The following is a 144,179-nucleotide window of genomic DNA, read 5'->3' on the forward strand; positions in this document are numbered from 1 at the left end:
TTTTTGTAATAAAAAATAACTTTAGTTACTGAAAATGCCTTATAATATACGATTTTAACTAATTTTTTTTAGATTTACGAAAATGACCAACAAATTCGCATCGCGAACTCCAATTTCGCAATTCAGTTTCCAATTTCGCAACGCGAATATGTAAATCGCATTGCGATTTTCCGAATTCGCGTTGCGATTTTCCGAATTCGCGTTGCGATTTTCCGAATTCGAGTTGCGATTTTCTGAATTCGCAGCACAGAAGTCAAATTCGCAATACATAAGTCAAATTCGCAACACTGAATTTCAAATTCGCAACGCAAATTTGGAAAATCGTAACTCGATTTTCGAATTTGGAAAATCGCAACTCGATTTTTGAATTTGCAACACGAATTTTTAATTTTGCAACAGGTTTTATTTTCGCAACACAAATGTTTTGGGTATATAACTACGCAGCAACAGCAACTCATAACCTAAATCCCTAAATCGCATCTCATTCTATCTCCATCTATCACTCTTTATGGCGACATCTGTTCCTATATCCAACGACATCCTTCCCCATCTCTATATTTTTTTTACATAATTTTATTTCTATATAATTTTTCAATAATTTCTCTCCCAAATTATCAACTATCAACTTAATAAAGGTATGTTCTTCTCTAAGTTAGTGATGATATGTAGTTTATAGCTCGTTTGTTTAGTAAATTAATTTACAATTTGTAGAATGAAATCATCTAATGTTGATCATGTTTGGATAGATTTGTGTTTTGAAGGGTCATGGGAGAATGTTCATGGTGTTTTACAATATATACCTTTACCCATGAATCTTCAACTAAAACTGTCATTAAAAAAGTTACCTTATGAAACTCTAATGTTACGTGTTGTAAAGAAATTGAATTTAGAGCCTCTAAGTGGATTTAGGCTATCTTATCAGAGAAAAGGTAAAGTTTATTTATTAACCGACAATGAAGATGTTGAACGATTCATTGGTTTCATTATTGTTTTCGCAAGAAGATGATGTTACATTGTATTTTGTTGAACCTAGAAGTAGTGAAGTTGGGTCAGTAGCGGGTAGTAATCAACTAAATTCTTCAACCCCAATTTATGGTGCTCACAATGTACAATGTTGTTATCAACCTCAAAATTTAATGGTTCTACCACAATTTCATCACCAAGAAAATTTTGTTTCACCACATTTCCAATACAAAACACAATATCAAACACAATCTCAAAACCCACAACATTTTCCTAATCCAAATCCCAATCAACTTTCAACACCAAATTCCGGTTTTCGTATTGACCAGTTAGACGATTATGAGCCAATAGAAAAAATTGCGAGTACTAGTCAGTATTCGAAATTTGGTCTTGGTCAATACCCGGACTTTGATCTTGATCAATACTCAGATTTTGATGATTTTTCAGAAGAAGAAACAGACCATGCATGTAATTATTTTGATATTGGTCAATACCCGAATTTTGATGATGAAACAGCCGCTGCCGAGGAAGATGTTATTGATAATAATGAGGAGGAAGTTACGACTGTGAATGAACATCCATTATGTAATTCATATAACCCTGAAGAAGAAAAAGAAGAAGAATAAGTCCCCGAAGAAAAGAAAAAGAAGAAAATGCCACGAGAGTATAACTGGAATATGCCAAAATTACTTCAGATACCGGAAGAAGAGTTGGTAAAGATAGCAGTTGATTGTTACACAAAAGTTATTCGTATCAAAAAAAGATGATTGTTTTGATACAAAGGAAGACTTGAAGATAGCTTTGTATATAAAATGTGTGGAAGATGGCTATCAACTAAAAGTTAACAAATCAAGCAAAGATTGTTTCGAAACAAAGTGTATGATTGACAAAAACTATACGTGGCGTATGATTGCAAAGAGGATAAAAGATTGCAAAATGTTTCAAGTTAGGACTTTTATTGATAAACATACATGTTCAAGAACCCAAGTTTTTCCTCACCATAGACAGCCAAACAAAAAGGTGTTGGGCGGTTTTCTGGCTGAGTTAATGTTTTTGAATGGCAGGGTATATTGGGGACATAAAATTATGACTGACATGAATGCTCGGTTCAAGATTAGTATCTCATATTCTCAAGCTTGGAGAGCCAAATGTTATGCCTTGGAATTGTTGAGGGGGTCTCCAGAAGCATCGTTTGCCCAACTGTCGGCTTATTGTCACAATTTAAAGCTGAAAAATCCTGGGTCGGTAACTCATATCAAAACAGATAGAGATGGACACTTTGAGTTGCTGTTTATCGCCATTGGTGTTGCGGTTAGTAAATCAATATAATTTTGTTGACTCATTTTTTTTAGTTACATGCATTTCACATTTAAAATATTATATTTTTTGTGTATATTATTTTGTAGATTCGTTCGTTTATTACTTGCATGCGCCCAGTTATTATAATTGATAGAGCACATTTGAAAGGTCGATACCTTGGATTAAACTTATTAGCAGTAGTCATGGATGCTAAAAATGGGATACTGCCAATAGTTTACGGGATTGGCAAATCTGAAACTTCTTATTCATGGACATGGTTTATAGGGCATATTAAGGATTGCATAGGTCCTATTAAAAATCTGACAATCATATCCGATAGGGCAAGCTCAATTGACAACGTTGTTAGAAGGTGTTTCCCAGATGTTTTTTTATGGACTTTATGGTGTTCATTTGTATAGAAATATAAAATCAAGGTTTGCTGGTATAAAAAATCACAAATGGACATACTGGAAGGCTGTAAAAGCTTATTGGGAAGTGGATTTTAATAAGCATATAAATTGTTTAAGACATGCTTTGCCTCAATGTGCTCAAACACTAGAAGATGTCAGGTTTGAAAGATGGTCAAGAGTACATCAACTTGGAGCAAGATATGGTTTCATGACGTCTAATAGTGCAGAATCAATCAACGCTCTAAGTCGTCATTCCCAGAAATTACCCATTATTATGCTAATGAAGTTTTTTTGAGCCTCTATTCAACAGTGGTACTACAAGAAAAGAAACCATGCAGGTATTATTTCTTTAAATTTGTAACTTATCATATTTATATATTTTACTAAGTATTATTTATTTAAATTTACAAGAACATTTGAACGTCGTGTTACACCATGGACTGAAAAAAAGATAACGAAACGTGTTGTGAAGTCAACGTCCTGGAGAGTTGAACCATGTTCAAACACTTTGTTTGAAGTATTGGATAATAACTTAAATGAGCTTTTCGATATAAATGCAAAGACGTGTAGTTGTATGAAATGGAAAACATTTGGTTATCCGTGTGGCCATGTTATAAAAGTTGTTCTTCATCTAAACCAAGATGATTCAAGCACATACGCTATGGATTGCTACACTACAGAAGTATATCGACAGACTTATGACGAGATTGTCTACCCTATTCCACATCCTTCTGAGTGGGACATACCAGATGACTTACAAACAGTTTTGCCACCAGTCATGGACAGCAGACTACCTGGCCGACCAAAAAATCACGATCGTATACCGTCTAATGGTGAAGAGAAGAGGATATCGACATGTAGTTAGTGCAAGGAAAGTGGTCATACAAGGTTGACCTGTGGATCACCAGTGCCATCACAATCATCTTTCCTCTACCAAAATATGGATCCTCATCAAAATCCAAAGCTCATATGGTGCCAAGTAAAAGGAAATCAAAATCGCAATCAAAATCAAAATCCCAATCACAACCGGTTTCACCTTTTGGGACTTATTAACTTAGGTGATTTTTAAATGCAAATGTTGTATTATGTGTATTTTATGTGTGAATGCATACATTTTCAGTTAGACATTCATTAGTAACTTGAGTTTGAACATTGCTATGATCTATTCAGTTGTTATCACTTATCAGATTATTGTCTGTTATCTTTTTGAAGGTGTTTTCCTTGAATTCGCAACGCGAAAGTCAAATTCACGTTGTGATTTTTTGTTGCGATTGTTGCGAAAGTCAAATTCGCGTTGCGATTGTTGCGAAAATCAAATTCGAAACGCGAAATTAAAATTTGCAACGCGAAAAATCGCAACGCGCATTTGACTTTCGCAACCATCGCAACGCAAAATCGCGTTGCGAATTTGATTTTCACGTTTCGAAAGTGTACCTTCAACAGGTCTTTTTTGCCTTCAACATAATGCAGATTGAAATTTTCTTTAAAAACAAATCAACTTTTACAAATCAATTAAACAAGCAAAAAAACAATTCCTATTTACACATCTAAAAAAACAAATCAACAGCTGGTTGTTTATGCACAAATACATCAATTTCACGCAGCTCACTTCAGGATTAACCTGCAGAAACCAAACATTTGCTCAAAAAACACTTTCTACACATCTAAAACCAACAAACAACAAATTATCTAAGTACTTAACCAAACATTTTCAAACCAACAAATAGTATATGTTAACAACACTTGCTCAAACTTACCAATTTGTGTTGTTTATGCACACTTTCAGCACGCGGATATAGGTAGGCAACGTCTCGCATATATCGTTCTAGCCATAAAATGCCGAAACCACAAGCCTACTACACCTCTATCTCTATATGTGGGAGGTAGAAACTATTTACTTCTTGTCGTCAAACATTCCAAGCACATGCATACGAGAGGACCACAATCCCCTCTGGCTCCCTCTGTTTGTTGTGGCGCTGTCTCGTCTCTGATCATTGTAACTATGAACTTCTTTGGCTTCTTGTTTCCAGAATTAGTCCAATAATCAATCGCATCCAAGTATTTAGCCAAATGAGCGCTCTATCCCTTACAAATAATATCTCTCAGATCAGACAATGGTATGTAATTCAACATGATGTCATATACTATCGTCTTCAGGGATGGGAGCTGAAGCTCGACGAGAAGCCAATGACGGCGTTCCATAACAGGGATAAATACATGCAATCATAAATAATAATTCAATTGCATACATCAAATAAAATTTGTGAACACCTTTAAAATATTCAAAAATAAATACTAACCTTATCGACCTCCCACCACGCAGGATAAAGTTTAGCTTTTCCATTACCCAACACATATGAAGCATCTCTCTGATCCTTCAAGTGAGCTACGTGAAAAAACGAAGGCATAATAGTCCATCGCGTATTTTTTATTTTCTTCAATTTCCTTATTATCAGAAGACGTGACACCCATGCATCAATATGTTGTTTTATAAAAAATACATATATTAGTGAATTTAATAAATTTAAAAAATTAATCAAAATGCAATATAAGAAGAATATAAGACTTAACCCCCATTCGAAATAGTCATTGTCTTTAACCCTTAATAAAACACCCCACCAAGACCGATCAAGAAACAAATGCATATCATCGTCAAGTTTGCATATGTCAGCGTAACACCCCTAGGTCCGCTCATGTAGATAAAAATCAATTGTGGTCTTAGCCCAAAGGGTATTATCCTTAATTGTGTCCGATAGTGTTCTCCTCTCCACTTCAGATACCGAAATAGTACTGATTGGTAAATAATACGAAAGTCAACTCGAATCCATCATATCGGGCACGTGAGGGGGTTTATCAATATGCCATGTGAATTGGACTCTTGAACGGTGGGAGGGGCCTCTTGAACGATGAGAGGGGCCTCTTGAACGGTGGGAGGGCCTCTTGAAAGATAGGGGGCCTCTTGAACGATGACAGGTGAATCGGGCTTCTTCTTATGGATTCTTGGAAGTATTGGGCTAAAAGGAGATAATGGCACGTGCACGACGTCTGATGCGTGAACCCGTCGTGCAAGAAAACCTCATTCGTAACAATCTCACGTAGAGCGGCTACCTCATCACGTAAAGTAGATACCTCACCACGTAAAGCACCATTGTCATCGCGTAAAACCTCTACCTCACCACGTAAAGACCGTACCTCATCACACCATGCACCATTATCGTCACGTAAAGTACTGACCTCCTCACGCAAAGCACTGACCTCATCGCGTAACTCTCCTAACTCATCCCGTGGAGGTGGAGAACATGGAGAAAAATGTCGTAGCATCTTTGTCGGTCGTCTATCATGAGGTGATAGTGGAGAAGAGGCTCGATGATGTGATGGAATAGGTGATGGCTCTCGTTGTGGAGGTGTATAATCGGCTCTATATCGGCTAGATCAGGTGATGGCTCTCGAAGTGGGGGGTGTTCATCATCCGTGCCATCAAAAAAATGCTTACTAGCTTGCCACCAATCAGTGGCAAGCTCAGCCTCTGTGGGTGTCAGCCTCTGTGGGTGTCAGCCTCTGTAATGGATAGTTGGCCTCCTAACAATATAAAAGCTCAAACAAAGTTAAACGTCTACTAGTAATAACTTGTTTATATATGGTAGTATTTGTGTTAACTTACATCATTCATCGTCGTATATGGTAGTAACTCTTCCCAATCCAACAGCCGGATCCTCCTCCAGGAAATAGCCCTAGGAATATTATTTGAATCTTTGATTGCATATGTCTGCATGCTGGGAAAAGCCTCAAATATCCAAATCTACAAACAATATAATACACAAACATTAGTAATTTTTAAATAATTAATTATAATTTTGGAAACATTATATAGAAATTCTTATCTTAAAAGCCCAAATAAAGTTTGCCAAAGTTTATTTGGAACCATGGCCACGCAAACTTTTTCGGTCCTCAAAGGCATATGACAACTTTTTCCATGTAGCTTTCCATAGATATGAACCCCACGGAAAGGTGTTCCATGCTTTTATATCCTCTACAATTAATATTAGGTCCTTATAAATAGGTTGTCTGGCCTCTTTGCCTAAAAAATCGGCATGCAAAAGTAATAAAAGGCATACTCGAACAACATCGAGGTCATCCATCCGAGTAAAACCATCTTTAACAAGTAATCTTTTCAAGTCGTCGACGTGTAAACTAGGCTTCACCTTTACCAGCTCAGGAAAAACCCGAGATAACGGGCGGGCGATATGACTAGTGTACTGACCTACTTCATCGTGTCTGAAGCGTAAACCAATGATTAAGCAAAACTTCTCCCGCCCAAAACAAGTATACGCCGGTGGAAAATGAAACTATATCTCTTCATCACCACGTTGTATCCTCTCGGGTAGATCATTAGTCATGGTCTGAATAAACAAATGGGTCAACATAGCATCTCCACCTGGATGTTGTACTTTCAGTCATGGCCCGAAGCAAGTATCCTCAAACAATTTTCTTTGTACAGGTGTAAGTGTCGACGCTATTATAGTGGCTAGGCTTAATTTATTCCTTAGAGTGAAGCCGAATGAAGCCGAAAAAATTCTAACAAAAACAAAACAATAAACATACCAGTTAGATATACCAAAAACTACAAATTATACACTATAAATAGACATGATATTAAATAGTGAAAACAAAGTCAAATATGTTTCAAACTAGCACTGTATTCACCCACGTCATTATTCTATCATAGTTCACAAAATGCATCAGATAACATTCCAGAAGTAATCACTTATATAAACATTTAAATGGACAACATATAGGTTTAGTGTAGGTTCAATGACAATATAAAGAGTAGTAGTTTATTCTTGAAACTTAAATTCGCAACACTGTGAAGTTAGTATTTGTCTTTTTTTTTGGTTGAAGTAATACAATTCATTCAGTTTCAATTTGCAGAAGAAGAGTAGTTTCTAAAACTTAAAATCGCAACGCAAAAATGAAAATTGAAACTTGAATGAATTGCATTACTTCAACCAAAAGACAAAACAAAGACAAATACTAACTTCACAGGGTTAAAGACTAAACAGTTTAGCAGTATTGGCAGCAACTGAATAAATTTACTAAGCAATCTAAGTGAAATGGTTAATCTATTATTAAAGAAATTACCAGAAAATTTATCATCAATTTAATATGAAAAATCTAATAATAATAATATAAATTTCAAAATAAAAAAATTTAAAAAAAACTAACCCTCGGTGGTGATTTTCCATTTGTGACCATGAATGGTTGTGAGAGTGGCTCTGAGATGGAGATAGACGGATTTCGCCGAGATAGGGACAGATTTCGTGGAGCTGGGACGAATGTCACCGTAGAGAGTGAGAGATGGATGGACTAAGTTTGATTTAGGGTTTTAGGTTATGATTTGCGATATATTGTTTACATTTGTGTTGCGAAATTAATATTGTGTTTCGAATTCAAAAATAAAATTTGCGTTGCGAAAATAAACGCGCTTTGCGAATTTAACTTCTGTGTTGCGAATTTGACTTCTGTGTTGTGAATTACAAATTCGCGTTGCGATTTACAGATTCGCGTTGCGAATTTTTTGGTCATTTTCGCAAATCCAAAAAGTTGGTTAAAATCATATATTATAACATTTTCGGTCACTGAAGTTATTTTCTCTTATTGTAATATTGCCCCAAATCAGATTGGCAATAAAATACATCAAAGTGTACACGCAGGACTCCCTTGCGTCTAAGAAAAGCAAGTGAAGGTCTTGTGTTAGACATAACATGAGGATCATCCAACATGGACAAGTTTTAAGAGTATAATTTAATATTTCAATTAATGATCACGTGTATGCAGATATGAGGTTCTCGATACATCAATAAATTATCGCGTTCTCAATAGTTTAAAACATAAATTTGATTTGATTCCACACCCTCGCAGCCTAGAAAGCGCGAGATTTTTCTATGTGTCTTTTCAACATACCTCGCGTTGTATACGGCGCGAATTTCATTTCTCCTCACTTCCGAGGGGTGCGAGAACACCTATAAATAAGGCCCCGCAATACTGAATTATTCACACCTTTCTTACAAAATATATCTCTCTCATATGTTCTCTCTTATCTATTCCATTACGATTATTATGGCAGGATACTAAGGCTTGATCCGTTTCACGTGATCTCATGGCTATATTCTTCTGTATTTACACAAAGCCGATTTTGGTTACGTTTGCACTATAATTAGTGGTACAAAGTTGCATCCTCTATTGATAAATGCATTGCTAGAACGGTGGAGACCAAAGACACACACGTTTCATTTTCCTTGTGTTGACCCTTGAAGATATTGCATTCCATTTTGGGTTGACTGTTGACGGAACGACTATTATCGTTGGATGAAAGAAATATCCAGATTAAATTTTTGGACGATAATGTTTTGTAACTACCCTCCAATACTGCTCCAGTAATTGAGGTGATTTTTGAAATATATGTTTATTTATTTTAATTTTTTATTCATAATATTGAAATTTTATTTTAGTTTATGTTATTGTAATTTTTTACGATAATATTTTAATTTATTTGCACCATTTTTATTTTCTAACGATTTTTTCGTGCTCATGTTTTACGAGTTATTGGGGGATCTTGTGCCTGATAAATCTCAGAACAAAGTGCATCTAATGTGGTTGTGTCATTTACACGTTTTACGAAACTCTAAATATAAGAGTTAGGGATCGACACTGTTGGCCTTTTTGTTTCGAGAGCACTGTTGGCCTTTTGTTTCGAGAGCTATGTAAAATTGTTGATCCAAACAAACAAGTAATTAGAGGTTGTTTGATGTCGTTACAATCGAGGGCTTGGTTTGAATGGTTTTTACTATTTATTCCTACACAGCTGACACCATTGAATTCCACTACTTCAAAGATAATTAAAATAAACTATGTTTATATATTAGATTATTATATATTTTTTAGGGTTTTACAAATAATTATATTTTGTTATATGAATGATTGGTGGGACTGTTACACTAACTCATAATCACCTACCAAGAACTCTGTGTGATTTTAGATTGTTGATTCATAAGATAACAAACGATATAATCGATTTTATTTTTTTGTAATTTAAAAATCAATTTTTAATTTGAGTTTGTCTAACCTAGTTTTAAAAATATTGTGTAGTTCTTGTCGACGACGTACAATGATCATGTTATTAGTCATGTACTCCAGCTGAAATAGGTCTCAGTTGGATGTTTAGATGTTGATGGTCCCATTGGTATATGTAATAGTCAAGTGACTTCATGTCGATCGTGTGCTATGACAATTTAACTTTGTCTAAATGATTCTGCTACCATCACAAAACTTGACACCTTGCATCAGTAACGCGATAGGGGAAAAACGGATGTTAAATGGAAGATGTATCATGCAAAATGGGTGATGCAGTGGCTGGCGATATACATAGGTTGCTTGTTTGTCAACCCATCTTCGACTGAATTGTTTCAAATGATTGCATGATATGGTAGAAACAATATAGGAAGCCACATATACTGATGAGGAAGATCGAGCATGAGAAATTTATGTGTCTCCCCAAAACCGTCTGTCGACGCAACGTGGTGCTAGAGGTGGAGAGGAATCAAGCTGGAGTAGAATAAGACAAGCTCTAGCCTCACCATCGAGAATGACACAGCCACCTGCAGAGTCATCACTATGACATCAAATATCGCTAACACCTCATGCATTCGCTTACTCGACTTAGTCAATATTTCAACATATGACGCATACAACAAAAGGCTTTATCAAGGCATTTCTTTCTTATCCGACGGTTTTGTTGTCCCTTCATATATTGCCTCATGCACCAGTTCAACCATATTAATGTCACCCTCTATATACGTTCCACCATCAGCAATAGACTTCGGCTCTGGCAGTGTTGAGCAAACGCTGCCACAAAACATGTTTTACACCGGTCTTGATCCCAGTGCCAATGGTGGTACTGGACTATAGATGGCGATGGAGGCGATGATGATATTGGTGGTGGTGGGTGGTGGTGGTGGTGAAGGTAATGATGTTGTTGATGGTGATGCTGATGAAGATAGATTGATTCATAGGAATCCTCATTGAACTCGTCATCTACCATAATGCAGTATGAGTGGATATAGCATCGTTAGTTCTTTTTTCTTGAATAAAAAATATGTAATGTTTGAAAAACCTTATTGTTTTAGTTAATCGAATTTTAGTTTCTTTTTTTAAAATAGTATTTGAATATGATGTTCAATTTTTTAAATTATTAATTAAGTTTCGATAGATCAAATATTCAAAAATATCAATCAATTATCCTTTAACAATATGATAATTTATTTAAATACTGATTTATAAACATAAAAAAAAGAAGGGTTAACTACATGGAAAATCACTTACGTTATGTTTTGTTCATTTTTATCACTGATTTCAAAAAGCATAAGATATGGTCACTTTCATTTTTATTTAATTAAGATGTGGTCACCCAAGTTAACTGTCGTTAACAATAGTTAAATATTTTGATATAATCACATATTTGGTCCCTATTATTTACATATTCTCTCAATTTAGTCCTACTTTTAATAAGTTAAAATAAATTTATTCTTATTTTACAACTCCGAGTTGACTTAGAATTTTTTGAGTCTAGTCGAGTCAAATTTTTGAGTTTATGTTTAAATTTAATTATAATATTTATAATATTAGATATTTTTTATTCCAATTTAAATGATCTTTTATAACAATATACAATACATGTGTATTTCTCATTTTTTTATATGTAATATACATTTATGATACAAAGTCGAGACTCAACTCAAACTTGAAAATCAATCCACTAATTACTAAAATATTTCGAGTTTTTCGAGTTGTATTTTACAACTTTGCTTGAACTTGAAATTTTTCGAGTCAAGTCGGTTTATGAAAGTTAATCCTCTAACCAAACGGTGACACGTGGCATTAGGGGTGAGTGAAATTCGACTCGACTCGAAGAATCAATTTTTTGACTCGACTTTGAAAACTTGAATTTAATTAACTTCGAGTTGTAATTTCATAAACCCAACTCGACTCGAAAAAAATTTCAAGTTCATACCGAGTTGTAAAATACAACTCAAATAATTGAAAATTTTAGTAATTAGTGGATTGGTTTTCAAGTTTGAGTTGAGTCTCTCGACTTTGTATCATAAATATATGTCCATATGAAAAAACAATATATGAAGAAATACACATGTATTGTATATGGTTATAAAAGATCATTTAAATGGAATCAAATAATATTATAAATATTTATAACTAAATTGAAACAGAAACTCAAAAATTTGACTCGACTCGACTCAAAAAAATTATAAGTCAACCGAGTGTAGAGTTTTTAAGTTCTATTGAAATCAAATCATAACTCATCTTTCTTGATCTTGGCATTGAATGGAGTGTAGAAATAAGTTCCCGAATAGAACACAACTGTAGAAAATCTTGACATTAAATTTTTTTACGAAGTTATGCATTCAATATGGTTATGGTTCGTATTTCTAGATTTTTTTATCAAAACACACGCCTTCCATAACGCGAGGCAAAACATGTCAAATAAAATGTGTACGTTAAAGGTGATGCCACATCAAGAATATCTGATGAACTCGCTTTCTATTAAACGCGAGGTTTTGTTAGGTTAGGAATTATGGAGCTGCTACGTCAAGAATCTCCGTGGATCTCGTATATATAAAACGCAAGGTGTCAATTCAAAAGAAAACACTTTTACAGGACGCGGGGTCATCTCTATATAATGCATCCTCTTGTGGAATCATAATTATAACATGGGGTCTCTACTTATAAGGGGCTCCTCTTCTTGTGGCATGACTTGCCACGAAACTTAGAGATCATTATCCAATATTGGTGCTATAAGTTATGCCATCTGAAGAGAATCTCTTTTATAAGACGTCGCCTTTTGAAATTCACGGGTAAATCTGTCACATTTCTTCGGTCAAACATGACCTTATCGAGAAATTCTTATTTCATCAAATCGGCTTTCACATGGACATGGTAGATTTTCATTTAATAACACCCTTAAAAGGCATCCTCTTCTAGTGGCATCCTCAAACCAGTCGTCCATCCAAATAAAATGTAATTGGAGTGTCTGATTCACTTCCATCAAATTCGTTGGTAATTCTTCAACCTTCTTCAACATAAGTAACCTGAAATTCTCGAGAAACTTATTGTTTCTCAAAAGGCATCCTCTTTTGGATGCATATCTTCTTCCATTAAACCATTCGTAGATCTGAAAAAACAAGTTATCAGAGGGACGAGGTTGTTGTTGTAATCGTGGGCATGGTCTCTGAATTCCATTTTATGCCCGATTCACTCCATCAACTCGTCGGTTTCATGAACCTTCTTCAACACAAATAACCTGACATTCTCGAGAAAATTATTGTTTCTAAAAAGGCATCCTCTTCCGGTGGCATCCTCCATCCAATAACCCATGATTTCCCTTGTACATGAAATTCGAGAAACTTCTCGTTCCATCAAACTAAGATCAAACATAGCATAAAATATTACTTCGTTTTCAATTTATGTACCATAATTATGGAATTTTATTTTCTAATATTAAAATTTATGTTATTTTAATTTTGGGTATTATATTTTGTTATGTTATTTTGTGTTTTTAATTCTAAGACGAGGATTTAGTCGAACACAGAGAAAGAACTGTAAAGCCAGAATTATGTACTACTTTTTTAATTAATAAAATATATTCATTAATTTCAAAAAAAATTGTTTCGAACCATTTTGAATGCGATTTTTACACCGCATAGAATATCTCCTATGTGTCGATACTAGCCTCAATTAAAACATAAGTATCAACTACCCTCTAATCTTATAAATGAAGAAAATTCCTAACTAACTTCCCAAAAATACTCCCTGAACATGCCTATTGAGTCATGTTAGCATCTTCTTCGTATAGAAATCCAAGCTTTGGAACCATTTGACGCAATTTTTACCCCATTTACATGTCTCGTATGTGTCGATATTACTCTCAATTGTAAGATAAGTTACAATACTACGCCTAATCTTATAAATTATGAAATTCTTGAGATTTATTACCGAAAAAGCTCCTTGAATATGCCTATCAACCCATTTTAACATTTTCTTAATGCACAAAACAAGCTTTGAAACCATCAACGCGATTTTTAACCTGCTTACAATATTTCGTATGTCTCGATATTGACTTCAGTTGAAAGATAAATTTGTATGTTATGCCTCTAATCTTATAAATTATGAAAATTTTGAGATTAAATACCCGAAAATACTCCTCAAACATGCATATAAGCACTTGCGATTTGGGCTGGAAACTACATACCTCGCATTTTGTATAACACGAGGTATGCGAAATACCACTAGTAATAAATTTCTCTGGACGTTTGAATATCTTGGGAACCTCGCATTCTGCATAACGCGAGGTCGTTAATTTAAATATTAAATTGCATTCTTTGAAAAGTTTGTCCAGTTTGAATAATGTTGGATTAAAATCCATATTTTTGGGCACATATGTATAAGTACAATGTTATCTTGAAGTATGACACAAAAGTAAGTGACTAATTATATTACATGTGTTATATGTATTAAAGTGTCATGGAATCAAAGTGTAGATACCATAAGTTGTATTTATAATTTGATGAGGGCAAAATTTTAAATACTTAAAAGATTGACCTAATATTCAATCTATATAAGAGGTAGTGGTCCCAAAAAAATAGGTTAACTTGTATTACTCTTATCCCGTCAAAGAGTTTTTACGGCAAGAGAAACCCTATCTTCTTGGAAGATCACAGATAAAGAAAGACTTGAATATTTCAACCTATCAATTAATTCAGGTATGTTTCTGCAAATCTAATATTTATTCTTAATGGTTGACATGATTAGATTCTAATTAATTATGATTTAGTTTTAACAAATAAACCTCACGCTTTGTATAACACGAGGCCTTCACTCGCTTTTCTTAAGACTCGTGACAATCTTACGTGTACAATTTAGAAATATTTTTAATAAATTTGGTTTAGGGTACTGTTAAAAAATAATTTTCTCGGTGTTTTTTAAAGTAATAAGCATAGAAAGAAAATAATAGAATAGATAAAACAATCAATAAGCTGCCAAAATAATCACATTTGACATCTGGCCTACCATCCTTATTTCCACGTCTTCTATGATTCATGTTGAGGCATCTTTTTTCCTTGGTTAGTACAATAATTTAGCACACTTGGACCTTTAAATTAATGATTTATATTTGATATATTATATATAATAAAATATATACTCCTTAAAAATCAAATTATAGAAACTCTAGTAGTTATCTAGTGTTAGTTAACTTTTTCCTTTTATGTCTAAGTTAGATACTTAGTACAATAAATTATAAACATATTTGTCCACAATAGTTAATTCTATAAAGTAATATTTTTTACATTTTATTATTTATTAGTAATATATAATTTATATCTTATGAAATAATTATAATTAAATCATGCTGCTATGAGAGAAAGGAGCAAGTGTCTCATATCAACATAACATTGTCTGTAGTTATGCTTTACAAGGGCCAATGATATTATTTAGGGGAGGGGTACTAAGATAATAGATCAAGCTTTAATTTTTTTCTTCCAAGTGTCGTGTACAATGTAAATTGTTTTTTTAAGGTAAATGATTTAGATATGTATTATCCAAAACAAAGAAATATCTACCAATTATTTAATGGTTTTTCGCGCGACAATTAGAGATGAGTGTCTAATCGAGTCAAATTGACATAAAATTTTTTGAGTTATTTGAGTTAAACAGTTCTATTTTATAATTCGAAATTGATTGAAAATTTTTTCGAGTTAAGTCAAGTTGAGCCGAGTTGAATTTTTGAGTTTCTATTTAAATTTAATTATAAATATTTATATAGATATAGTACATTACATATGAAAATCAATTTACATATTTATAATATTGCTTTTTAAGTTTTCATATGTAAGGTACATATATCATATATAGTGGAGGACGTCGACTCAAACTTAAAAACAATTCACTAATTATTAAATATTTTAAGTTATTCGAGTTACTATTTGAGTTGTATTTGACAACTCGATTTGAACTTTGAATTTTCTCAAGTTGAGTTTATGAAATTAAAGCTTAAATTTTATTTGAGTCAAGTTTTTTCTATTCAAGCCGAGTTGAAAAAATAACTTTTTGAGTCAAGTCGAGTTTTACTCGCCCTTAATAACAGTAATCAATTTTTCACAAATAATTTTAATTTATTGTTATATTTTATTTTAAAATATTGATCATCGTTAATGTTTGATAAAAACATTTTAATTTAAAAACATTTGTCTCCTAATACTTTATGTGCTTGACGAGGACGAGTATATTATTAAATGCAACTGACTAATATATATCTTTAGAAGAATTCAATTCCACACCAAATTGAAAACATTTGTTATTTCTTTTTTGGAGGTGAAAAAACTGCCTTGGAGATAAACAAGTGCTGTAATCCAACAAATCCAATCGTATAGAAAGTTATCCAACCTTTGTCAAAAAAAAGTTAATGCAAAATGTGTTACTAGTCTGATAAAAAAATAAAATGGAAGAAAAGGAAAATAATTTGGACAGCCACAGTAACTTTAACCTTATTTTTAATTATAAGTGGCTAATTTTATTAAAAAATATATCTAGAAATAATAAAATTTACGATCATAATCGTAAATTAAATATATAATTAAAATATATTTTATAACCTTACAAGAAACTAGTTACTTAAAATTATACAACGACAACAGAAGGTAAAGATTAAAACTCAACCAAATAACTCTAACAAAAGATACAAACATATATGACTATATCGACAAACGAACCATGAAATGAAATTAAGATATTGAAAGACCACTGACAAATCACAAATCAGAGTTGAGCGACGTGAGAAAACTATCCACGAACGTAACTGTGTATCCAAATACAATCCGAAGGTCCAAAGCAGTGGAGGTCACTAAAATAACAAATAAATATCAGCTTGATCAATCGTAGCGATTTTGAATTAAAGCCTGAAAAAGAGATAAACATAAAAATGTGCAAATGACCGATAAAAATAATTGAAACGTGTCAAAAGAAAGAAGAAGAAGAAGATTTGAAACTTAATTATATTATTTTAGCTCATATCATACGAGTTCAAATAATAAATTAGAGATGAAAAATAAAAGGTTTGGATAAATTATATGCATGTTAAAATAACCAGATATTAGATAAATTATAGATGAAAAATAAATTAAAGAAAAAAATACTCGTTTAAATAATAAAAATTTCTTTGTAATTGAATAAATGATTCACAAATTAAGTTAATTGGTTTGGATTATTATTTAATTGTGTCCAAAGTGAAAATTAAATTAATAAATTATTATTTAAAATATGGAATTGAGAATTAAAATAGTAATTAATAGTTTTTATTTATTCTATCCTATGTTGATGTGTGCTTGTTTTTTTATTCATTTTATCTTATGTTTAGTTAGTTCATATTTAGTTCTCATGATATCTACCAATATCAATTCAATTATATTGATATATATGGTTAGAACTGGAGAAGAAATCTCTTGGACCACTAAAATGCGAAGAAGCCATGTGGACATTCCCTCATACATTCAATAATTATTTCTTGTGGGGTCAAGAGTGATATATTTTTACTATAAATAGGAGCCATTTGAAGCTGCTTTCTTGCCACACTGGTAATCGGAAGAAAATTTTCTTTTCAGTATTTGAAACTCGTAGACAATGAGCACTGCTGGTCAGGTTATCCGTTGCAAAGGTGATGATCAGCTTCATCATATCTCCTCTCTCTCCCTTACCCCCAAACAATTACAATTGATTCCTTGTTTTCTTTGTGAATTGAGTTTTAATTAAGTTAATATTGTTATTTTTATATTCGTGTTGTGATTTCTCTATTTTTATTTTCTCTTTCAATAATACAATTTTTAAAATTTGAATTGAAAATTGTTTTTCAAGAATGCAATACAACGCGTCTTATTTTCTCTTATTGCTCGAATTCTAGATTTCTAGGAAAAACAATACTCCTACTAATCACTAAGATGGTTTGATGTTTGATGGGTTTATATTGAAATGAATTAAAAACTTAAAGTGAAAAATGAAATGTAAAAATATTGAATGTAGCTGCGGTAGCATGGGAGGCTGGGAAGCCACTGTCGATAGAAGAAGTGGAAGTGGCACCACCCCAAAAGGATGAAGTCCGTATTAAGATTCTCTTCACTGCTTTATGTCACACTGATGTCTACTACTGGGAGTGCAAGGTCTGTCTTATTTCTTCCATTTCTACTTATTATTCATTTTGATTCTACATACAATGAATATTATTGCAGTTTGCAGTAAATATTATCAAACGAAGAAAAAAATCAAATTCCAAAGTAACAATAATTATAGTATATTGGTATCGTTACTTAATCATATTTAATGAATTAATTCTACTATTACTTGGTAGCAAATATCTTTTTATTAATTAAGATTATATTTAAATAATATAATATGGTTGTATGAAAATATAGTTATTATCTTAGTGTCATTCTTTCACATAATTACTACAAATTTTAATTATGAAGATATATTTAATAAACATATTATAATTACATCTTAATTCTTCATGTCATGTATATTGTACAAATGATAATGTCAATCAAACTAAACTCAATCAAAAAATAAACAAAAATTAAAACATAATATACAAAAGTTGATGTTATAAAAAATTAAATTATGAACACAAGTTATTGATGTTTATTTAAAATTCTAATAATAATAAAGGAAATTGAAGAATATAAAGGAAATTGACAAGATCTTAAATCATAATGATTGTTCAAACATGATATAATTATATAATTAAACTCAAATTTAATTTTAAGTTGACTCTCCAAACAAATATTAAATAATTTGTGAAAGAACTGTTCATTTTTTATTGAAAAATGCTTGTACTTCGTATTGGACTGAGATATATCTGTATAAGCGGTAATTAAACTAATGTGTTGTTCTTCGATTTGGTAGGGTTACACTCCTCTGTTTCCTCGCATACTTGGTCATGAGGCCTCAGGGTATGAAAGCTTACCCTTCTTTATATAATCTATAAATTACATTTTTATAAATCATGTATTAAATTTGAAGGTTTAGATTCTATATACCGATCATACATGAAATATAAACCTGATTCGTGTGAACTTGACTGCTTAGGATCGTGGAGAGTGTAGGTGAGGGCGTGACCGACGTGAAACCGGGAGATCATGTGCTCCCTATCTTCACCGGAGAGTGCAAGCAATGTCGCCACTGCCTGTCCGAAGAAAGCAATAACATGTGCGATCTCCTTCGTATTAACTGCGACCGAGGTGTTATGCTCGCAGACGGCAAGACCCGATTTTCCATCAACGGCAAGCCAATCTACCACTTCGTTGGAACCTCTACTTTTAGCCAATATACTGTAGTCCATGTTGGCCAGGTTGCTAAGATCAATCCCACCGCCCCGCTCGACAAAGTCTGCCCTATTAGCTGCGGAATATGTACTGGTTTTGGGGCCACTGTCAATGTTGCTAAACCCAAAAAGGGTCAAACTGTTGCAATTTTCGGACTGGGTGCTGTTGGCCTTGCTGTGAGTTATTATTATTTCTTCTATTTGGTGTATGTGTTGGATTGACTTTGATTCTTTTACATACACTATGAATTAGGCTGCTGAAGGTGCAAGGATTTGTGGGGCATCTCGAATCATCGCTGTCGATCTGAATCCGAGAAGATTCGAAGAAGGTAGCATAGCATCATCTGTTTAACTGATGGGGTTCCCTGGTTTGAGTAAAATTACTAATATAATTTGCTTATATTTCTTCTTTTTCTTGATTCCAGCTAAGAGGTTTGGGATTACAGAATTTGTGAATCCAAAAGACTACGACAAGCCTGTTCAAGAGGTTGTTTTGTTTTCAACGTGCAATTTGGATAATAGAGACAATTTTGTGCTACAGAGAATAACATAGTTTACTGCCAATAATCAGGTGATCGTTGAGATGACCGGCGGAGGAGTGGATCGCAGTGTCGAGTGTACTGGGAGCGTCCAGGCCATGATTTCGGCATTCGAATGCGTCCATGATGTACTTAGCTGTTGCATTTATAGTCACTTTTAGCTCAAAATTTATATAGACACATACATATGCTTGTTCTTCGATTTCAGGGTTGGGGTGTTTGTGTGCTTGTTGGTGTGCCGAAGAAAGACGATGCATTCAAGACCCATCCAATGAATCTACTGAGTGAGAGGACCCTCAAGGGTGCTTTCTACGGCAACTACAAACCGCGCACTGATATTCCCATGGTTGTCGACAAATACTTGAACAAGGTGATGAGATTTTAATCATACCTTAATAAGTTCTGCATTTTTAATTACTTGGTGATGATGATTTTGTTGATGTTGTTGCAGGAGCTGGGGCTGGATATGGACAAGTTCATCACTCACTCTGTCCCTTTTGCCGACATCAACAAGGCTTTCGACTACATGCTGCAAGGCATAGGTCTGAGATGCATGATTCATTTGGATGCTTAAGCAAGTAGTGCTGTGCTGCTGCATATTGATCTATTTGTGGATCAGAAGTCTACCTTGTATTGTACTGTGTGATATTTTGTGTCTACTTTCCCAGTTATCAAGAGTGCTCTTGTCAATATAAAACTCTAAACTACATAGAGTTTTATATTATGTGCTGAGAGAATAAGCAAGTTATGTTGTGTGAGTGAAATAAATTTCTACTTCTGAGATTTTCCAAACTTCAATCACCAATAAACCTTTCTTTTGGGAATTAAGTGAATGGATCATATAAAGAAGTTACTTGAGAATATTTTTTTATGAAAAGACCAATAAATTTGAAAATTATAAAATTTCTAAATAATTAAATATATATTTTAAATAATTTAGAGTGATTATAAAATAGTATTTGTTTAGAAAATAATTAGATATTTTAAATATAAGTAATGGTGAATGAAACATATTTTTCACAATCATTGAAATAACTAAACATCAAACAATTAAATATAGATTGTCATCGTTATTGGTATAACATATAAAAGAACATAAAATCAAAAATAATTAAGATTTCAATATATTTTAATTAAAGGTGGGTAGTAATCTAAATATTCTTAACATTATATAAATTGTACCCAAAAAAGACATTATATAAAAATATTAAAGAATGTTAAATAACAAAAGAAATAAGGGAACATGATAGGAGCCTTTTTGTAGTGAGAGTTGTGTAATCTCTTCGGCATTAGGATTGGTAACAAGTTTCAAATGACTTGACTCTCATTCTAAGTTAACAAAGAATGGACCTATGGGTTTGTTTGCATCGTAAAACACTTCTCAAAATTTCCTTGTTTTTTGCTGAAGCCATTTGAAAATCCAAACTTTTTTCCTACATAAAAAAGCATCACGAATACAGATTCGAAATTTAGTCCTAAAATCAGAAGAGTTAGCAAAATTATAAATTGTACAATGGATATAAATTTGAACATGCAAAACAGTCTTTCCCTATAGAATGGTCAACATAGAAATAGATGAAAAGACTAAGCCTATGGATTTGCCGGAGAAGCACCGGTGAACGGTGATACAAGAAAACAGAATATCAGTTTCTTTATTCAATATGGATTATCTCCCTTTTGGGTTACAATGATATTGGGTATTTATAGCCCAAACCCAGACTAATAATAGGCGAACAACCTAACAATTTAACAGAAGCAAAATGATCAAGCAAACTTATGATCATTCAGCACTCTGCTGTCAGCTAATGAGCTGATACCCAGAACTAAACGAAGACCAAAAATGCAAACATTTTCTTCTTCATCTTCCTCATTCATCTTCTCCACTGCACCCTTTATCTTTCCTTGCTCTTCTTTATTCTTTCCCATCCTTCTTATTTTCAGCTTCTAAAAAGCTGCTACTGGCTTGATCAATGTCTCGCTTCTTCCTTTCCTTGAACAACTGATCAACTAATGACTTTATGTACATATGGAGTTTTGACAGAGTACCGGAAAGAAGTTTTCTTCAGATTTCTTTCTTTCTTCTTCATCTTCTACTTCTTGATCAATATCTATGCATTTTCTTTTCTTGACCAACCGATCAGTTATGTACATCTGCTATTTTGGTAGTGTATTGGAAAGAAGCTTATTTCAGCTTTCTTTGTTCTTCTACTACTATTTCTTCTTGATCAGTTTCTATGCATTTTCCTTGCCTTGAACAACCGATCAGTGGCATACATCTGCTATTTTGGCAGTGTACTGGAAAGAAGCTTTTTTCTTCTTCATTGATTTTGCTTAGAATTCTAGATGAACAAAACTAACAATTCCGATCAAAACGACCAGCACTCACCAGTTTGCAGCAATAATTGAGGACAGGAACCAGATTACACTGATAGTAACACACATCAATAAGCTGAATAGCTGATAATAACACATTCAACTTCCAGAAAATCTATGTTGACAGCAGTTTAGATCAGAAAATCTCTATCACAACCAGTAGTACCAGAAGAGTTCGAAGCAGGACTTGACGAAGAACACCCTACAAACTATCCTCTAACCAACGAAGATTGATAAATATCAGTGAATCCAAAAATAAAACTCCATCATCCATTCAAGAATTGGCAAAAGAGTATTAATCTTGACTGCACATATGCACAAATGAACAAGAAAGAGGGTCTTGTACAAATATATAATTAATTATCCGAATTCTTATCATACTTTAGTGCTTTATAATTTTTAATACAAATCTGAATCAAAATTATGATTCCCACGAAAATATTAATTTCAGAGTAAATATTTAGTTACGGGCCAAAATATATAACTTTTATAAATTACATTTTTGGTCCTTAAACTTTTTCAAATTTATACTTTAGTCACCACACTTTCAAAACGTACATTTTGTCACTAGCCAAAATTTGGGGTATTACAATTCTACCCCTTAAAGAAAATTTGTCCTTGAATTTTCAAAACATACCAGATTAGAACAATAAGGAAACTACATTCTTATATTCTCTTCTCTTTCACAAACTTCCTCGATCTTATGCTTTACTAAGGGAAACAAAACTTTAATAAACGGGTTCATCTTATTCCTTAATCTTTTGAATTCATGTGCTATTATCTTTACTAATATTTCTTCACATATCAAACCTATTTGATTGTCCTATGAATTAATAATTCTCAAGCTCGTTTCCCTTTAATCAACTTGTAATATTATAACACCCCAACCCATACCCGACCCGGATACTAGTTCGAGGTGTCATATTGACTTTTCAAACTTTGACTCTTGACAAAATTCAAAGAATATTTAAAGCTTTAATTAAAGTAAAAACAATTTATTTACATAACTTGACCACAATAACTAAAATTAATCAGAGCATATTAACTCAATTCTTTAGTACATGCCAATTATATTCAAGTATAACCAAAAATCATTTAAATCATCTATTTTCTTATCTGAAATTTGTAAGGGAGATGCTGGCCTGTCTTGCTCTCTTAGCTTTTCTTCTAGCTTTCTGAAACCTACGTGTGAAACACTCACACGCTAAGTCGATGACTTAGTGAGGCAAATAAAAATTATAATGCACTTGATAACATTTAACAATGCATGCATGTTTCATTCTATCATGCTATACTAAATCACCTTATTTCATTATAGCATACAAAATCATATCAGATTACTTAACAAAATATACCTACATACACATAAAGCATCATCAACAGTTTATCTTTTAATCACATACTTTTATACTTAACCCCTTAATCAAACAATATACACACACACAACATTTATCATATCACAAACATATATTTGTTATTATCTCCTGATTAGCCCATGGACGTATGTGAGAACTATAGGTATGTGAGTCTATAGAGGTTGTGCACTAATGCTGTCATAACAGCTCGTATAATTGCACCGAAGTGCCACGTAGACTTGCACTGGAGTGCCGCGTAGAATTTCACCATAGTGTCATATAATAATGTCCATAAGGACCACATATCATTCCTTAAGAATCATATACATATACTAGGGATCAAGTATGTGTCTCACAAGACTTCACACATGTTCCAAAGAATATATATATATATATATATATATATATATATATATATATATATATATCCCGAAGGACCGCATAGGAAATTCCTTAAGAATCATATACATATGCTAAGGACCAAATATGTGTTGCAAAGGACCTCATAGATGTTCCATAGGATACCTATATGTCCCGAAGGACCGCACAGACCCTCGACTCTTGGCATGTCAACTATACCCCAAAGCTCTCAAGACACATAACATGGGCACTATCTTTTATATCCTTGCGCATATTCATGTAAACATATCACATATTCATATAAGCTCGTAGCTTTATTCACACATACATGTAATCACGTAGTTCACTTACACATAGAACATTTTCATGTAATTCACAGATATCCCTTAGCTTATATCTCTTGATCATTTAATCATAACTTCTTATCACATATCTCATAGTCATGTCTTCATATATTCAATTCATCACACAGGCTCATAGTTTCTGGTCATATTATTCACATTCTCTGACTTATCTCTTATGATCTGGTAATCACTACACTTATTTCATATAACTTATTACCGAATAATTCACATATAAACACCTAGATCACTTTCACATAGCTTATATAAGTTTCCTGAATCCTTTCATATTACCTGATAACGTATATCATATAGGTATATAATAACTTATCTCATTTCGTCTACTTTATGCTTTATTTCTTTATATTCCCTTAGATTATATAACTAATGTCGTATTTCTAAACATATATATACACTTAATCATATTTTATTTATATACTACTTTAATCCATTTAATTAATTCAATTTTCATACATTCCTTATAACCTTTTCATATAACCCCATAGATCTTTAACATATAATTCCATAGATCTTTAGCATATAATTTATCATATATGTATACATATCAGCGCTTTATATTCAAGTTCCCTAATAGATATATTATTCTCATTCCATTCTATAATTCAATCTTATTTAGTTTCCTCAATTCTCATTAAATCAAATAACTCTATTTTACTAATTCTCATAACCATGTATTTCACATAGTCTTATATTTCATTGTCTTATTACTTATATTTATTCTCCTATGATTCTTCATAAACCTCTATTTCCATTTCCCTATATCTCTTGACTTATCTTCTATATTTATATAATTTCATAACTTATTTGATATTCTCTTATTAACACTTACTAGTGTGTGTACATAAACCACATAGCACATACAAACCATATCAATTCATATAATCAAGCATACATACACTCATATTCAACTTATGCCTTTAATCATGAATTCATATGTAACTCTTCAGGAAATAGACTCATCGCAAGTCTTCTTCCCATCACCCATCACCCATCATATGCTATTGAATATGCACTCACCTGGCCTCACTAGTCAATTCCAATCTCTTATCTTTCCCTTTGATCGATCTTACTTGACAATGATTCTGGAACTCGTTCAGGCTTTGAATCTACATAATTATACATTTTCAAGACAATTATTAGATACATACACCTTGTAATTTGATACTAGCAACTTAAACGAACTTAATAAACCCATATTCACATTTTTCCTTAGGGGTGCATCGATGCACTATAGGTGCATCGATACACAAAATGGCTTCGAATTTTCATGCATCGATGCATCCCCTTAATGCATCGATGCACCTTCAAAATTTGTCTTGGTGCATCAGTGCACACTCAAACTGCATCGATTCATTCCAGGTATTCGGTGTTCTTCTTTTAAGAGTGCATCGGTACATATTGAATGTGTACCGATGCATCATGCCCAGAAATTGTATTCAAGCCCGAAAATCATCAACTCTTCACTCAATTCTTCTATTTTAAGCCCCTAACATGTCATTAAACTCAACTACCACTTTATAAACCAACTTATATCCATATAAGCTATCTTTATCTTTCATATCTCTTCATGATTCTTAAAATTAAGAATCATTCCCAATTTTCCATGTTATCCAAACTTTGATTTAATACTTATAACTTCTTATTCACACCTATGACAAGTCAAATTCCATCACCACATTCATTTATTAACTCTTTTTCAGAAATTCACTTTGAAACTCATTTTCTTTAATCTTTCGTAACTCCTCTATGTTTTGATTTCTAAGATAACTTAAGCTTCCTTAAGATTAATTATTATCTAATGATCAAAGCCCAACCTTTAAATCCACAAATAATCAAGAGTTCATAAAACTCACCTTATCTCTTGAAGCTCACGGCTGTAGAAAAAGAAGAAAGAAAGAAAGCTTTGGAGAATTCTCTCCTCTCCCACGTGCTTATTACCTTTTATAAAGGGAAATAAAATCTTTCTTGAGAAATGACCATAATACCCTTATTACTTCCAAACTTTGTTATTAAATCCAACACCAACATTTTTTTCCATTAAAATCCCTAAACTTTTAATCTTTCTGAGATTGGTCACTAAATTACCAAAAATTCCATTTTGGTCATTGACCCGACTTTTGGGATGTTACAAATCTCCCCTCCCAAAATGATACTTTGAGAAACATTTTTCACCAACTTGGTAATTGATCGCTTTTCCTTTTCACATTTCAATAAGGCTTCTTTCAGTCGATAACTATATTAAGATTATCCTAAATAATATTTACTTTATCTTCCAGCTCTTTAACCGATCATGGACAACTATGAATTGATCCTTAAGCTCGAACTAATTCAATGATATTCAACATTTTCTTCTTTATAAGGTTTTGTAACAACTCATCTTAAATCTTTCTTGATAACTGTTATTATAGGAAAATTCTGCTAAAAACAAATACTTTTTCCATAGTCCTTTGAATTTAATCACACTTATGCCCTTAGCATATCTTTTAAAGTCTGAATAGTCGTGTCTGACTTTTTTCTGTCTAAGGATGGAAAACAACACTGATATTCAGTTGAATTCCCATACTTAATGCAAAGACTTCCAAATTCTGTAAGTAAATTTTGGATCTTTATTAGTTATTATCGAGATAAATATTTAGTGTGATTGAATAACTTAACTTTTATACCATTTATCTTACTTATCCACAATGGGATAATAAACGTAACACAACAACTATTAACTCCAGCTCATAAATAGGATAATTTCCTTTATGAGTCTTATGCTTTCTCGAAACATAAGTCACCACTTTTACTTTTTGCATTAATATGTATCCTAAATCATCATGAAATGTGTCACTATAAGATTGTATGATTTACCACAATTTTCTTACTCTGGCAATCCACACTACCCAAAAAGAAGTAATATCTTGTTTTAATCCATACATTACAAAATTATTTCATTTGTACCAAAAGAAACTACACTTGAATACAAATCTAATCATATAGGGAACCCTTTCTAGTTCAACTTATACAATTTATGACGAATATTTTAATCCAACTTATAGAATCTATTTTGAGCAGAATCTGCTACCCCTCTTTCTGACCTATCTCCAATTAAAAATTTATATCTTCTAGCATACAATTCAGACACAAGTTCAGTTTGTTTTACAAAAAAAAAAAAAACTAGATCAACTTATAATTCCAATGGTATAGGAATCACTTTCTAGTACCTTCTATAGAATTTATGGCAATATTTTAAAGATACCTTCAATAACAAAAAAATTTGGCAGATTTTACTATTCCGCATCTTTAACTTTCTTGACACTTGTAAATCCATAGAAAGACACGTCTTTTCTCCTAATACTTGATCAAAGGAGAGAAAATCATCGAGAAGTTTTTCACATACTTTCGATAATATCCACCCATATCATAAATTAATCATCCAAACATGTTTTCATGAACTTTTATACTAAATGATAGATAATTTTAATTAGAATAATTCTCTATCTGATAGATTCACCCAAAAATAAATCGAATAAGCCATAAAATCAAAAAAAAAAAAACTTCCTTTACCTACTATGAAGGTCACGGCTGAAAAAGAGAGAAGAAGCAGAAATTTCTTGATTTTTCCTTCAATTATGGCTTGATACACATGGCTTTATCCCGTTATAAATGAATTTAAAATTCATTTAAATTTAGTTTACTATTTTCCCATTAATGGAACTTGATAACAACAACTTTATCACTCCATGACATCGTCCCTTACCTCGTATTATCCATAACAAAATATATCCTTCAAGTTCTTCCTTCAACAAGTTATCACTATCAATTGATTGTTTCACAGTAGCTTTTGATTCAAGACATTTATATTCGCTCTTGGTTTCAGGCAATGCAGCAAGTCGCTCCATGTCGAGAAAACCATCCAGTAGATCAATCTCAACAGAAGAACTGGGAACATGTCTGTTGACCTTTTAATTTTTGAATTGATCAAGTTCAGCAATTAAGGCTGAGGCCCATGTATCTGACTGATCATCCGTGAGGGATTCAACATAAGTTGAGGCAGGTGCGGTTATTTCGGTATTAACAGAGCATGATTGACAACCTCTGGCTTTAAGTCCTCAACACTCGGCCTCGAGCTTTGCTACCTTCTTCACGCTTTCCACCTGTTGTTTGCTCGCTGTTTCGGCTGCTTGAATGCTTAAGTCTCTTTCAATTGTTCTGAATTCCATCTCCTCCAAATACGAAGAGAGCTCAAGCTTGAGGGCTGAATTTTCCTTTTCCATAGCTTCAATCTTATGACAAATGTCAGGATTAAAGTTAACAGATTGGGCATTATTTTCGAACTCAAGCAACCGGCTCTTGAGTTCAAATTTGGTAGTTTCTCAATCCCGACTAGTCTTTGCCACGGCTTCAACAATCTTCTGCTCGTGCTCCTCTCTTGCCTGTCTTAGCTGCTTGACACATTCCTAGAGAGTTTCATCCAGACCGCTCACCCGGATCTTCAAGTGCTGAGTTTTGTTGAACCGCATCCTCAAGTTTTTGCTTCAATACAACTACTTCATTTTCAGCCTTTTCCCAACCTGAGTTTATTTGAGAGAATTAACTCGAATTAGCGAGTAGATTATAACTAAGGAAACAGAGATGTTCTGTCACATGTAAGTAATACCAGCAATGGCTTCTTCAGCAACTTGGGAATGTTGCTTAACCAAGTCCTCTTTGGCACTAACATTAACCAAAGCAGCTGATAGTTTCTCTGTCAAGCTCTTAATGTCATCCTTAACATCTATGGAATCAACTGAAGCTTTTGGCGACGCATCTGAAAAAACAGACTTGACTCTCAATCAAACTACAAGCTTAATAGAAAAATCCAGCACAATTCCAGATACATATATTATTCTAAGAGTACAAGATGTCTTTGTTAGTAAAGCTACCATGAACAAGAAGAGCAAAGCAACTCAGACTCTAATAGCATGGGACGAAACTGTAACTGTCTCCACAAGATGCTTTCAATCAACATGCAGCAAGTAGATAAGAGGAAACAAACAAATATTAACACTCAATTCCACACCTAGAGAAAAGGAAAGATTCCAGCTTTCTGAAAGTGGATACTTCAAAATGGTCATTGTCGTAACCCGTTTTTACCCGGGCACGAATTTTTACTTGGTGGGAAAAATAATATGGATAAAAAATTATTAAAAAAAATGTTTTAGGAGTCGCCATCGGCCTTTTGGGTCAGGTAGGTCTAATACCTAAAAATTACCTTTTAAAAGAGTTTTTACTAAAACATCAGTTAAAAGATAAAATGATCTACGTTTAACCAAAAATTCATTCTTTTTAGAAATAAAAAGGGATTCGTGATCGGTTACGTTTAGGGAATGATTAGCACCCCTACAACGCCCAAAATTGATACTTATTAATTATAAATTGTCTCTATTATTGAAAATTTAAAAGTTCAAAAATATATTTAATTCATAATTCTGTTATTTTTATTAATATAATTTTAAGAAAATATATTAATTTATATATATGTATATAAATAAGATATTTATTTATATAGAAATATCAGAAAATGACTTCTAGGTGCTTTAAGACAACTCTTTTCTTAATATTCAAAAATAAATAAATAAATATTAATAAAACATTTATTAAAAATAGATTAACATATATAATTTATAAAAAGTAAAATATTTATTTAAAAATATCAGAAAATGGACATCCAGTTATATTAAGACTGTCATTTCTTAATATTTAAATAAATATTAAAAATAATAATTTTCCTTAAAATAAAACAATATGTGTTTAATGGTTTTTATAAGTATGATATTTATTTATTTTTAAAATACCAGAATAGAACATCTAGTTGCTTTAAGACTGCCCTTTTCTTAATATCGAAAAATAAATAAATATTAATATTTAAACAAATATATAGATCTATATTTATATGACTAATATGAAAATAAAATAATCATTAAAATAATCATTTAAACATATTGGAATTGAAATGATAATAATACAAATTAAATTGCAATTAAATAGTGACTAAAACATATAAAATTAAAATAATAGGATTAAAATATAAAATATTAAAATTTACAGCCCTTATTTATAGTATTATAAAAATATAATTACTAATGATGTAATTAACCCTAATTATTAATAAGTGATTAAAATTATAATTATTAAAATTAAAGGCTCTAACTCGAATAATAAAAAGATCTAAGTGCTAATAATGTAATTTAGCCTTATTTAATTAATTCGGGTTAAAATGATAATTACTAAACTATAAGGGACTAAATTACGTATTTATCCTAAATATATATATTATATTATGTAAAGGACTAAAATAAAATAAAATAAAATTACTAGATCGAATTATAATATATAAAAACATGCTATAAGGATCAAATTGCAAGTTTTAAAAGTTACAGTGGCTGTGGGAATAGTTTAGCCATGCGTGAAATTACACAAAGGCCCTCCCTTAAACGATGTCGTTTAAGAGAAGGTATATATACCCTATTATGGCTGGCCCTTCGGGCCTCTCTCTAGATTCTCTCTAGCCTCAGTACGTCTGTCGTCGCTAACTCTGCCGTCAGCCACCTCCTTCGGTGGCCGGAAATTTTTTTTACACTAAAATACAACCCTGATTTCCCCAAGGTCAAGTCTGGCCTTAGTTTCCCCTAAAAGACTCCTAATCAGAGTAAATCTATGAAAATACCTTCGGTATTTTCTGTTCTCTGGCGATGTTTAGTGCTTCCGGTGATGGTCAAGGCTCCAAGGGTAAGTTTATTTCTTATTTCTTTGTTTTCTATTTTGGTTACCTGCTTGTAGTGGGTTCTCTCTCTTTGTTCGTTGTCGTCCTTTTCTTTGCAGGTGGTCGATGGCTTTTATAGCCATTGACGGTGTAGCTCTCGAACCGGTCCCAAATGGTGACCCTAGGTGAGTCACCGAACTATGGTGGTGACTCACCATAGGGTTTCAACGTGGGGCAGTAATGAGGTGCTTCTGGAGGCTTCGGTTGAAGGTGGCTTCGTGGAGGCGTGGCAGCTGGCTAAGACGTCGACGTGGGGCGACTGGAGGTAGAGGCGGCGTCGCATGGTCCCTAGGGTATCATAACCCCAGGGTTTCTTGTTAGAGAGCTTTGGACCATTGGATCTTACCAGATCTAACGGTGGAGATCGTTGGCGGCTGGTTGAGATGATGGAAACCCTAGAAGTGTTCCGCTGGGCCTGGTCAGGTTGGGCTCCGGTCTGTTTGTAAACTGGGTTGGGTTTATTTGTAGTTGGGCTCCGGGTTTTGGGTCTGCAATGTATTAAAATTAATTAATTATTTAATAATAATAATATAATATAATAATAAAACAAAATAATAATAATAAATAAAACAAATGAAATAAAAACTAGTGTATTCAGCTGCCCCTCTTTGTTCATTCTTGTGCTAACGAGAATATGGCAAAGACGAAAAGACAATAAGTTTTTTTTCATTTGATTATGATGGAAATGTTGAACAAGTTCTTCTTCTTTGAGATTAGTTCTTCTCATTATGAACTTTTCCACTGGGGATGAAAATTTATCTTCTTTTGTGATGTAATCTAGCAAAAAGTTGAACAAATTCTCCTCCTTCTTCAGATGAGTTCTTCTCATTATGAACTCCTTCTGGAAATGCTGATACTGATCTATCTCCTTCTGTGATAGAATCAAACAAAGGTTGAACAAGCTCTTCTCATTATGAACTTCTTCTTCATTATTCAGACGAGTTCTTCTCATTATGAACTTTCTCTGGAAAAATTGATGTTGATCTATGTCCTTCTGTGATAGAGTCATGTAAAAGGTTGAACAAGCTCTTCTCATTATGAACTTCTTCTTCCTTCTTCAGATGAGTTCTTCTCATTATGAACTTTCTCTGAAAAAGTTGATCCATTGAGTGATGAATTCAAACAAAAAGTTGAACAAATTCTTCTCATTATGAATTTCTTCTTCCTTCTTCAAACGAGTTCTTCTCATTATGAACTCTACCTGGCAATGCTGATCCATCAAATGATGAATTCAAACAAAAGGTTGAACAAATTCTTTTCATTATGAACTTCTTCTTCCTTCTTCAGATGAGTTCTTCTCATTATGAACTTTCTCTGGAAATGTTGATCCATCAAGTGATGGATTTGAGCAAAAGGTTGAACAAGCTCTTCTCATTATGAACTTCTTCTTCCTTTTTCAGATGAGTTCTTCTCATTATGAACTCCTTCTGGAAATGTTGATCCATTGAGTGATTAATTCAAACAAAAAATTGAACAAATTCTTCTCATTATGAATTTCTTCTTCCTTCTTCAGACGAGTTCTTCTCATTATGAACTCTACCTGGCAATGTTGATCAATCAAATGATGAATTCAAACAAAAGCTTGGACAAATTCTTCTCATTATGAACTTCTTCTTCCTTCTTCAAATGACTTCTTCTCATTTTGAACTTTCTCTGGAAATGTTGATCCATCAAGTGATGGATTTGAGCAAAAGGTTGAACAAGCTCTTCTCATTATGAACTTCTTCTTCCTTCTTTAGATGAGTTCTTCTCATTATGAACTCCTTCTGGAAATGTTGATTCATTATGATAGATTTGAACCTTTCCTAAAATCTTTGAAATTCCTATCAACATTCAACATGGATAAAATGAATGGAAATGCACCTATTTTTGCAAATGCCTAAATATGATGCATGAATATTAAGTTCATTTTTATTTGATTTCAAAGTGGTGAACTCGGTCTTCTTTCACTTGGTCAAAATGTCATTTCAAACTGCATTTCTGATTTGGAAGAGCAATCTTTATGTCTTCTTTGCTTCATTTAAGTCTCAGAAGAAATGTTTCATTTATGGAACTCTTTCCGTAATCAAAATTATGACCTTGATGCCCCAATTTTATCTTTGATAACATCGGCTTTCTTTGCTTGGACTTGTGTAGAAATCCAATAAAGCTTTCATCTTTGAAAAGAGAATCTATTTTCTTTGAAGATGGTAGACATAGATATGCCTGACTCAGCAAGGATTAATTGGGAGAGTAGAGTCTATAATGTTTTAACTCTTGAAACACATCACAATGAGGATTTATCCTAATTCCTTTCACGTCTCCACATCTAATTAGATCTCGAACAAGGCAACTTGAACCATATCATGTCAAGTTGTTTAACAATAACCTGTCATTCAACTTTAGTTGGCTCTACTAGTTTCTTTTTATTAAAAATTTCAACTTCCCTTCTGTGGAAAGAAATCTTCATCATATCGCACTTCTAACTTTGAGGTTGAAGAAGACAAACTTCATCTTGGACCAATAAATGGAAACCATCTGATCATAACATTGGTTCAACATTAGAATGACTGGTTCGTAAAACATTTGTCAATACATTCATCATCTCATGTGGTTTATGCTCAGATGCTAGTAAAACATTTGACAACACATTCATCCTTTTCTGTGACTTCTGCACAGATGCTATTTGATAACACATTCATCATTTCATGTGACTTATGCACAGATTTCTGGTCATGGAGGCTCTTTCGTAGTGCTCAGACCTTTCGTATAACGTCACAAGACCACTTGAGAACAAAACTCAATAGGAATACAAATGAGATGCTGGTGTGACCAAAAAGTTGATCAAATTCATGAGATATGCTAGTGATGAATTGAATAAGAGATACCAATTGATCTTGATATTATCTCAGGCAAGGGTAAGTGTGATATTGATCACGTTTTCTTCCATAACAAGTGTTGTAGGAATTAGAAACACATCAACTATAAGAGCCATGTACAGAACGATATCCGTGGAATTCTTGCCGCTGGGGATGAAACGTACATGATAAAACCAAAATAGATGAAAACTCAATTCACCCTGGCTGGCAATGATAACCCCACTAACAACGAGAATAAGAATAACATAAGATGAGCCTCTTTATTCAATATCATCAAGTAAGTGAAAATTGTTGTGAAAAAAACATCTTCGTAGCCCAACAGTTCAGTTGAAACTAACTGCCAAAAATCTCAAAGAAATATGTTCAATCATTATTGTCACACAAAAGACCAAATTCAAAGCCGAGATCTTGAGGAACTGAACCATGGATCAAATGGTTTGCCTGGGGACCATCTGTATACATACAACCGTGATGTAGCTTAATAAAGAACATGTTTTCATGTGACACATGGTTAAGAAGATTGGGTATTTGAAATCATACTTGCTGAGTATATATTTGTTCAACAATATGATCCTGATGTAACTGTCTGATGAATGAAACAATAATGTAGTGTCAGCTCCACTGTCACTGTTTCACCATTTTCATTCTTCATGTCTTTCTATCTTATTGGAAATATTTTCTCAAAGCAATGATCTTTTCATAAGATGATATGGGCCTTCAGCGTGCCCCGACATTTACTGATACGAACATTCAAAATGCACCAACATTCCTGATTCTTGATTGAAATGGGCTTTCAACATGCTCCATCATTTCCTTCTTGTTAATATGAGCCTTCAAAATGCCCCACAAGGATCTGTCTGAAGTAACCTTTAAAATGCCCCAACATTTGTTAATACAGATGTTAAAAGTGTGCTCAACATTACTTCTTGCTGAGATGAGCCTCCAAGAATGCCCAAATATTCATATTACTATGAGCCTTCAAAATGCCCCACCATTCTATTTCTGGTTGAAATGGGCTTTCAAGATATCCCGCATGAATATGTTTGAATTAGGCCTTCAAAATGCCCCAACATGTACATATACAGATGTTAAAAATGCATTCACATTACTTCTTGTTGAGATGAGCCTTCAAGAATGCCCAAATATTCATACTGATGTGGGCTTTCAGGATGCCCTACATGAAACATTTATGTCTGAAATGGGCTTTCGAGATGCCCCAATATTCTGCTTCTGATTCACTCTTAATGTCTGTTTGACGGGAATATCATGATCCCTACAAGGTCCAGTTCTGACAATGCACTGTTATGGGTACTTATGGCTTTATCCGTGCCTCAAATTTGTTTATCTTGAATACTCTCATTCTGATGTCACTAAACAGCAGTTGTTAAGTAACTTGAGGAATTCTCTTCATGTTGTCACAATCTTAAGAATCAATTATTCAGACGGAAATGTCTGAGATATGTGCCTCTTTTGAATGAGGTACCCATTGGATCTAGAGGGATGTAGTCGGGCAGAGTGGTATAAATTATTTGGTAATTTATTCCAGGTTGACACGGTGAACCCTATTTTTAGTGAAGGCTATTTCTAGAATATACTTTTCTGTGGAACATGTTAATTCTAATAACTACTCATCTGATTATGAAGCGATCTTTCAGGGTGACTTCACATATATTGATAGTTCTTCTGATACAGAGGAAATCCTGAATTCTGATTCTGATGAGGAGAATAAACTATTATACTTGATGAAAATGAAGTACTTAGAGGCTGAGGCTTCAATAGTCATAAAGAGATGTAATTCGAATTCATCAATTGCAGAGTTGACAGATTTTATATGTGCTGCTCAAATGACTAAGGTTGTTGACGCATTTCTTTCGGTAGAATATAGGAAACCATTATGTAATGACCCCCATTTACAAGGAAAGACGAAACTCGGGCTATGATTTTTGGAAAAGGAAGAAGCTTGAAAAGAAGCTTTTTAATTAAGACGATCATGCAGTTCATCTTTCAAATCCAATGATTGGTTTTGGGGTTCTTACTGAACCAAATCAAATAACTCAAAGAACACTTCCAGAAGATGCTATTGGACATTCTTATTTTTACTATGAGAATGTGGCACTTGCTCCAGTTGGTGTTTGGACCGAAATGTCACAATACTTACACGATGTAGAGCCAAAATTTTAAGATTCGAAGTATTTTTGTATTGTTGCACGGAAAAGGGCTATATTCATAATCTGCCAATTGAGAACAGATTTCCTCTTATTCTGCTTTCTCCACGCACCATACATGATGCTTTTCCATTGACAAAATGGTGGCCTTCCTGGGATCCACGAACAAGGTTAAACTATTTACAAACATGTACATGAAGTGCCAAATTGACAGAAAGGATCCGCAAGGCTCTTGAAGCTTGTGATGATGAGTCATCTTCGAGTGTCCATAAGTATGGTCTTGATGAGTGCCGAAAATGGAATCTAGTATGGGTTGGAAGGAATAAAGTTGTTCCACTTGAACCTGATGAGGTGGAAATGCTTCTAGGTTTCCCTATAAACCATACACGAGCAGGAGGATCTGCTAGAGACATGTTCCCCGTTGGTATCAATGTTCTATCTCTTTTCTCTAGAATCAATGATGCAGAATTTTCCTTTTACTGTCTTGGCATACTTTTGAAAACAGATGAGCAAGAACTAAATGATGATCAGTTGGAGCAATTAATGAGTAGATTTAGCGGATTCGGCCTTGTTGTTGGTGGCATCTCGTGTAACAACCTTAATGGAAGCAATAAACATCATCAAGATGGACTCGAGGATTTTTTTGGTGTCTTTTCTTGCACTGAATGCTACAGTGACTGCCTCTTCTGCTGCTTTAAGATACTCACTGCTATATCCCACTATTCCCGAACCATGGAAAGGTTTAATTGATAGTAAAACTGGTTATCTTTACTTTTGGAATCCTGTAACCAATGTTACCCAATATGAAAGGCATACAAGTGTAGAATCCGCTCCAATGTCATATTTTGTGCCATAAGTTCAGATTTCAATTCAACAATATTTTGCAGGACATAATGGATATCATCTTGACAAAGAAAATGATCGACATGAAAGAAGCAGCAATGATGTATCAAGACTTGAGCTAGCACCACGGTATAACCAGAGTACAGTTGGTGGACTTGTTCATTCCCATAATACACCTTAATGGGACTTATAGATGTGTGATTGAATCTTCTAGAGACATGGATTGATAGATGGGGAAAATAATTTGTCTGGTGATGCTTATCACCCTCAGTATGAGATAAGTGATAATCTTTCTTGATGGATTGCTAATAATGTCACAGGAGATCGTTACAAGTTCAATTCTCCAGACTTTTTGGTTTCTTGGACCACTTGCTTTCAAGAAAGTGAAATGCTTCATCATTTTGGCATCGTTTTTTTCTACAATAGAGGTAGAATAAACAACTTGCTTCAAGGACCTTCCTTATTTGAGACTGTCTTGTTTGAAAATATTTTTTTTCTTCTTTCTTTATCGAAGAATAAAAGAATTTGGTAAAATGTTGCCTATCACAGGTTCACAATAGAATTAAATCATAAGCATGAATTTAAAGAATATTAAATAAATCAACTACTCTTTCAAATCATTCAAAAATCATAGTCCTATGGAAAGTGTCAAAATTATTGACTGATTTGAGGTGTAGGTTGATTCTGGTAAAGTAAGGTCTCTCAGGTTGGTCAAGTATATATGTCTCTTTGAGTTTCTACTAACTTGAAAAAATGGTTGTTATGCTCATCTTGTAGAGATACTTCTCGATTCCATAATCCCAAGAACATCTTTGGGATGTGGTGCTTCATTAAGAGCTTAAGATCGTCTCTTATGTCGTTGTTGCACCATTTAATATTCGAGCCGCCTTTTCAGGTTTTCAACTCGAATCCTCCTTTGGTTTCAAGAAAAAATTTACATCTTGAACCCCCCTTTTATCATTTTTCATATCATGCATTAAAGATTTTTTTTAAAAAAACCAATTTTTACAAATAAAAATCAATCTTGAGAGGCGAAATGAAATCTGAAGATATTCTCTTTTAATTAGAAATCCATGTATGATTAGAATGGACTTTTCAGGTACGTAACGTAGGCCAGGGTTTATGGTTATGAAAGAAAAGGATAAAAAGGCCCAAACAAGTATTTAAGGGTAATTAAACCAAGGATTAATTCATTCTGATGCCTTCAATCTTGCCTTGCCTGACTTGAATCTGCTTTGCTACTTGGATCCCTCTAGACTGCCAAATTTTGGATTCATTTCCATTTTCTTTATATCTTCATCATTTCTTTCTCTTCTTGTTTGAATATGAATCTTTGAACTAATTGCACTTGATCAACCTTATAACTTGAAGCTCAATGAGTCACCCATCTTGATTCAAATTTTTTCCTTTTTCCTTTTTCCTTTTTTTTCTTCCTTTTTTCCTTTTTCCTTTTTTTTATTTTTATGAATGAGTATAGGACTTCAATTGCTTTGAGCACCTCATTTTCCTCTTGAAATTCAAGAATTCTTTTGTTATTCTTGATTGGATTGATCTTCAAGCACTTAGTATTTGACATACCTTGTAGTTCAAAACTTTTTTTACTTCATGGAAATTTGTCTTCGCAACAAAATTGTATTGACAATCTTTATTCCTGTGAGCAGATATCCTTCACCTTGCCCCCCCCCCCAATGTGGAGGGTGATCCTTGGTTAGGGTTGAATCAGAAGAAAAATCATTCAGGCTCAAGTGTGGACAACAAAGGATATATATATACATATATTTGAAAGGATAAATGAAACAATGTCGTTCGTCATCTCATACACAGAAGCCTTTGTAAAAAAGATGTATCCCCAGGGGGATGAATATTCAAGATTAATCTTTATTTATATGAAAACAATGTAATTAATGCATGATATATCAATCTTTTTTCTTTCTTCTTTGAGTATGCCACAATCACTCGAAATTATCTTTGATAAGTTGATCCATGATGTCCCATCTTGTCTCTTCTTGCAGGAAGATTCACGGATAATTGAAAGTTTAGTTCTTTTGAGGTCATTTTATTTATGATGGTTTTGTATTTGGAATGAAAAAAAGTGTGTGACTTTTGAATTCATGTATGTGGTGGAAGGTAGTATCATAAACCAGTAAACCTCTGGAGTTGGTGTCTCAAAAATAGGTAGAGACATTTCTTCAGAATCTCAGCTAAATGTAGTGTCGAGATTTGTTTTTTTGTAAGGATCAAGTAATTGGCGTTGGATAGGATATGGAAGATATAATTTTACCACTTGCCAGAGATCTATAACTCTTGAAAAATTAAAAGAATATTTAATCTTTCTGATACTCAAAAATTTCAAGATTAAAATTCAATTTCTTGCTCATAACCATAAAAGCAACAAAAATTTATTTATCACAACAAGACAGAGAAAGGAACAAAAAACAAGTTCAAACAAGATGCTGAAAATAGAAAGGTACTACAGTGGTAGATATCAACTTCTACTTGTTTATATAGCTTGCATCTATCATTCCTTGAATGTTGGGTGTGTACTTGGCCCAGGATTTTCATCTTTATTTGCCCCCCATTCCTTGATCGTTTCTTATGTCAAGACTCCCTTGTCAACGAGCGTCTCTATTTCTTTTAACAATGACCAACAATTCCTTGTTGAATTCCCAGATATCCCCATGTGAAAATTACATAAACTATTTTGATCATAGCAATGGGCATAAGGATTTGGTGCCACTTTCACCAATCTTGGTGTAATGTATTGGCCTTTAATCAAATGAGGATACAGATCTGAGATAGATTCTTGAAACACCATTAGAGTTTTTCTTGCTCGAGAGATTATCACTTTCTTTGATCGTTCTGAATGACAAAATGTTCTCCTGTGATCGAGGGGGTTATGGATGCTCATTTCATCTACAACTGGGGTAGTATTAACTAGACTCCTTAAGTTGCCCCTTGCTTTATTAGTTTTCGAAAAGTCTGATATAGGTATCTGAGGTATCTTCTGGGTTATATCTACTTCATTCTTTCTTAGACCTATGGGCCAATCTCGAATTACATCCATGGGAGCCTTTTGATTTCTTTTCTCATTTTCTTGCATCCAATATTCTTCGCATGATTCAGTCATATTAGTCTCTGTTGAAGCAACAGTTTCTGAACATTAAACCTTAACCCCTTCTTTTATCTTGTATTTTTGAATTACTTGCTCTAAAGGATCTTCGAAATTTCCTTCAAGGTTACCAGGAACCTTAGCTGAACAATTTGGAATTCCAATTTGATTTATCCAAGGAATCTTCTTATAGGTCCAATTCTCATTTATAGGCCACTATGGTTGATGAAGTTGTGGAGTAGTTAATTTGGCTGAGAGCATTTTCTGATGCAATTTTTAACCTGAACAGTGAAAAGAAGGAAATTAAAAACTCTGCACATTCTTTTTCTTCTTGATCAAACTTTGGCCCTTTTCTATGTCCCTTTTCTTTGGGTAAAACTTATCTCTCACAAGTGAACTTTTTCTATTCATTGATTCTTCATTCACCATTAAGTCATCCATGCCCCTCGGGACCAAATCTTGAAGCTGTCCTGAATTACCATGCTCTTTAATAGGTTCTTGATCATCAAACACTATCACGTCGAACTCATTATCATTCAGAACCTCATTCATAGCCTTCACAGTGGGATCCTCTAAGGGTTTCTCTCCATGGATCATATCATTCATTATATCCATTAACGTGGTCATTTGTTCTTTTGAATCAGCTTGGATCTTTTTTGCGTGGTCAGCCATTTCTTGTTGAGTCTTGATAAGTTGCTCTTGCAGTTTCTCGATTCTACCAACCCTTGCTAAGATCTCATTCATGGCTCTTATTTTTCTTTAGGAAGACCAAGTTAGCTCCACTTTGATTTCAACAATTCTGTCATGGAATTCTCCACAAATTATTCCACGTTGTCATGATTAAATGCATGTAAAATAGTTTGAAATAAAATGTAATTATACAAAGATGGAAATGCAAAAATGAAAATGTAAATACAAACGTAAGAATGCAAAAAATGCAAAATGCAAATGCAAATGTAAATGTAAATATGTGAATAAAATTGCAAATTGTGCCATACAAAAGCAAACATAAAAGTATAAATGCAAAATGAAAAATGCAAAGATGCAAAATGCAAATATACAAATGTAAAAATGTAAATTATTTAAAATACCAGAATAGGACATCCAGTTATATTAAGACTGCCATTTTCTTTGATATTGAAAATAAATAAACATTATTATTTAATTAAATATTTTTTAATGCATGATGTAAGTTTGAAAATGTAAATGTAAATACAAACGTAAAAATAAAGATGCAAAATGCAAATGCATGTATGAAAATGTGTTACTCAAGAGTGATCATCTTAGAACAGATTTCATTGAACACAAAAGTTTTCGTGCATCAAACAAAACTTTTACATATAAAGGACAGCTTTCAGTCCTAACTTCAGCATATAGGGGATAACTTTCCCTCCTAACTTCTCTAAAGCCAAGTTAATTTATTAGCTTATGGGTCATATTGCTTGTCTGCACTGTAGCTTCTTCCATGACATTCTTTTTCATCTTTTATATATCAGTTCTCGGAGTTGCTCATTTTCCTTTGTAAGAGAACCTTTGTGTTCAAGAAGTTCTTGGACAAGACATTTATATATGTTGCAGTTCTTTTTCAATCTGGTGACCCCTGTTATCCATTCTTCTGGAGTGTTTCCTATGCTAGCATTTCGAAAGGCTTGACTGATCTTTTGGAAATCTGCATGTATGATTTCCACTTATGTGCTCAATTTCTTGTTTTGGTCATTCAAGTCCTTCAAATAATATGCTTGAGCTTCATAAAAACCTCCTCCACTCTGAATGCCCTGACTGATGCTCTTACCATAGACTGCTTTTGGTATCAATCTGGCAGAATCTTTGTGGAGTACTTTTGGTATTAATACAATAGGATCTCTGTGTGCATTGCTCGTTTCTATCTTCAGAGTTTCTTCAGGATGTCTTTCCTTGGCCGCATCATATTTTGTTTGATCATAAAACTTTTTGTCCATTTACGATTTCTTTCCAATTTGATGAACAGTCTTTCAAGTCAACACCTTTTGGTTATGCCATGATCATGCAATGCAGACAAAAGAATAAAAACAAATTAGAGTAATGTAATATGCATGGAAAAATAAGAAAAAAATAGAATAGTTAGTAACAACTGATGGAAAGAAAAATTTTATTTATAAAGGTATAACTCCTAACCTCATGCTTTCTAGTTCTATGCTTTGTTTGGAAAAAATTAACGTAACTGCATGATTTCTAGTTCGCAGACATTTATTCAGAGAGAAAAATAATAAATTAAAAAATTAAAAGCTAGAGCTTATTTCTCCTTTGTGTACACCTATGGACAGGGGTTCAGTACTGTCTTAGATCAGGTGAAGTGCTAGGGTTTATTATATGCAGGGTTTTAGTTCTAAGAGTAAAGGTACTCGAACTGTCCTTGTTGGTGCCCCCTTGGGCTGTCAAACCCTCAATCCTAGTCCATCACAGACTTAAGTGGATCGAGTTCAATTCGAGGGGACACATTTCTCTATGCCTGACACGGAGAATAAATTCTCACGAAGACATAGAGTATATGAACCCCGAAAGCTACTTGCTAGGTCTCACACGGAGAATAAATTCTCACGAAGACGTCGTTTTAACTCCCACTTAAAAGGGACAAGCTTGATTGTAAAGCTTTATGTCATGTAATGCAAGTGTTGTGTGTGAGGAGAAATGTTCAAACCTCTGACAAAATAATAAAATTTAATACTTGAAAATAAAATAAAAATATAAAAAATAATATATATAAATATTATGAAAATAATAAGTATATATAAAAATTTTGAAAAGAAAGAATTATAAATTAAATATATGAATTTTTAATTTATAATTAATAGAGACAATTTATAATTCATTTAAAAGCTTGACTTTTCCCCAGCGGAGTCGCCAAGCTGTCGTAACCCGTTTTTGCCCGGGCACGAATTTTTACTTGGTGGGAAAAATAATATGGATAAAAAATGATTAAAAAAATGTTTTGGGAGTCGCCATCGGCCTTTTAGGTCAGGTAGGTCGAATACCTAAAAATTACCTTTTAAAAGAGTTTTTAAGAAAACATCCGTTAAAAGATAAACTGATCTGCGTTTAACCAAAAATTCATTCTTTTTAGAAATAAAAAGGGATTCGTGGTCGGTTACGTTTAGGGAAGGATTAACACTCCTACAATGCCCAAAATTGGTACATATTAATTATAAATTGTCTCTATTATTAAAAATTTAATAGTTCAAAATTCATAATTCTGTTATTTTTATTAATATAATTTTAAGAAAATATATTAATTTATATATATATATATAAATAAGATATTTATTTATATAGAAATATCATAAAATGACTTCTAGGTGCTTTAAGACAGCTCTTTTCTTAATATTCAAAAATAAATAAATAAATATTAATAAAACATTTATTAAAAATAGATTAACATATATAATTTATAAAAAGTAAAATATTTATTTAAAAATATCAGAAAATGGACATCTAGTTATATTAAGATTGTCCTTTCTTAATATTTAAATAAATATTAAAAATAATAACTTTCCTTAAAATAAAACAATATGTGTTTTATGGTTTTTATAAGTAGGATATTTATTTATTTTTAAAATACCAGAATAGAACATCTAGTTGCTTTAAGACTGCCCTTTTATTAATATCGAAAAATAAATAAATATTAATATTTAAACAAATATATAGATCTATATTTATATGACTAATATGAAAATAAAATAATAATTAAAATAATCATTTAAACATATTGGAATTGAAATGATAATAATACAAATTAAATTGCAATTAAATAGTGACTAAAACATATAAAATTAAAATAATAGGATTAAAATATAAAATATTAAAATTTACAACCCTTATTTATAGTATTATAAAAATATAATTACTAATGATGTAATTAACCCTAATTATTAATAAGTGATTAAAATTATAATTATTAAAATTAAAGGCTCTAACTCGAATAATAAAAAGATCTAAGTGCTAATAATGTAATTTAGCATTATTTAATTAATTCGGGTTAAAATGATAATTACTAAACTATAAGGGACTAAATTAGGTATTTATCCTAAATATATATATATTATATTATGTAAAGGACTAAAATAAAATAAAATAAAATTTCTAGATCGAATTATAATATATAAAAACATGCTATAAGGATCAAATTGCAAGTTTTTAAAGTTACAGTGGCTGCGGGAATAGTTTAGCCGTGTGTGAAATTACACAAAGGACCTCCCTTAAACGACGTCGTGTAAGAGAGGGTATATATACCCTATTATGGTTGGGCCTTTCGGGCCATCCTCTCATTTCCTTCTTTTCTCCTCTCTCTTTAGAACTGAGAGAGAGATTTCTCTCTTGCCTTTCTCTAGATTCCTTCAACCGGAGGAAGGCCGGCCACCGGTCGGCAATCGTCTGCCGCCGCTAACTCTGTCGTCGGCCACCGCCTTCGGTGGCCGGAAAAAAAAAATTTACACTAAAATACAACCCTGATTTCCCCAAGGTCGAGTCCGACCTTAGTTTCCCCTAAAAGACTCCTAATCGGAGTAGATCTATGAAAATACCTTCGGTATTTTCTATTCTCCGACGATGTTTAGTGCTTTCGGCGATGGTCACGGCTCTAAGGGTAAGTTTTTTTCTTCTTTCTTTGTTTTCTGTTTTGGTTCACTGCTTGTAGTGGGTTCTCTCTCTTTGTTTGTTGCCGTCTTTTTCTTTACAGGTGGTCGATGGCTTTTATAGCCATCGACGGTGTAGCTCTCGAACCGGTCCCAAATGGTGACCCTAGGTGAGTCATCGGATTATGGTGGTAACTCACCATAGGGTTTCAACGTGGGGCAGTAACGAGGTGCTTCTGGAGGCTTCGGTTGAAGGTGGCTTCGTGGAAGCGTGGCAGCTGGCTGAGATGTCGATGTGGGGGCGGCTGGAGGCAGAGGCGGCGGCGCGTGGTCCCTAGGGTATCATAACCCTAGGGTTTTTTGTTAGAGAGCTTTGGACCGTTGGATCTTGCCAGATCCAACGGTGGAGATCGTTGGCGGCTGGCTGAGATGATGGAAACCCTAGAAGTGTTCTGCTGAGCCTGGTCGGGTTGGGCTCCGGTCTGTTTGTAAACTGAGTTGGGTTTATTTATAATTTGGCTCCGGGTTTTGGGCCTGCAATGTATTAAAATTAATTAGTTATTTAATAATAATAATATAATATAATAATAAACAAAATAATAATAATAAATAAAACAAATGGAATAAAAACTAGTGTCTTCAGTCATAATTAAGTAGTAGGCTATTATCCATCCACCAACCTGATCATCGGTGCAAAGATATTGATCGGAAACTCTGATATTCACCAGCACTCGTCTCAGACAACTTACTATTCCCCAACCATTCGCGGTTTTCCATGGCTAATTCAATAGTTCGGTACCAAATAGCTCATAAGAAACTTTCCATCTGCACCAAAATAAAAAGCAAAGCTTTGTTCAAGATGTCAATATATACCCACTTAACAAAAAACTATCACTAAAACAATATGAACAAAGCCGTTTAAAAGAAGCACTTTCAACAATCTAAACATTAAAAGAACAACTAACGTTACTTGTCTTATCATTTACTCAGATTTGCCCCAAATCCTGCCCCAATAACGACAGATAACACTTTAAAAAAGCCAAAAATGTTCTACGTTCTAGCAAATGGAAAACTGTTCTCAAAATTCTTTGCGTGAAAATGGAAGCTTTACAAAACTAGAACTACCCATCTCATTCTTCAAATAATTCAAGCAAAACCCATTACCAAGATCACAATCAATGATAAAAGTATCTGAAAAGAAATACCCAGAAAACTAAAAACCCAAACCTGAGGTAGCTGAAAGTTAAAGAGCTCCAAAGCCTCTTCTTTAAATTTCAGCACAAACTAAGTAAAACCCAGATATTAAAGCAACTTAAGATATCAAGTAAAAACAGTTTTAAATACCTTTGAAATGATATTAAAGCAAGTTGAAGGAGTCGAAGCAGCTGCACTGACCAAAATCAAATACCTTTTGAAAGAAAGAAAGAATCTTAAACTTTAAAACCACCATAACAGAAATAGAAAAGCAAAACTTGAGTTCAGATTTTAAACCTTAGTTTTAAGAGGGGGGGGGGAGATCATTAAAGCAAACGCTGCAGGAAAAGAACTGAGAATGTCGGTAACCAGTCAGCTAAAGAAAAACACTTCAAGAACAAGTTTTCAGATAATGTGGGCTTCTATTTTTTGGCTTTCTCTTTTCCTTTTTATTCGTTTTTTCCAAAAGAATTTAAAAAAAAAAACCCAGATGACAGCATGTGATTAGTAATGAGTTGAAAGTAGGTTGAGCAACGAAACCGAAAAAATTGAAAAATCGATATGAATCGAGTAAAACGGTTCGGTTCGATTTGATTTAGTTTTAAACGGTTCGGTTTTCGGTTCGATTTAAAAACTTTATTTTTTTGATTCGGTTCGGTTCGGGTTTTCCATATGAAACCCATTTGTTCCATATTGAACCGAATAGGTAATTTTTGTAAAAAAAATTATAGTTTCAAGTGATTTTTTTATTGAAAAACCGAAAAACCGAAAAATCGAACCGAACCGAACCGAAAAACTCGAACCGTTAAAAAACCCGAATCGAACCAAAAAAACTGGTTTCGGTTCGATTTTTTCAGTTTTTTAACTATTCGGTTTCGGTTTCGATTTAAATATTGAAAAACCGTTTATTTCGGTTCGGTTCAATTTTTGATAAAAAACCGAACCGAACCGAACCGAATACACCCCTAGTTGAAAGAGTTGGAAGTTTCAAATTAAAAAACCAACCTTTTTCAGCTTTTCATTGCTCTAGAAAAAGAATCTTTAATTGAATTTGTCCCTTCTTTTTTAGTATAGTTTTTGAAATGGAGCTGGCCTTATTCCACCCAGAGGGGAAATGGATACGGGGAAGTGGGAGGCTTATAATGCAAATTTTCATTGTTAATTTCTTCACAGGTGTCTTGAAAAACACAGCTGCATTTGAAGAAGAAGAATATTCAGCAAAGCTATTTTTTTTTCTATCAGTAATCTGTCTCTCAGCCTTTGCTTTTAAAACTGTTGCTTGTTCTATCAGTAGTGGAAGGAAGGAATCCAATGAGATAGCCCCTGCAAAGTTACCGATTAAATTTTCTGGTTTCTCGAGATGCGTGCAATTTCATTTTTTTTTATCCTGTGTAGTGCCGCTCAACTTTTTTCTTCTTCTTTCCAATGGTGGCGGTGCCATTGGATGTTGTTTCTCCTACCAAACATTGACACGTCACGTGGTAGAATTTTACGAATGAAATAATCTGCCGCCATAAAAAACATGTAAAGAAGGACGTGGGCACTCTCATAGCCCGTCACCAGCCGTCTCACCACATCCACATCTACATCTCCGCTCATTTACAAGCACAAATTCGAAATCTAAAAGCATCAAACCAAAAAGTAAAAGAGAACATCAAATATTTCTCTTCATCACCAAACTTATCTCTTCAGATTTACAACCAATGGCTCAAACCATGCTGGTAATGTCCAGCGTTTCAACAAGCCATGTTCTGAATTTGAAGAGAGACCACCACCCTTTCCTCCATTTCCAAGCTCAAGGCTTAATGCCTAAACCTTTCTCTCATTTCTTATTCAATCCACTCTCCAACAGTGTTGCTGCTTCATCATCATCAAGAGCTTTCACCACTTTTGCAATCTTCAAACCAAAGACCAAAGCAGCTCCCAGCAAGAAGGTAATTTCTTTTTAATTTTAATGGTGTTTAACTTGATTCTGAATTGTACCCATTTTTGTACTTGAAAAGGTTGCACCGAAGCCGAAGCCAAAGGTTGAAGATGGAATCTTTGGAACATCTGGAGGGATTGGTTTCACCAAGCAAAATGAGCTCTTTGTTGGACGTGTTGCCATGATTGGCTTTGCTGTAAGTAAATTCTGCAATAATATTTGTATCTATTTACATACAACTGTTTGACAATTTGCCTGAATGATTTCATTTTTGTGATGCTGCTTGTAGTTAGCACAATAAAAACGACTCATTCTATGATTAACTGATGACTCAAGAGGTTTTATTTGCAGCATTAATTGTTCAAATACATTGTATTTTGAGGGTTGGTGCTGTTGTTTTGTTAGAAAATAGAAATCTCAGGTTGTGTGAAATTTGAATCCTGCTCACAATTGATAATAACATGGGGGTTATGGTGCACTCATGTATGCAGGCATCCTTTGTTAGGAGAAGCAATAACAGGAAAAGGAATTCTAGCACAGTTGAACCTGGAGACAGGCATTCCAATTTATGAAGCTGAACCCCTTCTTCTCTTCTTCATCCTCTTCACCCTCCTTGGAGCGATCGGAGCTTTGGGAGACCGAGGTCGATTCGTTGACGAGCCTGCTACAGGCATTGAAGGGGCAGTCATCCCTCCTGGGAAAGGCATTAGGAGTGCCTTGGGCCTCAAGGAAGGAGGTAAACATCAACTTGTGCTACCAAATTCAACAGAGTTTATACATGCAATGATCAAAATTTTATTAAATATGGTATTTGTTTTGTGTTGATCAGGTCCATTGTTTGGGTTCACAAAGGCAAATGAGCTGTTTGTGGGGAGATTGGCTCAGCTGGGGATTGCCTTCTCATTGATAGGAGAGATTATAACAGGGAAAGGAGCACTGGCACAACTAAACATTGAGACAGGGATTCCTATCAGCGACATTGAACCCCTTGTGTTGCTCAACGTTGCCTTCTTCTTTGCTGCTGCTATAAATCCCGGGACTGGTAAATTTATAACTGATGAAGAAGAAGACTAGATTTTTCCTATGTAATTTGTAATTAACATCATCTAATTTCCTCTCCCTCTTTTTCCCCTTCCTTTGCATCAATGAATTGCATTGCTTTTAAACAAAAATGATCATACAATGTTGTGGGGGGAAATGATGAAAATGATTTTAGATTCCAATAACCTTGAAGAATACCCCAACATAGTTCCCTAAAACTGGTAAAATATAATCAATTAGGTTTTGAAATCCAAAGTAAAAAAAAAGGTGGAAATTAACAAATATTGTGTGTGATTTCATTATGATGATTATTATTATTATTATCATTTCTCAAATTATGTTACATTTACAATTATTAAAGGGCTGCCTTGACATGCATATTAAAAGAATAATCCACCTAAATCCTCTGCAGACTATAGTAATCATTAATCAAGGACAATATCAATAATGCTTGCTCCTTAAAAAAAGTCAAATGATTGGTGATCAAACCCAATCACTTCAATCATTAGCCATCGATGCTTGTAAAATCTAAGTTGATGACTTTATTATGCTTACTTATTTATTCCCTCCTTAGCCACTAAAATATTAAAAATAAATAAACTATGTCATATGCCACTAAACTTTACGTGGTATCATTTATATTACTGAACTTTCAATTCATTTAATTATATTATTAAACTTTAGTTTTAACTTAGATTATATCAATAATATGTACAGATCTTCCGTCAATATGTTGACAGCAGACAAAATAATGTTATGTCAGTGATAACTATTGATATCAAAATGACATCGTTTTAGGTACTGAACTTTAGGATGTATCAAGTTCGCCGTTAAACTTTTGAATATTTTCTTTTTTGACCTACATTTTTAAACCGTCATCGATAGTCAATAATTGCCTGGTCACTGATCATCTTTTAAGGCAAGGTCAATATTAAAATGTTCATATCCTCTTTCTTCTCCTATGATTTATTTTATATGAAACCCACTCAAAATCGACGAAAATCTATTTAAAAGTTTGACGTGCTAATACTTCAATCTCTTTTGATGACGGTTTGATGAGAATAATTTTAAGGTATGTTATTTTATTCATCTTCTTGAAATAATACTTCTCACTATTTAGATTTTTTAACAAACATCCAAGATCCCTCAAATAAAAGAAAACATGCTAAACCCCTAAAAATTATAGGTTTTTTTTGTTTATTTAATTTCATCGATATTGAATTGGTTTTGTAGAAAAACTAAGAAAAAAGAGGAGTGAAATGAAATTTTTTGGAATCGATATTGTCGCGAAAGATGGTCAATGACAGATAGTGATTAGAGGGTGACTAGAAAAGTATAATGCATAATCTATACACCCCTAAAATTCAGTGTCTAAAATAATATCATTTTAGACATTAATAGTCGCCGTCAAAACCACGTCGTTTTCTTTATCACAACATTTGAATTTTAATAGTCTAGTGGCATAATTTAAATTATAAATCAAAATTTAATATTATAATTGAAAATATTAAAAATTCAATGATATAAACGATATAATACTTAAGTGATATCTAATGTAGTTTATCCTATTAAAAAGCAAAAAAACGAAACACCCCTGGAGGAGCGGAAAAATATTCTCTTGTTTTAATAAGAGCCTTGGCCTTAAAATTGAACCGTTAATTATTAGGATAAAGTATACAAATGATCATTTAATCATAGAATATTGTTTTGTTGAGTCTCTTGCCTATTAAAAGTTACAAAATATTTATTTAACTATTCATTATATTTCAAACTCATCATTTTCCGTTAAAATATTTATGACATTTTAAGTTGAACTTTAATCTGCTAACTGTAATATGATAAATAATGATCATAAAATATTAAACAAATATTATATTTCAGTCATCATATTAACGTCTAACTCAGACAACCATCAAATTTAACGAAACATGATGAGCTTGGAACATAATAAATAGTTGGATGACTATTTTATAATTTTTAATAGTCGATATACTTAATAAAATAACGCTCTATAATTAGAAAATTATTTTAAAATTTTTAATGATCAAGGATCTTAATAAAACAATATTTTATAATCTGGTATCATTTTGTATACTTTAATTATTATTTGTATTCTCATTAAGTTTTCCTTACTAAGCCCTGAAAATTTAGCCTTTAACACCACCCCGATTGAGGCTAGAGCGGACAAATCTTCCCTCGTCATCAACTCAGCGGTTATTACTAAAAGGTCGGTATTTTTTAGCACCGTCATCCGAGTCAGAGCTGTTGATTTTTTTAGAAGAAGGAATAATGGAGAGATCGGTTTTTGTGAACGATGTTCAACAGGTCAATGGAAATCTCCGTCACTCTGTTTCCTCCGCTTCTCTAAGACATGTAGCTTACAGGTTGGTTGATTTTTCTTTTTTCGGGATTCCAGTTGGTTCTTTTCTTTTCTTTAATTGGATGCTTAATATTTTGAATTTTGATTTCTTGGTTTTGTTTCATATGAGATTATTGATTCTGGGTTTGTTGTTTTTTTCTTATTTGTTATGGTAATTGATTGCGTTGTTGACTATGCCTAATTGTCTTAAATAAAGTTTCTGTTTTTTTAACTTTTTTGTCTTCATTGATTGTAACCAGGGGACTGGTTTAGGTTCATAAAGAGTTCATTATTAACTGTTAATTGGAGTACAAGGCTGAATCTTGAATGAGCTTTTGATCAGAAGAGAATCGTTGTTGAGAATTAACTTGATTGTAGAAGGGACCGTTTGGGGGTGACAACGAAAAATAGGAAATAATTTTTTGGGTATACCAAAAGAATATGCTTATTTGTCTTGGTTAAATTGGCTTACGGCGATTTCTGTGCAAAATATGATGCTGAACTACTACCATGGTGAAGCTATTGCTACAGTAATTGCTTTGATCAATATTAAGAGTTATGGGTTGGGGGAAATGGGGTTGGGAATGAGCTTCTCTGTTTTTGCTTTTCTTCCGATAGTATTCTGGCTGTTAATAGGTATTGCTTTTCTACATCTGATTTACTCCCTTTTTTTTTTTTTGGAAATATCTGCTGTTGACACTCATATCCAACACCGTAGTATAATCTTCCAAAGATTTTGTTGAAAAGCTTTGTAAAATTTAAACATACATGTGTCGGACATATACCTCACATCTGAATTCAAATAACTCAGTTTTTATTTATGTTAGGGGTTTATTAGGATGCTAATGGACTGGTTTGGTTTTTGAATTTGCTGTTGGTTTATTTCTTTATTTGCTGTAGTGTGGTGGTCGTAAAATTTATTTGAACTGGACGTTCTTTTGGATGAATAAAACAAAATTTATCCAAGAAAAATAGGATGTTGAATTGCTAATGGACTGAAATGATTATTTATGTTATTTTGCATTTATGTTAACCTTGCCTCCTTAAATTCTCTGCCTTGCTTGATGGTTGGTACTTGGTGGACGTAGTAATAAAACACCTGAAGATTCAATTTTTATGGTTTGTTGAGTTGTAATTTGATTTACTCGGCTTTCATAGTCACGGCAAGTTCTTAAATTGATATGGTCTGTTTGACCTAGATTATTAAATCCAGATTATGAACTCATGTAGACATGTTGGTTTTCATTTACTTTTAGTTGACTAACAGATCAAGAGCCTTTTAGGACTGAAAGAGTTTTTTTTTTTTTTTTGGCTAAATAGGAATGAAAGAGTTTCCTATTACTTTGGCATATGAAATTGTAAGCTAAGCACACTTACATTTGAGTAGTTGACATTGAGGATTCTTTTTGGTATGTTTTAAGATATGGCAAAGGGATGATGATTCTAGAGTTTGAATCCTAATCCTTGGGTACTAACAGAGAGCCTCAGTCACTGCTTCAAGGTGTTGGTGACATTGAGAAGTATAGTCGTAGTAATTCTTAATTCTAAATTTCTTTACGAAATTGCGATGAGTTCTCAGAAAGAGTCGATTAGCGGAAAATTCCCTTTGATCCTTCAAATATTGCACATTACCATGTCATCTTCAAACACTTGTTGAAACTCTAGTCTCCTTGTTTCCAGTGATAGATAGTGAATGACCCTCTGTAAAGCAACGTAAGCAAATATATACTTTATATATAAAGAAACTGCAAAGCCTTTTGAGTTTCTAACACTCTGCATAGTAGTTTAGTTGGAAGTTTTTATAATCATTACAATTTATGAAGGTATAAAATGGTGGAAACAATTCTTTCATGCAGTTGTGGTTCTTGTGGGTATGAACTAAACCTGAGTTCTTCTAGGCGAATCACCGCAACAATTGGCTCCAAATATAGGAAATCTATAAAACGAGGGATTATATCATTCTTCAGTATAGATGAGAGCAGGTTTACACAAGTCGACGAGTTCCAATGCATTCCCTACTTTTCAAGGCACTCTTGGAGCTTGTTTTGCCATAGAACCAAACTCCTTTGCCGCAAGTGTGGCAACCACATTGGAAATGCTCATGATGACAAAACTTCAGGCTACGCCCTTGTATTAGACAAATCCGATACAGCCTCTGGTAGTGAAGCTTCTAGCCATAGAAGATATGATGTCAGAATCCGTGCCCTACAGCCCTCATCGGCTCAAGAACTTGGCACTCCACCATTTATGTGATTTAGTCGAGTGTTGTATCTCAATCACATCGTTTATGGTCTTCCACTTTCATTATACTGAGTTTTCTTGTGGGTTGCTTCAAGTCATCGTCTTCTCTTATTTATTTTTCTTGAACATGGTCTTAATATGGCAAGTAATGTACATAAAAGGAACTGAATTCTGCATGGCAGGTGATTGGGAGTGTTTGAAAGGAGTTGAGCCAAGGTTTAAATGTATCATATTCATGTAATCTCTTTTTGAATTGAATCAAATCCAAGGCATACGAAACAAAATGTCCCAGACCGTACTCACATAACAACCAGATTCTGAAGATGTTGGGTGCTTTAATTTCTAACCAAAATTTTGGTGAAGTTAATTTGTTTTATAATACTTAAGTAAAAAATCGTAAATCTGAATTAATCTAATAAAAATGTTTTAGATAAGAATTGATGACATAACCGAATGATAATGAAATCGTATTTAATATACATAAATATATGATATAAAAGTGAATAACATATGTATTGATGATCGATATGTATAGGAAATAAAAAGATATACTGGTTTCGGTAGTTCAACTATATAAATATGATTAAATTATTTTTATGTATATATGTTACATGTATATATTATATATAATATATATTCGTTAATATTTATAATATTTTTATTTTTTAATAATTTATTATTTTATAGCTTATGATATATATTTTTTTTAAAAAATTAATAGAGTTTTAGTATTTTTAAATTCTTTTAATAATTTAATTTTTAATTTTAGTATTTGCATATTTTAATATTTTAATATTTAAATAATTTATACTTAAAATTTAAAATAATTTTTTATTTTAAAAAAACAATCAAACTTTCTAAAAAATCAATTTGGTCCTCAAATTCGATAAAATAAACAAATTTAGCCACTATCTCATTATTATCTATCATGGAATGCCACATCAACACTATGGACTATCACATTAATACTGTAAATTATCATGTCAACATCGTAACAGTCATATGCGATTATGTTGGTTAAAGAATCGATTTTTTTCCTTTTCAGTTTAAAGGTGACATTAAAAAACTAAGGGCCTCATATACTATCAAACCTTTATTTTTATATATTTAAAAGATTATACTTTAAGTTCATTAAATATGTATAATAAAGAATTTAGAGGGAAACTTTTGTTTTGTTCCTTGAAATACAAGAGGAGAGTTAAAAGAAAAAGAAAGGTTAAGGTCATATATTGATTTAAATGATAAAGAGATTGAGATCTTTTAAGTAATATTTTAAGTTTAAGCCTTACAAATAAGAAAGATAATATTTGGAGAATTTTATCTCACTTGTAGGCTTTAATTTAATTTAGCTTTAAATATAATTGACTATAAAATATAAAAGTCTACATAAAAAGAGAGAGAGAAAAGTATAGGAAGATGCCCTGCCTAGCGAGTTGTTACATTGTTCTATGTAATTTATGAATATTTTGTTTAGAAGTTTCAGATCTCTATGTGAGGTGTGTCAACAGAATGTGCCTCTTTAAAGTATGTTTGACTTGAGAGCTTCGCAAAAGAAAAAGCCAACCCACACCGATCCTAGGCCTAGCCGGCTAGCCCCACTTTAAATGTTGAAAAACCAAGCCGAGTCTAGCTTAGCCCTCCCTTCTTATGAAGCCAATGAAATTAAAGCTGCTGCTCTTTTATTGGTCACGCCATCTGGCCATGTTCTATGTTTTGGGTTAGGTGGATGAAAGATTTTAAAGGGTCCTCTTCCTCAACAACACTCAACCTCCCCTCCCCCTCTTCCCGTAATGATTTAAATTCCTTAGCCACTTCACCCCTCGGCCGGATATACGATTATAAGTTAGAAGAATAAATTTATAAAATTTTAAAAGAGAGTGAAAACAAATTATCAATGACTTGTTTGACGGAAGTTGAAACTGACCGAAGAGTTGACCTTAATGTATGGCTACTATGGTTTCCAATTCAACATTGATTGAAAAAGAAAATCTAGAGACGCTTTTCTTTGAGACAAAATGCAGCCATGATTCTTTCACCATCTTCATCATTACCATCTTTTGATAATGGTGGAGATGAAGGAGGGCTGGTGGGGGTTAAGATTTATGTCTTGTCATTTTCGACCACTCCATTTTAGCCTTTTTCTCAACACCCATTGTGGTCCTAATTGCACTGGTCCTTTTGCTGGAGATTTAGAATTTGGGACAAATTCCCTTACACTGAAGGGTCTTTCTGAACAATCAAAGGGCCCTGCTGGCAACTTTGCAGCAGCTCAATGACTGACATGTTGGCCTTGTGAAATTATGCTCCAATGCTCCTCACTTTGTGCATAAGAAAGATATGGGGACTCCAAGTATGGTATGGAGAGAAAAATATACAAATATTTCTTTTTGTATAAAGAATGTCCTAAACCAATCTGAAATGAGTGGCACATTGTAAAACAATCCTTTTACAGCTGGTTTTGTTGATCAGAAAATCAGAATAGAATAGAAGCAGCCAATGAACTTTAAGCCAAGGATAGCATAAAGTATATTTTGACTCTTACCCATAGCTCAATTATATGAGAGAGCCCCAACACACAAATTGGTATGGAGGAGAGAAAAAGCAAAGCTTTAGTGTCCCTTTCTATACAAAAGCATGTCTTTATTCTTTGGTCCACTTTGTCAGAGTCCTCATCCATCCCTTCCTTCTCATCACTTTCACACCATCTACCTTGCTGCTGCCCATTTGGCATCCGTTGGCCTTGCTGGACCTCTTCCACCTTATGAGCTGGAACAAGTGGCCAATCCGCTTCCGCCACCTAAGCGAGGCTCGTGGTTTCGCATGCTCGATCACGCTCTTATTGGTCTCCTTGGTGACCTCCATGCCCTTGGTCAAGGTTGGGTTACACGACATGTTGCATTGCTCAAAAGAGACCTTAGAAACCGTATCCTTTTCCCATGAACCAACACCATTCTCTTCAAACTTGATTGAGATAAAGGAATCTGCAAAAGTAAAACTTGGACACTGAACAAAGGGTTTCAAAAGAAGATTACTACAACTAAAAAGTACTAAAAGAAAAATAAAAAGCAAAGGAAAAAGTAACAGCTTTTATTATTTTTTAATGGTAAAGTGTATGTATTTTAGTACATCAACCATATTTGTAGCTTGTCAGCTATATACTAACAGTGAGTGCAAAACTAAAGCAATGTCCCAGAAAAAAAAGAGGAAAAAATGTGAAAGGAAAGCCATCTTTACCAAAATTTTCTATGCATATATACATAATTATCTGCAGATTTGGATGCATTTTAAATTGCCTTTGAAAAAATCATAGGATTTCCTAGGAATTATTAATGGCATTCATTGTTCCCAATCAAACATATCTTCCAATTAGCATCAAATGATATTCCCAAGCAAAACATACAGAGTCATGCATACCCAGAGAAGATAACAGGAAAAAGATTCTTCATTTCCAGTTTTACCAGATTTTGACCACTTTTGTCACTACACACAATAAGTTTAAGATACGCATGCATGCATGTGATTCATATCTTCTTTTTTTTTCCTTTTGGCTGATGCAAATTCAAGAACACATAAAAGAAAATAATGGGGAATCACCTTCTTGACTGGTTGAAGCATCAGAATGTTCAGATTTGCAATGCTTGAGCTCTAGACGATTGAGCACTGAACCTAAAGCAAAGATCTTGAGGAGGTTAATGGGAGGTTTCTTCAATGAAACACCTTGAATAAATCTATGGCTGCCTCTGGTGGATGATGATGAAGAGCGTTGGGCTTGCTTTGAAGCTAAGATAAGAAGCCTCTCGTTCAAGCACAAAGCACAAACCCCCATAACAACTACTTGAGGATGGAAATAACACCTTGAATTGTCTTCTCTGAACCCATTCATCATAGTATGGGGTTTCCTACTGGTAAAAGATGAAGAGAGGAAATATGAACACTCTTTGAAGAGGAACAAAAATGGAAACAGTTTGAGTTGGTGTCGGATAGCTTATATTGCGGAGAAAGTTGAAGTTAAGAGCATCGTCAGATTGGTCCCCAGTAACCCATCAGTTAGGACAGTATAGTATTAATAGGTGGGGAGTGGTATGCTGTGGGTTTTTCGATAGCCATCCATTTAGCTAGATATGGACATTGATATACTTTGAAGCCAATTCTTTTGATTTTGAACACCTAATTTGTTTTTGACAAATAAAATATATATTTTCTTTTAACATTATTTTTAATCTAAATTTGATGCTGTAGAGGTTCATTATAAAATGACATTTTTAATCTTATTTTTGTATTCACATTATAAGAATTTAAATCTTTAATCTTATTTAGGGATTTAATATCTTATCTTGTAAACCAACTAATTTTTTAATTAAATGTATCTATAGTTATAAATAGTTAGTTAATTCACCCATATTGTCAACTATAATATATGTATCCCCCCCCCCCATTTGTTGGTGAGAATGTAGTAGATGAACTTGGGAAGGTAAATGCAAAACCCAAGTGTCTTGAAAAGGAGGTTGGTGATTGGAATGGATAAAATATTGAGACTCCCTATTGATTTGAGTCCATTTAAAGGCACAAAATGTAGGGAATTGATGTAAAAGGCATGAGAATGGGGAAAGCAATTTGGCTTGAATCTTATCATTTATTGGGTTTTCTTTTTTATATTTGACAAAATCACATACTTTAATTTGATTATTAATTTTTTAATTGGAGAAGATATTCAAACCTTTTAGTTTTGATGGAAATTTCATTTACTCGTATGGTTTGAATATGATCAATTACTCTTCTAATATTTTAAATTAAAAAAGATAAAATTTAACTTTTATGAATTACTTTATTTGTCTTAATAAAAATGTCACAATTAGTATTTATTTTTTAAAAAATTTTGAACTTTAATATTAAATATTTTAATTATTCAAATTTTACAACTAATGTATTTAAAGTAATTAATATAAAAATAAGTGCACAAACTATACCACTTTTTTCAAATAGGTGCCAAAACTTTTTTCGATTCATCTAGATGACTAACATTACAAACGTTACTACTTTAGGTGTCCTGATCGTAATGGCCATTAAAAAACTCCATTAAATGACACTATCACGTTATGGTAATTTTAAATTTTTTAAAAAAATGAAAAATATAATTATACTAAAAAAACCCCTAATTTCTCTTAAATTACAAAAAAAACCAAACCCTAAAAATCACAAATATCTAAACCTAACCATAACCTTACCTTCCTTATTGACCACTGCTATCAACGTCTTCCTTGCCATCACCCTAGTTATACGCCGTCATCCTTGTTGTCGATTGATCGTCGGGATCACGTGGTGTCGCCATTTACAACATCATTCTTCGTCGAATTCACATCGATTAGCTCCTGTTATGGCGGCTTTTCATTGGCTAATTGGTCTTTCAGGTGGAGTTGCGGTCAGGTGAAGGCTCGGCGACAACAAAGGGTGGCGATTGATATGGGTTTAGGGATTGAAATTAAGGTTTTAAAGTTTTAGGGTTTTTTTAAATTTTTTGAAATTTTTGAGGGGTTTTTAAAATAAAATTTTAATTTTTTATTTTAACATGTGTCACTTAACGTAATATTTTAACGATCGTTATAGTCAAGACACCTAAAATAATAACTTTTGTAACGTTCAACACCTAAATGGATCAAAAAAAAGTTTAGACACCTATTTTAAAAAATAAATATAGCTTGGGAACTTTTTTTTATTAAACCTATATAAAAACTACTTCCTTCACAATGATATTAGTGATAAAAATATTATTGATAAAAAGAAATGTTCAACTCATCAATTTGAGTGATTGTTTCATGTGGATGATGGAGTGACTTTATCGGGAGTAATGACAAATGCAAATAAGAGTTACGATGGACAAGTGGTTGTCCTAAAAAATCTGAATTTATTTTGATTAATTATTGATTTAATTGAATGTGCCCATATGAAGTTTTATTTGTGCCTAAAGAAAACTACAAAGAAACACTAACAGAGAATGGAAGAGGTGAACAGAAATTGCTTCTTTTTTATTCAAGAATTCCTTCGTCCGAGGGAACAAACATTGTTTATATAATAGCTATATCCCATGCAGCTGACAACTACTTCTAGGTAACAGTCTAACTACATATCTATACAACCTAACCTCCTCGCTAAGACTCCAATCAGTTCAACCCATGTGTAGTCTAACTGACCTAGCTAATAACAACAACTAGCTATTCTCAACTTTCCTCCCACTTTTTCCTAGCTAATAATCCTTATTGTTTCACTCTTCCTCTAAAAACTTCGAAACTCGACTTGGACAATGGCTTGGTGACTGGTGGGTCCATCTGCAACTTGATGGAGAGAGCTGGAACATAACTCACACAAAATTGACTTGCAATTACCTTTTCACGGATAAAATGAATGTTAAGATCCACGTGCTTCGATTGTGCATGGTAAACCGGATTTGCGCTTAAAGCTATAGCTCCGGTGTTATCACACCAAATAACCGGTTGCTCGTGCTGTATTACTCCAAAATCAATTAATAACGCACTGACCCAAGTCACTTCGGCTACTGCATCTGCTGAACTTCTGTACTCCGCTTCCATAGCCGATCAAGACACTGCTTTTTGTTTATTTGAACTCCAATGACACCACGTTATTACCTATACGCACATAGTTCCCTGATATGGATCTTCGGTCATCCACACTTCCTCCCCAATCAGCATCTGCAAAGGTTGATATAGACTTTGGTCCAGACGCTGCTGGTGAAAACTCTAGACCGTAATAGAGTGTACCTCCTAAATAGTGAAGGATTCGTTTTACAGCGAGAATATGCAACTCACGTAGCGCATGCATGAATTGTGCCACCTTATCCACACTAAAAACAATATCTGACCTCGTATGACAGATATACAACAACGCACCTACATGCTCAGAAACTTGTCTTCTAGAAGTTCTCTTGCATCTTGTGACAGCTTGGTGGACACGATCATAGGAGTGGTCGTCGGGTTTTTTTATCTTTGTATTGCTCAAAAGTTCTAGAATAAACTTTTGTTGAATGAGAATAAGCTTTGTTGAATGAGAATAAGCGACCTATGGCACCGTTTTACTTCTATTCCTAAGAAGTAATGAAGCTCTCCGAGATCTTTTAGCAAAAATTTGTCACTCAGCTGCTGCACGACTTTCTCAACTTCTTCAGTTGACTCTCCCGTAATGATGATGCCATCCACGTATACAAGCATGTACGTACTCATGCCCCCTAGTTCATAACAAAGAGCGATGCATCAGCTCTTGATTCATGAAAACCCATCTGATTCAAGTTGTCCTTAAACCTAGTGTGCCAATTACTTGGTGCCTGACACAAGCCAAAAATAGCCTTTTGAAGCTTGCAAACTAATCTGGTGCCATTGGGAGCATGTTGTTCGAAGCCTGGAGGCTGCACTATGTAAACATCCTCGCTAAGACCCCCGTTGAGGAACACATTATTTACATCAACTTGTCTCAATGGCCACTTCCTCGTGACAGCAAGAGACAAGACAACATTCAACGTAGTAAACTTGACTACTGGACTGAACGTGTCCCAAAATTCCTACTTCTATAATTTATTATTAATATATATATATATATATATATCTTTAAAAATATTTTTGAATCTATTACTAATTTAAAAAATCATGATTGTCCCCAATTAATTATTATGGTGCCTACTCTCTTTGAGCGATTGCTGTATTAACCGTTGATTTAGATTTTTATTTCTTTGGTCTTGAGGTTTAGGGTTGTTATTAATGGTCTGGACGTACTTTTGGAATCAATCGAATGTGTGCCTTTAGTATGTGCCTCATATTCTTAGGTTTTCCATCCTTGTGTTTATAATGTTCGTGTTATTACTTTAGAATACTTTGAACTCTTCAACCCAAATCCACTTGCTCGTATATATTCGTACATCGGTATACAAATTCATCCTTGAAGTCGAATAATATAACACCATTTAAAAAAATGAAATGGAATAATAACGTGCAGCGCATTTTTTGTTGCTCTTTCTTCCTCAAGTGAAGCAAAATCTATGCTTCATCATTGCATGAGAATGATTACAATTGCAGTTAAGATGGAGTAGAAACCCCATCACCCAAATACTAGAAACCTTTTCACGTTATCATCATTAATTTATCATCACGACTCTTTAATCTCTGAAAAATACATTTCTAAAATGTTTTCTATTTTTATTTTATTCTTTGGGTTCAAATCTAACTTGCAAACCTTTCTTATTAAATATCAAATCACTCGATTTGACTCGTTAAATATCCGAGTTTAATCCATTCAAATATAGAGTTGATCAAACTAAATTGAATTCAAGTATCTTACGATCCATCTAGTCTCATTTATCCTTCTAATTACACTTGTGAATATTATATGTTAAGATATAGCAAATAGGGAATAATAAAAAAGGAGTAGGATTAAATGAACAAGATCTAAGGCACATGGCAATGGCATCTCTCACACAAACTAATGTAAAAGGTTTGAAGAATAAAGCATCTGAAAACTCATCCAACCTCATGTATACTACCAAAGAATTACTTGAAATTTGTCTTTCACGATAAAGCTACCGCAAGGTGTAAAAAGAAGATCAAATCAAGTTGGGTTTCTCAAACACAAAGACAATATTCCACACTTAAGTAATTATATTAACCTTAATGTTTTTTAGCATGGTTTGCTTTCCAAAGAGAGAGAGACTGGACAAATATAAACATAATCAAACTTCATCACCTGGGGATTATAAGCCTTGCAAAATGCAAAGTGAGGCGAGGGAGTTAGCAAGGTGAGAAGAACATGAAGAAGATTTAAAACTCTTTTGAGTCGGAGGAAGGGCATGAAACAAAGTGAGCAAATCACCCTTGTTAGCTACATGAGTAAGTGCCCACATAATGACATGCTTAAAATGCGAGCTATGGTCCACCACAACCATCACTCCCTCAACACCTGCAGACCATTCATGTAACACCCTCAACCCGTATCCGACTCGGATTTAAGTCCTAGGTGTCACATTGACTTTTCAAAACATTTTCCTTTACAGGTGGATAAAAATTCAACTCACTATTCGATAAAATTAATATTTTCATTAATTGACATAACTGAGTTTTACAAAACATATCAGAGCTTATACTATTCAAATCTTTATACTACATGCCAACTACATTCTAATAAACAGAATACATATATTCAATATGTTTCTGATATGATATTCGTAAGGAAGATGCTGACCTGTCTTGCTCCTCTTAGCTTCTCTTCTCGCTTCTATAATATAAACTACATATGAGTTTATAATATCACATGAATAATTAATGCTATTATAACATACATCTTCATGTACACTTCATAAAATGAATACATACATACACAAACCTTATAATATCACATATGAGTTTTACTATTTCATATTCTTATAATCATTTACTTTGCACTACTTAGCTTATATCACATTCTACTATATTCATTTAAATCAGTTACTTACCTTATTCTTAATCCTGTAATTTTGATCGCAATCCTACATATCTTATCTCTCCTTTTTATATGTTTCTATTTAACATTTCACCCATAAATTCTCGTTACATATTCTAATATCCTAATTTCGTATATTCTCTTAATTCATTCCTCACCAAATCTTCATTTAATAAACATACATTTGCATAACTTATTGTCATTTGATTCCTCTGATATTCTCATATGATTTCTTAGATTCTTATACTAAATTTCATATCCCTTACTAATTTAGCAAGGTTAGTTCACAGTTCTATTTTAAACGTATATACCTTCTTACACAACTTATCTAATATCCTTTTATACTTATTTATATACCTTTTTCCTCAATTAATATACTATATGATTTGTCTCAATTCTCATTAATCATATAGTTCACCACTTCATTATCTATTTATATATATATATGTATATAGCGTTCACTATATTTCTCATAAAATTACTTCTAACATATCATATAATTATATTATATATTATATTCACTTACATTCCCATATATCATATCAACATATTTCACATAGAACGTATCATATATGCAATAAATGAAACTCATGCATTCACATCCAAATGTCTAATCACATATGACAATCATGTTAAGCTTATATATATTATTTCTTTATTGGCCCATGTACATCTTGGAGAACTAAAGATATGTGAGTTCATTGAGGTTGTGCATTGATGCTGTCACCACAGCTCGAATAAATTCCCACTAGGGGCACTGTATATTTGTCCCGAAAGACCACTATGTCCCGAAGGACCACTATGTCCCGAAGGACCACTCCTTAAGAGCCATACACATAATACAATGGACCAGATAAGTGTACCGAAGTACCACATATATGTTCCACATAATTACATATATGTCCCGAAGGACCACGTAGAACCCTCGACTCTTGGCATGCCAACTTTATCTCTAGCTCTCATGTCACTTAACATGGGCATCATTATTATGTTTACCCTATATTCACATAGCCATATCACATAAACATAGGTTCTTATCATATCACTCATATCATATGGCTTATCCCTTGAAATCTTGCAATCATATCACTTATACTCTCATAAATCATATCTACATGGCTTATCTTATATACATATGTTCATATACTTTAGCTTTCTTCACCTTCCATAAATCCATACAATTCATTATCACATGATTGATATCTTAATCACATAACAATAACATACATTCACACAGATCATACCACATATACAATAATATATCACAATTATGCCCATATCAATAACATGCTTATATGTATGCTATTATAGGAAATAGACTTGTCGCAAGTCTTATTTCCATTCATCATAATATACCAACTAATACGCACTCACCTTAGCCTTGCTTACTTTGACTCGATCCTAATCTTTCGATTGTTCCGGAATAAGATTACGTTCTAAATCTACATAGTAATACATTGATACATATCAGCATACGAATTGATATATTCTAAACTATTACTCCTTAGGCTAAAAAGAAAACTATTTTCATCTTTTAATGAAGGTATGCATCGATGCACTATCTATGCATCAGTGTATAAATCCCATTCGATATTTGTATTTTAAGCAGGTGCATCGATGCACTCCTTATGCATCGATACACTAATTGCATTCGATGTTCATTTATTTGAGAGTGCAGCGATACACATTGAATGTGCATCGATGCACACAACCCATAAATGATACTTTGAGCACGAAAATCCCTTCCTGATCCTTTCAACTCTTTTATTTTTTTCACCACTTTTTATATTCCCAACTTTCATACACATATTTACACTCATTCTTACTCAATAATCACTTCTTTAACCTCCAAATCATATCCTTTATATGGCATTCAAGAATCATACGCAAATATCAACATGTTCTAAATCTCATCCTAACACTTCCTATTCCTTATTTAGATTGATGACAAGTCAAATCAACTTCCAATTCTAATTTTTAACTCTATAACAAAATTTCATTCAAAAACTCACAATCTTTAATCTCTTCTAATTCCATCATCTTTTGATTTTAAGATAACTTAAGTTTTCCTTAAGCTTAGTTATCATCTAATAATCATAAACCAATCTTAAATTTAACAAGAAACTAACTAACTAGAAACTCACCTTTGTTTTGGGTTCCCACGCATGAAGGAAGAAGAAGAGAAAGAGAACTCTGGAAGCTTGTAGATTTCTCTTCCCTTCCACGTGGTTAATATATAAACCTTTCTTTAATTTAATTATTTCACTTACAAAAGACCCTTTTGCCCTTCACTTCATCTAATAATTACTTACCTTTTCAGGTAATATTTCCAAATGAATAATTGAACTATTCCATTCTTCTACTTTAGTCACCAAGTTCTGAAATTTTACAATTTAGTTACTAACCCATAGATTGGAGGTTACAATTCATATTGAGCTCTTCTTCTATTTGAGTTACATGATCGGTTTTTGCCCCCGCACCTGCACCCCAGTAGGATGGTACCACTAAAGCCGTGCCCAAAACTTCCACAGTGCCATCTATTGGTCACTTCCTGGACTTGCACCAGCAGGTGCCCCATTTGGAAGTATGTCTGATGCCTCCACATTGGTGAATTCAGTAGCTACTCTCCCTGCTGCATTTGTGCTATACTTGCTTATCAAATTAATCTCATCCTTCTAATTGTAATTTTGGTCATCTTTGTTTTGAACTTTTTGATCTGTTGTATGCAACTTTCAAATGGCACTATTAATTTTAACATGATTTCTCATCATTCAATGCAATTAACGGGCAGCTGCCTCTTCTGTTCATTAAAATTTCTAAGGATTGCTAAGATTTTTATTGCCCTGTATCTCCATGTTTCATGATTTCATGATTTTTGCTTTCAAATTTGTTTTATTTTCTTCAATTATTTTTATGAATAATTTAATATTATTCATAACAAAGCCTTCGGTAGTCAGTGCCCTTAATATTGAGTTCCCTACTTCACATGATTCCAAGCATGATCTTCAAGGCTGCTTCAGACAAATCTCTTATCCTATGTTTGGAAAAAGAAATGGAAAGGTTAAAGAAAGTTACTGATACATTACAAGTGTGAACTGATAAGCTTATTTTACCAAATTAAAGCCTGTTGTTATTAACCAAAGTACTTCATTTGAACAGATAAAAAACTTTCAATGGCTTCAACTAAGGTTAAAAAGATACCTATGTAACAGTGAAGTTTGCGGATGATGAGCTCACAGGAAAGTTTGCAGATGCTAATATACAACGTTATGAACCACTATAACAAATGATTCTGCAATATGTTTACATTTCTCAAAACCTCACATTTTTATTGCAGCTGCTGTAGTTTGGATTAGTTTCCAGCCAAAAACGAAGGTTTCTTGAGAGTTTTAGATAAGCTTTGTTTGTGAGCCACAAAATGGAAGGGGGAAATTATCGTCCACAAAGTTGAAAGCTTTAATAATATAAGAACCAAAATAGTAATTAATTAATAAAATAAAATAAATTCCTGGAAAATCTATACAAGAATGGCCTCCTCAGCTTGGTCTCTGTATTACCACTACATTCCACCATTTTTGAAGAAGAGAGGTTTACTAGACGATCAATGCTTTGCTATTTTGACCAATAAACATTCTTTTGCGTATATTTTTACTCTTAATTACTCCGTTGCTTTCATGATATAAATATCTTTTTTAGCAGGAGGAGGAGGATTGCTACATTTTCCTGTGGTAAATCACAAGACACTGCAGCAAAAGCAAGAATAAATCAAGGAAGACGATGGGCATGGCCATGCAGCGTCAACCAGAAGAATACAATTTATTTAGGATGGAGAGAAAAAGGGTTTTAGCAATAGTAATTTTTTAAATTCGGTAGAAAACATAAAAGGTTGTTAAACTAGTGTTTTGAAGACATTTTTTTTATTTCAATGTATTATGAGTAAATTTATAATTTCATTACCGTATTTTAGAAACTTATAATAGAGTCATTTTATTTATCAATTAATACAATCAAGTCATTTCTCTAACGACGTTATTTTAGAAAATTAATATAATTGCAGTTGGCATACATTAAGGTCAACTTTTCGGTCCAAGTTTCAACTAGGGGTGCGAGCCAAGTCGAGCTCGACTCGAAAACTCTGAAATAGAGCTCGACTCGATTCGAAAACTCGTGAGCTTAAAATTTTCAAGCTCAACTCGAACTCGAAATCCTGAATTGAAGCTCGTGAGCAGCTCGAAAATGCTCGAAATGAAGAAAAAAAATCTTAAACTTAACTCGATTGAAGCCTCAAACTCAAACTCGAACCTAAATCTTAAATACATGAAAATCTTAATGTATTTTTAAAAAAATCGATACATAAATATTAATATTATTAATACTTTATTTTTAAAAAAATAAAATCTTAATATATTATATTTTCGAATTGCTTACGATCTTTTCGAGTCGAATATCAAGTAGTTCGTTTCGGCTCGTTAAAAACTCGAGCCAAGCTCGAGCTCGAGCTCGAGTCCGATCCGAGTATTTATCGAGACTTGATCGAGTCAATCTCAAATAACTCACGATCTGTCTCGTCTAATTTACAACCCTAGGCTAGCTAATTAAGGCTCAATTCTCCGTATCCTTTTTAATGCAATGAAATCTTCCTTCTCACCTTCCTCCGTACACACATTGTACGGATCAGTTATGGGAGAGTACGGTGTCGACTCGTCAATGCCGGTTAAGCAATCCAAAAAAAGAAATGTATATTTGATGAGACTTGACACACGGAACAATAGCTTGAATCTTCATCGATGGCGTTTAGGGTTTGTTTGTAGGGTCTCTCGAGGGTGAGTCCGATAATGATAGAGACAAGCTTTAGGACAAATTTCTATATATACACTGTTTTTTACTATATCTAATTATGCATAAAATAGTTTCCAGCATGCAACACAAGTTTCAGCATGAATCTGTTGAGTGATTAATTGTTGACTTACAGTGGTGTACTGATCTCTTCTTTCAAATCTCGAGTTCAAATAATGTCTGTTTGTATGATATGTGTTATTAACAATTAATAAAGATTTTAAATGGATACTACCTAATAATCATTCAGATTAATAAAAGAAAAATTCAATCATGCAACAGGGTTGCCACTGACAAACAGATTATACCTTGCGTTTTTGCGCATCTTTTGCTGCAATTTACCTTACAATAACATTGAAAGTTGATGTGTTATCTGCATGTATCCACCACGTATGCCAACTTGTTGAGCTCAAAGTATATGTAAAAGCTTTAAGGGTAAAGTACACTAGAAGATGATATTTCATAACAATTCAAAGTTTCTTCTCATTTTCAGAGTCTTTAATAAACTTTTCTTACAATAACAAAAATTTAATGAGATAAAATAGTAAAGCAATATACAAAAATGTTAAAATATGTAACATTTTAAAAAAAAGTGTACATTACAAGAAACGCGTTTATAAATGGATGTTAAATTAAGTATTAGATTTAATACAAAAATAAATGTATAAACTGTATAAAGAATTTTTGGTTAAAAATTAATAGGTGTTTAACGTTTTCTCCGTTATGCTTTTAGGTGTCTATCGTTATATTTTTTTATTTTTTATTTAAAAAGAAAAAACCCTCTCCCTTCTCACCGTGTTCTCCTCCCTTGCAAACAGCCAAAGGACAACTGTCACGGTCGACTACCATGACTAACCAAACAGTAAACGACCGACCGTCTCATCCAATCAAACGGTCGACTACCACGACCAAATGGACTTTTAGGAATTCGAAAGCCAAAAATGAAATCTTTCATTTATGTAGTTTTTAGGTGTCCAGTTGAGAAAGTACGGGGATTTTGGTTGTGGGTTGGTCGGTCGTACATCATTAGGTGTTCAATCGATTGACGACGTTGGTGGCGGCTGGCGGTGGCAAAGAGATTAAAATTAAGGTTTTAAAAGTTTTGAATTTTTTTAAGATTTGAAAAAATTTAGTTTTTTGAAAATATTTTTTTATTTTAAATATAAATTATCAGAACGTGACATGTGTCACTTCACAGAAATTTTTAACGGCGACTAATACTCGAACACTTAAAATTTTAATGTTTAAAATATTAGACACCAAATGATATTTCAAGATATAATTTAGACTCTTGTTTTTATATTAATACTAAGTATTAGTTTCTAAATATGTGATATTTGAGTAAATAGGCCTATGAACCCATGCCAGCTGGACGTATAGTTTTTTCTTTTCAAACGTCAAACTCGAAGATGAGCAGCTTAAATATGAATATAAGAACATAAGATAATATAAAAATTAATATTTGTGGGATACTTTTAATAGATAATAAACGGGAAAGAAAACATTTGACTTAAAATAGCAGCTTTATGGTAAAGGGTAAATAAAAAATTACAGAGAAAAAGCTATTTAGAAGTTGATCCATGAATGATTCAGTTTCAAGTGCTTTCATAGTTGAAACAACTCATTTGGCATGGCATCACTGCAGGAAAACGTTCATATCAGTAAACAAATATTTCTCAAACTCACTTCTCTTGGAGTTATCATTTCGATTCCCTTCATATACAGTTTATATATATTTCTTCTTAAAATTACCTCATTTATGTATAAAATTTGTTAAATTGATCCAGACCAGCTGCTGAATGTAGAAAATGAAAGTACTTGCTCATTTCCAAGAAACTAAACCCTTGTTTCATTTCTAAGTTTCTGACTAATTAAAGATTAGAAAAATGAGGAAAGATGGCCCCAACACGTGCAGCGGAATCATTTAAAAATGCATCTTCTTATTGCAAAATCAGATCCTGCCAGCACCTGCAGCAGTATTTGATTGAATAATACTTCACGTTTGATTTAGGACAATACCCTCTAATTTTAAGAAAGGAACAAGATTTGTACGGGTAGCCGACACACACATGATTTATCATTGGAAAGTGCATTTCTGTGGACTATTTATTTAATGTTTCACTGTCAATACCTTTTTCCTTTGTTATAGCAACTAGAAATTTGATGACCATTGCACTTTAGTACAACATGTGTTCCTTTCCACATTATTGCCTTACAAATAGTCATCTTATCTTCTGCCTAATGGCCTGCCTTTTGTAACCTTATAATTGAAACCTATCGTAATAGGAATGTTCCATGTGTATTCTATACATACATACATCTTAAGAATATTAAGTTGTTTCAATGATAAAAGTAATTTTTTTTAAGAATTCATATTCGAATAATTACATCTATAAGATTTATGTTGAAAAGTCAAGATAAATGGCTTAGCAGCCAGGCGGCTAATTTGGGCAGCAAATGGTGGCAACAGCCGGCGGCTTTGAACAATTATTAAGCAAATGGTTGAAATTCATGGATGGTAAAACTACACATTTAGTCATTGTATTTTAAGATATTTACAAATTAGTCCTTAAGTTTCAACTATAAATACCCTAGCTCATTTAGCTTCAAAACCATCCCAAAGCATTCTAGCTTTCTTCCAATACTAGAGAGAATTTAGAGAGTTTCTTGAGAGTTGTTTTCTCCTTTTTATCAAGAGAGAATTATCATTGTTTTCTCCTTGGTAGATCGAGAGAAGTTGTAATTCCTATTTTCTCATAGTGAAATTCTTCTACCATTGCCCATGGTTTTTACCTTATTTTATTTAGGGGTTTTCCACGTAAATTTTGTGTCTCTTTTTATCTTCATTTTTTATTTTCTCAAATTATCAGTTGCGATTTTGCTCTATCCGATAGCAGTCTTCCACAACAATTGGTATCAGAGCCAGATTAGATTGTGTAATATCTGCTTATTGTCTTTGTGGTTGCCACCAAAAGGTGGATCCTCCAACATAAGAAATTAAGAAGGTATTACCCATTCTTTGAAGATTCCAGAGAACTATTCACGATAGTGAAATAGTGGGAGCTATCCGTAATTGAAGATATGACAACGAAATTTGATATTGAAAAATTCAATGGGAGAAATTTCTCATTGTGGAAATTAAAGATGAAGGCCATCCTAAGGAAAGACGGGTGTCTAGCGGCTATCAGTGAAAGGCCGGTGGATTTTGCAGATGACAGCAAATGGATCGAAATAGACGGAAATGCTATGACAAACTTTCATCTAGCATTAGCAGATGAAGTATTGTCAAGCATCGAGGAGAAAAAGACAGCTAAGGAGATATGAGATCATCTCACCAAATTATAAGAGGCCACATCGTTGCACAATAAAATTTACCTGGTGTCGATCCTCTTGTGGTCTGTCAGAGACGTAAGCAACATGAAGGTACAAGGTAGAAAGAATGGTGTGAAGATATGATTGTTCAAATCAAATCTTCAAGTGGGAGATTGTTGAAAAGTCAAGATAAATGGCTTAGCAGCCAGGCGGCTAATTTGGGCAGCAAATGGTGCCAGCAGCCGGCGGCTTTGAACAATTATTAAGCAAATGGTTGAAATTCATGGATGGTAAAACTACACATTTAGTCATTGTATTTTAGGGTATTTATAAATTAGTCCTTAAGTTTCAACTATAAATACCCTAACTCATTTAGCTTCAAAACCATCCCAAAGCATTCTAGCTTTCTTCCAATACTAGAGAGAATTTAAAGAGTTTCTTGAGAGTTGTTTTCTCCTTTTTATCAAGAGAGAATTATCATTGTTTTCTTCTTGGTAGATCGAGAGAAGTTGTAATTCCTATTTTCTCATAGTGAAATTCTTCTACCGTTGCCCGTGGTTTTTACCCTATTTTATTTAGGGGTTTTCCACGTAAATTTTGTCTTTTTTTATCTTCATTTTTTATTTTCTCAAATTATCAGTTGCGATTTTGCTCTATCCGATAACCGTATTCCGCAACAATTTATGTGTGCATTCCCGATAAACTAAAAAAATTTATGAAGAGATATTATAAAAAATACATACATAAGCATGAATATACCTAAAATGTATTTGTATAAAATATTTATTTTCGAGTGTGGATAACGACCGGGAATGTGCAATGTACTCGTTTGTTAGATCTTTGAACATTTGCAGGCATATGAATGGCCACTTCCCTGATAGGGAAGATGACAAAATACAATCTGCATCAAACCAATGCATACTATACAAAAATTGGGCTCATCCCACCCATCCCATAGTTACAAAAACTAATAAGCTCTATACGTATTTTGGTCCATAACCCTAACTTTAGAAAGGGTAATTTGTGTCTCAAAAAAGGACTGGCTTTAAACCTGAAACGCACGTGGCCAACATGACAGGCATCGTAATTGATTTTGGACCTGCCAGCCAGACCAGCAACAGCTGGCTTCTCCCTCTCTCTTATTCTTGTGTTTTTTTAACAATTTTTATACTATGTGTACATATTTATCGAAGTAAACAAAATTATCTTTAAAATGTACATTATTCTGTTAAAGTCTATATTTATTACTTGTATTTAAATATAAATATGTTATATGATTTTTTTTAAATTTTTTTAAATAATATATATATATATATATATATATATTATTTAAATTCAAGTACTATGATTATAGTGCACCCAAAAAACTGATTAATAAAAAACCCTCTAGATCTTGGAAGTTACTTGGGAAGAATCCTATGTTCTTTTTCTTTTCTAAACTCACATTAGAGTATCAAATAAACAAAAGGGTAGTTCTTTTTTTTTTTGGCATAAATAGTTAATTTTACCAAAAATAAAATGAGTAGATCATTAAAAATATAAAAAAACTGAAATGAAATCATCAAATGATCTCAATAACGAGAAAAAATATTTTTTTAGAAATTTCAAATTCTAACATCTACATTTTTAAAATATATGTATTGTCAATAGATTAGAAAATCTGAACAAATGTAATATTATAATTACCTCGTAGAAAATAAAGAAACCAATATAGAAGTGTTTTTAGTTTTGAAAGCTGTAACTTTGAGGATGAACATAACTATTTGAGGTCTGTGGAACAAGTAGGTTGAGTGTGCAAATTGACATTTCTTCAGTGCATGTGTCATCTACAATATATATTTACTATAACACCACTCACTGATATCTATTTTCTATTTATATACACCTTTAAATATGTGCCTGTCACCCATTTCTACGTTTTCATATTCATATACGGATTTGACCAAGGGATCTTCCATCTTCAAGAACTGAACTCTATCACCATCTATAAATACTCCCCGCTTTCAGCTCTTCACCTCATTGCACTCCTCGGTTCCAAAACCAACAAAAACCAGAAGCGTTTGATCCTTTTGCGGCATATCCAACAAGTACACACTGCAATTTGTTCATAAATTGATCCTTTTATCTTGATAGTTTATTTCCAATGGTGAAGAGTGGTCAACAAAAGGTACAAGCATTGACATGTCCATCACCATCATCATCCTTGAAGAAGAAGTACAAGGGTGTGAGAATGAGAAGCTGGGGTTCTTGGGTGTCCGAGCTTATTAGGGCACCTAATCAGAAAACAAGGATTTGGTTAGGGTCTTATTCTACAGCAGAAGCAGCAGCAAGAGCCTATGATGCTGCACTGCTATGCCTCAAAGGTTCCCCCGCAAATCTCAACTTCCCACTCACACCCACTCATCGTTACATCCCTGATACCATTATGTCTCCTAAGTCCATACAAAGAGTGGTCCGCGCCGCCGCCGCCGCCTCCCCACCAATATCTCCAACGCCACCCTCCACATCCTCATCTTCATCTGTTACATCACCATCTGATCAAGTACTCGATGATGAAGTATCAGTGATGCAATCACTTGAGCCTATTTCTATGGCGGAGCCATGGTACAACTCCTTTGATTGCCTGCAATCTCCAAAGTACATTGATCAGATGTTCAACTTAGCGCCGTTTGATCCACCCGCAGTGATGAATGATTTTTATGAGGAATTGGACGATATTCGTCTATGGAGTTTTCCCTAAGGCATTACAATTCACCATTTCTTTTTTCGTTCATTTGTATTCATTGATGATCTTCAGTTGTTGTTTGAAGGCATTACTGACAGTGACTCAAAATTCATATTTTTGGTAGGGAGAAGAAATCCACATGGAGGTGAACACATTTTTTTGGAATCTCAAAAATGAGGTTTCTATGTATTCAATTTATGTATAAATTATGCAAATTAAATGGCATTCTACCTTTGTCATGTAAAATAAGCATTTATTTTTATTATTAAATCTTTTCGATGTGTTTCTTGTTACATGTTAGGGTTCTTGAAGTTATTCACATTCCATTTAGCCCTTTGGAAACTGTGAGGGTGCCCCCTCTTTATTTTTATTTCTGTCAATGGTAGCAAACTATGGACATTGTTGAAACTTGAAACCATATGTATATGGCTGGAGCCCATAGCATAGGATAGTATTTCAGACTTTTTCATGAAAAATCATTTATATTTATTTATTTTGATTAATCTAAGTAATATTTATTGAATCAATAATTATGAACAAATATAATTAAAAAATTGGTTTGTAAGAGGATTATAATGAAGATTAGGTCAATCTTATAACCATAGTTATAGAATTAAAATAATTTGATTCTCACATATTGCATACCAAAGATGATTCTAATCTCGTGGGTTACCATATTGGGTTTTAGAGGGATGAAAATTACTGGCGGATGGATGCGGGAGGCCCAACTGACATCCCTACCCTCAAAGGTGACCCATTTTACATCGTTTGGCTGCATCTAGCTGCATTGTCTAACGAAATTGACATGGAACCCATTGTTACTGTTGTGGGCTCATGGGGAAAACATGGCAGCATAGATGTTCATACACGGCTGTCAATGTTCAAAAAGCAGAGAATGGTTGCCATGAAAAATACAGTAAGAGCAGAAAACCAACGACTAAGAAGAAGCTTCCAAAACATAAAATGATGACAACAAAGTACGGTAATGTTTGAAATTAAACATGGGGTGCACCGATTCTGGGAAAGCATCTGCTTCCTTACTGCTTTCATAAGTAAGCTAAAATGTTACACTTTTTCTTGTCTTGTAGAAAACGTTGTTAATCAAAATAATGGCTTTCCAGTGTGTAGACATCATTTTTTTCATTTAAATTTTATTATTATTATTAAATTTATTATTACTAATTATTATTATTATTATTATTATTAATATATATATATATATATATATATATATATATATATATATATATATATATATATATTACAAGCCCAAAGGACCCGGAGGCCCGTTTTACAAATATGGAGGCTCGGTTATCAAATCCCAAACCCAAATGGAAACCCTGAATTGATTTGGGGTTTCAGCTAGGGTTTTCACACCCTAGCCCCCAGCCGCCTCCAAGATTCCAGAAGGCCAGCCGCCGTCAACATCATCAGCCGTTGGATCTGGCAAGATCCAACGGCCCAAAAGGGTTCCAGATTGAAAACCCTAGGGTTTCTAACCCTAGCAGCCAGCTGTTTCCAGATGCTTCCAGCCGCCTCTGATGATTCCAGGTGGTCCAACAGCTGCTGCCGACACTCCAGAACGTCACGAAGCAACCCACGTCGAGCCCTATGGTGAGTCACCACCATAGCTATGGTGACTCACCGGGCCTTTTATCCTTTGGACCGGTCTGAAGCCATCACCGGTGGTGGCTATAAAAGCCACCGTCCCCTGCAAGAAAAAGAGGAGGACAACTAGAAAACGGGAGACAACAACACCAACAGCAAGCAATCCAACCACCGTCAAACACCAAAATAACGAGATAAAAATCGAAAGAAATCTTACCGAGGAAAGCCACACCACCACCGGAGTAACCACGCGCCTCCACGCTCCACAACAAACCTTCGAAAACCGAAGGTATTTTTATAGATTTGCTCCGATTGAGAGCTTTTTAAGGTAAACAAATATCAGAATCGTCATTAGGACGATCCGATCTACGTTGTGGTATAAAGTTTTATTTTCCGGCCACCGGAGGCGGTGGTCGGCGGTGAGGTTGGCGGTGGCTATCGGCGCCAGAATTCCCTCCGGTGAGGGAATTAAGAGAGAAGGAAGAGAGAGCTTCTTCTCTCGTTTTTGAGAGAAGAAGAAGAAGAGAACAATGAGGCTGCTGGCCCTTCGGGCCAACTATGAAGGGGTATATATACCCCTTCCCGAACGACGTCGTTCTAGGAAGGGGTATATGCGTAATTTACATGTATGGCTAAACCCCTTCCGTAGCCATCTAAGTTTTGTAATTATTCATTTTAGTCACTAAAACTAATTTCTGAATGTTCTAATTCAGTATTCAAATTTTATTTTATTATGTTTTAGTCCTTACCAGTATTAAATAATATATTTAGGATAAATATCACATTTAGTCCCTAATAATTTTAATATTTCTATTTTAATCACCTATTAAATAATTAATGGCTAATTATACTACTAGTATTTATATTTTATGATAATTCTAACCATGTCTCTTAAATATTTATATTTTATAATTTGATCATTAAATTTTATATAATCTTAATTTTAACCATAAGTCTTATTATTTTTACATTTTAGGTTCATATATTTATGAATATAATCCAATAGTTTTAATATTATTACTTTTGTTTTCTTTCATTTTAATTATTATTATTTTATTTTATTATTACTTTTGATATATGTTTAAATTATTATCTTCATGATTATTTTATTATTATTATTAAGTTATATAAATATATAATATTTATTTATTTATTCTATTTGTTTATTAAATAAAAATCCTATTTATAAATTTAATTTTATAAATTACTTTTAAGAAAAATAAAACATATTTTGATATATATTTATTTTTTAATATCTAAGAAAAGAGCTGTCTTAAAATACCTAGAAGTCTTTTTCTAATATTCTTAAATAAATAAATGTCCTACTTTTATAAATTGTATATATTAATCTATTTTTTTGATAAATGTTTTAATATTTATTTATTTTTTAATATCAAAGGAAGGAACTGTCTTAAAACACCTAGAAGCTCTTTTCTGATATTTCAAAATAAATAAATATCTTATTTATATAAATTAATAAATTTACTTAAAATTATAGTAATAAATTTAAATTAAATATATTTTGAATTTTTAAATTTTAATAATAGAGACAATTTATGATTAAAAAGTACCAATTTTGGGCGTTGTAGGGGTGCTAATCCTTCCCTAAACGTAACCGACCACGAATCCCTTTTTATTATTAAAAAGAACGAATTTTTGGTTAAAACACAGATCAATTTATCTTTTAATTGATGTTTTCTTAAAAACTCTTTTAAAAGATATTTTTTAGGTATTCGACATACCTGACCCAAAAGGCCGATGGCGACTCCCAAATTATTTTCAAAACCATTTATTCACATCACTTTTCCCGTCAAGTAAATATTTCGTGCCCGGACGAAAACCGGTTACGACAGCTTGGCGACTCCGCTGGGGACCGTCAAACTTTAAAATCAATTATAAATTGTCTCTATTAATTAGAAATTAAAAATTCATTTATTTAATTTTTAATTCTTTTCTTTCAAATTTTTATTATTTATTATTTTTATATTAATATTGTTTTTTATTCAGGTATTAATTATTTTATTTATCTGTTAGAGGTTTGAATATTTCTCCTCACACACAACACTTGCATTGCATAACATAAAGCTCTATAATTGAGTTTGTCCCTTTTAAGTGGGAGTGAAAGCGACGTCTTCGTGAGAATTTATTCTCCGTGTCAGACCTAGCAAGTAACTTTCGAGGTTTATATGCTCTATGTCTTCGTGAGAATTTATTCTCCGTGTCAGGTATAGAGAAATGTGTCCCCTCAAATTGAACTCGATCCGTTTAAGTCTGTAATGGACTAGGATTGAGGGTTGACAGCCCAAGGGGGCATCAACAAGGACAATTCGAGTACCTTTACTCCTAGAACTGAAACTCTGCATATAATAAACCCTAGAAATTCACCTAATCTAAGACAGTACTGAACTTCTATTCATAGGTGTACACCAAGGAGAAATAAGCTCTAGCTTTTAATTTATTTAATTTATTATTATTTTTTCTCCCTGAATAAATGCATGCGAACTAGAAATCATGCGGTTAGGTTAATTTTTCCAAACAAAGCATGGAACTAGAAAGCATGAGGTTAGGATTTATTATATACCATGATAAATAAATTTTTCTTTCAATTAGTTGGTATTAACCATTTTATTTTTTCTTATTTTCCCATGTATGTTATTTTTGCTCTAATTTGTTTAAATTGTTTTCTTTTGTTTGCATTGCATGATCATGACCAAAAGGTGTTAACTGAAAAGACTGTTCATCAAATTAGAAAGAAATCATAAATGGACAAAAAGTTCTATGATCAAACAAAATATGATGCGGCCAAGAAAAGACATCCTGAGGGAACTCTGAAGATAGAGAAGAGCTATGCACCCAAAGATTGTATGCCCATTGAAGAGCAAAAGGAGATACGAGAAATAAGAGAGCAGATGTCCAAAATGATGGATATAATATCTGTTTTGGCCAAAAGAGAAGAGATTCCTGCACAGAAAGAGAGAAAGCTTAATGAAGATAATCCTGCAATTTCATATATGCAAGGGACTTCGGATCTTAACCAATTGTAGAAATTACAGACAATCATCATTCGTATTTACCAATCGTCTGGAGATACCAAAGAAATGGTGACGACTGTACAAGCTCCCAGAGAAGAGAAGAATCATGTAATCTGAAATCATCGAAGTTTAGTATGCTCCCGATATCTAAAACTCAGGTTCAATTCAAGACAAAAGGCGGTTCTCATATTGATGCTATACCTATATCATATAAAGATTTGTATGAAAAGTTACTTGAAGCACGAGAAATAGCTCCATATTACATAAAACCATTCCAACCTCCGTATCCAAATTGGTATGACATCAACGTTCATTGTGAATATCATGCGGAGCTCAAGGACATACCATCGGAATTGTCTTGCCTTCAAACGCCGAGTCCAAAGTCTTTTGGATCATGGAACCTTACAATTTATGGTAAATGATCGACCTAATTTGGTAACCAAGGGTCCTGATAGATTAATACCAAAAGTCTTCAAAGGTAAGAATATCAGTAGGGGCGCCCAGAGAGAAGAAGATTTGCTGAGGTTTGAAGCTCAAATACGTCATTTGAAGATTGAAAACGATAAATTGAGCACCAAAATGGAAACCATACATGAAGATTTCCAGAAGGTCAGTCAAGCCTTTCAAAATGCTGGTATAGGAAACACCCCAGAAGAGTGGATAGCAGGGGTCACCAAACTGAAAAAAAGTTGCAACATACATGAAGATCTTGTCCAAAAACTTTTTGAACACAAATATTCTCTCACAAGGGAAAATGAGTAACTCCGAGAATTGACATAGAAGATGAAAGAACACTAGAATGTCATGGAAGAAGCTGTAGTCCATACAAGCAATATGGCTCATAAGCTGATAAACTAACTTGGTTTTAGAGAAGAAAATAAGAAAGTTATTCCTTATATGTAAAGTTAGGACTAAAAGTTGTCCCCTACATGTAAAAGTTTTGTTTGATGTACCGAAACTTTTGTGTTCAATGAAATCTGTTCTAAGATGATCACTCTTGAGAAACACCTTTTCATACATGCATTTTCATTTTACATCTTTGCATTTTTCATTTTGCATTCATACTTTTATGTTTGCCTTTGAAATGCACATTTTGCATTCTTATTTTTCCATTTATGCATTTTTCACATTTTTATTTAAGTACTGTTATGTACTTTAATTATAAAAACATGTAAATAATTCATGAAAGGTTCTGTAACAGTAAAAACCAAGACCATTCATTCATATTACTTTACTGTCATCATGAAAACAATGGAGCAATCTTATAAGGGACTACAAGACCAGTGGCCAGAACAATTGACAGGGTTACCTCCGGATATAAGGAAAGAAACATCAGATTCAGTACCAGATGAATCAAATCAAATTATTCAGTATGAGACATCTGATAAAGAAGAGATAATTGATAAAGAGCAACCATGCTGTCAGATTGAAGAGTCGAAAATGGTAAAACCCTATGGGGCATCCCAATTGAACCCAAAGAATAGCCTTGTTCATTATTCGCAATATGAGGAAAGATTCAAGAAGATGGATGAAGCAATCAAAAATATGAAATGTGTTGATACTTCCCACAAAGAATTAGAAGCAAGAGAGCTCAGCTTGATTCCAGATTTGATTATTCCCCATGAATTCAAAATGCCTGATTTTGAGAAATATGATGGCACCAGTTGTCCCTTAATCCATTTGAGAATGTTTTACAGAAAAATGGAAGGATATTTAAGTTCTAATGATCTATTAATTCACTCTTTCCATGATAGTCTTGTTGGCCCAACAGTAGTCTGGTACAATCAGTTGACCCAAGAACAGATCAAGAGATGGGTAGATCTAGCTGATGCATTTTTGAGACAATATCGGTATGTTAAAGGCTTAGCTCCAACACGTATGGATCTTCGAAGAGTAAAGAAGAAAACCAATGAAAGATTTCAAGAATATGCCCTAGGATGGAGAAGAGTGGCAGCACAAGTTCAACCTCCCATGCTAGAAGAAGAGATATCACGTATGTTTCGTGATTCCCTTCCAGCGCCTTTCTTCGAATTAATGCAGGCAAATCCGACAAACGAATTCGAAAATCTTGTGACAAGTGGAGATTTAATTGAGAATGTAATCAGTGAAGAAAATTCAAAAGTCACATCCAGGAGCCTGACGGATCAAAAAGCAAAAGCCGATCATGTGAATGAATGTTGCATCCAGAGTCCTAGTAATTACAAAAGAAAAAGAGCAAGTAACTATTCGGATCGACCAAAGAAATTCATGCGATCAAGAAAAACTTTGGAAGTATTCCAAACGTCCATTTCAGACTTGTATCCTCATTTGGTTAATGGTCAATACATCACACCAAGACCAACTAAAGTGACATCAAACCCTTCTGCTCATAGCTATGATCAAGATAGTGTTTGTAATTTCCACTTGGGGGGTAAAAGGGCATTCTACAGGCAATTGTAGGCCACTGTTGAAAGAAATAGAGATGCTTGTTGACAAAAGAGTCCTGACACAAGAAATGATCAAGAAATGGGGAGCAAATAAGGATAAAAAATCCTGGGCCAAGTACATACCCAACAACAGAGGAATAATGATGCATAAATAAGTGGAAATATTATCTACCACTGTAGTACCTTTCTACTTTCAGCATCTTGTTTGAATATGTTTTTTGTTCCTTTCTTCGCCTTTTGTGCAATAAATAAATATGTGTTTCTTTTATGGTTATGAGCAAGGAGTCAAATTTTAATCTTGAGATTATTGAGCATCAAGTAGATTAAATATTCTTTTAAATTTGCAAGAGTTATAGATTTATTGGCAAGCGATAAAATTATATTTTCCATATCCCATCCAACACCAATTACTTGACCTTTACCAAAACCAAATTCTGACACTACATTTATCTGAGACTCTGAAGTAATGTCTCTACCTATTTTTACACCTATTTCAGATATTTACCTTCTCGGGTAGAGTCGATTGATTGATGATACTACATTCCACCATATACGACTTCAAAAGTCACACATTGGTCCTTCCAAACACAAAACCATCATAAACCAAAAGACCTCAAAAGAACCAAACTGTCAACTATTCGTGAATTTTACTGCAAGAAGAGACGAGATGAGGCATCAGGGACCAACTCATCGATAATAATTTCGAGTGATTAGGGCATACTCAAAGAAGAAGGAGAAAATGATTAATTGAAATAAATATATCATGCATTAATTACATTTTTTTCATGTAAATAAAGTTAATCTTGAATATTCATCCCCCTGTGGATACCTCTTTTTACAAAGGTTTCTGTGTATGAGATGATAAACGGCATTGTTTCATTTATCCTTTAATATATACATATATATATCCTTGGTTGTCCCCATTTGAGCCTGAATAATGTTTCTTCTAATTCAATCCTAACCAAGGATCACCCTCTACATTGGGGGGCAAGGTAAAGGATATTGGCTCATAAGAATAAAGATTGTCAATACAGTTTTATTACGAATACAAGTTTCCATGAAGTCATGAAAGTTTTGAACTACAAAGTATGTCAAATACAGAGTGCTTGAAGATCAATCCAATCAAGAATAAGGGAAAACCTCTAAAATGCAAAAGGAAAAGGAGTTGCTCAAAGCAATTGAAGTATTATACTCATCCAAAAAAAAAAGAAAAAAAAATTGAATCAAGATGGGTGAGCCTCAAGTTACAAGGTTGATCAAGTACAAACAAGAAAAGCAAGAAATGTTGAAGATATGAGAAAATGGAAATGAATCCAAAATTTGGTAGTCTAGAGGGATCCAGATGATGGAAAAATCCCCAACAAAGCAGATCCAAGTTAAGCAAGGAAAGGTGATGGCATCAGAATGAATTGATCCTTGGTTTGATTACCCATAAACACTTATTTGGGCCTTTTTATTCCTTTCTTTCGTAACCATAAGCCATGACCTACGTTACGTACCTGAAAAGTCCATTTTAATCATACATGGTTTTCTAAGTAAAAGACAATATCTTCAGAATTTATTCCGCCTCTCAAGATTGATTTTTATTTGCAAAAATTGGTTTTTAAAATCTTTAATGCATGATATGAAAAATGATAAAAGGGGGGTTCAAGATGTAAATTTTTAAATAACATTTTAGAACCAAAGGAGATTCGAGTTGAAAACCTAAAAAGGCGACTCGAATATTGAATGGTGCAACAACGACATAAGAGACAATTTTAAGCTCTTAAAAGGAGCACCGCACATCCCAAAGACGTTCATGAGATTTTGAAAACGAGAAGCATCTCTACAAGATGAGCATAACAACCTTTTCTTCAAGTTAGTGGAAGCCCGAAGCGACATATTGAACCAACTTGAAAAAACCTACTTTATCAGAATCAACCTACACCTCAAATCAGTCAATAATTTGACACTTGCCATAGGACTATGATTTTTGAATGATTTAAAAGTGTAGTTGATTTATTTGATATTTATTAAACTCATTGTTTATGATTTGATTATATTATGAACCTGAAAGGGGCAATACTGTGTAAAATTCTTCAATAAACAAAGAAAAAAAAACATTTTCAAACAGGACAGTCTCAAATAGAGAAGGTCCTTGAAGCAAATTGTTGCTTAGTCTACCTTTGTTGAAGAAAAGAATGAACGAGGCCAGAATAATGAAGCACTTCACATTTTTGAAGGCAAGTGGTCAGAAGCCAGAAAGTCTGGAGAATTGAACTTGTGATGCTCTCCTGTGACATTATCAGCAACTTATTAAGAATAATTACCTTGTTCTAAAGGGAGATACTAAAAGACAGTCACTTTAGCAGCCATTGCAAGAAAAGGTTGCTATATGGAATGCCACCGACAACAAGGTCAAATTCGACAAATCTACTCATCAATTGCTCCAACCGAACATCATTCAGTTCTTGCACATCTGTTTTCAAAAATATGCCAAGACAGTAGAAGGCAACTTATGTATCATTGATCCAGAGAAAAGAGATAGGACATTGATACCACCATGGAACATGTCTCTATACAGTGTGTAGGTAGGACATTGATAACCAGAACAAGTCATTTCCTCATTGTGTATGGTTTTTAGGGAAACCTAGAAGCATTTCCACCTCATCAGATCCAAGTGGAGCAACTTTATTCCTTCCAACCCATACTAGATTCCATTTTGCACATCTGTTTTCAAAAATATGCCAAGACAGTAGAAGGCAACTTATGTATCATTGATCCAGAGAAAAGAGATAGGACATTGATACCACCATGGAACAATGTCTCTATACATCATTGTGTATGGTTTTTAGGGAAACCTAGAAGCATTTCCACCTCATCAGATCCAAGTGGAGCAACTTTATTCCTTCCAACCCATACTAGATTCCATTTTAATATGATTCATTGTCATAAGCTTCAAGAGCCTTACAGATCATTTCTATCAATTTGGCACTTCCTGTACATGGTTATAAACAGTTCAACTTTGTTCTTGGATCCCAGGAAGGCCATCATCTCTTTGTCAATGGAAAAGCATCAACACATGGAGAAAGCAGAATAAGAGAGAATCTGTTCTCAATTGGCAGAATTATGAATATAGCCCTTTTCAGTGTAGTAGCATGAAAATGCTTCGAATCTACAAATTCTGGCTTTACATCGAACAAGTACTGTGATATCCCAGTCCAAACATTAACTGGAACAAATGAATGTGCTCATAGCATCTTCTGGAAGTGTTCTTTGAGTTATCTGATCTGATTTGGTAAAATCAATCATTGAATTTGGAAGAGGAGACTCAATAGCATCTCCTGAAAGTGTTCTTTGAGTTATATGATCTGGTTTGGTATGAAACCACAGAACCAATCATTGGATTTGAAAGATGAATTTGCTCATAGTAGAAAATAAGGAACTCAATAGCATCTTCTGGGTGTTTTTTGAGTTATCTGATCTGGTTTGGTATTTGATTTGAAAGATGAATTTGCTCATAGTAGAAATAAGGAGACTCAATATCATCTTCTGGAAGTGTTCTTTGAGTTATCTGATCTGGTTTGGTATGAAACCACAGAACCAATCATTGGATTTGAAAGATGAATTTGCTCATAGTAGAAATAAGGAGACTCAATAGCATCTTCTGGAAGTGTTTTTTGAGTTATCTGATCTGGTTTGGTATGAAACCACAGAACCAATCATTGGATTTGAAAGATGAATTTGCTCATAGTAGAAATAAGGAGACTCAATAGCATCTTCTGGAAGTGTTCTTTGAGTTATCTGATCTGGTTTGGTATGAAACCACAGAACCAATCATTGGATTTGAAAGATGAATTTGTTCATAGTAGAAATAAGGAGACCCAATAGCATCTTCTGGAAGTGTTCTTTGAGTTATCTGATCTGGTTCGGTATGAATCCTAGAACCAATCATTGGAATTGAAAGGTGAACTACATGATTGTCTTCATTAAGAAGCTTCTTTTCAAGCTTCCTTTGCTTCTTCATTTCCACAAATCATAGCTCAAGTTTCGCCTTTGCTTGTAATTGGGATCATTGCATAATGGCTTCCTATTTTCTACCATAAGAAGTGCGTCAGTAACCTTAGCCATTTGAGCAGCATATATGAAATTTGTCAACTTTGCAATTGATGAATCCATATCACATCTCTCCATGGTTATTGAAGCTTCAGCCTCTAAGAATCCCATTTTTGTCAAGTATAACAGTTTACTCTCCTCATCAGAATCAGAATTCATGATTTCCTCAATATCAGAAGAACTATCAATATCTGTGAAATCATCCTGAAAGATCGCTTCATAATCAGATGAGTTGTTATCAGGATCAACATGTTTCATGGGTGCGGATTTTTGATGAGCTTGTACCATTGTATATGTAGTCTTGCCATTGCATCAGATTACTGTTTGCATAAATTGGTTTCTCTCCCACAGAAAAGTATATTTCAGAGATGGCCTTCACTGAAAGATGATAAGCCACTGTGTCAGCCTGGAACGGATTACCAAGCTATTGTTACTACTCTGTCCGACTAAATCCCTCCAGATACAGAAAATGGTCACCTCATTCATAAGACACATATCTCAGACGTTTCTGTCAGAATGATTGAGTACTTCTTAAGTTTGTGACAATATCAAGAGAATTTCTCCAGTTACTTGACAATATTATTGTTTAGTGACACCAGAATGAGAGTATTCAGGATAAACATATTTGGAGCACGAATAAAGCCACAAGTATCCACCACAGTGTATTGTCAAAATTGAACCTTGTAGGGATCATGATATTCAAGTCAAACTGACGTCGAGAGTAAACCAGAAATAGAAAATTGAGGCATCTAGAAAGCCCAATTTAGACAGATCTAGAGGGACATATTGAAGGCCAATTTCTACCAGAAATAGAATATTTGGGCATTTTGAAGGCTCACAACAATATGAATATTTGGGTATTTTTGGAGGCTCATCTCAACAAGAAGTAATGTTGAGCACACTTTTAACATCTGTATCAGCAAATGTTGGAGCATTTTAAAGGTTCCTTCAGACAGATCCATGTGGGCATTTTGAAGGCTCAGATTAATAAGAAGCAAATATTGGGGTATGCTGAAAACCCTTTTCAAACAGAATCAGAACTGTTGATGCATTTTGAACACTTGTATCAGCAATTGTTGGGGCATGCTGAAGGCCCACATCATCATCTGTCAAGATCATTGACTTGAACAGATATTTCCAATGAGACAGAAAGGTATGAAGAATGAAAATGGTGAAACAATGACAATGAAGCTGACTATACATAATTGCTTCGTTCATCAGGCAGTTACATTATGATCATGTTTTTGAAAAAATATCTACTCAGCAAATATGTTTTCAAAATACCCAATCTTCTTAACCATGTGTCACATGATAGCGTGTTCCTTGTTAAGCTACATCACAATCGCATGAATAAAGATGGTCCCTTTGTAGACCATTCGATCCAAGGATCAGTTCCTCGAGACCTCGAAATCTGAATTTGGCCTTTTGTGTGTCGGTGATGATTGGAAATATTTCTTTGAGATTCCTAGTAGTTAGTTTCAACCATAATGTTGAGATTATGAAGCTGTTTTTCACATCAGTTTTTTGCTTACTTGATGACATTGAAAAGGGAGACTCGACTCTCCCTTATATTACTGTTATTCCCGTTGTTATTGGGATCATCATTGCTAGCCAGGGTGAACTGAGTTTTCATCTATTTTGGTTTTATCATGGGTGTTTCATCCCCAGCGGCAAGAATTCCATGAACCTCTTCCTGTACATGGCCCCTATAGCTGATATGTTTCTAATTCTTACAACGCTCATTACAGAAGAAAACGTGATCAGTATTATATTTGCCTTTGCCCGATATGAAAACGTGATCAGTTGGTATCTCCTATTCAATTCGACACTAGTACATTTTGTGAATTTGACCAACTTTTTGGTCATACTAATATCACACTTGAATCTCCACTGAGTTTTGCTCTCAAATGGTCTTATGACATCATTCAAAAGCTTTGAACACTAGGCAAAGAGCTTCAATGATTAAGAAATCTTGGCAGAAGCCACAGAAAAGGATGAATGTGTTGTCAAACGCTTTATGAACGTCTGAGCAAAAACCACAAGAAAGGATGAATGTGTTGTCAAATGTTTTACAAACATCTGAGCAGAAGCCACAGAAAAGGATGAATGTGTTGTCAAGTGTTTTACATCTCGACAGAAACCACAGGAAAAGATGAATGTATTGTCAAATGTTTTATGAACCAGTGATTATGGTGTTGAACCAATGTTGTGATCATATGGTTTCCATTTTTGATCCAAGATGAAGTCTGTCTTCTTCAACCCCAAGATTAGAAGTGAGATATAATGAAGATTTCTTTCCAAGGAAAGTTGAAATTTTAAACAAGAAACTAATGGGGTCAACTAAGGTTGAACTACAGGTTGTTGTTAAGCATCTCGACATGATATTAGTCCAAGTTGTCTTATTCGAGATCTGATTATATGTGGAGACATGAAAGGAATTGGAATAAATCTTCCTTGTGATGTTTCAAGAGTTAAATTAGAACAGACTCTACTCTCCTAATTAATCCCTGTTGAGTCAGGCATATCTACATCTACACTCTTCAAAGATGATAGATTCTCTTTTTAAAGATGAAAGCTTTATGGGATTTACACACAAGTCCAAGCAAATAAAGTTGGTTTTATCCAAGACAAAATGGGGCATCAGGGTCATAATTTTGACTACGACAAGAGTTCCACAAGTGAAACATTTCTTCTAAGACTTTCATGAAGCAAAGAAGACAACAAAGATACAAGTTGATCAGATGATTCTGCATGAATGCAAGCTTGATAGCATAAGTTTCTACACTGATATCTAGAGGTAATCCTGGCAATAAATGATGAAGTGAAGGAAGACCAAGTTCACCACTTTGAAGTCAAATGAAGATTGCATCAACATTCATGCATTCATAAGAACATAATTTGCACAATAGACAATGCATTACATTGATACATCTGAGTGCATTCAAAAATGAAGTTTTACAGATCTTCGGAAGAACAAGAAGATTCATGGTAAGAAATACCTTACAAGAAGAAGGTATTCAAAACCGTAAATACAGGAATCACGCGAACATCTGAAGAATAGATGGACGTAATCCACAAAAATGAGCATTATTTTGAGATTGGGGCATGTTACCCAATCAACATGTTATTTTGAAAAATAATGAGAAAACGATTTCCATAGTTTCTCATTCAATCTTTTCTAAAAATGAAATTGTTGAAAAGTAAGAAAACGATTTCCTTAGTTTTTTTACTTAGTAAACTATTTCCCTCATCTGTAAGTCCTACAGTGCATGATGTTTCCAAAAAGCCTTCGGGAGCTTTTTGATGTTTTCAAAACCTTAGGGTCATCTGTAAGTCCTTCAGTGCATGATGTTTCCAAAAAGCCTTCGGGAGCTTTTTGATGTTTTCAAAGCCTTCGGGTCATCTGTAAGTCCTTCAGTGCATGATGTTTCCAAAAAGCCTTCGGGAGCTTTTTGATGTTTTCAAAGCCTTAGGGTCATCTGTAAGTCCTTCAGTGCATGATGTTTCCAAAAAGCCTTCGGGAGCTTTTTGATGTTTTCAAAGCCTCAGGGTCATCTGTAAGTCCTTCAGTGCATGATGTTTCCAAAAAGCCTTCGGGAGCTTTTTTATGTTTTCAAAGCCTTAGGGTCATCTGTAAGTCCTTCAGTGCATGATGTTTCCAAAAAGCCTTCGGGAGCTTTTTGATGTTTTCAAAGCCTTAGGGTCATCTGTAAGTCCTTCAGTGCATGATGTTTCCAAAAAGCCTTCAGGAGCTTTTTGATGTTTTCAAAGCCTTCGGGTCATCTGTAAGCCCTTCAGTGCATGATGTTTTCAAACATTTCCATCATGCTCAAAAGAAGCCAAATGAAAAAATTATTGTCTTTTTCGTCTTTGCTCTATTCTTGTTAACACAAGGATGAGCAAAGAGGGGCAGTTGTAGACATCATTTTTTCATTTAAATTTTATTATTATTATTAAATTTATTATTACTAAATATTATTATTATTATTATTATTATTATTATATTATATATATATATATATATATATATATATATATATACAAGCCCAAAGGACCCGGAGGCCCGTTTTACAAATATGGAGGCCCGGTTATCAAATCCCAAACCCAAATGGAAACCCTGAATTGATTTGGGGTTTCAGCTAGGGTTTTCAAACCCTAGCCCCCAGCCGCCTCCAAGATTCCAGAAGGCCAGCCGCCGTCAACATCATCAGTCGTTGGATCTGGCAAGATCCAACGGCCCAAAAGGGTTCCAGATTGAAAACCCTAGGGTTTCTAACCCTAGCAGCCAGCCGTTTCTAGATGCTTCCAGCCGCCTCTGATGATTCCAGGTGGTCCAACAGCTGCTGCCGACACTCCAGAACGTCACGAAGCAACCCACGTCGAGCCCTATGGTGAGTCACCACCATAGCTATGGTGACTCACCGGGCCTTTTATCCTTTGGACCGGTCTGAAGCCATCACCGGTGGTGGCTATAAAAGCCACCGTCCCCTGCAATAAAAAGAGGAGGACAGCCAGAAAATGGGAGACAACAACACCAACAGCAAGCAATCCAACCACCGTCAAACACCAAAATAACGAGATAAAAATCGAAAGAAATCTTACCGAGGAAAGCCACACCACCACCGGAGTAACCACGCGCCTCCACGCTCCACAACAAACCTTCGAAAACCGAAGGTATTTTTATAGATTTGCTCCGATTGAGAGCTTTTTAAGGTAAACAAATACTGGAATCGTCATTAGGACGATCCGATCTACGTTGTGGTATAAAGTTTTATTTTCCGGCCACCGAAGGCGGTGGCCGGCGGTGAGGTTGGCGGTGGCTATCGGTGCCAGAATTCCCTCCGGTGAGGGAATTAAGAGAGAAGGAAGAGAGAGCTTATTCTCTCGTTTTTGAGAGAAGAAGAAGAAGAGAACAATGAGGCTGCTGGCCTTTCGGGCCAGCTATGAAGGGGTATATATACCCCTTCCCGAACGACGTCGTTCTAGGAAGGGGTATATGCGTAATTTACATGTATGGCTAAACCCCTTCCGTATCCATCTAAGTTTTATAATTATTCATTTTAGTCACTAAAACTAATTTCTGAATGTTCTAATTCAGTATTCAAATTTTATTTTATTATGTTTTAGTCCTTACCAGTATTAAATAATATATTTAGGATAAATATCACATTTAGTCCCTAATAATTTTAATATTTCTATTTTAATCACCTATTAAATAATTAATGGCTAATTATACTACTAGTATTTATATTTTATGATAATTCTAACCATGTCTCTTAAATATTTATATTTTATAATTTGATCATTAAATTTTATATAATCTTAATTTTAACCATAAGTCTTATTATTTTTACATTTTAGGTTCATATATTTATGAATATAATCCAATAGTTTTAATATTATTACTTTTGTTTTCTTTCATTTTAATTATTATTATTTTATTTTATTATTACTTTTGATATATGTTTAAATTATTATCTTCATGATTATTTTATTATTATTATTATTAAGTTATATAAATATATATAATATTTATTTATTTATTCTATTTGTTTATTAAATAAAAATCCTATTTATAAATTTAATTTTATAAATTACTTTTAAGAAAAATAAAACATATTTTGATATATATTTATTTTTTAATATCTAAGAAAAGAGCTGTCTTAAAATACCTAGAAGTCATTTTCTGATATTCTTAAATAAATAAATGTCCTACTTTTATAAATTGTATATATTAATCTATTTTTTTTATAAATGTTTTAATATTTATTTATTTTTTAATATCAAAGGAAGGAACTGTCTTAAAACACCTAGAAGCTCTTTTCTGATATTTCAAAATAAATAAATATCTTATTTATATAAATTAATAAATTTACTTAAAATTATAGTAATAAATTTAAATTAAATATATTTTGAATTTTTAAATTTTAATAATAGAGACAATTTATAATTAAAAAGTACAAATTTTTGGGCGTTGTAGGGGTGCTAATCATTCCCTAACCGTAACCGACCACGAATCCCTTTTTATTATTAAAAAGAACGAATTTTTGGTTAAAACGCAGATCAGTTTATCTTTTAATTGATGTTTTCTTAAAAACTCTTTTAAAAGATGTTTTTTAGGTATTCGACCTACCTGACCCAAAAGGCTGATGGCGACTCCCAAATTATTTTCAAAACCATTTATTCACATCACTTTTCCCGTCAAGTAAATATTTCGTGCCAGGACGAAAACCGGTTACGACACAGTGGAGACAATATTCGAGAACAATGGTTTTTATTACTTTTTATGCTGGTAAATACATCAATCAACACAACAAAGCCTGCATGAACAGCTGCATATTAAATCCTAAAGAATACTGCAATGTCGCGTCCTTGATTCAACTGCTGCAAAAAGTTTTAAACATGTTTTCAGTGTCTATTAACAGCAAGATTGTAAACTAATTAAGCATTATGATTTACATTACTGGCTGCATGATAAAACTCTAATTATGTTGAGTTTTATGATTTTCTATTGTTACCTGGGTATGAAATTATGATTATCTTTGCAAAAGGGTACATATTGCATGCATTAAAATGAAATCGCTGAGAATCAATTTTCATTACCAGGAGCTGCTCTGATTCTATCAGTCTCGGGGTTAACTCTCTGATGCCTTCGACGGAAAGGCCACAAATTACTAGCCAGTTGCCTGAGCCTCCAACATCTTCTGCCGTCATTGGAAGAATCCGAAGTAAACTCGGGTTCAGAGAAATAGTCATTACTAGATTGTTCATCGATACTGCTAATGGGCCTAGATTGTTCATCGCTACTGTTAACAGGCAACTCATGGCGGCAAACAGGACAAGAATTGTGAAGCCTTAACCATGGCACGATGCAATCACTGTGGTATATATGGTTACAAGGCAACTCCCTTGCCTCTGCACCGACCTTGAATTCCTCCTTACAAACTGGACACTTCGAATCATGGCGTAGATGTGATTCTGTAACCATCACAGTCGGAATCGCATCAATTGTTGACTCTGGAGCCGGGGGTACTCCTGGCCTGTCATCTTGTGTTAGTTGCTGTATCAACTCATTTAGTCCCTGTCCGAAAAAGAAGTTCCTTGGATCAAGACCAGGGCGTGCAGGAGATGGTTCACCTTCGCCTAGGCGAAAAGAGCCCGCAGGTCGTACGATAATCCAAGTTCTAGGAAGACGTAGAGATTCAGGTTCTTGTTCTCTATTATCAGTTTCATCAGAACTACGGCTCCTGCGCCTGCGAAGATGCTCCCTGGGAAAATTTTCACCTCCAGAGTCGAGTAAATTGTTCCGACGTCTGAACCAAGGCCTGCCTCGAGGTTCTTGGTTATCAGAATTGCCAAGATTGAATAGCCTGGGATCCATAAGAAGGGACAGTGCTTCCAATAAACGAGCGTCAGGGGATGGATCATAAGCAGTGAAATCAACAACCATCCTTGGTCTGGTGATTTCCATCTCGCAAACAAACTGCCCATGACATTGAGGGCAGACAATCTCCTGAGGATTCGTAGAGGCAATCCGGACAGATTGATGGCAGTGGTAACACCAGTAAAGCTGGTGGTTCCTCTCAGGGGGTGCACCATTGGCCCCATCGATAGCAACAGTGGTAGGATCGGTGCCATTGGCCCCAACAATAGCAGCAGTGGTAGCATCGGCGCCATTGGCCCCATTGGTAGCAGAAGTGGTAGCATCGGTACCACTGGCCCCATTGGTAGCATCGGTGTCATTGACCCTTGCTCTAGGTGGGCTTTGAGACATGATATTTCTAGTTTTCTGATGTTTTTCTTCAAATTTTGATCAATTCGGTTAAGGGTTAAGAAATCATCATATTGGAAACAACATATATTACCATACATGTACCAACATAAGCAGAAAAGTATGGCTTTCTAGGTCTGCATAAAGCAATCCTCTCTTTCAGAGTTTCGTTTTCTTTTATTGATGTATATTAATGTTTGGTTTGGTTATGCTCACACTGTTATCGTCCATGCAAAGGAAAGGATGAGAAAAGTTTTTGGCAAAGGGATTTTTGTTATCGTAAGCTTGTTTGATGCCTTTGTTCTACAGAATATTTTGAATTTCCAGGGAATTTAATGGTTAACATACCCGGAAAGAGACGCTACTATCAAATATCCTTCAAATACAACTTTTATTTGCCCAAGCCAAATCACCCTTGTAATCACTTTTTCTTCAGCTTCTCCTTCATCCTCTCAACTGCACATCTCAAAGATTCTTCATCCTTGCAGAAGGTAAATCTCACTAAGGACTTTCCATCTTCCGGATTCAAGTAAAACACACTAGTGGGGATTGCAACAACTCCGACTTCCTTGATCAGATACTCGCAAAATGAAATATCGTTCTCCAGCCCGAAAGGAGTGTGATCTACCAGAACAAAGTATGTTCCCCTTGATGGGAATACCTCAAAACCAACATCCTTCAACCCCTCCACCAAAATTTCCTTTTTCACCATATAATCTCTCTTTAGCTCATCAAAGTAGGAATCCGGGGTTCGGAGAGCGACCATAGCTGCCCACTGCATTGGAGTGGAAGTGGCAAAAGTAAGGAATGAGTGTGCTTGCCGCACTCCCCAAGTCAAGTGTGGTGGAGCAATTGCCCACCCGATTTTCCATCCTGTTAGGGAGGAATTCATAGTTTCCGTTCGCTCGTACATTCCGGGAAGGGATGCCATAGAAATGTGATCCATATCAAAGGCCAACTTATCATAAACTTCATCAGTAAAAACCAATACGTCATTCTCAATGCATGGTGATGCAATGGCACCAAGTTCGTCACGAGTAAACATCTTTCCAGTAGGATTATGCGGAGTGTTTATAAGAATGACAAGAGTATTCTTTGAGATAGTGGACTTAAGCTCTTCAAGGGGAACAGAAAAATCAGTAGGGCGCCATGTGATGCATTTTATTTCGGCACCAGCCATAGATAGTGTCGTTTCATAAGAATCGTAAAAAGGAGCAAAGAGGATCACCTCATCACCAGGATTAATTAAGCCTAACATGGTTGCAGCAATAGCTTCTGTGCACCCCGATGTAACTGTGATCTCCTTCTTGGGGTCAATGACAAGACCAGTATCCTTCTTGAAACGAGCAGCTATGGCCTCGTTAAAGTCCGGAACTCCATACCCTGGAGCATATTGATTTTTCTCATCTTTAATGGCTTGAATTGCTGCTTCTTTTACAAAATGCGGACCATCAAAGTTAGGGAAGCCTTGGCCAAGGTTTATTGCTCATTCTTGATGGCAAGCATGCTCCTCTGAGTAAAAATTGTAGTTTTGAACTTCTCCAATCGTTTTGCAACCTGAGAAAATGTACTAGGTTGCGTTTAACACAAAAAGAAAATTATGCTTTAGTCTTGAACAAAATCTGGGATTTAACAGGAGAACCATTGAATTATACAGGAAACAATGAGAGAAGATAAAGTTGCTTGATTATGGGAAAAAGCATAAGGAACATTTTGCATTGATAAAATCACACTGAAACCCAATTAACTCTAGAATCTCTAAATCAAATGAAGATAGATTCAAGCCAAGATAAAATATCAGCATTCCCTTTGTTTTGTTATATGAATGGATTTCTGAATCAAATTAATACTTCCACAGACTCGAAGCTAGAAAGATTATGAAGCTTCCTGCTCCCCTTCAGATTTTTTATTTGAAGGTCCAATGCACTATTTAAAGCTCCAATATGATTACAAGATAGTATCTGTTGATAATATTCCTAGTCAACAACATGCACATCTGGCAAAGGCAGCTAAATCCTCAAATCCATAAGCTCAAAAAGGCATTGCAACAACCACCTCGTTTTCTAATAATTTAAGACATTCTTCTTTTACAACAATCATTTCCTGGATGGATGGAAGTCATCAAAGAATCTCATAGAATTGCCCAAATTTTCATTAAAAGAGAAGCAATAAATTTCTCTACTCTTCACATGCACACCTCAATACAAAACTTCAACGAAGACTGGCCTAGAAATTTTTAAAAAAATCTCAAAAAGGAACAAACTTTGGCCCAAATTAAAAACATATATAGATGAATCAAACAAAAAAGGGGGGGGGGGGAAGTGTTACCCTTTATAAAGCTAACCGAAAACAACCTCAATGGAATAAAAAGGGCATGTATTCAAACCAAGGAAAAGAATGTGTAAAGAAGTTACCTGTAAAGGCTGGTGAGTGATTTGGGTAGACCCATCATCATGAGAAGAAGAAACGGGGACATTCTGAGTAGAAATGGTGGCCATGAATGAAGGATAGTTATTGTTGATTCTCCTATGAGTCCTGCGGGAAGAAGAATCAGAACCCTTCTGAGAATGCTTTGAGAAAGTAAAGAATGATGTTGATGTTGGGGATTTAAGCATTTGGAAGTGTGCCCAGCTATATTGAACCTGCATTTTTCTCTTGTTTGGGTCTGTGTGTCTCTTTTTGCTTAGAAAGTTGGGAGTCAAGGGTGAAAGGCTGAATGATCTTTGCCACAGAATTTAATGAGATTACAAATTTAAGTGTCTAGTGTTCCACCTCGTGTCCTACGTTGGTTTATGGCCTTTTGAGTTTTACAGTTTTGAATCACTCCTCACGATCAATCACAACATCAATCTACAAATATCATAACTAACTCTCTTTTCATTTCTATTATTTCATCAAAATTTCAAGAATTCATTTTATTTATTGGACTGTTTTTTTTTATCTTAGATAAGTATAAGATAGTATTTGTTGAAATAAAACTCTGAACCTTTTGATATTGAATACTCACACCCCCTTGCATCTACAGTATTTAAACTCGATTTCTCAAAAAATAATAACAATTCCTTTACGACGTCACTTTTAACTTTAATTGCCTAAATATTTTTATGAAAGTAAATGTCAAGCGTTTCATTACAAGACCATTTTAAGATTGATTTACTATGTTCACTAAAAAATCATTTATCCAATGAATATTTGACACATGTTTTAATTATTATATAATTTTTACTTTTTATATTTTAAATATTAAAAAATGGGTAAACTATACTTTTAGTACCAAAATTATTATTTTTAGTCCGTTTTAGTACCTAAACTTTCATTTTTTTCAAAATCATACCTAACGTTTAATTTTTATTTCATTTTTGTACCCAACATTAAAAAATTAACGTCTTTAGTAACTAAACTATCAGTTTATGTCCATTTTAGTACCTAAACTTTCAATTTTTATCAAAATTCAACGTTAAATTTTGAACAGTGTACTAAAATGAAACAAAACCATACTTAAAGGAGAATTAATATCTATTTAGTTTGAGTTTTGATTGTCGATGGGATTGCGACAGATGTAGAGGATGGCGGCTAGGTTTATAGAGAATAAAACATAAAGTTTAATTTATTTTTAGGGTAAACTATGCGTTTAGTACCTAAATTATCAGTTTTGGTCTGTTTTAGTACCTAAATTTTCTTTTCTTTTTTTCAAAATCCTATATAACGTTTAGTTTTTGTTTAATTTTAGTACCCCACCATTAAAATTTTAACGGACGAGCTGATGTGGCATAGCTCCGGTGGACGGATGATCAATCCGAACAGTGGATCACAAGAAAATGATGAGTCGACCAACATAGTTCAGTTTTAAGCCCATTGGATGGTGGACCATGGAGATAAGAGGATGAAGAAATCAAAGAGTCCACTGTAAATTTGGAGAGATTGAGGTATTTCCCAGTGAAATGGAGGTGGGGATTGAGTTAAGGGGTTGAAAAGGTGATGACTAGAAAGTTTGGGCTTCATCGGTCGACGAATGCGATGATTGGTGATTGTAGACGTGATGGCCGACATTCTCGTCTGTTTAGTTTTTAACGGTGGGTACTAAAATGAAACAAAAACTAAATGTTAGGCATAGCTTTGAGAAAATAAAGTTCATGTACTAAAATAGACCAAAATTGATAGTTTAAGTACTAAATAGGGGTGAGCAAAACTCGACTCGACTCGGAAAATCAAAAAAATTTCATTTTTGAGTTATTCGAGTCAACTCGAATTATCAATTTGGTTTTCGAGTCGAGTTGAAATTTTTGAAATTTCGAGTTACTCAAAAAATAAAAAATTTGACTAACTATTTTGATAGTTTTACGATTTAGTCATTGATTTCATTATTCATTCAATTTCTTTTTCATTTTAAGTCCATTTTTTTACCAAATTTGAACCACATGCTCCTAAAGCATCATAGAATACATATGTACTTTCAATACCTCTTTTTGATAACAAATTTTATATTTTTCTATTTAGTCCCTCAATTTTATAAATTCCTTATTTCTTTAATTCATCCTTTGTTTTAAGTTCGTTTTTACTATATTTGAACCACATGCTTATATAGTACAATAGAATACCTATGTAACTTCAATTCTTACTTTGTTTACTAAAAATATAATCTTTTTTTATTTATCCTCTTAACTTTGCATTTTACTCAATTTGGTCTTTTGACTACAATTATCTGCAAAATCTTTCTTCCCATCAATTCCTTGACTCCTTTATGCTCGAATCAATATTTTACCATCAAAATGCTTTCTTTAAAATCTAATATTATGAATATATTTTTATATCTTTAGATTGTATTTAAAATATTAAATACCATTATAATGTGAAAAGAATATAATATATATCATATGGTTAAACTAAATCAAAAATATCATAACAAATCTTTGCCATAATACTATAAATAATTATTATAAAATTAGTATAGAAAATCGAATAACGCGACTCGACTTGGAAAAAATTTCAAGTTGAGTTGTAAAACATGACTCATCAACTCAAATATCTCAAAATTTTTTGACTCGACTCGATCGAATACTCACCTCTAGTACTAATCGCGTAGTTTACCCTTTATTTTAATTTTAATTTTATTTATTTTATATATTAAAAAATTAAAAAAAACACATATTATGTTTTTCTTGGATAAATAAATTTTAACATATATAATAAAATTGACCTTAAAATATAATTATTTTAAATATACTTAAATTTATGTTTATTTAAAAATATAATTACATTAATTAAATTAAGACTTGATTAATAGAAAGTTTTCATTTTAAATTATTTTCAACGTTATAATCTTATCATTAATAAATAAAATTATTATTTTAAGAATAAGGTAGTATTACTTTTGAGTAGCATTGGGTCAACAAATGAGTAGTGGGCAATGGGTTTTACATACTCATGCAATTGGCTTGATAGATATACCATTTACAATCGAACTTTAAATGATATCAGAACAATATTTTGATTGTCTAATTTCACGTTGACATCTCAACGAGTGAGGTAGGCAAGATGGTGTAACACCCTCATTTTGTATCTGTCATCAAACATGAGTTAGAGAAGTCACATGAAACTTACGAAATGGTCCTTATTGAAATTCGGTAAAAATATTTCTTTAAAACTATTATTGCTAAACAATAAATCATAGTTCATTTTATTGCATAAAACGCATTTCTAATTATACGACATTCAAACTAAGTCCATTTTCAGGCTGAACCTAACAGTTCATAACTACAAAATGTAACCAGCATAACTGCCTAAAAACTACTTATAACATATTCCAACTATGTCTAAGCAAAGTTTATACCAAATACTAATAACATAAACATGTCAACTAGAAAAACCAAATATATCAGATGGATTTCATTACTGATACTGTAGGCGTGCTTCCTGATAGGTAAGATGTCAAGCACTCCTTACTTTGATTTTTTGCACATTACCTACACATGAAAAATTAAAAATCATCACACGCTAAGTATACACTTAGTGAGGAATAATTAATAATACGCAAAACATGTTGATGACATAAAATAAATTGTGTAATGAAAATACAAAACATCACATATGATATTACAAGAACATATAAAATAAACTTATACCAAATTCATTTCCAATTCAAAGATACCTAAAATCATCAAGTCATCTATAAAGTATTTTATGTTAAATAACTTATAAATGGAAAGTTCAACTTTCTCACTTATCTGTCATAATTTACATTTTTTAAAAATTTCTTTATGTCATATCTCAAGGTATATAAATTAGAATACAAGGCATGTGAGTCAGACGAGTATGCTCAAATTGCACTTTTAATGTCAAACAGACGTAAAAATACCACAATACATAGTATCAATGTACCAATAATCAATATCATAATGTAAAAGTCACGTCGCATCATGTATTGTATTCTCAAGAACACAATAGTCCGAAATCACATCGACTATATACTCAATGCAACTGTGCACAATAGCACCAAAATCACATTGTACTATGTACATAATGCAGCTGCTAATACTCAACCTCTATGGCATGTCAACTACACCAATGACTTTCAATGTACATACAATGTGCATTTCCACTAATTATCACTTGTTCTTCAATTATCAAAGATAACAATATATTGAATATTTCTTATAATAGCATAATGAACGGTTCATACCCTAAATATTTCATTTTCACATAACATGAATATATCATGAAAATATCATTAATCACTTACCTTTTGACATGCAAACAAAATATCTATCATATGATAAATATCATTCCAATATAATAGAGTTGTCTCATTTCAAAATGACATATAACACAAAGGTAACATAAAATGCATGATTTACCACTCATTTCCTTATCCTCACAACTTGCATTACCTTTAAAGATTTATTATTTTGTATTAATCCATACAATGTAATTCTATTACGTTTATTCCACTAGAACCTATATTCGAATACGAATCTAACCATATAAAACAATATTTCTAGTTCAACTTGTACAATTCATGGTAAATTTTCTAATCCAACTACAAAATCTATTTTGAGCAGAATCTGTTGCTCTATTTTCTGACCTATCATCGATAAAAAAATAATATTTTTTAGTATACACTTCGAAATCGGTCTCTTTTTTTACATGAAACTAGATTGACATAAAATATAACATCATAAGAATCACCTTCTAACTATTTTATAGAATTTGTGATGATTTTCTAAATTTACTCTCAATATCATAAAATCTAGGCAGATTTTATTATTTTGCATCTTTAGCTTATCCATTAATTCTAAGTCTTCTAAATACAAATTTAACCTAAATGAATGGATCAAAAAGTCATATAATATTCAAGAGTCACTTCTTACCATAATAACTCAGTCTCTGTCTCATTGCAAGCTAATATTTACATTTAACATAAATATATCACAAACATGCACTCACCTCGACACTTTAAACATTAACCAGAATGTAGTCTTCCTAAAAGCTTTATAAGAGCTCTTTTCCTTTTCTTTGTTATTCACTTCACCTCAATTGAACTCGAATGGTTCACACACATCAATTACACAACATCTAGAATCAAATATACATGTTAGAATCCATTCTAACCATGCATACAAATATAACGAATTATCTAAAAATTATGTCAATACTAATTACACTTCATACACTTCAAAATAACTTATTTTCTCTCTCTTAGGGTTTCAAGGACCAAATTAGGGGTTTTCACATTTTATTTCAAATTTAATAATTTTACCATCATAACGAAGTTTAGATGATGGCAAACAACATGAACACTTCAATTTCACCAAAACCTTAAATCCCTAATTAAAAACCCTAATAGTCGAATATATCATGGTGTGTTCACACTTGAATTTTTGCTTCAAACAACATTCCAAAGCTTGTGCAACATTGAATTCTCCATGATAAACATCAAAACAAGCTTGAATAATTTTTCCTAATTTTCTTCTTCATGCCCTAACCATTTATATCAACTTATCATGAAATTTATCTTGATTCAAGCATGGGAAAGCTATATAAACAATTAATCCTTCAAAACCAAGCTTTAATTCAATTTAATCCAAAAACTCTAATCTTTCTTCAAATTCCATAACTCATACCAACTGAAGATACTAATTTTTTACCCATATTATTATTATTATTATTATTATTATTATTATTATTATTATTATTATTATCATTAATATTATTATTAAATATATATTAAATACATATATAAATAATTAATTACAGACCCAATTACAACTGGACCGGCCCAGTTACAAACAAACCAGAACCGGTCCAGACCAACCAGAAACCCTAAACATTTGGGGGTTTCAGTTAGGGTTTCCTAAACCCTAATCCCAGCCTCCTCAGACTGACCGTTGGATCTGGCACGATCCAACGGTCCAGATTGCTCCAGATGGAAACCCTAGGGTCTGATACCCTAGGGACACGCGGCCGCCACTGCTATCTCGCCGCCTCCGCCGCTGCCACGTCCCAACCGAAGGCTCCAGAAGCTCCAACGCCAGCCGTCCACGCCATGGCTACGGGGTGAGTCACCACTGGTAGTCCGGTGACTCACCGAGACCCCCTCTTCGGACCGATTCGATGGCCACACCGGTGGTGGCTATAAAAGCCACCACCCGAACCTGAAAAAAAAAGGGAGAAGAAGACAGAAAACAGATCCCAGAGAGACAAAACCGGGAAAAATATATATACAAAATACTACCAACGATCTCAGCAGCAAAGAAACAAAAAAGAAGGAAAAAGGAAGAAGAGAAACTTACCGAGGAAGCCCCGACCACCGGATCTCACCGGAACCTTCGAAACACCGAAGGTACTTTTGTAGATTCGCTCCGATTGGGAGCTTTTTAGGAGAACATAACACCGGAACCGTCCTTAGGACGGTCCGATCTATCTATTAGTGTAAAAATAAATTTTTCCGGCCACCGGATGCGGTGGCCGGCGGTGACAGTCACGGCGGCACACGGTTGCCGTCCGGTGACCGGCTTCCCTCCGATGAGGGAAGCTAGAGAGAGGGCAGAGAGAAATTTGTTCTCTCTCTGTTAGAGAGAGAACAGAGAAAAGGAAATGAGAAGCTGGCCCGTAGGGCCAGCCAGTTTAGGTTATAAATACCCTCTCCCGAACGACGTCGTTTTGGGGAGGGTATTTCTGTAATTTCACAAAGGGTAAACCCCGTCCGAAGCCATTCCAATTTGTAATTTTTACATTCTAGTCACTAAATCGATTTTATAATACTTTTAATTCAGATCTTTAATTTTAATTTCTTTTATTTTAGTCCTTTATATTAAAATAATATATTTAGGATAAATAACAGATTTAATCCTTTAATTTTAATAAATAATATTTTAATCCTTAGTTTATATTTTAATTTATTTTATTCTAATATCCGAATTTTAGATTATTTTATTTTAGTCACTAAATTATTAAATAATAAAATAGCATGTTTAATCCCTATAATTCTGATTAATTATGAATTAGGTTTTTCGATTTTAATTTTACTATATTTTAGTTATTTATTTTAAGTATTTTTATTGCTTTTGAATATATAGTTAGAATCGTATTTTTTTAATTTTTATTTGTTTATATATTTAAATATTGTTAAAAGTATATAATAAATAAATATTTATTTTAAATAAATTATTTTAATATTTAGTTTTCAATATCAAAGAAAAGGACAGTCTTAATACAACTGGATGTCCTATTCTGATATTTTAAAATTAAAAATTAAACAATATTATTTAAATTAATATTTATCAATATCAAAGAAAAGAGCTGTCTTAAGGCACCTAGAAGTTCTTTTCTGATATTTTTAAATAAATAAATATTTTTTATAATTTTGAAATAATAGGATTATAAATTAAATATATTTTTGAATTTTTAAATTTTAATAATAAGAGACAATTTATAATTAAAAAGTACCAATTTTGGGCGTTGTAGGGGTGCTAATCCTTCCCTAAACGTAACCGACCACGAATCCCTTTTTATTATTAAAAAGAATGAATTTTTGGTTATAAACGCAGATCAGTTCAATTTTTTAATTGATGTTTTCTTAAAACTCTTTTAAAAAATAATTTTTAGGTATTCGACCTACCTGACCCAAAAGGCCGATGGCGACTCCTCAAATTATTTTAAAAAAAAATATTTATTCACATCAATTTCCCTGCCAAGTATAATATTTCGTGCCCGGACGAAAACCGGTTACGACAGCTTGGCGACTCCACTGGGGACCCGGTCAAACTTTTAAAAATCAATTGTCTCTATTAATTAAAAATTAAAAATTCATATATTTAATTTTTAATTCTTTCTTGTCAAATTTTTTTATTTGTTTATTACTTTTATAATATTTATATGTTTTATTTTATTTGCAAGTATTTTATTTCATTATTTATTTTTCTGTCAAAGGTTTGAACATTTCTCCTCACACACAACACTTGCATTGCATAACATAAAGCTCTATAATTGAGTTGTCCCTTTTAAGTGGGAGTGAAAGCGACGTCTTCATGAGAATTTATTCTCCGTGTCAGACCTAGCAAGTAACTTTCGGGGTTCATATGCTCTATGTCTTCGTGAGAATTTATTCTCCGTGTCAGGCATAGAGAAATGTATCCCCTCGAATTGAACTCGATCCATTTTAGTCTGTGATGGACTAGGGTTGAGGGTTAGCAACCCAAGGGGGCACTAACAAGGACAATTCGGGTACCTTTACTCTTAGATCTGAAACCCTGCATATAGAAAACCCTAGAAACTCTTCCGATCCTAAGTCATGCCGAAATTTTGTCTAAAATAGGTGTACACACAAGAGAAATGTATTCTAACTTTCTAGTTTATTTATTTTCTTTAAATTACATGTATATTTAAATTATTTAAATTTAGAAAAGCATGTTTAAATAAAAATTATTTATGTAAATGTTAAATTTCTTTATTATGTAAACTAATTTATTTTCTTTTTGTGTGTTCTTTATTTTTTTGTTTGCATGGCATCATACAGGATAAAAGGCATTGATCCTTGTGTTAATTGTCTCATTGGAAAGCCTTCATCTATGGATAAAAAGTGTTCAAATCAAGTAATTCTAAACTCAGAAGTAAGACAGTGGGCTGAGGACTTACAAAGACAAGAAGGAGACAGTCTGCAGGATGATTATGTATCTGACTTGGCCAGTTATGCTCCAGTTTCACTAAAAAGAAATGATATGCAAGATTTGCGAAGCATTTGGGAGAGTTGGGATTCAAACAAAAAATTGCAGTTTTATCAGACTTACGGAGACATCCCATATTTGCTCTATGTTGAAGTTGATGATGAATTACTCAGAGCCTTAATTCAATTCTGGAATCCAGGGTACAATTGCTTCACTCTCAATAAAGAAGACTTGGTCCCTACTATTGAAGAGTACACAACTTTGTTACATATCGAAGGGGTTTTGGAGAATCGAATCTATTCAAAGTCAATTAAAACTCAACCCTTTCGAGTTAAATTAGCAAAGATTGCCGGGGTACGAGAAGAATGGGTGGCATTCCGTACAAAACAAAAAGGCGAAAGCGAAGGCATTGCTTGGACCAACATTAAAGAACTTATTCAGAGTCATCCAGATATTAAAGTACGATTCGATTTATTTGCTCTGGGTATGTATGGTATGGTCATCTTCCCAAAAGTATTGGGATATGTTGAAGCTGCAGTGGTAGATTTGTTTGAACAGTTACCGAAAAAGATTAATCCTGCTTCTGCAATTCTAGCAGAGACCTTCAGATCGTTAAATGCTTGTAGAAAGATAGGAGGTGGACGATTTTCAGGGTGTACCCAGTTGTTATATGTTTGGATCCGTAGTCATTTCTGGAGGACAGAAAAGGTTTCATACTGACGCTTTAATACGGATTACTCACCATTAAAAGAATTTCTGGAGCAGGAATGGCCGAAAAAAATTAAGAAAGATATGTGGATTAATGCCTTTCGAAATCTACAAAGCAATGACGTGATTTGGCGAGCCCCGTGGCAAATCCAAAGGGAATTCTTTTACAAATGTGGAGATTACAACTGGATAATGCTGCTCGGATTATGGGGAGGAATTGGATATGCACCACTTCTGGTTATAAGACAGTATGAAGGTCGTCAATTTGTACCTGTCACTGCTGGATTACAGTCATCTGAGTTCGCATTCCACAGCAAAAATTATAAAAGAAGTATCATGGAAGCCGTTACAGCTTGGAAAACAACTTTTTGTATCCGAGCTAAAGCAGCAAAAGAAATGCTAACTCCTGATTATGAAGAATGGAGATCTGTCAGGAAAAACGAAAATATTCCTCTACCAGATCAAAATGAGGATATCTCTATGGAAGATCGCATTAAGGTGGTTCCGTCAGAAATTGAAATCTTGAGAGCTGAGTTTGAAGCAGAAAGAGAAGGCTGGTCGAAAGAATTAGAGCAAATGAGACAAGATAAAGCTATGTTGGGGGTTGACATTGACTTTCATTCATCACAATGTGCACTGTTGAGAAAAGATAAAGAAAAAGGTGATGGTGAATTCAGAGCATTACAGAAAAACTACCGGAAGTTATATAAATCCCGAAAAGCATCAAGATCAAGCCAAACAACAATACAAATGACCAGAGAATTGAACATCGAGAAAAGACGAGCCGAAGATCTGAAAGGAAAGAATAGCCGTCTACTCAAAAGCCTTGAGAAAGGAAAGCAAAAAATGGAAGATTTTGAGGTCGACAGAAGAGAGCGAATTATAAAACACAAGGCTGAGCATCGCGAGATCATGAATGAAATGTAAAGAGAAAGAGATCGAGCCAAAGATTTAGAAGAAATGAAGAATGACATCTTTAATAAGTTTGAAGGTGAGAAAAATATCATGTTCAAGGGATTTGAATCTGAAATGAACCAGTTGATTGCTGAACTTGAAGTCAGAGGCCAAAAGATGGAAGAATCCAATGTTGAAAAAGAAAAATGGGAGCTGGAAAGAAAAATTTCAACACCAGACTTGAGGTAGAGCAGGAAGTGGCTAGAAATTGGATGCAAAGATGCAGAAACAAAGATGTTCAAATCCAGAAGCTTAATCAAAGAACGCAAGAAGCACGAACAAAACTTGAAGAAGATATGGATCAGTCTAGAAATAAAAACTCAGAGTTTAATGCTTACATTTTGCAACTTGAGGAATTGTTGTTTCAAGAAAAGGTTCGTCTAGGGCCTAATGATCTCAAAGAAAGTAATGAGGAAAATGCTTCACTGCGAAGACGCATTAGAGATCTTGAAAAAATTCTGCACAATTGTCAAGTCAGAATCACTGAGTTAGAGCAAACTCTTGAAGGAACAAATGAACAATGGCTAAAGTCAACTGAGTTCTATGTTGAAAGAAGTGAAGAAAGAAGTAATATGGTGTTCGAGGCCATGGTTCAAATGAGCGAAGTTGCTAGATATGTTGGGGAACTAGCTGTTGAAGCCAAAATAATTGAGCATCAAGTTGATCCAGTTTCTAAGTGCGGAAAGAAGGTGTCATGGTTAATGAAAGAAGTTATAGAGCTTAATAGGAAGACTATGCCTTATCTGTAGTTATGAATTATTATAAAGAAACTTTTGTATGCCGATGAAAGTTGTTCTATGACAGTTAACTTTTTGGATCAATACCTTTTTGCATACATACATTTTGCATACATTCATCATTCCTTTCATAATTTTCGCTATGAATTATTATTATTTTATTTTATTAAGATAAAATTCATTAATTAAAATTTGGAAAAAATAATAAAAGATTTTTCAATCGAAGTTATTCTGGCCAAAAGAGAAATACAACATCACTACGGTACTAGACAAGCTACTAAGAGAATTATGGAGGATAAAATACAGCGTATTGAGGAACAACATCATAAAGAACAAGAAGAAATGAGAATGAAGCTGGAAAAAATTGAAGCCAGTATTGCAAATTCACAAAACAGTATGATGCAGAAAATAGAGGACATGTTTAAAAGGCAGGCTATCAGTGGGAAAATGCATGAAAATCCTGTATCTTTCGACCAAGAACCCATATATCCTCTAGGTTTTCCACCAGAACCAATTTATCATTCTGGTACTACACCTATACAAATCAATGCTCGTACATCTGCATTACAAGAAGCCAAACTACATGAAGATCAACAAGTGAATCCTGCATCTTCAAGCAAAAATCCGCTTATATCCGATGTGAAAATAGGGGATCTTAATACTGAGCATTTAATCCCAGATTTGAATGAGCTGAATGAGAAACAAAAAGTAAATGAAGAGCTGACCAGACACATCAAGAGCTTAGAAGAACGAATGAAATCTGTGGAAATAACTGAATCATTCTATGGGTTTGACGCTAGTGAGTTGAGTTTGGTTCCAGACCTAATCCTCCCCATCAAGTTCAAAGCTCCTGAATTTGATAAATATGATGGTACTACATGCCCTTCATCTCACATTACAATGTTTTGTCGCAGAATGGCAGGCTATGTGAAAGATGAGAAATTGTTAATTCACTGCTTTCAGGATAGTTTGACAGGGTCGGCTTTAAAATGGTATACTCAATTGACCAAAGCCAATATTAGATCCTGGAAAGATCTGGCTAAAGCATTCTTAGAGCAGTATCGCCACGTAACAGACATGGTTCCTGATAGATGGACTCTCCAAAATTTGGAGAAAAAGAATAATGAAACATTCAGACAGTATGCCCAAAGATGGCGTGACACGGCAACCCAAGTTCAACCACCTTTGTCAGAAAAAGAGGCCACAGTAATATTTGTCCATACATTGAAGGCTCCTTATTTAAATCATCTAATGGGGAATGCAACCAGAAATTTTGCAGATTTGGTCATTTCTGGAGAACTCATTGAAAATGTCTTGAAAAGTGGCAAAATTGAATCAAATGAGGGGTCTAGTTCCAAAAGACCTACGTACCGGAAAAAGGAGAATGAAGTCAACAATGCAAATTCTTACAGCAAGGATTCATCGAAAAGTGTTACAATAACCCAGCCAAGGGTTAAGAAAGAGGAAACAAACACTAATCGAGCAGATTCCAGAGGATCTCAAAAGGAAAATGAAAGGTTGTCTTTTACACCTTTACCAGTACCATATGCTGAGATCTATGACTCACTGTTAAAAGAAGATGTCATACGGCCTTATCCTTTGGTTCCCATGCAACCACCATTCCCTCCTTGGTATGATACAAAGGCACACTGTGTTTATCATGAAGGAATCACGGGTCATTCTATTGAAAACTGTTTGGCATTCAAAAGGGTGGTTCAAAATTTGATCAACACTGGGAAGTTGGAATTCAATACACCATCTGCATCAAATCATCCATTGCCAAATCATGGAGATAAAAACGTGAATGCAATTCAGGAAGAGAACAGAAAGAAAGCAAAAACTGACATTTCTGAAATTAAATCTCCTTTTGTTTGGGTATTCCAACAACTCTCTTTAGTCGGTATAATTCCACAACAATTCAGGCCAAAGCAGAATGGAGGCAAGAATTATTGTGAATATCATCAGGAGAAAGGGCATAAAATTCAACTATGTCCTGAATTTAGGGATTTGGTGCAAAAATTGATGAACAACAGAGAAATAGAATTCTTTGAAGAAGAACCAGGGAAAAAAGAAAATGATGTTTGCTCATCAGAGGATTCTAAGCCGAGTCAAAGAATAAATGATCCTGTGATCATTAATGTGAAATCATCTACGATGATTCCTGCACCAATAAAGCCGAAAGTAGTTATCACCGCTCCTCTACCATTTCCATACAAAGATACCCGCAGGGTACCTTGGAATTATACTACCAATGTTTCAATGGTAGGAGGATCTGTTTCTCTAGAAAAAACAGAAGAGAAAATACAGAGTTTGGGTACAACATCGATGTCTGAAGCAGTGAGCGAAGTCGGTTTCTTTACAAGAAGTGGGAGATGTTACTCTCCCGAAACATCCAATGCTTCAGAACAAGTGAAAGCAAAAGGAAAAACCATGGCAATACCTCAGAAGGTATTTGAGGATGAATCCCTTCCAGCATTTAATGAGCCTGTGACAGAAAAACAAGCCCAAGAATTTTTGAAATTCCTGAAACATAGTGAGTATAGTGTGGTTGAACAACTACACAAACAACAAGCGAGAATTTCTATTCTTGATCTATTGATGAATTCAGAAGCACATAGAAATGCTTTGATGAAAATTCTCAATCAAACATTTATCCCTGAAGATATATCCCTCAATAAACTTGACAGAATTGTGGGACATATAGCCGCTGACAATTATATAACATTCACAGATGATGAAATACCGGAAGGCGGAATGGGGTCAGTAAAAGCTTTGAACATCACGACACACTGTCATGGTCATGTGTTGCCAGGAGTATTGATTGACAATGGATCCGCTCTCAATTTGATGCCTCTAGTAACACTTCAAAGAATGCATCTGGATCAATCACACATGAAGAGTTATCAGAATGTAGTACGAGCATTTGATGGTACTCAAAAAGAAGTGCTTGGGAAAATGGAAATACCGTTGTTAATTGGCCCAGTCGTGTACAATATTGACTTTGTGGTGATGGACATCCACCCCACATATAATTGTCTATTAGGAAGGCCATGGATTCATTCAGCAGGAGCCGTTCCTTCTTCATTACATCAGAAATTGAAATTTGTTGTTGATGGACAACTAATATGTGTAGGAGCTGAAGAAGAAATCATTGCGTCGGTAACAAGTGATGTTCCATATATCGACACCAATGATGATGCTCTTGAATGCTCTTTCCGAGCTCTTGAATTTGTAAATGCAACCTTTATTGCAGAAGGAAGTAAAATTCCATATCCCAGATTGTCTGATTGCACCAAGATTACAGTACAACAAACTTTAGGCATCGGAGCTAAAGCTGGGAAAGGTCTAGGAAAGAATCTTCAAGGGATTTCAGTTCCTATCAGTATAAAGATGAAAAAAGATCGTTTTGGGCTAGGGTTTAAGCCCAATCTTCAGCAAAAGAATAAAGAGATGAAAAGAAGATGTGAAGACAGAAAGGCAAAATGGAAAGGAGGAGAAATCCTTTGGAAATACATGTCTTTCCCATATTTGAAGACCACATTCAGATCAGGGGGAACAATTAATGTAGAACAGCAGCTTGTTGAAGCCTTTAAAGAAGAAAAGTTGACGAAAGATCAAGACATAGTTGAAGAAGCTATGAATGGATTATTTATCAACATGATCATGAATGACAACAAAACTGGCAAATACTTGGATATGATTCGACCATGTCTTCCTGGAGAAACACTCACCAATTGGACCACTGAAGATCTTCCTATAGTTTTTAATATTAACGCAGAGTAATATTCAGAACTAGTCTTTATGTTTAGCTCAAAAATATGAAAAACTTTTTGTTATCTTGTAAAAGAAATTATGTTAAATATAATAAATTTTCTTTAAAATTTTCAGATGGCAATCATTCTTTACATTTTATTACATTTTTACATTTCATAAATTTATTATATTCTTTCGGAAATATGTCCGACTTAAATTTGCAGGTGTCACCGTGTTAATAGCATGTGTATTCCTAAATTTAATCCAGTGATAAATTTAGAGCATCCTATATGTCTGGAAGAAATCAATGGTTGTGAGGATGAACTGGAATGTGATGTTCCTACTGAACTATTAAGATTGGTAGAAAAAGAAGACAAACAAATTCTACCCCACAAAGAAGAGGTTGAGACTGTGAATTTGGGAACAGATGAAGAAATGAAAGAGGTGAAAATTGGTACTACTCTGACAATCCAGATAAAACAATAATTGATAAATCTCCTTCAAGAGTTCAAAGATATCTTTGCCTGGTCTTATCAAGATATGCCTGGTTTGAGCACAGATATAGTGATGCACAAGCTTCCAATCAATCCAGAATATAAACCGGTCCAACAAAAGCTCAGACGAATGAGGCCAGAAATGTTGTTGCAAATCAAAGAAGAAGTGATGAAACAGATCAATGCAGGTTTCCTACAGGCATCTAAATACCCAGAATGGGTAGCTAACATTGTTCCCGTACCAAAGAAAAATGGGAAAGTTCGAATGTGTGTGGATTACAGAGATCTCAACAAAGCTAGTCCAAAAGATAGCTTTCCATTACCCCACATAGACACATTGGTGGACAATACTGCAGAGCATGCATGGTTTTCATTTATGGATGGATTTTCAGGATATAATCAGATAAAAATGAATCCTGAAGACATGGAAAAAACAACATTTGTAACCATGTGGGGCACATTCTGTTATAAAGTGATGCCATTTGGATTGAAAAATGCAGGGGCAACGTATCAAAGAGCCATGGTAACTTTGTTTCATGACATGATGCACAAAGAGATTGAAGTATATGTAGATGACATGATTGCCAAATCCCGAACTGAAGAAGAACATATTCAAAATCTGAGAAAGCTTTTCCAGAGATTGAGGAAATATCAATTAAAGCTCAACCCCGCTAAATGCACTTTTGGGGTAACTTCTGAAAAACTTTTGGGATTTGTGGTCAGCAAAAAAGGAATCGAGATTGATCCAGATAAAGTAAAAGCAATTCAAGATCTTCCACCACCCAATACAAAAAAGGAAGTTCGAGGCTTTTTGGGGAGATTAAATTATATATCTCGGTTCATTTCTCAATTAACTGACAAATGTGATCCAGTGTTCAAATTACTTCGAAAGAACAATCCTGAAGTCTGGAATGAAGAATGTCAAGAAGCTTTGGATATTATTAAGAAATACTTATCCAATGCCCCAATTTTAGTATCACCAATGCCTGATAGACCATTAATTCTCTACTTGACGGTTTTCGAAAATTCGATGGGATGTGTACTAGGACAACATGATGAATCTGGAAGAAAAGAAAAAGCTATTTATTATCTGAGCAAGAAATTTACTGATTGTGAAGTTCGATATCCCCCAATACAAAAATTATGTTGTGCTTTGGTGTGGACTACTCGAAGACTCAGACAATATATGTTATACCATACTACTTGGTTGATATCAAAACTTGATCCTTTGAAATTCTTAATGGAATCACCAGCTTTGACAGGCAGAATGGCTAGATGGCAGATGTTATTATCTGAGTTTGATATTATATATGTCAATCAAAAAGCGATAAAAGGAAGTGTAATAGCTGATTTTCTGGCCAGTCGTGTATCAAATGATTATCGGCCTTTGAACTTCAATTTTCCCGATGAAGATTTGTTGTGCATATCCATGAATGAAGAAGTCAGAACAAATGATGAATTTGTAACTTGGAAGCTTTATTTTGACGGAGCATCTAATGCTTTGGGACGAGGAATCGGGGCAGTGTTAATTTCTCCAGAAAATGTTTATTATCCCTTTACAAGTAGACTGGAGTTCTTTTGCACCAATAACATGGCGGAATATGAAGCTTGTGTCATGGGATTGAAAGCAGCTATAGAAAGAAAAATCAAATGTCTCAAAATATATGGAGATTCATCGTTAGTGGTGTATCAATTGCGAGGAGAATGGGAAACAAAAGATCCCAAATTGTTGGAATATCGAAATTTTACCATCGAATTAGTGAAAGAATTTGAGAAAGTTACCTTCAATTATCTCCCTCGAGAAGAAAATCAAATGGCAGATGCTTTGGCTACATTAGCTGCTATGTTTCAGGCAAGTAAGAAGGTTGATATGATGCCAATCAAAATGCAAGTATATGAAATTCCTACACATTGTTATAGTGTGGAAGAAGAGGTAGATGGTAAACCATGGTATCATGATATTCTGCAATATATCAAAAATCAAAGTTATCCACCAAATGCATCGGAAATTGATAAAAGAACCTTGAGAAGAATGGTTGCTGGATATTTTCTTGATGGCGAGATTATGTATAGAAGAAAAAATGATCAAATGCTATTGAGATGTTTAAATACCAGCGAAGCTCGAAACGTCATTGAAGAAGTACACAGTGGAATATGTGGAACACATGCAAATGGTCTTTCCATGGCTAGAAAAATAATGAGATATGGATACTATTGGGCTACCATGCATACAGATTGCATTGATTATGCAAGGAAATGTCATAAATGCCAGATATATGCAGACAAGATTCATGTGCCCCCATCCCCTTTACATGTAATGACAGCACCCTGGCCATTTTCTATGTGGGGAATAGATGTCATTGGTGCAATCACACCAAAAGCATCGAATGGACATTGTTTCATCCTTGTGGCAATTGATTATTTTACCAAATGGGTTGAAGCTTCTTCATATGCCAATATTAAGAGGTCCACAGTCTGCAAATTCATAAAGAAAGAGATAATTTACCGGTATGGTCTACCAGAAAGGATCATTACAGATAATGCTCTGAACTTGAACAACAAAATGATGACCGAACTTTGTGCACAGTTTAAGATCAAACATGCAAACTCAGTGGCATATCGTCCAAAGATGAATGGGGCAGTTGAAGCAGCAAATAAGAACATCAAGAGAATCATTACAAAGACCACTGAAACTTACAAAGATTGGCACGAGAAGTTACCTTTTGCTCTATACGCATACCGAACTACTGTTCGAACATCTACTGGGGCAACACCGTTTTCTCTAGTCTACGGAATGGAAGCAGTCTTACCAATTGAAGTTGAGATTTCATCGCTTCGAATATTGAGAGAAACAAAATTGGATGAATCTGAATGGATCCAAGCTAGAGTTGATCAATTGAACCTTGTTGAGGAGAAAAGATTGAAAGCTATTTGCCATTGACAGATGTATCAGAAACGGATGATGAAGTCTCATGACAAAAAAGTACATCCAAGAGAATTCCAAGAGGGTGATCTAGTACTAAAAAAGATTTTGCCTATACATAAAGATTTCCGTGGGAAATGGATGCCTAATTGGGAAGGGCCATACGTTGTGAAAAAGGCCTTTTCCGGAGGAGCGTTGATCTTGGCAGAAATTGATGGAAAAATTCTGAGAAATCCAATAAACTCAGATTCTGTCAAGAAATATTATGCTTGAAGAAAAGAAAGAAAAAAAAAGAGAGAAAAAAAAGGAGGGTCAAGGTGAAAACCCGCAAAGGGCATCTTGTAACCAAAGGGAGGATTTGAGTTGAAAACCTGAAAAGGCGGCTCAAATGCAGGTTGATATTAGGCATCTGGCAATTGAACTCTCTTAAGATTTTGACAGTTTGGAAGAAACTTCACATCTACAAGCATTTCAACAACGTTTGAGATCTTCCAGACAAAAGCTTACATCATTTCTCTAAATTGTATCAACTTGATTAATTTAGAAATACTTATGCTTATAATTTGTTGAGACATTTGAATTTTTATTATTCTTATGCTTGCCAGAACTTTGGATACAGTTCTATCTATTTCAAGTTCAATTTATTTGAGATTCAATTTATTTTCGAAAATTCAATTTATTCTTTTATTGAATTAACATAATTTTGAAATAATTTAAAGATTTCTGAATATCACTTTATGTTAATATTTTTAAATACATGGAATACAAAGTAAGCAAATCATCATTATCTTAAAGCCATGAACATTAAGATTGTTACATGGGATGCTACCGACAACAGGGTCGAATCCACCAAATCTATTCATCAATTGCTCCAACCGATCACCATTCAGTTCTTGCACATCTGTTTTCAAAGATATACTAAGACAGTAGAAGGCGATCTTTGCAGCACTGATTCTAGCAAAAAGAAACAAGATATTGATATCACTGGGAAACATGTCTCTATACAGATCCTTATGTATGGTTTTTAAAGAAACCTAGAAGCATTTCCACCTCATCAGGTTCAAGTGAAGCAACTTTATTCCTTCCAACCCATACTAGATTCCATTTTCAGCACTCATCAAGAACATACTTCTGGATACTCGAAGGTGGCTCATTGACATAAGCTTCAAGAACCTTACAGATCCTTTCTATCAATTTGGCACTTCATGTACATGTTTATAAACAATTCAACTTTGTTCTTGGATTCCAAGAAGGCCATCATTTCTTTGTCAATGGAAAAGCATCAGCACATGGAGGAAGCAGAATAAGAGAAACTCTGTTCTTAATTGGCAGAATTATGAATATAGCCCTTTTCAGTGTAATAGCATGGAAATGCTTCGAATCTACAAATTCTGACTCTACATCAAATAAGCATTATGATATCCTAGTCCAAACATTAACTAAAAGATGAATGTGCTCATAGCATCTTCTGGAAGTGTTCTTTGAGTTATCTGATCTGGTTAGACAGAACCAATCATTGAATTTAGAAGATGAATGTGCTCATAGCATCTTCTGGAAGTGTTCTTTGAGTTATCTGATCTGGTTAGACAGAACCAATCATTGAATTTAGAAGATGAATGTGCTCATATCATCTTCTGGAAGTGTTCTTTGAGTTATTTGATCTGGTTAGACAGAACCAATCATTGAATTTAGAAGATGAATGTGCTCATAGCATCTTCTGGAAGTGTTCTTTGAGTTATCTGATCTGGTTTGGTAGGAACTACAGAACCAATCATTGGAATTAAAAGATGAGCTGCATGATCGTCTTCATTAAGAAGTTTCTTTTCAAGCTTCTTTTGCTTATTCCTTTCCCGAAAATTATAGCCCAAGTTTCTTCTTTTCTTGTAATTGGGATCATTGCATAATGATTTCCTATCTTGTACTGGAAGAAATGTATCAGTAACATTAGTCATGTGAGCAGCACATATAAAATTTGCCAATTCTGCAATTGATGAATTTGGACCACATCTCTACATGGCTATTGAAGCTTCAGCCTTTGAGAATCCCATTTTTGTCAAGTATAACAGTTTATTCTCCTCATCAGAATCAGAATTCAAGATTTTTCGGTATTAGAAGAACTATCGATATCTGTGAAATCATCTTGAAATGTCACTTCATAATCAGATGAGTTGTTATCAGAATCAACATGTTGCCTGAATGCAAGCTTTTCAAGAGCCTATACTATTGAGTTTTATTCTCAAGAGATTTTATGACATTATATCTACATTTGTCAAAGATGATAGATTCTCTCATTTGAAGGAGAAAAATCTATTGGGTTTTTACAATTGAAGAAATACTCAATTTACCAATCTGAAATCAAATAAATCAACATTCATGCATCATATTTTAGGTGTTTACAAAAATAGGTGCATTTTCATTCATTTTCATCTATGTTGAGTTTTTAACAGGAATTTCAAAGACTTTAGCAAAGATTCAAAACTATTATTTGATGGATTGACATTTCCAGAGAAAGTTCATAATGAGAAGAACTCATCTGAATAAGGAAGAAGAAGTTCATAATGAGAAGAATTTGTTCAACCTTTTACTTGAATCCATCATTTGATGGATCATCATTTCCAGAGAAAGTTCATAATGAGAAGAACTCATCTGAAGAAGGAAGAAGAAGTTCATAATGAGAAGAATTTGTTCAACCTTTTACCTGAATTCATCACTTGATGGATTATTTTTGCCAGAGAAGGTTCATAATGAGAAGAACTCATCTGAAGAAGGAAGAAGAAGTTCATAATGAGAAGAATTTGTTCAACCTTTTGTCTGAATTCATCACTTGATGGATTATTTTTGCCAGAGAAGGTTCATAATGAGAAGAACTCATCTGAAGAAGGAAGAAGAAGTTCATAATGAGAAGAATTTGTTCAACCTTTTGTCTGAATTCATCACTTGATGGATTATTTTTGCCAGAGAAGGTTCATAATGAGAAGAACTCATCTGAAGAAGGAAGAAGAAGTTCATAATGAGAAGAATTTGTTCAACCTTTTGTCTGAATTCATCACTTGATGGATTATTTTTGCCAGAGAAGGTTCATAATGAGAAGAACTCATCTGAAGAAGGAAGAAGAAGTTCATAATGAGAAGAATTTGTTCAACCTTTTGTCTGAATTCATCACTTGATGGATTATTTTTTCCAGAGAAGGTTCATAATGAGAAGAACTCATCTGAAGAAGGAAGAAGAAGTTCATAATGAGAAGAATTTGTTCAACCTTTTGTCTGAATTCATCACCTGATGGATTATTTTTGCCAGAGAAGGTTCATAATGAGAAGAACTCATCTGAAGAAGGAAGAAGAAGTTCATAATGAGAAGAATTTGTTCAACCTTTTGTCTGAATTCATCATCTAAAGAAAGAAGAGAAAGTTCATAATGAGAAGAACTCATCAAAAGCTTATTCAACCTTTTGAATGACTCTATCACAGAAAGAAAGAGGTCAGCATTATCCCCAGCAGAAAGTTCATAATGAGAATAACTCATCTGGAGAGAGAGAAGAATTTATTCAATATCTCCATTATGATCAAGTGAAGCCAAATGGATAAAAAAATTTATTATCTTTTCATCTTTGCCCTATTCTTGTTAACACAAGAATGAGCAAAGAGGGGCAGCTGAAGATACTAATTTTTTACCCATTTATTATTATTATTATTATTATTATTATTATTTAATATTATTATTAAATATATATTAAATACATATATAAATAATTAATTACAGACCCAATTACAACTGGACCGGCCCAGTTACAAACAAACCAGAACCGGTCCAGACCAACCAAAAACCCTAAACATTTGGGGGTTTCAGTTAGGGTTTCCTAAACCCTAATCCCAGCCGCCTCAGACTGACCGTTGGATCTGGCACGATCCAACGGTCCAGATTGCTCCAGATGGAAACCCTAGGGTCTGATACCCTAGGGACACGCGGCCGCCACTGCTATCTCGCCGCCTCCGCCGCTGCCACGTCCCAACCGAAGGCTCCAGAAGCTCCAACGCCAGCCGTCCACGCCATGGCTACGGGGTGAGTCACCACTGGTAGTCCGGTGACTCACCGAGACCCCCTCTTCGGACCGGTTCGATGGCCACACCGGTGGTGGCTATAAAAGCCACCACCCGAACCTGAAAAAAAAAAGGGAGAAGAAGACAGAAAACAGATCCCAGAGAGACAAAACCGGGAAAAAAATATATACAAAATACTACCAACGATCTCAGCAGCAAAGAAACAAAAAAGAAGGAAAAAGGAAGAAGAGAAACTTACCGAGGAAGCCCCGACCACCGGATCTCACCGGAACCTTCGAAACACCGAAGGTACTTTTGTAGATTCGCTCCGATTGGGAGCTTTTTAGGAGAACATAACACCGGAACCGTCCTTAGGACGGTCTGATCTATCTATTAGTGTAAAAATAAATTTTTCCGACCACCGGATGCGGTGGCCGGCAGTGGCAGTCACGGCGGCACACGGTTGCCGTCCGGTGACCGGCTTCCCTCCGATGAGGGAAGCTAGAGAGAGGGCAGAGAGAAATTTGTTCTCTCTCTGTTAGAGAGAGAACAGAGAAAAGGAAATGAGAAGCTGGCCCGTAGGGCCAGCCGGTTTAGGTTATAAATACCCTCTCCCGAACGACGTCGTTTTGGGGAGGGTATTTCTGTAATTTCACAAAGGGTAAACCACGTCCGAAGCCATTCCAATTTGTAATTTTTACATTCTAGTCTCTAAATCGATTTTATAATACTTTTAATTCAGATCTTTAATTTTAATTTCTTTTATTTTAGTCCTTTATATTAAAATAATATATTTAGGATAAATAACAGATTTAATCCTTTAATTTTAATAAATAATATTTTAATCCTTAGTTTATATTTTTAATTTATTTTATTCTAATATCCGAATTTTAGATTATTTTATTTTAGTCACTAAATTATTAAATAAGAAAATAGCATGTTTAATCCCTATAATTCTGATTAATTATGAATTAGGTTTTTCGATTTTAATTTTACTATATTTTAGTTATTTATTTTAAGTATTTTTATTGCTTTTGAATATAGTTAGAATCGTATTTTTTTAATTTTTATTTGTTTATATATTTAAATATTGTTAAAAGTATATAATAAATAAATATTTATTTTAAATAAATTATTTTAATATTTAGTTTTCAATATCAAAGAAAAGGACAATCTTAATACAACTGGATGTCCTATTCTGATATTTTAAAATTAAAAATTAAACAATATTATTTAAATTAATATTTATCAATATCAAAGAAAAGAGCTGTCTTAAGGCACCTAGAAGTTCTTTTCTGATATTTTTAAATAAATAAATATTTTTTATAATTTTGAAATAATAGGATTATAAATTAAATATATTTTTGAATTTTTAAATTTTAATAATAAGAGACAATTTATAATTAAAAAGTACCAATTTTGGGCGTTGTAGGGGTGCTAATCATTCCCTAAACGTAACCGACCACGAATCCCTTTTTATTATTAAAAAGAATGAATTTTTGGTTATAAACGCAGATCAGTTCAATTTTTTAAATGATGTTTTCTTAAAACTCTTTTAAAAAATAATTTTTAGGTATTCGACCTACCTGACCCAAAAGGCCGATGGCGACTCCTCAAATTATTTATAAAAAAAATATTTATTCACATCAATTTCCCTGCCAAGTATAATATTTCGTGCCCGGACGAAAACCGGTTACGACAGCTTGGCGACTCCACTGGGGACCCGGTCAAACTTTTAAAAATCAATTGTCTCTATTAATTAAAAATTAAAAATTCATATATTTAATTTTTAATTCTTTCTTGTCAAATTTTTTTATTTGTTTATTACTTTTATAATATTTATATGTTTTATTTTATTTGCAAGTATTTTATTTCATTATTTATTTTTCTGTCAAAGGTTTGAACATTTCTCCTCACACACAACACTTGTATTGCATAACATAAAGCTCTATAATTGAGTTGTCCCTTTTAAGTGGGAGTGAAAGCGACGTCTTCGTGAGAATTTATTCTCCGTGTCAGACCTAGCAAGTAACTTTCGGGGTTCATATGCTCTATGTCTTCGTGAGAATTTATTCTCCGTGTCAGGCATAGAGAAATGTATCCCCTCGAATTGAACTCGATCCATTTTAGTCTGTGATGGACTAGGGTTGAGGGTTAGCAACCCAAGGGGGCACTAACAAGGACAATTCGGGTACCTTTACTCTTAGATCTGAAACCCTGCATATAGAAAACCCTAGAAACTCTTCCGATCCTAAGTCATGCCGAAATTTTGTCTAAAATAGGTGTACACACAAGAGAAATGTATTCTAACTTTCTAGTTTATTTATTTTCTTTAAATTACATGTATATTTAAATTATTTAAATTTAGAAAAGCATGTTTAAATAAAAATTATTTATGTAAATGTTAAATTTCTTTATTATGTAAACTAATTTATTTTCTTTTTGTGTGTTCTTTATTTTTCTGTTTGCATAGCATCATACAGGATAAAAGGCATTGATCCTTGTGTTAATTGTCTCATTGGAAAGCCTTCATCTATGGATAAAAAGTGTTCAAATCAAGTAATTCTAAACTCAGAAGTAAGACAGTGGGCTGAGGACTTACAAAGACAAGAAGGAGACAGTCTGCAGGATGATTATGTATCTGACTTGGCCAGTTATGCTCCAGTTTCACTAAAAAGAAATGATATGCAAGATTTGCGAAGCATTTGGGAGAGTTGGGATTCAAACAAAAAATTGCAGTTTTATCAGACTTACGGAGACATCCCATATTTGCTCTATGTTGAAGTTGATGATGAATTACTCAGAGCCTTAATTCAATTCTGGAATCCAGGGTACAATTGCTTCACTCTCAATAAATAAGACTTGGTCCCTACTATTGAAGAGTACAAAACTTTGTTACATATCGAAGGGGTTTTGGAGAATCGAATCTATTCAAAGTCAATTAAAACTCAACCCTTTCGAGTTAAATTAGCAAAGATTGCCGGGGTACGAGAAGAATGGGTGGCATCCCGTACAAAACAAAAAGGCGAAAGCGAAGGCATTGCTTGGACCAACATTAAAGAACTTATTCAGAGTCATCCAGATATTAAAGTACGATTCGATTTATTTGCTCTGGGTATGTATGGTATGGTCATCTTCCCAAAAGTATTGGGATATGTTGAAGCTGCAGTGGTAGATTTGTTTGAACAGTTACCGAAAAAGATTAATTCTGCTTCTGCAATTCTAGCAGAGACCTTCAGATCGTTAAATGCTTGTAGAAAGATAGGAGGTGGACGATTTTCAGGGTGTACCCAGTTGTTATATGTTTGGATCCGTAGTCATTTCTGGAGGACAGAAAAGGTTTCATACTGACGCTTTAATACGGATTACTCACCATTAAAAGAATTTCTGGAGCAGGAATGGCCGAAAGAAATTAAGAAAGATATGTGGATTAATGCCTTTCGAAATCTACAAAGCAATGACGTGATTTGGCGAGCCCCGTGGCAAATCCAAAGGGAATTCTTTTACAAATGTGGAGATTACAACTGGATAATGCTGCTCGGATTATGGGGAGGAATTGGATATGCACCACTTCTGGTTATAAGACAGTATGAAGGTCGTCAATTTGTACCTGTCACTGCTGGATTACAGTCATCTGAGTTCGCATTCCACAGCAAAAATTATAAAAGAAGTATCATGGAAGCCGTTACAGCTTGGAAAACAACTTTTTGTATCCGAGCTAAAGCAACAAAAGAAATGCTAACTCCTGATTATGAAGAATGGAGATCTGTCAGGAAAAACGAAAATATTCCTCTACCAGATCAAAATGAGGATATCTCTATGGAAGATCGCATTAAGGTGGTTCCGTCAGAAATTGAAATCTTGAGAGCTGAGTTTGAAGCAGAAAGAGAAGGCTGGTCGAAAGAATTAGAGCAAATAAGACAAGATAAAGCTATGTTGGGGGTTGACATTGACTTTCATTCATCACAATGTGCACTGTTGAGAAAAGATAAAGAAAAAGGTGATGGTGAATTCAGAGCATTACAGAAAAACTACCGGAAGTTATATAAATCCCGAAAAGCATCAGGATCAAGCCAAACAACAATACAAATGACCAGAGAATTGAACATTGAGAAAAGACGAGCCGAAGATCTGAAAGGAAAGAATAGCCGTCTACTCAAAAGCCTTGAGAAAGGAAAGCAAAAAATGGAAGATTTTGAGGTCGACAGAAGAGAGCGAATTATAAAACACAAGGCTGAGCATCGCGAGATCATGAATGCGAGCCAAAGATTTAGAAGAAATGAAGAATGACATCTTTAATAAGTTTGAAGGTGAGAAAAATATCATGTTCAAGGGATTTGAATCTGAAATGAACCAGTTGATTGCTGAACTTGAAGTCAGAGGCCAAAAGATGGAAGAATCCAATGTTGAAAAAGAAAAATGGGAGCTGGAAAGAAAAATTTCAACACCAGACTTGAGGTAGAGCAGGAAGTGGCTAGAAATTGGATGCAAAGATGCAGAAACAAAGATGTTCAAATCCAGAAGCTTAATCAAAGAACGCAAGAAGCACGAACAAAACTTGAAGAAGATCTGGATCAGTCTAGAAATAAAAACTCAGAGTTTAATGCTTACATTTTGGAACTTGAGGAATTGTTGTTTCAAGAAAAGGTTCGTCTAGGGCCTAATGATCTCAAAGAAAGTAATGAGGAAAATGCTTCACTGCGAAGACGCATTAGAGATCTTGAAAAAATTCTGCACAATTGTCAAGTCAGAATCACTGAGTTAGAGCAAACTCTTGAAGGAACAAATGAACAATGGCTAAAGTCAACTGAGTTCTATGTTGAAAGAAGTGAAGAAAGAAGTAATATGGTGTTCGAGGCCATGGTTCAAATGAGCGAAGTTGCTAGATATGTTGGGGAACTAGCTGTTGAAGCCAAAATAATTGAGCATCAAGTTGATCCAGTTTCTAAGTGCGGAAAGAAGGTGTCATGGTTAATGAAAGAAGTTATAGAGCTTAATAGGAAGGCTATGCCTTATCTGTAGTTTTGAATTATTATAAAGAAACTTTTGTATGCCGATGAAAGTTGTTCTATGACAGTTAACTTTTTGGATCAATACCTTTTTGCATACATACATTTTGCATACATTCATCATTCCTTTCATAATTTTCGCTATGAATTATTATTATTTTATTTTATTAAGATAAAATTCATTAATTAAAATTTGGAAAAAATAATAAAAGATTTTTCAATCGAAGTTATTCTGGCCAAAAGAGAAATACAACATCACTACGGTACTAGACAAGCTACTAAGAGAATTATGGAGGATAAAATACAGCGTATTGAGGAACAACATCATAAAGAACAAGAAGAAATGAGAATGAAGCTGGAAAAAATTGAAGCCAGTATTGCAAATTCACAAAACAGTATGATGCAGAAAATAGAGGACATGTTTAAAAGGCAGGCTATCAGTGGGAAAATGCATGAAAATCCTGTATCTTTCGACCAAGAACCCATATATCCTCTAGGTTTTCCACCAGAACCAATTTATCATTCTGGTACTACACCTATACAAATCAATGCTCGTACATCTGCATTACAAGAAGCCAAACTACATGAAGATCAACAAGTGAATCCTGCATCTTCAAGCAAAAATCCACTTATATCCGATGTGAAAATAGGGGATCTTAATACTGAGCATTTAATCCCAGATTTGAATGAGCTGAATGAGAAACAAAAAGTAAATGAAGAGCTGACCAGACAGATCAAGAGCTTAGAAGAACGAATGAAATCTGTGGAAATAACTGAATCATTCTATGGGTTTGACGCTAGTGAGTTGAGTTTGGTTCCAGACCTAATCCTCCCCATCAAGTTCAAAGCTCCTGAATTTGATAAATATGATGGTACTACATGCCCTTCATCTCACATTACAATGTTTTGTCGCAGAATGGCAGGCTATGTGAAAGATGAGAAATTGTTAATTCACTGCTTTCAGGATAGTTTGACAGGGCCGGCTTTAAAATGGTATACTCAATTGACCAAAGCCAATATTAGATCCTGGAAAGATCTGGCTAAAGCATTCTTAGAGCAGTATCGCCACGTAACAGACATGGTTCCTGATAGATGGACTCTCCAAAATTTGGAGAAAAAGAATAATGAAACATTCAGACAGTATGCCCAAAGATGGCGTGACACGGCAGCCCAAGTTCAACCACCTTTGTCAGAAAAAGAGGACACAGTAATATTTGTCCATACATTGAAGGCTCCTTATTTAAATCATCTAATGGGGAATGCAACCAGAAATTTTGCAGATTTGGTCATTTCTGGAGAACTCATTGAAAATGTCTTGAAAAGTGGCAAAATTGAATCAAATGAGGGGTCTAGTTCCAAAAGACCTACGTACCGGAAAAAGGAGAATGAAGTCAACAATGCAAATTCTTACAGCAAGGATTCATCGAAAAGTGTTACAATAACCCAGCCAAGGGTTAAGAAAGAGGAAACAAACACTAATCGAGCAGATTCCAGAGGATCTCGAAAGGAAAATGAAAGGTTGTCTTTTACACCTTTACCAGTACCATATGCTGAGATCTATGACTCACTGTTAAAAGCAGATGTCATACGGCCTTATCCTTTGGTTCCCATGCAACCACCATTCCCTCCTTGGTATGATACAAAGGCACACTGTGTTTATCATGAAGGAATCACGGGTCATTCTATTGAAAACTGTTTGGCATTCAAAAGGGTGGTTCAAAATTTGATCAACACTGGGAAGTTGGAATTCAATACACCATCTGCATCAAATCATCCATTGCCAAATCATGGAGATAAAAACGTGAATGCAATTCAGGAAGAGAACAGAAAGAAAGCAAAAACTGACATATCTGAAATTAAATCTCCTTTTGTTTGGGTATTCCAACAACTCTCTTTAGCCGGTATAATTCCACAACAATTCAGGCCAAAGCAGAATGGAGGCAAGAATTATTGTGAATATCATCAGGAGAAAGGGCATAAAATTCAACTATGTCCTGAATTTAGGGATTTGGTGCAAAAATTGATGAACAACAGAGAAATAGAATTCTTTGAAGAAGAACCAGGGAAAAAAGAAAATGATGTTTGCTCATCAGAGGATTCTAAGCCGAGTCAAAGAATAAATGATCCTGTGATCATTAATGTGAAATCATCTACGATGATTCCTGCACCAATAAAGCCGAAAGTAGTTATCACCGCTCCTCTACCATTTCCATACAAAGATACCCGCAGGGTACCTTGGAATTATACTACCAATGTTTCAATGGTAGGAGGATCTGTTTCTCTAGAAAAAACAGAAGAGAAAATACAGAGTTTGGGTACAACATCGATGTCTGAAGCAGTGAGCGAAGTCGGTTTCTTTACAAGAAGTGGGAGATGTTACTCTCCCGAAACATCCAATGCTTCAGAACAAGTGAAAGCAAAAGGAAAAACCATGGCAATACCTCAGAAGGTATTTGAGGATGAATCCCTTCCAGCATTTAATGAGCCTGTGACAGAAAAACAAGCCCAAGAATTTTTGAAATTCCTGAAACATAGTGAGTATAGTGTGGTTGAACAACTACACAAACAACAAGCGAGAATTTCTATTCTTGATCTATTGATGAATTCAGAAGCACATAGAAATGATGAAAATTCTCAATTAAACATTTATCCCTGAAGATATATCCCTCAATAAACTTGACAGAATTGTGGGACATATAGCCGCTGACAATTATATAACATTCACAGATGATGAAATACCGGAAGGCGGAATGGGGTCAGTAAAAGCTTTGAACATCACGACACACTGTCATGGTCATGTGTTGCCAGGAGTATTGATTGACAATGGATCCGCTCTCAATTTGATGCCTCTAGTAACACTTCAAAGAATGCCTCTGGATCAATCACACATGAAGAGTTATCAGAATGTAGTACGAGCATTTGATGGTACTCAAAAAGAAGTGCTTGGGAAAATGGAAATACCGTTGTTAATTGGCCCAGTCGTGTACAATATTGACTTTGTGGTGATGGACATCCACCCCACATATAATTGTCTATTAGGAAGGCCATGGATTCATTCAGCAGGAGCCGTTCCTTCTTCATTACATCAGAAATTGAAATTTGTTGTTGATGGACAACTAATATGTGTAGGAGCTGAAGAAGAAATCATTGCGTCGGTAACAAGTGATGTTCCATATATCGACACCAATGATGATGCTCTTGAATGCTCTTTCCGAGCTCTTGAATTTGTAAATGCAACCTTTATTGCAGAAGGAAGTAAAATTCCATATCCCAGATTGTCTGATTGCACCAAGATGACAGTACAACAAACTTTAGGCATCGGAGCTAAAGCTGGGAAAGGTCTAGGAAAGAATCTTCAAGGGATTTCAGTTCCTATCAGTATAAAGATGAAAAAAGATCGTTTTGGGCTAGGGTTTAAGCCCAATCTTCAGCAAAAGAATAAAGAGATGAAAAGAAGATGTGAAGACAGAAAGGCAAAATGGAAAGGAGGAGAAATCCTTTGGAAATACATGTCTTTCCCACTTTTGAAGACCACATTCAGATCAGGGGGAACAATTAATGTAGAACAGCAGCTTGTTGAAGCCTTTAAAGAAGAAAAGTTGACGAAAGATCAAGACATAGTTGAAGAAGCTATGAATGGATTATTTATCAACATGATCATGAATGACAACAAAACTGGCAAATACTTGGATAGGATTCGACCATGTCTTCCTGGAGAAACACTCACCAATTGGACCACTGAAGATCTTCCTATAGTTTTTAATATTAACGCAGAGTAATATTCAGAACTAATCTTTATGTTTAGCTCAAAATATGAAAACTTTTTGTTATCTTGTAAAAGAAATTATGTTAAATATAATAAATTTTCTTTAAAATTTTCAGATGGCAATCATTCTTTACATTTTATTACATTTTTACATTTCATAAATTTATTATATTCTTTCGGAAATATGTCCGACTTAAATTTGCAGGTGTCACCGTGTTAATAGCATGTGTATTCCTAAATTTAATCCAGTGATAAATTTAGAGCATCCTATATGTCTGGAAGAAATCAATGGTTGTGAGGATGAACTGGAATGTGATGTTCCTACTGAACTATTAAGATTGGTAGAAAAAGAAGACAAACAAATTCTACCCCACAAAGAAGAGGTTGAGACTGTGAATTTGGGAACAGATGAAGAAATGAAAGAGGTGAAAATTGGTACTACTCTGACAATCCAGATAAAACAAGAATTGATAAATCTCCTTCAAGAGTTCAAAGATATCTTTGCCTGGTCTTATCAAGATATGCCTGGTTTGAGCACAGATATAGTGATACACAAGCTTCCAATCAATCCAGAATATAAACCGGTCCAACAAAAGCTCAGACGAATGAGGCCAGAAATGTTGTTGCAAATCAAAGAAGAAGTGATGAAACAGATCAATGCAGGTTTCCTACAGGCATCTAAATACCCAGAATGGGTAGCTAACATTGTTCCCGTACCAAAGAAAAATGGGAAAGTTCGAATGTGTGTGGATTACAGAGATCTCAACAAAGCTAGTCCAAAAGATAGCTTTCCATTACCCCACATAGACACATTGGTGGACAATACTGCAGAGCATGCATGGTTTTCATTTATGGATGGATTTTCAGGATATAATCAGATAAAAATGAATCCTGAAGACATGGAAAAAACAACATTTGTAACCATGTGGGGCACATTCTATTATAAAGTGATGCCATTTGGATTGAAAAATGCAGGGGCAACGTATCAAAGAGCCATGGTAACTTTGTTTCATGACATGATGCACAAAGAGATTGAAGTATATGTAGATGACATGATTGCCAAATTCCGAACTGAAGAAGAACATATTCAAAATCTGAGAAAGCTTTTCCAGAGATTGAGGAAATATCAATTAAAGCTCAACCCCGCTAAATGCACTTTTGGGGTAACTTCCGGAAAACTTTTGGGATTTGTGGTCAGCAAAAAAGGAATCGAGATTGATCCAGATAAAGTAAAAGCAATTCAAGATCTTCCACCACCCAATACAAAAAAGGAAGTTCGAGGCTTTTTGGGGAGATTAAATTATATATCTCGGTTCATTTCTCAATTAACTGACAAATGTGATCCAGTGTTCAAATTACTTCGAAAGAACAATCCTGAAGTCTGGAATGAAGAATGTCAAGAAGCTTTGGATATTATTAAGAAATACTTATCCAATGCCCCAATTTTAGTATCACCAATGCCTGATAGACCATTAATTCTCTACTTGACGGTTTTCAAAAATTCGATGGGATGTGTACTAGGACAACATGATGAATCTGGAAGAAAAGAAAAAGCTATTTATTATCTGAGCAAGAAATTTACTGATTGTGAAGTTCGATATCCCCCAATACAAAAATTATGTTGTGCTTTGGTGTGGACTACTCGAAGACTCAGACAATATATGTTATACCATACTACTTGGTTGATATCAAAACTTGATCCTTTGAAATTCTTAATGGAATCACCAGCTTTGACAGGCAGAATGGCTAGATGGCAGATGTTATTATCTGAGTTTGATATTATATATGTCAATCAAAAAGCGATAAAAGGAAGTGTAATAGATGATTTTCTGGCCAGTCGTGTATCAAATGATTATCAGCCTTTGAACTTCAATTTTCCCGATGAAGATTTGTTGTGCATATCCATGAATGAAGAAGTCAGAACAAATGATGAATTTGTAACTTGGAAGCTTTATTTTGACGGAGCATCTAATGCTTTGGGACGAGGAATCGGGGCAGTGTTAATTTCTCCAGAAAATGTTTATTATCCCTTTACAAGTAGACTGGAGTTCTTTTGCACCAATAACATGGCGGAATATGAAGCTTGTGTCATGGGATTGAAAGCAGCTATAGAAAGAAAAATCAAATGTCTCAAAATATATGGAGATTCATCGTTAGTGGTGTATCAATTGCGAGGAGAATGGGAAACAAAAGATCCCAAATTGTTGGAATATCGAAATTTTACCATCGAAATAGTGAAAGAATTTGAGAAAGTTACCTTCAATTATCTCCCTCGAGAAGAAAATCAAATGGCAGATGCTTTGGCTACATTAGCTGCTATGTTTCAGGCAAGTAAGAAGGTTGATATGATGCCAATCAAAATGCAAGTATATGAAATTCCTGCACATTGTTATAGTGTGGAAGAAGAGGTAGATGGTAAACCATGATATCATGATATTCTGCAATATATCAAAAATCAAAGTTATCCACCAAATGCATCGGAAATTGATAAAAGAACCTTGAGAAGAATGGCTGCTGGATATTTTCTTGATGGTGAGATTATGTATAGAAGAAGCAATGATCAAATGCTATTGAGATGTTTAAATACCAGCGAAGCTCGAAACGTCCTTGAAGAAGTACACAGTGGAATATGTGGAACACATGCAAATGGTCTTTCCATGGCTAGAAAAATAATGAGATATGGATACTATTGGGCTACCATGCATACAGATTGCATTGATTATGCAAGGAAATGTCATAAATGCCAGATATATGCAGACAAGATTCATGTACCCCCATCTCCTTTACATGTAATGACAGCACCCTGGCCATTTTCTATGTGGGGAATAGATGTCATTGGTGCAATCACACCAAAAGCATCGAATGGACATTGTTTCATCCTTGTGGCAATTGATTATTTTACCAAATGGGTTGAAGCTTCTTCATATGCCAATATTAAGAGGTCCACAGTCTGCAAATTCATAAAGAAAGAGATAATTTGCCGGTATGGTCTACCAGAAAGGATCATTACAGATAATGCTCTGAACTTGAACAACAAAATGATGACCGAACTTTGTGCACAGTTTAAGATCAAACATGCAAACTCAGTGGCATATCGTCCAAAGATGAATGGGGCAGTTGAAGCAGCAAATAAGAACATCAAGAGAATCATTACAAAGACCACTGAAACTTACAAAGATTGGCACGAGAAGTTACCTTTTGCTCTATACGCATACCGAACTACTGTTCGAACATCTACTGGGGCAACACCGTTTTCTCTAGTCTACGGAATGGAAGCAGTCTTACCAATTGAAGTTGAGATTCCATCGCTTCGAATATTGAGAGAAACAAAATTGGATGAATCTGAATGGATCCAAGCTAGAGTTGATCAATTGAACCTTGTTGAGGAGAAAAGATTGAAAGCTATTTGCCATGGACAGATGTATCAGAAACGGATGATGAAGTCTCATGACAAAAAAGTACATCCAAGAGAATTCCAAGAGGGTGATCTAGTACTAAAAAAGATTTTGCCTATACATAAAGATTTCCGTGGGAAATGGATGCCTAATTGGGAAGGGCCATACGTTGTGAAAAAGGCCTTTTCCGGAGGAGCGTTGATCTTGGCAGAAATGGATGGAAAAATTCTGAGAAATCCAATAAACTCAGATTCTGTCAAGAAATATTATGCTTGAAGAAAAGAAAGAAAAAAAAAAGAGAGAAAAAAAGAAAAAGGAGGGTCAAGGTGAAAACCCGCAAAGGGCATCTTGTAACCAAAGGGAGGATTTGAGTTGAAAACCTGAAAAGGCGGCTCAAATGCAGGTTGATATTAGGCATCTGGCAATTGAACTCTCTTAAGATTTTGACAGTTTGGAAGAAACTTCACATCTACAAGCATTTCAACAACATTTGAGATCTTCCAGACAAAAGCTTACATCATTTCTCTAAATTGTATCAACTTGATTAATTTAGAAATACTTATGCTTATAATTTGTTGAGACATTTGAATTTTTATTATTCTTATGCTTGCCAGAACTTTGGATACAGTTCTATCTATTTCAAGTTCAATTTATTTGAGATTCAATTTATTTTCGAAAATTCAATTTATTCTTTTATTGAATTAACATAATTTTGAAATAATTTAAAGATTTCTGAATATCACTTTATGTTAATATTTTTAAATACATGGAATACAAAGTAAGCAAATCATCATTATCTTAAAGCCATGAACATTAAGATTGTTACATGGGATGCTACCGACAACAGGGTCGAATCCGCCACTATTCATCAATTGCTCCAACCGATCACCATTCAGTTCTTGCACATCTGTTTTCAAAGATATACTAAGACAGTAGAAGGCGATCTTTGCAGCACTGATTCTAGCAAAAAGAAACAAGATATTGATATCACTGGGAAACATGTCTCTATACAGATCCTTATGTATGGTTTTTAAAGAAACCTAGAAGCATTTCCACCTCATCAGGTTCAAGTGAAGCAACTTTATTCCTTCCAACCCATACTAGATTCCATTTTCAGCACTCATCAAGAACATACTTCTGGATACTCGAAGGTGGCTCATTGACATAAGCTTCAAGAACCTTACAGATCCTTTCTGTCAATTTGGCACTTCATGTACATGTTTATAAACAATTCAACTTTGTTCTTGGATTCCAAGAAGGCCATCATTTCTTTGTCAATGGAAAAGCATCAGCACATGGAGGAAGCAGAATAAGAGAAACTCTGTTCTTAATTGGCAGAATTATGAATATAGCCCTTTTCAGTGTAATAGCATGGAAATGCTTCGAATCTACAAATTCTGACTCTACATCAAATAAGCATTATGATATCCTAGTCCAAACATTAACTAGAAGATGAATGTGCTCATAGCATCTTCTGGAAGTGTTCTTTGAGTTATCTGATCTGGTTAGACAGAACCAATCATTGAATTTAGAAGATGAATGTGCTCATAGCATCTTCTGGAAGTGTTCTTTGAGTTATCTGATCTGGTTAGACAGAACCAATCATTGAATTTAGAAGATGAATGTGCTCATAGCATCTTCTGGAAGTGTTCTTTGAGTTATTTGATCTGGTTAGACAGAACCAATCATTGAATTTAGAAGATGAATGTGCTCATAGCATCTTCTGGAAGTGTTCTTTGAGTTATCTGATCTGGTTTGGTAGGAACTACAGAACCAATCATTGGAATTAAAAGATGAGCTGCATGATCGTCTTCATTAAGAAGTTTCTTTTCAAGCTTCTTTTGCTTATTCCTTTCCCGAAAATCATAGCCCAAGTTTCTTCTTTTCTTGTAATTGGGATCATTGCATAATGATTTCCTATCTTGTACTGGAAGAAATGTATCAGTAACATTAGTCATGTGAGCAGCACATATAAAATTTGCCAATTCTGCAATTGATGAATTTGGACCACACATCTCTACATGGCTATTGAAGCTTCAGCCTTTGAGAATCCCATTTTTGTCAAGTATAACAGTTTATTCTCCTCATCAGAATCAGAATTCAAGATTTTTCGGTATTAGAAGAACTATCGATATCTGTGAAATCATCTTGAAAGGTCACTTCATAATCAGATGAGTTGTTATCAGAATCAACATGTTGCCTGAATGCAAGCTTTTCAAGAGCCTATACTATTGAGTTTTATTCTCAAGATATTTTATGACATTATATCTACATTTGTCAAAGATGATAGATTCTCTCATTTGAAGGAGAAAAATCTATTGGGTTTTTACAATTGAAGAAATACTCAATTTACCAATCTGAAATCAAATAAATCAACATTCATGCATCATATTTTAGGTGTTTACAAAAATAGGTGCATTTTCATTCATTTTCATCTATGTTGAGTTTTTAACAGGAATTTCAAAGACTTTAGCAAAGATTCAAAACTATTATTTGATGGATTGACATTTCCAGAGAAAGTTCATAATGAGAAGAACTCATCTGAAGAAGGAAGAAGAAGTTCATAATGAGAAGAATTTGTTCAACCTTTTACTTGAATCCATCATTTGATGGATCATCATTTCCAGAGAAAGTTCATAATGAGAAGAACTCATCTGAAGAAGGAAGAAGAAGTTCATAATGAGAAGAATTTGTTCAACCTTTTACCTGAATTCATCACTTGATGGATTATTTTTGCCAGAGAAGGTTCATAATGAGAAGAACTCATCTGAAGAAGGAAGAAGAAGTTCATAATGAGAAGAATTTGTTCAACCTTTTGTCTGAATTCATCACTTGATGGATTATTTTTGCCAGAGAAGGTTCATAATGAGAAGAACTCATCTGAAGAAGGAAGAAGAAGTTCATAATGAGAAGAATTTGTTCAACCTTTTGTCTGAATTCATCACTTGATGGATTATTTTGCCAGAGAAGGTTCATAATGAGAAGAACTCATCTGAAGAAGGAAGAAGAAGTTCATAATGAGAAGAATTTGTTCAACCTTTTGTCTGAATTCATCACTTGATGGATTAGTTTTGCCAGAGAAGGTTCATAATGAGAAGAACTCATCTGAAGAAGGAAGAAGAAGTTCATAATGAGAAGAATTTGTTCAACCTTTTGTCTGAATTCATCACTTGATGGATTATTTTTGCCAGAGAAGGTTCATAATGAGAAGAACTCATCTGAAGAAGGAAGAAGAAGTTCATAATGAGAAGAATTTGTTTAACCTTTTGTCTGAATTCATCACCTGATGGATTATTTTTGCCAGAGAAGGTTCATAATGAGAAGAACTCATCTGAAGAAGGAAGAAGAAGTTCATAATGAGAAGAATTTGTTCAACCTTTTGTCTGAATTCATCATCTAAAGAAAGAAGAGAAAGTTCATAATGAGAAGAACTCATCAAAAGCTTATTCAACCTTTTGAATGACTCTATCACAGAAAGAAAGAGGTCAGCATTATCCCCAGCAGAAAGTTCATAATGAGAAGAACTCATCTGGAGAGAGAGAAGAATTTATTCAATATCTCCATTATGATCAAGTGAAGCCAAATGGATAAAAAAATTTATTATCTTTTCATCTTTGCCCTATTCTTGTTAACACAAGAATGAGCAAAGAGGGGCAGCTGAAGATACTAATTTTTTACCCATATTATTATTATTATTATTATTATTATTATTATTATTATTATTATTATTATTATTATTATTATTATTATTATTATTATCATTAATATTATTATTAAATATATATTAAATACATATATAAATAATTAATTACAGACCCAATTACAACTGGACCGGCCCAGTTACAAACAAACCAGAACCGGTCCAGACCAACCAGAAACCCTAAACATTTGGGGGTTTCAGTTAGGGTTTCCTAAACCCTAATCCCAGCCGCCTCAGACTGACCGTTGGATCTGGCACGATCCAACGGTCCATATTGCTCCAGATGGAAACCCTAGGGTCTGATACCCTAGGGACACGCGGCCGCCACTGCTATCTCGCCGCCTCCGCCGCTGCCACGTCCCAACCGAAGGCTCCAGAAGCTCCAACGCCAGCCGTCCACGCCATGGCTACGGGGTGAGTCACCACTGGTAGTCCGGTGACTCACCGAGACCCCCTCTTCGGACCGGTTCGATGGCCACACCGGTGGTGGCTACCACCCGAACCTGAAAAAAAAAAGGGAGAAGAAGAAAGAAAACAGATCCCAGAGAGACAAAACCGGAAAAAAATATATACAAAATACTACCAACGATCTCAGCAGCAAAGAAACAAAAAAAAAGGAAAAAGGAAGAAGAGAAACTTACCGAGGAAGCCCCGACCACCGGATCTCACCGGAACCTTCGAAACACCGAAGGTACTTTTGTAGATTCGCTCCGATTGGGAGCTTTTTAGGAGAACATAACACCGGAACCGTCCTTAGGACGGTCCGATCTATCTATTAGTGTAAAAATAAATTTTTCCGGCCACCGGATGCGGTGGCCGGCGGTGACAGTCACGGCGGCACACGGTTGCCGTCCGGTGACCGGCTTCCCTCCGATGAGGGAAGCTAGAGAGAGGGCAGAGAGAAATTTGTTCTCTCTCTGATAGAGAGAGAACAGAGAAAAGGAAATGAGAAGTTGGCCCGTAGGGCCAGCCGGTTTAGGTTATAAATACCCTCTCCCGAACGACGTCGTTTTGGGGAGGGTATTTCTGTAATTTCACAAAGGGTAAACCCCGTCCGAAGCCATTCCAATTTGTAATTTTTACATTCTAGTCACTAAATCGATTTTATAATACTTTTAATTCAGATCTTTAATTTTGATTTCTTTTATTTTAGTCCTTTATATTAAAATAATATATTTAGGATAAATAACAGATTTAATCCTTTACTTTTAATAAATAATATTTTAATCCTTAGTTTATATTTTTAATTTATTTTATTCTAATATCCGAATTTTAGATTATTTTATTTTAGTCACTAAATTATTAAATAAGAAAATAGCATGTTTAATCCCTATAATTCTGATTAATTATGAATTAGGTTTTTCGATTTTAATTTTACTATATTTTAGTTATTTATTTTAAGTATTTTTATTGCTTTTGAATATATAGTTAGAATCGTATTTTTTTAATTTTTATTTGTTTATATATTTAAATATTGTTAAAAGTATATAATAAATATTTATTTTAAATAAATTATTTTAATATTAGTTTTCAATATCAAAGAAAAGGACAGTCTTAATACAACTGGATGTCCTATTCTGATATTTTAAAATTAAAAATTAAACAATATTATTTAAATTAATATTTATCAATATCAAAGAAAAGAGCTGTCTTAAGGCACCTAGAAGTTCTTTTCTGATATTTTTAAATAAATAAATATTTTTTATAATTTTGAAATAATAGGATTATAAATTAAATATATTTTTGAATTTTTAAATTTTAATAATAAGAGACAATTTATAATTAAAAAGTACCAATTTTGGGCGATGTAGGGGTGCTAATCCTTCCCTAAACGTAACCGACCACGAATCCCTTTTTATTATTAAAAAGAATGAATTTTTGGTTATAAACGCAGATCAGTTCAATTTTTTAATTGATGTTTTCTTAAAACTCTTTTAAAAAAAAAATTTTAGGTATTCGACCTACCTGACCCAAAAGGCCGATGGCGACTCCTCAAATTATTTAAAAAAAAATATTTATTCACATCAATTTCCCTGCCAAGTATAATATTTCGTGCCCGGACGAAAACCGGTTACGACACCAACCAAAACCATAAATTAATGGTACCAAATTGAAAAGAATTCAAAGAAGAACAAAAATATTGTATTTTATGGCTTCATCAGAATTCCTAACCAAAATACTTGAAAAATCAAATGAAAGAGTTTTCCCATATACCTTAGTAATCCATGACAATGAAGAGGAAATATGGAGAAAGTCTTGAAATTTCCAAATTAATTAATAAAGCCATTTGTCATCTTTTAAATAAAATTAATTTAAAATTCATTTTATTACAAAACGACCACTTAACCCTTAAAATTCAAAGTCCACCATTATGTCACATGTCAAAATCTCCATCCAAGGGCTAAGATTAATCTATGGAGTTAGTAGTTACCAACTTATAAAATTCCATACTTACAATCTTGCCATTTTTCATCCAACAACTTAGATTTAACATGGAAATTCAACTTAAATCCAATGATCCATATAAAATCTTATCGTTTAAGGCATGGAAATTAAATTATTAATATTGTCTTATCAACTAACAAAATATCTCAAATATTCGATTCGATTCGATTATTTGAATTTTTCTCAAACTTTAATGCTTTATAGCCTTTAAAACAAATTTCGTATCAAAAATCTGAATAACACAAAAACGTCATTCTTGGGGGTAAATTACTCATTCACAAGATAAAAATACATATTTGGGAAAATTACCATTTTGGTCCCTGAACCTTTCCCAAATTTATACTTTAGTCACTAAACTTTCAATTTATTCGTTTTGGTTGCTAACTAAAATTTTGGGGTATTATAGATGGATAATTATAATAATAGCCTGTGATGAGGGCATCACAAGATTAAGTGAGAGAGAATGTTATGCCATCGAGAGGTGGGAGAAATTAGTCTTATATTGAAAAGAAAACTAAAAGTTATGGAATTTATACACGAGAGAGTTGCATATCTTATTAAACATATCTCTTGAGGAGTAATGACTCGATTACCCAATCAATTACAAAAGGGGGCGCCTTAACACCAACAGCTTTATACTTGTGTTTCCAAACACCAAATGGTTGAATCCTTGAGCTGATTTTGCACCATTAATTCCTGAATATGGTAAAGACTTTGAGATCGTGTGAAAAGGGGCTTGTAACAAGGCCAGGCTTGTGCCTTTCCCACTGTTTAGTGCCTTAAATCAAAGTCCTAGAATTCCCCTATCTCTTGATTGCTTTTGCTTTTGCAATGTCTAGTCTCTCTACCACGCTTATAATGCTGTGGTTGACTATCGTATAGACATACCCCTTTATTTTCTCTCGTGTTACGTTGCTTTCTTTTCCTTTCATTCCTTTTCTCCGAGTGTGCATGCACCATGAATAGCATTTCTCACCTTTAATTTCTTATTTAACATCAAATATGGTATATATTCGAACAAATCTATATTACGTATTTGACTTCTTTTTAAAAAATCATTTATTATAATGGAGCATTACTTTATGCTCGTATTCAAATATGTCACACGCGCGCGTGTATATATATATATATAGAGAGAGAGAGAGAGAGATGGTGAAAATTAGGTTTTATTTGGCTTTTTACTCTTCTCAACGAGTGCCAAACTGATTAAAGCTGTGAACAGCTACAAAAAGCTTGCATGGGATTTAGAGCAAGTTCCCACGCTCTATTCCTTGGCGCCAAACCCTCACTCCCTGGCTGTATTTTTGCCAAGTTTTATATATCCCACAAAATCTAGCAGTTTCAAAATTCAAAGTTAAACATATTTCATTGTTCTCGTGTTTGATCTTTCTTACTAAACCAATATTCCATTTCTACTTAGAATAATTCTATCAAAATAAAATCCAATTTGAATCAGTTAAATATGAACTCCAAATCTTTCAAAAAAATAATATGAACTCCTAAAAGTACCCATTTACCAAAGCTGTATCGAGAATTCATATGGGAATCATACAATAGTTGCTTTACATATTTTTATTAAATAATATATGGTTTTGTTATCATTCATTATAGAACTCTCAAATCATGAGATAATGAGTACAAAACAAGAGTCAAACATATAGAATATGTAAAGAAATATGAACATGGATAGTGTAACCCCACAAATCAATGACACTCGACAGGGCACCTGTTAAACAGACTAAAAAAACAAAACCAGAGAACAAAAACCATCCGATGTGGGTTCGGCTGGCTGTTTCTTAAACTTGGCTTCTTACACAAAGTGCAAACTTCCAGTAAAAAACAACATTTTGTCAGGTTTTTCGTATTTCGTACAGCCATGAATGTAATTCTTATTCATTTAGATTCTAAATGTAATTAATGCCAATAAAATAGTAATATTTTTGTTTGGCGTTAGCAGTTGGAATGGAATGCACACGTTGATGTAACCAAAATAATGCCCCATTGAGGAGAAACAAAGTTATGGGCGCAACTCTATATTTATATATTTCTCATTCAAATTTGTCTTTTATCAAAGAAGGTACGTTGTTAACTAAAAATATATCTATTAGTTTCTTCGGTGATCGGGAAAATTTGTCCCATTTCAAACATTATTTTTTTATTTTGTTTGTGTTCCATACGAAACATAAGGAGTTTGAACTTCGAACCAAATATCTGATCTTAAATTATTTGGTAAAAGAGCTTTAATTTCAGTGTAGAAAAACGTGCCTCGTGAGTTGACATTTCCCCATGATATCTTACATGCTTTTAAATAGGCATAAATCAACATAGCGTTGGACAAATTGGTCGAAAATATTTATTCATATAACATTATTTTAGGTTTATTTTTTAATTAAATAAATGAATATAAACAAAAAAAATTATATTCATTCAAAGAACAAATACGAAAATGTGTTTGTGTGTTTGGGTAATTTATTTTCACAAACAACTAGTTTATCAAATCGTTCATAAGATCATTTAGTTGGTTCTCATTTTCTTCTTATTTTTCAAAAATTTAAATATTGGTTTGAACATAATATGAACTTTAGAGTTCAAATTGTGAAACCTAAGGAACTTAAGTACTAGTGACATAATTTCATCATTTTTCTTTGGTTTGTAAATGAAAGGCTTAATTATAAAATAAGTACCCAAATTATAGTGCTTTTCACGAATAGGTACCCAAACTATTTTTTGAATGATTTAGATGTCTAAGTTACAAACGTTATTACTTTAGATATCTTATTTGTAAATGCCTTTAATTTAAAAAACACACACACACACACAAAAATTTGAAATAACCCAAAACTTTGAAAACCTTCATTTCAACACATAAATCAACGTTACCCGTTACATTTTGTCGTCCATAAAGCTCCATCCAACCTCATCTCTCCCTTGCGATCAATAGTCCCATGAAATCGCAGCCAATCGACAACCAATTGTCATTTTGTACCCCATGAACCCTAAGCTAAAAATCACATTCCCATGCGATCCCGACGACCAATCGACGAAAACTATGGCGGCATATGACTAGGAAGATGGCAGTGACTACGTTGGCGGTTGTGGTCGTGACCGGAAAGGTCGATGGCGATGAGTTATGATAATGGGTTTAGGATTTTTAGGGATTTGAGATATTTTTGTAATTTAAGAGAAATTAGAGTTTTTTATAAATATAATAATATTTTTTTAAAAAAATAAAAATTTCCAAAATGTGACAAGTGTCACTTAACAGAGAAAATTAAAGACAATTACGATCCGAACACCTAAAATGATAACGTTTGTAACGCTAGGCGCCTGAATCATTAAAAAAATAGTTTGGACACATTCGTGAAAAACACTATAATTTGAGTATTTATTTTATAATTAAACCTAAATGAAAAGGTAAAAGGAGAAGGTTGATTGTCGAAGATTAAAGAACATTAAGTGAACATGTCTGCAAATATGAAATGAATAAATTCACAAACATTAAACGAACATCACGAATAACTAAAAATACTTTTAAAAATAAATAAATAAAGAATATAAACACTTTTAAAAATCAACAAACACCCTTTTGTTTGTTTAAAGACAATTCAATAAGAGTGGTAGACTTAAATGCGTCACTTTGAAAAATCTTGTATTTAGGCGTTTTCAAGTATAAACGTGTAAAATTTGATGAATGTCAAAGCCATGACTGAACAATAACTGAAAGCAGTAATTAACTAATTCTTTAGCAAAACAAAGATTTAATTTTGCTACAGAAAATAGAGAATCCGAATCAAGGAAATCATCTCCCCCAATCAAAACCCTCTATAGATAACAACAAAACAGGGAAAAATGGCCTTATGATTAAACACATACAGCTCATCTAAATTGGAGTAAACCCCAACATCACCCCCCACTGAGTCATAATCCTCCGAGTTACCACCTTCCGTGCTCTTCTGAACTCTCCCGGCGATCACCCTACAAACAAGCATTGCCCTCTTTTCATTCCCGTCTTCAACTCCGGCCGCCATGTCATGAGCTTTGCCACTGGTTGCCGTCGTGAGGATTCCTTTTCCGTTGAGTTCTTGCACCACCTTGAAACCATTCTTTATAATGCTACACACATTGCAGTTTGGGATGGAGTTGCACAAGTTGGAGGAGCCGTTGAGGCCGAGTGAACATGCAAAAGTGGTGCAGTGGAACCTGAGGAGCTCGTTGCCGTCGGCTATGCAGCGTGGGTGCTTTTTGGGGAGCTTGGTGGCTTTTGATTTGATGGAGTCTCGGTATTCTTCGAATTTGGAGATGGTTCTTGTGGCGTTGTGGACTTTAAGGATACGGTCTATTTTGCATACGGGTGTTTGTTTCTTTAACCAGCTTGACTGGAATATGATTTCCACTATGTTCTTGCTGGTGTCCTCAGGACCCAGTTCGGATACTGTTGATAAATATGCCAGTAAGCAGCAAATCAGGTTAAGAAACTTATATACGAATGCTGAAATAGCAGGGAAGATGGTTAATTACCTGCATGTCTAACAGCTTGATGAAGTTCCAAATGTTCAGCTTTCATGAAAATCTCACCACACTGAGGGCAGGTGCAAATGGAAGTCCTCAAGGAAGGATCTTTGGCCATTCCGAGGACTGGATCTACCACCATTCGACACTCGTAACAGCCGGAGAATCTCCTGAATGGCATTCCTCTGAAAGACCCACCGACGGAGGAGGCCGATGCGGGTGCTGAAGATAAAGAAAGAGAAGAATTGGTGGATGAAAGTGAAACTACTCCATTGAGTTCTTGCAGAGGAGCTTTCATGGATCTGCTGGAAGAAGCTTCAAGTGATGACGATGATGATGTCTTTTTCTTATGGAGTTCAGGGGAAGGTGCTTCTGGCTTTTGCATCACCTTTGTGTTGCTACATAATGAACCCGAACACTTCATTTTCTTGCATTTCTTCCCACTTTCTTCCATCACCTGTTGCTTTTGCTGCTGCTGCTGGTCGCGCTCTTGTTGATGGTGGGGATTTTTGCCGAAGAAAAGGCCTTTGACAACAGCCCAAGGCGGCGGCTTGTCGTTCTGCTGAGGACGCTTCTTCTGGTTTCGGAAAGTTCCCGTGCTTGGTTTTCTTTGGTGGCTAGGGCCAGCCATTTCCTCGGTTTTTTTTATATATATCAGAAGCTCTGATGAAGCCGAAAACAGTTGGTAAGTGAGCCAACTAGAGAGATGCTTCTTAGGTGCCTACTCACTTCAGCTTAAGATTCGGAAGCTTTGGACTATTATTATTTGCAATTTATATAAAGGGTTTTTAATTAATTGATCTCTGTAGATATTTGCTCATGCCAAATTTAAGCCGCTTGATTTCCATCATAGATACATGGGCTATCTCAACAAGAAATAAAATGTGGGTCCCTGCATTAAATTACTTAAATCCGATTGCTAGGAAACGGTAAGGAACAATTACCATCATATAAATTGCATGTCCAGCTGAATTGGTAGAACGTAAGGCTTTTAATCTTGTGGTCGTGTGATCGAGTCTTACGGTAGATAATTCATAATTCTGATTGTCGGAGATCTTCCATGTAAACTGCTCTCAACTTGACGTTGGGGGCAGCCTACTACCCTACCTCCCCCTCATCCCATTACATATAAGAATAGAGTTAGATAAATTTTTTTTATCACACAAAATATCATGTGATCAACAAAATCATCTTATTTTTTTTCCGCATTGTTAGATAAAATATGATGAGTGCATGTATATTCATATATATTCTCATCGAGCGAACATAATATTTTATATTAAAAGTGAACTTATACGATTTGATGGGTAAAAATATATCATCAATAAAATATACATAAAAAATCTTAAGTACTGTAACAATTTGAAAATTTTTCAAAGAACGATTTCTTCTGACCATCCCCTGAGTGTGACCATCCCTGATGGTAAGGGTGGTGACGGCCGTGTGTGGTAGATGGTGGGAGTTAAGCTAACCCAAGGTGGGATATTTGGGGGGGAGAGCAAACTCACTAATTGCACAATTATGGACCCTCTCATGGGGAAGAAAAGCTGCTTGATTCCTTTTGCCTCAAAATTATACCACAGCTGCCCCCCAATAAAGCTTTTAACACTACTTTATTACCCAAGAGATGAAGCTCCCACAAACATTTTTTAACATCAACTAAACCTTTTGTGAGGAATTGTTAATTTTAATGCGGCTGCAGCCTATGCTTTTAAAAAACACAACCCTTAAAAGGCCAAACATTAAAAGAGAGTAACCTAAAAGAGAGTAACCGTTGGGGTGAAGCGTTGATAGGGGTGTAAAAAGTTGACCCGACTTGTAAAATTGATTGAAATTGATTTGAGTCAAAATTCTTTTTGATTTGCATTGTGACGATTCGAAACCGACTCGAGTCGGAACTAGTGTTGACCTGAACCCAAGTTGGACCTGGAAATTGTGGATCTCAACCCGAGATCTGAACCCGAATTGAATCAAAAATATGATACCCGAACCTAAACTACATCCGACTGATATGAACCTGAACCCTAGATTGACCTGGTAAATAACTGGTATTGCCCAACTTGTTTTCAACCTTACATGTTTTCAACTTGACCTGTAAATAATCCGACTTGTTATTGACCTGATCTGATATTTACCTGACTTGACATTTACTTGACTTATATATTACTATTGATGAAATTACAAGATTTTAATAAAATTGTGAGATTTTGAGTTTATAATAAATCATATTAATTAATATGATTGATTTTTAAATGTTATAATAAAATATTAATTATGATAATTAAATTATATTAATTATGATTCTTATGTTATAAATCTTTAATATAATCATTAATTTTATTTTATTAAGTAATTTATGAATTGAACATTATTAATTAAATTAATTATAAATGATTATAAGTTAGAATAATTTATATATAATATATAGTTTATTAAATGACAATTAAAAATTAATTAACTATATAATATACCGTTTATATATACTATATAGTTAATATATACTAATGAACTATATAATATATAGTTTATATATACTATTTAGTTAGAGTAAATTTATTTTCTATATTAATTTTGATCATTATATTAAAAAATTAATAATGACCATTAAATTAGTTTATTAGATGACTTATTTATTGATTATTAATTTTACTAGATTAAAAATAGATTATATAAAATATCAATAAGTTTATATTGTTATTATAATGAATAAATGATTAATAATTTAAATAAAATAATTAATATAAGTAAAGGATTAAAATAAAATAAATTTAAACTTAAGGGGCTTAACTAAGTGTTTAGAAACTATCTTATGACTAAATTAAAAAATACAAAATTGCAAGCTGAAAATAAAAGCAATTAAAACACGCAAGAAGACTAAATTGAAACAATTAAAAGTTTTAATTTAAAATTAATATTGAATTGGAACTAAATTAAATTAATTTAAATTGAGGATCCTATTTAGTGCCCAACAACGGTGACAATAAATATCATTAAAATATAATTTTATCATATTCTATTCAATAAGTTAACATTCAACTTAGACAACCTTCAATTTTTAACGAAAATGATTACTTTGGAATATATAAATAGTTAGGCTACCATTTTATAATTTTTAATAGTCGGTGACTCAACAAAACAACATCTTTTAATTGATGAACTATTTTGAGAAACTCGATAAAATAATGTGTCATAACCATTTTTTTGAAAAACAATTATTTATTATTTTAAAAACAGTTATGACTTTAATTTGGAAAATTAGGTGATTTTGAATTGATTTGGATTAAATTGGAAATGAGTCGCCATCGACCTTTGGGTTAGGTAGGTCGAATGCCTAAAAACGTCTTTTAAAAATAATTTTAAAAAAAATCATTTTTTAAGACAAAAAACTGGTCTGCGTTTACAAAGATTCAATTAAAACAGATTCGGGAGCCGGTTACGAGTGGGGAAGGATTAGTACCCCCAAAACGCCCAAAATTGGTACTGAAATCGCTTACACGTTGTTGTAATTGGTGGAAAGTATGAATCAGATATAAAATTAAAATATGATCCATTCGTTGAAATATAATTAATTTGCTTCGAATTATTTATCAGAGAAAATTCTTTAACTTGAAAAGAAATCTCGAGATTCGCATTCCTTCATCAGGAAAACTAACTCATATATTTCTTATCTATAAAGAATATTCCCTCTTTGATAAAATAAAAATCAAATATAAATTGAATATTAACAGTTACGTAAAATAACGAAAATTATCATTTAAAGGATAATATATTGCATTATAAACAAGATTTAAATAGTAAAATAACCTAGATTTATTTCAAGTTTCCATGTCGTAAAATGCCGTGTCGGATTGCACCACTTCGAACAAGTGATGTTTTCCACGCTCATTTTATGCATACGTGTTCTTGAAACGATTCGAATATTTCAACCATGGATAAAATACAATGGAAATAAATGTAATTAAAAATAAAAAATAACATGATTACATTAAATGGAATTGAAAACATTATTTACATAATACACATAACCATAAAATAAGTAAAATACATTCATACATAAATGACTAGCATAAAAATAAGTAAA

At 33.9% G+C, this 144,179-nt stretch overlaps 7 protein-coding genes and 3 pseudogenes across 7 annotated transcripts; 5 read left to right on the forward strand and 5 right to left on the reverse strand.

Annotated features, from left to right (window-relative positions):
- Positions 1-17,348: 17,348 nt before the first annotated feature.
- On the forward strand, positions 17,349-20,389 carry LOC120155677 (alcohol dehydrogenase class-P-like). Its single transcript, XM_039167175.1, has 9 exons — positions 17,349-17,451; positions 17,814-17,950; positions 18,693-18,739; positions 18,876-19,287; positions 19,364-19,439; positions 19,536-19,597; positions 19,682-19,777; positions 19,858-20,019; positions 20,101-20,389. The coding sequence occupies exons 1-9, from the start codon at positions 17,418-17,420 to the stop codon at positions 20,221-20,223; spliced, it is 1,149 nt and encodes a 382-aa protein (XP_039023106.1). The 5' UTR covers positions 17,349-17,417; the 3' UTR covers positions 20,224-20,389.
- A 10,637-nt stretch (positions 20,390-31,026) lies between these two features.
- Positions 31,027-44,927, forward strand: LOC120155660 (annotated as a pseudogene).
- A 2,242-nt stretch (positions 44,928-47,169) lies between these two features.
- Positions 47,170-48,758, forward strand: LOC120155655 (photosystem II 22 kDa protein, chloroplastic-like). Its single transcript, XM_039167159.1, has 4 exons — positions 47,170-47,596; positions 47,666-47,787; positions 48,084-48,322; positions 48,416-48,758. Exons 1-4 carry the CDS (start codon positions 47,366-47,368, stop codon positions 48,658-48,660), a joined length of 837 nt encoding a protein of 278 aa, XP_039023090.1. The 5' UTR covers positions 47,170-47,365; the 3' UTR covers positions 48,661-48,758.
- A 2,065-nt stretch (positions 48,759-50,823) lies between these two features.
- LOC120155640 (uncharacterized protein At4g08330, chloroplastic-like) lies at positions 50,824-53,349 on the forward strand. Its single transcript, XM_039167144.1, has 2 exons — positions 50,824-51,011; positions 52,843-53,349. Exons 1-2 carry the CDS (start codon positions 50,917-50,919, stop codon positions 53,237-53,239), a joined length of 492 nt encoding a protein of 163 aa, XP_039023075.1. The 5' UTR covers positions 50,824-50,916; the 3' UTR covers positions 53,240-53,349.
- A 2,518-nt stretch (positions 53,350-55,867) lies between these two features.
- Positions 55,868-57,165, reverse strand: LOC120155661. Its single transcript, XM_039167162.1, has 2 exons — positions 56,822-57,165; positions 55,868-56,208 (listed from the first exon to the last, which is right to left on the reverse strand). The coding sequence occupies exons 1-2, from the start codon at positions 57,111-57,113 to the stop codon at positions 55,868-55,870; spliced, it is 633 nt and encodes a 210-aa protein (XP_039023093.1). The 5' UTR covers positions 57,114-57,165.
- Positions 57,166-59,836: 2,671 nt separating this feature from the next.
- LOC120155662 (uncharacterized mitochondrial protein AtMg00810-like) lies at positions 59,837-60,447 on the reverse strand. The gene is made up of 2 exons (XM_039167163.1): positions 60,316-60,447; positions 59,837-60,223 (listed from the first exon to the last, which is right to left on the reverse strand). The coding sequence occupies exons 1-2, from the start codon at positions 60,445-60,447 to the stop codon at positions 59,837-59,839; spliced, it is 519 nt and encodes a 172-aa protein (XP_039023094.1).
- A 12,545-nt stretch (positions 60,448-72,992) lies between these two features.
- On the forward strand, positions 72,993-73,593 carry LOC120155650 (ethylene-responsive transcription factor ERF014-like). The gene has a single exon (XM_039167153.1). The coding sequence runs from the start codon at positions 72,993-72,995 to the stop codon at positions 73,587-73,589; it is 597 nt and encodes a 198-aa protein (XP_039023084.1). The 3' UTR covers positions 73,590-73,593.
- Positions 73,594-91,046: 17,453 nt separating this feature from the next.
- Positions 91,047-92,646, reverse strand: LOC120155646 (annotated as a pseudogene).
- Positions 92,647-92,926: 280 nt separating this feature from the next.
- LOC120155672 lies at positions 92,927-95,154 on the reverse strand (annotated as a pseudogene).
- A 44,246-nt stretch (positions 95,155-139,400) lies between these two features.
- Positions 139,401-140,809, reverse strand: LOC120155648. Its single transcript, XM_039167151.1, has 2 exons — positions 140,108-140,809; positions 139,401-140,021 (listed from the first exon to the last, which is right to left on the reverse strand). The coding sequence occupies exons 1-2, from the start codon at positions 140,727-140,729 to the stop codon at positions 139,402-139,404; spliced, it is 1,242 nt and encodes a 413-aa protein (XP_039023082.1). The 5' UTR covers positions 140,730-140,809; the 3' UTR covers position 139,401.
- Positions 140,810-144,179: the final 3,370 nt, after the last annotated feature.

The sequence above is a fragment of the Hibiscus syriacus genome, unplaced genomic scaffold (genome assembly GCF_006381635.1).
Source record: "Hibiscus syriacus cultivar Baekdansim isolate YM2019G1 unplaced genomic scaffold, ASM638163v2 tig00111200_pilon, whole genome shotgun sequence".
Lineage (NCBI taxonomy): Eukaryota > Viridiplantae > Streptophyta > Magnoliopsida > Malvales > Malvaceae > Hibiscus > Hibiscus syriacus.

Bases quoted from the DNA above. Each gene is read 5' to 3' on its own strand.
- LOC120155661 (XM_039167162.1), bottom strand. From the start codon at position 57,113: ATGATGAATGGGTTCAGAGAAGACAATTCAAGGTGTTATTTCCATCCT. The intron at 56,209-56,821 runs GTGATTCCCCAT...TTACTTTTGCAG, and splicing joins TGCTTCAACCAGTCAAGAAG to ATTCCTTTATCTCAATCAAG.
- LOC120155655 (XM_039167159.1), top strand. From the start codon at position 47,366: ATGGCTCAAACCATGCTGGTAATGTCCAGCGTTTCAACAAGCCATGTT. The intron at 47,788-48,083 runs TAAATTCTGCAA...ATGCAGGCATCC, and splicing joins ATGATTGGCTTTGCTGTAAG to TTTGTTAGGAGAAGCAATAA. The intron at 48,323-48,415 runs GTAAACATCAAC...TGTGTTGATCAG, and splicing joins CTTGGGCCTCAAGGAAGGAG to GTCCATTGTTTGGGTTCACA.
- LOC120155662 (XM_039167163.1), bottom strand. From the start codon at position 60,447: ATGCTTGTATACGTGGATGGCATCATCATTACGGGAGAGTCAACTGAA. The intron at 60,224-60,315 runs GTAAAACGGTGC...AGCAATACAAAG, and splicing joins ATTACTTCTTAGGAATAGAA to ATAAAAAAACCCGACGACCA.
- LOC120155677 (XM_039167175.1), top strand. From the start codon at position 17,418: ATGAGCACTGCTGGTCAGGTTATCCGTTGCAAAG. The intron at 19,288-19,363 runs GTGAGTTATTAT...ACTATGAATTAG, and splicing joins TGGGTGCTGTTGGCCTTGCT to GCTGCTGAAGGTGCAAGGAT. The intron at 19,440-19,535 runs GTAGCATAGCAT...TCTTGATTCCAG, and splicing joins TCCGAGAAGATTCGAAGAAG to CTAAGAGGTTTGGGATTACA.
- LOC120155648 (XM_039167151.1), bottom strand. From the start codon at position 140,729: ATGGCTGGCCCTAGCCACCAAAGAAAACCAAGCACGGGAACTTTCCGA. The intron at 140,022-140,107 runs GTAATTAACCAT...ATTTATCAACAG, and splicing joins TCAAGCTGTTAGACATGCAG to TATCCGAACTGGGTCCTGAG.
- LOC120155650 (XM_039167153.1), top strand. From the start codon at position 72,993: ATGGTGAAGAGTGGTCAACAAAAGGTACAAGCATTGACATGTCCATCA.
- LOC120155640 (XM_039167144.1), top strand. From the start codon at position 50,917: ATGGAGAGATCGGTTTTTGTGAACGATGTTCAACAGGTCAATGGAAAT. The intron at 51,012-52,842 runs GTTGGTTGATTT...TCTTTCATGCAG, and splicing joins CTAAGACATGTAGCTTACAG to TTGTGGTTCTTGTGGGTATG.